This window comes from Spea bombifrons, chromosome 11, assembly GCF_027358695.1.
Source record: "Spea bombifrons isolate aSpeBom1 chromosome 11, aSpeBom1.2.pri, whole genome shotgun sequence".
NCBI lineage: Eukaryota > Metazoa > Chordata > Amphibia > Anura > Pelobatidae > Spea > Spea bombifrons.
The window spans coordinates 33269806-33401117 of NC_071097.1; the positions used below are offsets into that span (position 1 = coordinate 33269806).

Consider the following 131312-nt stretch of genomic DNA (forward strand, 5'->3'; position numbering starts at 1 on the left):
TGGGGGAGGGGATGGTGAACATTGTGTTCTTTTCAGTGTAGGGGAGGGGGTGCCAGACAGTTTTTTGTGTGGGTTTAGGGAGTGTTTGGTGGATAGTGTTGTGGAGTAGAGTGCGGCTACATAGTGTTTGTGTAGGAGGATCTAAAGTAGAGAAGGAAGAAGGGGAGAGAAATGATATAGAAAGGAGGGAGAAGGAAGGAATGAAATGAAAAAGATGAAAGAGAGATAGAGAAGAGGAAGAAAGTTGTGGGGGCGAGAGAAAAGAAGTATAGTATAGAAGCATAGGTTCTAACCTAGGAATGGGAGAAAACCTTCACCCATATCCCACAAATGGTGGACAATGCTAGATTCAAGAAGCTCTTGTGGAGAAATAGCTGTCCCTTCCAGCAACATAATGATGACTCAAAATGCCTCAGTTATTGTAAAGAGTTATATATATATATATATATATATATATATATATATATACTGTATATGTGTGTGTAAAACATTGTGACCCTAATAATAAATGCAACAAATAAACATTAACTCGCCCCTGTTGGATACATCCTTTTTTCTTGTCACAAACCTTGAACCATTCAGATATCTGTGCTTAACAAATATTTATTCTCCCACAATCTATTTAAACCTGAGCTATTCGGTTTCATCCAACACAGAGCGGCCGGAGCTGTACGGAGGGATACATTATGTGGCCCCGAGTTCTGTATGTGGGGTTCCTCGTTCTGCAGATCTCCTGGACAGCGGAGACAAAACTGTGAGTGTCTGTTGTGTAAGTGGCAGTAAATGTTTCACTTAAAGGCGTAATCATTACTTTGAAGGAGATTTCATTAGAAAAACATTATAGCTTGGAAGAATCTAGAAGAAGAGGTGCACTGTAACCATATATATATATACATCTTGATCAGAAGTGTACTGTATATAAGAACTTTCATACCTTATTTAGATCTCCATATATATATATATATATATATATATATATATATATATATAATATCTATCTACGTGTATATATATATATATATATATATATATATACTACCATTTAAACGTTTGTGGTCACTTAGTAATGTCCTTGTTTTGAAACAAAAGCTAATTTTGTCCATTAAAATAACACGAAATGGATCAGAAATCCAGCGCAGACGGGGTTAATGTTGTAAATGAATATTGTAGCTGGAAACGGTTGATTTTTAATGGACTATCTTCATTAGGCTTACAGAGGCCCTTTATCACTCCCATCACTCCTGTGTTCCAATGGCCCTTTATCACTCCCATCACTCCTTTGTTCCAATGGCCCTTTATCACTCCCATCACTCCTGTGTTCCAATGGCCCTTTACCACTCCCATCACTCCTGTGTTCCAATGGCCCTTTATCACTCCCATCACTCCTGTGTTCCAATGGCACGTTGTGTTTGCTGATCCAAGTTTAAGTTTTAAAGGCTAATTCATTGTTTCCATGAAAACAAAGTGATCTAAATTTTTTAACTGCAGTATATATATATGTGTATATATGTGTATATATATATATATATATATATATATATATCGGTATATATTGCCCATAATACATTCCTAATGCTTTTTTTCCTTAGGCATTATGCTGTGATATTCCCTGCAGAATTACGCTGTCTCCGTCCCCAGCTTGCTTGCTTTCACATTGAGGGAGCAGAGAGAGAAGTCGGTATCCAGCTGTCTCTGAGCACAAGAAGTGGGAATACGACCTTGATAGAGAAAAACCTTAATCAGGACTCTCTGTTCTCCTGTGTTCCATTTCAGGTATATCCACCACTGGGGACAACAGGCCATCTGCCCAACTGCCCCTGATATCTATACATATATATATATATATATACCCCGCTTGCTGCAGGAACACAGTGCTTGTTGTTCTGGGATAGGTGGCCCAGCATGGGCAAGCAGGTCCTAAATGTTCATAAATGACCAGTTTGACCTTGGTATCATATCTAGCCAAGAGTAAAAGCTGTTTGGCAGTAGAGAACCTCAGGGCTGGGATGGTGATGACATCACACACGCTACCGCGCTCGGGCGGCTCACCTGGCATTTGTGAACATACATGTTTGGCATGTCACCCTATCCGTGTATTTGCATCTCACATTCATTTTCCATTTAGTGAATGGACGGTCAAACTCTACATGATTCTATGTTCAATGTATGATAAAAATAGTTCATGTGGTTCGTGCTCTCCATGGTTCCAGAGCAGAGTCTTGGCTATTTTTGCGCAAGGTTCCTGTATCAATCATATAATTTGGTGTTTTCCACAGGTTCCCGACCTTTCTCACTCTTCGGAAGAGGTCGCTACAGTCTATGTTTCCATTCAAAGCTTAGATGAGAATATAAATGAAAACACTAAAGTTGTCTTGAAGAAGGAAAGATCTGGTATTCTGATCCAGACTGACAAACCAGTATATAAACCAGGACAAACCGGTATTATTGGGCTAGAGACTGGAAATATTCTACCATATCTCTACTATAATTACATTATAAATCTCTACTATTATATATATATATATATAATACTTACATTCAAAAGTTTGGGGTCTGCATAGGTTGGAGGCTTGGGCTGGGATGTGGCAGATGAGGTTCAACACGGATAAATGTAAGGTTATGCACATGGGGAAGAAAAATCCAGGCTGGGAATATGTATTAAATGGGAAAACACTGGGGACGACTGACATGGAAAAGGACTTAGGAGTCTTGGTTAACAGTAAATTTACCTGTAGCGACCAGTGTCGGGCAGCTGCTGCTAAGGCAAATAAAATCATGGGGTGCATCAAAAGGGGCATGGATGCCCATGACAAGGAAATAATTCTACCATTGTACAAGTCACTAGTCAGACCACACATGGAATACTGTGTACAGTACTGGGCACCTGTGTACAAGAAAGATATAGTGGAGCTGGAGAGGGTTCAAAGACGGGCAACCAGAGTAATAAGGGGAATGGAAGGACTGCAGTACCCAGAAAGATTATCAGAATTAGGGTTATTTAGTTTGGAGAAAAGACGGCTTAGGGGGGACTTAATAACTATGTATAAATATATAAGGGGGCAGTACAGAGATCACTCCCAGGACCTATTTATACCCAGGACTGTATCTATAACAAGGGGACATCCTCTACGGCTGGAGGAAAGAAGGTTTCTACACCAGCACAGACGGGGGTTCTTTACAGTAAGAGCGGTGAGACTATGGAACTCTCTGCCAGAGGAAGTGGTAATGGTAAACTCAATAAAAGAGTTTAAAAGGAGCCTGGACATATTACAAGTTATGGATAGTAGATTAATAGGGACAGAACGTTGATCCAGGGATTTATTCTGATTGCCATATTTGGAGTCGGGAAGGAATTTTTCCCCCTGGTATGGGGCAATTGGCATCTGCTTCATAAGGGTTTTTTGCCTTCCTCTGGATCAACACGGTAGGGACACAATATGTATATAGGTTGAACTTGATGGACTTTGGTCTTTTTTCAACCTTATGAACTATGTTACTATGTTACTTAGAAAAGAAAAACAAGTTTTGTCTATTAAAATAACATTAAATGGATCAGAAATCCAGCGCAGACGGGGTTAATGTTGTAAATGAACACTCCTGTGTTCCAATGGCCCTTTATCACTCCCATCACTCCTGTGTTCCAATGGCCCTTTATCACTCCCATCACTCCTGTGTTCCAATGGCCCTTCATCACTCCCATCACTCCTGTGTTCCAATGGCACGTTGTGTTCGCTGATCCAAGTTTAAGTTTAAAAGACTAATTGATTGTTAGAAAACCCTTTTGCAAATTATGTTACAGACAGAAATTCCTTGTTTGCAAAATGCAACATTTCCTGTATTTCTAGATATCTTATAACTGTGTTTCATTAACATGCTAGCAACAAGTTTTCATTATTTTTATCGTGAAAATATGTTTTTTTAATCTCTCTGTCAGTGAAATTCAGAGTTATCTCCCTGAAAGAAAATCTGCAACCAAACAGACATCAGGTAAGATATTGGCAATGACATGCATATAGAGGGACAAAATGAGAAAAAAATACGTATATATATATATATATTTATATATATATATATATATATATATATATAATAATTAATTTTCAAAACTGTAAAATTAAGTTTATTAAAAAAAAAATCTTACTAAATAGATCTTTATCAGGGCAAAATAATAAAAATAATAATAATAATAATCAATCAATCAATCACGTTAATACCTTGCATTTAATTAATGTTCACTGCCTGGAGAAAACTGGAAATTCACATCAGTCACCATAGTTTTCCTGGGACTCTATTTGTATATATATATATATATATATATATATATATATATATATATATATATATATATAGTGTAATTACAGCAGAATAGCAAATATTTTGCTAAAAACACAAATGTTGTCTATAAATTAAGACAGGATTACAATTACCTGGGCCAATTTATTAAATGATGACTCATACTGATAAATTATTTTCATTGAAAAATATGAGGACCAGTCTTTTCAGCCTCCGTTGTGATGCGGTGGCCACCTCCAGATAAAGAGCTTTACTGTCAGCAAAGCTAACCAAATGTCAGAGGTGGGATACTAAATAAAACAAATTCTGGTTGGAAATGAACCAAAAAATCGAACTTCCTACGCGGAAGAAGCTCCTTAAAGAGATACAGACACTAATGTGGTCATTAAGCAAACATAGTTGGACGATATATGAACACAGGGAACAATTTTATAAATATTTGTTTTTCTCTTTCTTTCCAGATTGCAACTATCGAATTACAGGTAAAAATTATTTAGGACACATAAGAAAAAGACAATACATGAGCATATATCAGGCACCTTCTGGCCTGGGGGGGGGCAGACAAAGCCAAGAGTGGCCCCTTACTCCCCTCCCCCACTAACTAACATACACACACACACACACTTATACAAACTCACAAGCTCAGGCTAACACACACTAACACACATATACATACACATATATACACTTACGCTAACACACACATAAAATATGCGTAAAATAAAATCAGGAAAACACACATCTCAGAAAACTGAAATTGAAGACTTAAGCAAAGCAATTTAGGGCCCTGTCCATAAAGCTTGTTTGTAAAATGGAGAACATTCATAATTTCCCTTAAAAATAATGCTGTGTGTTGTGTTTAGAGCCAATAGAGCAGAAATACATATATACGGATAGGAAAAAAAATTGCAAATTTTTAAAATTGAGTGCTTAATTCTGTCTCTTAGGATCCACAAAAGAATCGGATTGGGCAATGGCAGAACGTAACCCTGATCCGAGGCATCGCAGAGTTCTCTCTTCCTCTCTCTCCAGAGCCCGTTCTGGGGGAATATTCCATCAAATTGAACGATGTTGTCCATACTTTTAGCGTGGAAGAATATGGTGAGGGACATTTGTGAATAATTCCATACTTCCAATGCATTCTTTGTGCCGTCTTTGACCGCTTTCTCACCTCAATCCACAGTGCTCCCAAAATTCGAGGTGATTCTTGAGCTTCCGGAGGTGGTGCTGTTTAACAGAGAACAGTTCCCAATTAAGATATGTGGAAGGTATGTCTAGTTAAAAAAAAAAAAAAAAATATGGCCCCAATGCTATTATACTGTGGCTTTATGTGGCCAATGTTGGTTCGTGGATCCGTTCAATAGAACAGATCAGACCCATTCAGCCCCATCTAGTCAAACTAGACCTTAATCCCATGAATGTTTAAATTCCCTCGCTGTGTTACCTCTACCACATCTGCTGAAAAGCTGTTCCACTACTTCTCAGTAAAGTAACACTCCATCGTGTTATATCGAAGCCTCTGACCCTCTAGTTTTAGATTAGAAACTCGTGTTCTAATATTTTCCTCCTGTACTTAATGCATTTAGAGGTTTGTGAACATAGAAACTAATTCTCTTACAAATATATACAAAAATGAATACAATGTATCAAACATTTATATATATATATATATTGGATATCTTGTCAACTAATATCTCATAATGCAAACGTTGAAACATAGAACCTGGGGTCAAATAAGACTGATTCTGCCCATTTTGTCTGATGTAAAGACTCAGACCTCGATCGGCTCTTGGTCTCATCTTAGAGTCCTTAGATACAAGGCATGGAAATTAGTTACATTTTGCCAGGAACTATTATTTTTCTCTGTCTCATGCCTCTGTCTATCTACGCCTAAACTGACGAGTCTCTTTGTTTTGTTTTGCCGTCAGGTATACATATGGGAAGCCAGTGCAAGGTGTGTATAATTGTACTTTGTGTAGAAAGAGGTTCTACAAATCGAAATATTCCGATAAGTGCATCGCGATCTCTGGTCGGGTAAGGAAATCGGAGTGACGTGAGAATGATATTTGGATCTATATTGCAATTTCTATGAGCCTTTGTCACGTGGCAAGTAAGAATTCCCTGGGGAATCATCAACAAGGAATTGTTTTCCATGAATAAAGAATGTTTTGGGAATGGCTTGGATTTTTACATTTTGGATTTAGTTAAAGCTAATGTACTATTAACTTCTGCACGCTAGGTGGAACAGCACCTTTAAAGAGATATTGTGATATTGTGAGGACTTTTGCGATGTGGAGTCCAAAACGCGAAAAGGCCGGATATTCAGTAACGAAGGAATCGTGGTGGGAAAGGCAATAGGCTGGGGCAAGTAGCAAGGGTCACCAACGATAGACAGTCAGGGTCAAAATCAGAATAAACTCAAGATCACACTCAAAGATCCCTACAACTTAGCATGGAGGCAGGTCAAATTTTATCAGGGGTCGTCTTAATTTGAGCAGGTCACATGATATATGCTCGTGCACCCAGTCCGGGATGCCAACGGCGTGGGACATCATTGGCGGATTGATGGCATGAGCCTTGTTCGCAGGCAGAGAAGGAGAATTTAATGGGTGCTAAGAGTCATGTTTGCTTGTTGATGTTACGCTTATCTAATCTGGGGTTGGTTTCAGCTTTTTTTGGGGTAATTTAGGTAGTTTTTTGGGTAATTTGGACCATAGTCCATGAACCTTGGAGCAGTGACACGCTGTTATCGGACTAATATGTGCACATCTCTTTCTCTCAGCTGGACGCTACTGGATGCTCCATAACAGAAGTGAAAACTGAAAACTTGAAACTTAATAGCGCCGTCTTATCGAGATCCCTGGAAGGAACAGCGTCTGTAACAGAGGACGGGACAGGTGAGGACATTCCTTCTGTCTTTCCAGAACCTCACGATGATGAAGCAATTATCCACTAATTACTTCCAGGAGGAGCTTGGGTATTTAATATTATTTGGAATGACGTTCCTAATATTTTATCCATTTAGCAGAGCGGCCCCTTTTACGCTTGTAAGCTGCAAGTGTGCCCGTCAAGTCAGACCAGCCCTTTTGGAAGTATTTTAGTCTGCCCATCCCTAGAGGCCAGCCGGGCCCTGGCAGGGCCTTTTACTTGTTGTGGATGTGTGATAGTTATGTAAAGCTACGTATATCTTTATGGATCAAGCCCTATGGCGCCATGTCAAGACTTTACTTTGAATTATAGAACGGTACAGAAGATCGAAGGTCCGTTAACAATGATTGACATTTTGTGTAGCTCACACCTTATCACATCACTCTTTTACACCGAATATTTACTTTTTTGAAGTCCCCTGTGGTCCAGAAAGTCTTATTATCTGTCTCGATACAGGGATTCAGTTATTCGCAACCGGGAAAAGCAAAATCTCCGATGTGATGGACAAAATATCGTTTGTGGATCCTGAAGATAGCTACAGGTCTGGAATGCCATACGCTGGGAAGGCAAGTCACCCTGTTCAGCTCTTATAAATCAAACAGGAGCGGGTAGAAGATACATTCTTATAAAATAATCCTTATATTTAATGCCAATGATTCTAACTAAAAAAAACTAGACAGCTAACTCTGGATATAATCCCATTTGTCAGACATTCAGGAGAAATTAACCCTTCAAAGCTTGATACCTTTCATTCTTTGGACTTTGGGTAGAACCATCATCTGTCCCCTCTATGCATTCCTGTTCATGACATTCACCAATATTGGTAACAATGCTTGTGGAACATTAGGCCAAACAAACATCACATAGCTTGTGTTTTCCTAACCCTGGTAATTTATTTGAATGTTAATTTAATCGCAGTCTTGACAAACTTCTTTTCCGCTCTTTCCATGCAGCTGAAAGTTGAAGATGCTTACGGCAACCCATTGCCAGACAGATTGGTCCATCTCACCAGCACAAACGGAGCGCAAGTGGAACATCTAAAATTAGCCACTGATAGGAACGGTCACGCTTCTTTTCAGCTGGATAATACGACAAACTGGCAGGGACCTACCGTCATAAAAGTAAATAATTGTGTGTTTTTCGAATGATACATGTTTTCTACACACAGTCGTTGGTCTCGTCTTAGCCGTATGCCTATCCCATGCATGTTTAATACCCTCACTGTATTACCCTCTACCACTTCTACAATGTTACAAAACCGGAACGCCCAAGTAGAATGTATCCTTATTTCCTTGGATACTTACTGCCTACTTTGTACAGAAGCAATCTATTTCTTTCTCGCAGGTCAATACAGAAGCGGAGAGACTGGAATATAGTCTTAGTATTATTACCCCTCGATATGGCTTTGCCAGTCTGACCCTTTCAGCAGTCTACTCCAAAAGCAGGAGCTTCCTGAAGCTGCACCCGCTGACCGAGGTTCTACCATGCGAAGGGCAGCAGAAAGTCAACGTGGAATATATCATTCGGCACGCAGTGCTGGACGGAGACACCAAGCACTTGGATTTACATTATCTGGTAGGGGATTCCTTAGCCTGCATTAGAATCCTTCTGGTGTAACAAATCTGCCGGGGGTAGCTACAGCCATCTACCTGGGGGTTCTGGCTCTGGTTCTGGTAGCCAGGTACAGTAGCACCTCCGGCAACTTATACCACAATTTGTAACTCTTATGAACCTTTTGCAGAATTATTTTAGCGCTAACAACTGAATTATTATTAATTTGTCTCGAATCTGACGTCATTTCTTCATTTGTTCCGTTTAAACTGTGACCGATTTCACTGTTTGTCCTACTTAAAGACCTAATTTGCATTTTTCCTTTATAAACTCAGTTTTAAGAATTATCTTTTTCGCAAACGCCTTCTAACTGCTCGCCTTTTATTAAAATGTTATCCAGCTGATGTCTAAAGGATCTATATGGAACTCTGGGAGCATAAGAATTTCTGTAGAGAGTCACAATGAAGGTATTTCAAATACATTTTTAATCCTAAAAAAAATATCTGTACTAATCCCAAACTAGTCTTTTATTGAAAACTGTCTTGACCTGCTTGTATACGTATCTGGGAACACCCTGGCTCAGGCTACCCGGAGCCCTCTTACTTTAGGTTGTGGGTGAGTGGACCAATAACGTCAGTGGGAGGACAGCTGACGTCTATGGACACGAATGCTGACGTCATTGGGGGGGATGGTTGATATTAATGGGCAGGACTGCTGACGTCAGTGGGGGGACGGTTGACATCAATGGGCAGGAACGCTGATGTTGAATTAAAAATGGCAGAAGGGAAAGTAGGCGGGGAACAGCGCTTCACCCAGAGTCTCCTAGCGGAACCGTGAGAGTTCCCAAGAGTGCTTATATAGATCTCTGCCGTATACTGTATCCTTCTTTTCTATCCACAACATGCACAAACAAAGATATCATATTTCGCACAAATTTATAAAATGTATAAAATTCTAAGTTTAGCCATAACATAAAACAGCTGCATCCCATCACCAATCACCTGTTTTTTTTTTGTCAGATCTGAATGGTATCACCACGTTTAACCTTTCTCTAAATGCCGATGTCTCTCCAAGTCTCCGTGCGCTCGTGTATATATTTCTCCCGCACCAAAGAGACATTATCGCGGATTCGGCCACATTCAAAGTTCAGAGGTGCTTCAGGAATAAAGTGAGTTGAAAAAACCTGCAGAAAATGCCTGAATGTCAGAACGTAGCACCCTTTCTCCTCTGCCATCTCATCATATAGAAGCTTAGTTATTATGATAACATGAAGTTGAGTAAGAGTTAGGGTTATGATTGTTGAATAAGAGCCATATGTAAGATCCACAGTTCCGAAGGTGTATAACAGATGGGTTAAGTCCGGTAATTATTTTGAAATCTCCTTCCAACTCAGGTATCGGTTGGGTTTTCTCCTAGAGAAGTTCTTCCCGGATCAGATGTATCTCTGAAGGTTCGGGCCGAGGCCGGATCCCTCTGTGGCCTGAGGGTCGTGGATCAGAGTGTCGTGTTACTGAAACCTGAAGCGGAGCTGACAGCCGATAAAGTGAGATAGTTCCGTTTCATACAGATTTCCCTTTTAATACATTTTAGACCAACCTTCTCTTGATAGACATGATGTGGCCACCACATTACCAGCTTTTTGGACTCGCTACCATTAAACGTGCTACATTATACTAAAACTCACATTATCCGAGAATTGCATGACGTATAGAAATACTTGTATTATTAATAAATAAGGCGAATGTTTTTTTTCTCTTGTCAAAGGTCCATTCTCTCTTCCCCTCCAATGGCGAACGGTGGCCCGATTTTCGCATTTGGCCGGCTGAGCTGTATTGTTTCTCTAGCGAAGTCGCTAGACGCAGTTTCTATCCCCGTAACTATGGAAGACGTACTAGGAGACGAACAGCTAGGCGCTTCACACGCAAAGATGTTGACATATACAGCACGTTAAAGGTATTTATCACTTTTAATATCGCCATGAAGATCAAACAACGCCATCGCCATTTTTACCCTATTGTGTCAAACATCATGAAGAAAATCTAGGAATTTCTAGTCATTATTGTTTAATGTTTATACCTCCTTAAGGACTTCTGGTGCCCATAGTCGAGATTGCCGAGTTTAACAATCCAGGTTGCTGCGTAACTTTTCATTTTAACCTCTTGTACTGTAACCTCATGCAACTACGATAGGACGCCAAGTCCCAAGAGGTCCAGCAGCCTTTGTGACCTCTGTCCCCTATAGTTCCTTATGGATTTCTGTGGATCTTCCTATCACAGATCTCTCTTTTTCTGCTCCTCAAAGTTTGGCAAGGGACAAGGGAAGCATTTCATGCTATGATCTCATAAGGACCGCCATTTATGCCAGCAGACGCACAGATTCCCCTGCCCATACTGAGTCAATAGGAATGGAAATGTTGTCATTGGACTCTTTAACCCCTTCTCCGCCTCAATTTTTAAAGATAAGATAGTGGTGAACCAAAAAATTGCCTACAAGCTGATGGACCCAACATTTTTAGGCCATGGACCGTGCTGTTGCCATGAAACACACCTTAACTGTAATCAGCGTTCAGTTTTATTATCCAAAAAAGCCCAAATGGCCATTCGAAAAGCCCCGCATATCCCCACTCGCTAAAATATGCAGGATTTTGAAATAGTATAGAACGTATAAAGCCGCGTACGTGTTCCTATTATGCCTATTCTTCTGTTCTTTGTAATGAAAGGGCATCGGCCTGAAAATTCTCACCAGCGCTGAAACTAAAAAGCCTGCGGATTGTGATTATAGCAGCTCATCCGAGGAAGAGGAATTAGTTACAACTCGCGGGCGTAAATTGAAATTTCAAGTAGTTGCAAAAACTGAGGATTCAAGAACAGAAGAAAACAAGATTCGAACTTTTTTTCCCGAGACGTGGTTATGGGAACTAAGGGACGTAGGGTGAGAAATGCATAATATAGTGGTCTTATTTTCTTACTTCAACAAACTTAGTTCTTCTTTCAAACTAAGGAAAACATGAACTAATTTTGCATGGAGACAACGAATTAGAGTCTATTTCATGTTTTTTTATATATATAGATATGGATCAGTCCTTTAGTATTGTTAATAATGACATTTTTACAACTACATTTTTCTTTTCTTTGGTACCATTAAAAATGATGAATTCTGGTGTTGGTTCATTCTTATTTGTTCATTAACAGATGTAGAACTAAATACTATCTTGTGTCAGACAACCTCAGGCTGCTGGTCCATCTAATTATTCTGGTCTGGTTTCCAGAGACTCTGGGAGTATCGAACTCCATCACACAGCCCCGGACACCATCACAGACTGGAACGCCGGAGCCTTCTGTATGGGACCCAGTGGCTTTGGCCTCTCCTCGCCATCCTCTCTCCGCACTTTCCAGCCATTCTTTGTGGATGTCACTCTGCCGTACTCCGTGGTCCGAGGAGAGTCCTTCACCCTCAAAGCCACCGTATTTAACTACCTGAAACAATGCATAAAGGTGACACCTACCGACATCTCCATGAAGTCCACATGAAGTCGTTTTCCATGTAGAACACATCCGTCTAAGGAAACATATAATGGAAAACAACTTCATGTGGACTTCTGCTTTGGCATTTAACGCCACACGTACTTTTCTTAGAAAATCTTATAAAAAAAAACGATCTGTTTTTTTTAATAGGTTCAAGCCACCTTGAAGCCGTCTGAAGAGTTAGAGGAGGAACCGTGTGCTGACTACCAGTATACCAGCTGTCTGTGTGAAGATGAAAGCAAAACCTTCTACTGGAACCTAAAAGCCTCCAGACTGGGTGCGTTGGGACTCAACCCATACTCACCTTGATTATACCCAGCCTATGCTTGACCTTACCATGATTTAACTAGGGTACAGACATAATGTTTCCATGTATTTTTCATCCATTAGGTGAAGTCAATATTACCGTGATCACAGAAGCTCTGGACACTCTAGAATTGTGTAATAACGAGTATACCATTGTCCCCAAGCAGGGAAGTATTGACACTCTTATTAAAGCGCTTCTTGTACAGGTCAGTATATTGTAGGATGTTATGTAAAGAATCAACTCTTCCATATGAAATCTTTTGGTTGTTTTTATTAATATTTACAATATTATTTTTTTTTTTCTTCTGTATTGGATTTATTAGCCTGGTGGGGTGTTAGAAGAAAAATCTCACAGCTCGCTGTTCTGTATGCAAAAAGGAGATGGTAAGAAATCCGTCCAGTTGCAGCCAAGTACTATAGTGACCCCACTTCTCTTTTTAGATGTTATATAGACCATATAATGGGAAAATAGATCTAGCCTTACCCAAAAAGATTATGGAGTCTTTAGTTGTAGGCGATATTTAAAAAGTGTTTAAAAGGACATAGCTTTTTTCTTCTTCCATCTGAAAACAAGATCTCTGAAGAACCAAAAGCTTACGTGGTTTTACAAATGTAACTATGTTGGCCATAAAAAGGTATCAACTTTTACATAGTAAATTTGAACTTCTTTGACATCCAGTTCCAAATTTGAATTAAATTGTTTTTTTTATTTATTCTAGGCCAATCTGACACAGAAACGATATCCCTGAAGGTCCCTGAGAACATTGTAAAGGATTCCGAGAGAGCTTATATAACCGTGTTGGGTAATAACTCATTATCCTCAGGCTCACAACACATCACGCTTTTAATACATTCGCTCTATTAGTCGAGAAAGAGTAGGCAAACGGTTATTCTCATAGTGACATTTGTAAATGTATAACCTAATTCATATGTATATAATAATAAGCCTTTTGTGTAGCCAAAACTCTTATTTATTGAGGCAGACAAAGAGTGACATTCTAAGCAGCTTTAGAACCTAGTATGGATCATACACAAAAACATCTGCCATCTATCCCCAAATAGTTAGAAATATCAAGCTCAAGGTAACTGGATTATTATTCAAATAGCATACACAATGCCTTAAACTGTTCCATTGGGGATTTATTAAAGCCAAACATAATGGATAACCTTGTTCAGATGCATTGTTGAAGCCAAAACTACCAATGGACCCCTTCTTTAACGCAGATTCTTTTTTTGCTTTTTAATTCTGGACTGGTAATCCTCTTGTTTGCCGTAGGCGATCTGATGGGAACGGCCATGCAGAACCTGGACAGGTTACTGGCCATGCCGTACGGCTGTGGGGAGCAAAACATGGTCCTCTTCTCCCCCAATATCTTCATCCTTCGGTATCTGGAGAAGACTCACCAGCTGAATGACGAGATCCAGACCAAAGCCAAGAAGTTTCTAGAGAGCGGTGAGGAGTTCTCCATCTGATATTTTGTTTCATACCCCTGAATTTACTATTATTATTGTAATAATTTAATTAAGTGATTTAATTTATTAGTAGTAGTTCTTAAGAGCCATACACTCAAACAAACTGAGAGGTGCACTCGTTTTGTGAGAACATATTTAGAAACAAGAGATGAAACGTAGAAGTAAGGATATATTTGAAGCCTAAAAGAAGGATCTTCAGCTCAATTCCTATATGTAGCTATAAGCATTTTGTTGGTGTCCGTTTATTCAGGTTACCAAAGGCAGCTAACATACAAACATGATGATGGCTCATACAGCGCCTTTGGTAAGAATGACCCGGAGGGGAACACATGGTGAGTTATAGTACGAACGAGATGCTTGTGTGATACATTTATATCTCGTTCAAGTGTTACTTTACCATACCCATGTACAAAAATATATTTAATTGTGTTGATTTATTGAATTGTGCTCATCCCCCAATAATTCTTCAATTTCAATGAGTGAAATATTTGCTCCCCACCTGCCTTTGATCTAAGTGATTCAAACCAGTGTTAGTTTTCAATGTTCTAATAGCAAAGTATAAATAGAACATAAATAGCATAAATAGCCATTTGCCTGATCAACCAACTTCATCTCTACAGGTTGACGGCCTTCGTAGTGAGATCCTTCAATAAGGCCCGTCCTTATATCTTTGTTGATGAAAGTCATCTGAACCAGTCCTTCAACTGGCTGAGAAACAATCGGCAAGATAACGGCTGCTTCCGGAGTGTGGGCAAACTCTTCAATAATGCCATGAAGGTAACATCCAGGCTTGTGCTGCCTGCAATGTCTGAATAGACTTGGGTGTATTGGGTGTTGTCTTTTTGATGTTCTTCTATTATGTGATTATTCAAATTAGTATTTAGGGTCAAGAAACATTAATTTTCCAGGACATCTCATGGCTGCCATCCTTCTTGTTATCTATGATTACGTCCTAGTCCAGCACAAATGCCTACAGAAAAAGTGACCCAGGGTAATAGGGTATTATTTTTTTGTATATAATATATATATATATACAATATGTGAAGCTATGTCATGCTTTTGTGTTCCAGGGTGGAGTAGATGATGAATTCTCTCTCTCTGCTTATGTAACCATAGCCCTATTGGAGTCTGATGTATCTACAGAGGTAACTATTTCTGGACTAAATGCATTTAAAATACTGATATTGACAATATTCTAATTAAAATCACAAGTGCTGTCTGTCAGATCCTGGGGGGCAGAATATTGTACAAAGGGAGCGTGTTTAAAGGGGTCTTTTCATGTCGGTGAAATTACTATACAACAGATCTGACTATTTTATTGAGCTACATGTTGTATTAAAGGAATTCTAAGGTGCCTGGTATATTTTTCAGATGACGTGTAACCGAAATTAACATTGTTTTTGAAACATGTTAAAAATGATCCTGCACTCACCATATTTCCCTCTAGGACCCTCTGGTTAGAGACGCTCTATCGTGTCTGAGGAAGGCAGCCACCGACGTGACCAGCGTGTACACGCAGGCTCTGCTGGCCTACACCTTCACCCTGGCCGGAGAAACAGATCTCAGACAAAGTCTGCTGGAAAAATTAGAGGAAAAGGCTGTGAGAAGTGGTGAGAGATGATTTTTGTCATGCAGTGCATATAGTGTTTACTAGACTTGCAGATTCTGTTAAATTTGGTTAAATTTGTCAATTCATAAGATTGTACAAAAACTAAACAAAAGAAATGAATGAGAAGAGAGTTCCGAATTTTTGCTTGCTTTTTGGATTTTTTTACTCTCATTCATTCACTCACTCTCACATGCTTTCCCTCACTCTCATTCACTCATCTTCTATTTTCCAATATCACTGTAAATCACAATTTTTTTGTATGACATATCTGCCCGCAGATGGACAGCTCCACTGGGAAAGGACATCTACCTCACCCCCGCATGATGTTCCTTACTGGTATCGCGCTCCATCTGCAGAAGTGGAGCTGACTTCCTATGTACTCCTCACTCTGCTTTCTGGACCTACCAAGGACTTGGGCAAAGCCTCCGAGATAGTGAACTGGTTAAGCAAACAGCAAAATCCTTACGGGGGATTCTCGTCTACTCAGGTATTAAACTGTTTTATGTGGAATTGCACTGAAAAAAATGTAAATTATTTAGCTAAGCACACCTCTTATGTGTATATGTTCACATTTACACTTTCTTATACTTGTTCCAACCTTTTTAGAACAAATAATCCTTGTTTCGGTTAGAACGTATGTTCTTCTTCGTCCACAGGACACCATTGTGGCTCTTCAGGCCCAGGCCAAGTATGCAGAGGCCACGTTCAGTTATATTGGGGATGTGACTGTGACGGTCAGATCCAAGGCGTCTGTAATGGAATTCCATGTGGATCATACCAACCGGCTCCTGCTGCAGAGGTCGCCGCTGCCAGAGATTCCTGGCGAATACTCAGTGTCTGCCTCAGGGAGCGGCTGTGTGCTTGTACAAGTGAGTAGAACCCTTACCTCCTCGTTCAGCCTTTTTTATAGTTCCACTCTAATGTATTTCTTTTGACGTTGCCCAACAGGCAGTACTGAGATACAATGTCCCCCCACCTAGAAGTGATGCCTCGTTTTCGGTGACGGTGGAGATAAAACCGGATCAGTGTCCAGAAGGGAGAGTAACCCATTTCAATATCCACATTAATGCTAAGTAAGTTAGTTAAGGTATTTTTATTAAAGTGCTATCAATCTTTACATTAATTGATCCGTGGAAGCTATGCTTACATGAACATACCCCAGGTGGACCTCCATGTGATAGGACTCATCAGTTATTATTCCATTCATCAACAAGGAGACCATCTTCTTAGATGAACAGTTCCTGTTGGGGTTTTCATGTTGGCCTTCGGCACGTACTAACAAACAACATTTAAATTATTACTTGGGGACCTTTTAATCCAGATAAATATACCTAATTTGCTACAGGTAGAAATGACTTATTAAGTCAAATATAGTAAAATACCAAATCTTCTCTTTGCTTGAGAACAATGAGTAGGTCTGAATATTAATGTAATTATTATTTGTTAATAAATGCCATAAATATATTTTTACGTATGAACCTGGAGTTGTAAATTGACTTTATTCCATTGCACCCAAATGTCATTGTGGTTATATAGATAATTATATATTGCGGTTATGAGGATAATTATCCACTGCAGCAGAACTTTTATATTTTTATGCCTTTAGATACACAGGACCCAGAGAGAAATCCAACATGGCCCTTATTGAGGTCAAGATGCTGTCTGGATTTATCCTGGTGAAGAGCTCAGTGAGGGAGGTAATACTTTATGGCAATTAAGCTGCTTTATGGAATCATCTGTGGGTTTCATGGGTACCTACATTTAGATGACATCACACTTCATTATTGTTACACCTTATCCTTGTGTTTCTGTTCACAGCTGGAAAAGAGCAAATTAATACAGAGGAGTGACATTCAGACTGACATGGTGACATTGTATCTGGATGAGGTCAGATAAATCAGTGCTTGTTATGCTTTTTTTGGGGGGGGGTATGGGGTTGGGTGAAAATTTTTCATCCTCACTTTTTTTTTTCATTATTTGCTACATTCCATACCACAACTCCAGTGCCGACTGATCTCTGTTGATCCCCATTCAGAAATAAAAAAAAAATACAGTTTTAGTCTAGCTACAATGTATTGTATACTTAAAGTGTTATGCATATTGGGAACATCATAACCAGAATTTAATAAAATGCCAACCTCATGTCTCCAAAAATGTGCAGAATTTAAGAAAAAAGGGAAAAAAAAAACAATAGTAACATGGATTTACTAGGCTGTTATCTTTACCCTTCTTTACCCTTTCGTAGCTGGGACATGACCCCATCCACCTCTCCCTCACGGTGGAGCAGGACATTGAGGTGAAGAACCTCAAGCCGGCAACAGTGAAGGTCTACGATTATTATGAGACGGGTAAGATGGTCTTCTGGGGACAGATATGAGTATTTCTTTTACCTGATGAGTACATATTTTACTCTATATCGTTAACCACTGTTTTATGCACTTAATCCACTGATTCCCTGTGCAATCCGACTTTTTGTGCTTATTGAAATAATTGAATATTGTAATACAAATTTCCTTCAGGAGTAGATCTTGGTCATATAATAACAATCTTATCATATGCTCTTTAGAACCTTAGCATAGAATGTTGTACAGCAGACAGCTTAACAAAGGAATAGTAACGTGTCTTCATAGATGATGATGATACTAACTTCTATTACTAACTTCCTCTCTTAATGATTTCCGGTCTATTCCTTCTGTTAGGTCCTTGTCTATTTTTACAACATCCTTTCAATGACATTACTTTGCCTTGGCCGTCTGGTCCTTTATCTCCTAATAATTACCTTCTCACCAGGGCTATGTCCTGATGGTTCCTTTGAAGCTTCACCAAAGTGGTTATCTGACTCCATTGTCCCCAAACCAGCTATCTGCTATACTTCACATCTAATTAACATACAGCTACACAAACACGTTCATAAATAAATGCATAGAAAGAAATACCCAGCCTTATATTTCTGAGATTGATGGCCCATCCCGTGGCTCGCTTATCAGATAGAGAATGTTCATGTGTTGTGGATACATTACCGGCGATTATCACAAAGAATGATACAGTGTTTGTCCCGTTCTTTTTGTTCCAAGGAGAATCGGCGGTTGCAGAATATAACTCTCCCTGCCGCTCGGGTAAGACATTATCCCATACTTTACCGTACAAAAGATGGCCTCACTCTATTGTCCAATCGTTAAGACAAACCAGGCAATGTTTCACCCCAAATAAGTCTGATTGACTGTAAAATATTGGTATTATGGAGCCCTCGTTTGTATCAGATGGATTCGGAAGATGTTGTTTTTTTTTAAACTATACTCCAGTGGCTTCCTGTCAAGTTCTCGATTTCTCCGGATTCTTTACAAATTATCTCCAATGGCTGACTTTCAAATATTAAATTGGAAACAGAAATGATAATGTCCAGACGCTGTATCATATTTAACTTTTTTCTTTCCGTTATCGTACATCATTCGCTTAGTGTTCCAAGGAAAGACAATTGGCTCCGTAAACACCGTTGTTTTTTTTTACTTACTGACCGGGTGGTAGATAAGTAGAAGAGCCTCTCAGCGGAAGTGGTAGAGTATAATAGATTGAGGGAATTTTAAAACACATGGGGTAGGCATACGGCTCCTGAATCTAAGACGAGAACAACGACCGGTTAAGGTTTGAGTCTTTACAGCAGGAGAAACGGGCGACTAGACGGGGTCCGGATGGGGCCGATCTGCCGTCAAACTGTATGTTTCTATTACAAATACTCTATTAGCTTAATATGTAGGGTGATTGGTAGGTTTTATTTGTATAGTAGGTAGGTAGCTACCTCCATCTGGTATCAGAGTCTTGGTAAAAGGCTTAACAAATTGGAAGTAAATCCAAAAGTTCAAATTAATATTTGATCTCCTATGTAAGCCAAAATTGCCTCTTATTACACCAAATTCCCTCTCTTTAGTTTCGTATAGAAGAGAGCTTCTCAAATACAGTCTGTTTTGCAAACGTTTTCTTACATATTCTTTTACAATCTTTTTTTTTTTCCTAGATGACGAGACAAAGAACTGAAGATAAGACTCACAGTAACTTTACTCCGTTACACGAGAACCAATGCTGTGTCGCATAAATAAATCTAATGTCTTCAAATAAAATGTGTTTATATCGTCTCTCGTCGTGTATTTCTATAATAATAATTTTGTTTTTTTCACTACGGTAAATGCATTATTTTTTAGAATACACTTAAATGACATGATGTCAGACAATGGAGGTCATTATTAGCTAAATTATCTGGAGTTTCTAGAAGAGACCCCTGAGATCTAGAAAGATTAGGTCACTTGACATTTTTTTTTACCAAATAATACCTTAAACAGTTATTTCTCTAAAGAGTTTGGGCATTTAGTAGGAACAATGCTTGCAATGGTGCATTCAGGCCTGGACTTGCCATCTGGAAAAAGTCCGGTTGTCTGCTGGTCAACGTCGCTCCAGATCGGGTGGCCACTGGCGGGAGACACCTGGCCTTACGCTATATGAGCATAATAACTATAGCATGAGGCCTGTCATATCCAGCCGTCGTCTCTACTTTCCTCACTGGTGGCCACCATCATAAGTGTGATTGGTCCCATGGGTTATCAAGATGTCAGGAACTGGGCATTTAAAAAAAAATATGTATACCTACTGTTTTTCTTTGTGGGGTGACGCCGCAAAGTAAGTTAAACTATTTAAATCAATGAAAGAGTAACAGAACCAGGGAATTCATTCGCAATAAATGTATTTAAACAACATAACATAATAACCGCTCTACACCTGAATTGTATCCATCAGGAACCCTGGAATTACCCTCGGTACAGTAGGAACAGAGCATCATGACTATAAATTTCACTTTGTAGACTCTGTATTTGCGTCTTACGTTCTTGGGTCAAATGCATGCACGGTCAGGGGCCGGCTGGCATCATCTGGCCCAAGGGAAAACGCAGCCAGGTGGCCTATTAACAGAGACGACATGGAGAGATGGAATATATTTCAGATATAAAACCATCAAAAGGGAGCTCCCAAATAGGTATGCCCCCTAATAGAATCATGAAAGGATCCAGAATTGGTGTGTAAGGTTGTCCAAAGTTTCTGTTAATATAGTTTGTGATGAACTACACAAAGTTCACAAAAAAGCCGAAATTTCCTGATCGCTCCTGCCCACAGTGTCCTCCTTCACTCACGTGTTTTGTAGGAATCCTGTTGACTCTAACAAATAAAAAGCAAACACACAGTTGTCAACTTTTGAGCCTCCAACTCTCTCCCTTCCTCGCTGACAACCTTTGAGCTGACCATTTAGGACTGAACAAATATTTGCCGTGCCGTGGTCCAATCATACACAACGGGTGTGCAGTTCTAAGTAAGTGGCTTTGTTGACCCATCAGGAGCTGACGATACGCCGGCAGAAGCTACCCCGAGCTCCAGCAAAATGCTACCCCGTGTTTTGTGTGTTGGGCTAATCCTACTGCAGCTTATCTGGACACCGACGGCAAAGCTGTGAGTCTTTATATAACAACATTTATGTTTTTATAACCTTCTATAGAAAGACAACATCTGATAATAGTCATTTTCTATACAGGCATTATGCTGTGCTCATCCCTTCGGAGATGAAAAGTCTCCGTCCTCAGCTCGCTTGTCTGCACGTTGAAGGAGTGGAAGGAGAAAGTCGTATCCAGCTCTCCCTTAACTTGGCCGATGGAAACACAACCCTGATAGAGAAAAAATTCAATCAGGAATCTCTGTTCTCCTGCGTTTCATTTAAGGTACTTCCAAAAGAAGCATAAGACGTTTATAGAAACTGTTTTTTTAGTTACATGAAAAAAAATTAGCTACAAAAATCTTCCACATTCTGGACACAATATAGAGAGCGATTCTGCCAAGCCAGAAACATTGTGTTTGTTCTTTCCAGGTTCCCGGTCCCACTGAAGGACACGATGAGGCTGCTACAGTGAATCTTATAATTGAGACTTTATCAGAGACCATATCCAAAGACACCAAAGTTCTTTTGAAGAAAGAAAGATCCAATATTCTGGTCCAAACCGACAAAGCTGTGTATAAACCGGGACAAACTGGTAAAAAAAAAAAAAATCATAAATGATAGATTCTGATTGTTAATATTTTCTGGGCTTTTCTGCAGTGAAACATCACCATTTCCTACATTTAAACAGTACAAAAAAAAAGTACCTGCTCTGTGGGGCAGGTAGAAAAGTTTGATGGACTGGGAAGGAGCCTGGTATTTAGTATACTGTCTTTTGGTGTTTTATATGAGGAACCTGAGCAATCTGAGACATGAGCTCTGATGGCCCCAATGGTTCTAGGTGGCTTTGCTGAACCATGTCTCTAGCACCACCTACGACGTAATGTAGAATGGTGGTCTACCTACCTCGTTGGACGCTGCCTATATGGCACAAATGGTAGGACCAGCCCTGGATATGAAGATCCAGACACTAGGCGTTCTTCAACAAACAGTAACAGCAATGTTTAGATTCTTTGAGTTGTGGGAGTTCTTACGTGAGCTGAACCTTTATTCTTCCTGATATTACTAAACATTATGAGGGTCCAACCAAGGTGAGCTTTTCCTGCAAAAAATTACTAAGATGGCCAGCATTATATACTGTGAGTGCTACAATAAAGCAACTCCCAGGAACTCTGCCCGTATTAACTAAGAAGGTATCTGTGTTTGGCCCTTCATAATACATAATTAAGAGTTGGAAGGACAATTTAGTAAAAACACCCCTTTCTGGACAATATTCCAAGTCAGGCTCCCAGCTGTTATACTTGGAGACTAAAGTTTAAGTATCCATGCCCTTATCCTACTTCCTATATAGAAAACCTATTAGTTACAATGTTGGTCATTAATGCTCCGTCATTCCGGTCCGAAGAAACATTGTTATTATATTATTTTATAACCAGAACCTAACCTTTTTAATTATTACTTTTTTTTCCTCAACAGTGAAATTTCGAGTTGTGTCCCTAAAAGAAGATCTTCGGCCAGAGCCACTTCAGGTTGGTATTGATCGCTCCAACTTTCCCATGAAATCGACCTTTATTGGCTTGCAGTCAAATGTTCAAAACACTATGTTCGATCTTACAAGGACATCATTAGTATTACTATCTTTTATTTGGCCAAAAGGGACATGTTGTTAGCACTGCCAAATGGGAAGACGGGATGATTCATTCTAAATGGGATAGACCGGGGAGAAGATGTGATTGTATGCAGACTGGCGAAAGATCTTATGATCAGGGGAAAAAAGGGTTAAGAAGGGTGCTATGTAACATGACATAAAAATATGTTGGGATATGACAAAACTACCAAAAAAATAGAATGCTTTTCTATTACAAAGATATAGAAAGGCACTCAAAGCAGATCAGCAGATACACGTCAATGGTGGGTGGTGGGTGGGCAACCATTCATTTGTATGCAGTAATTGGAATGAAAAATATTATTTTGTCTTATTTGTTGTTTTTTGGGTTTTTTTCAGATACCAGTCATAGAGTTAAAGGTATGGTTAACACTATAGCCATTAAGAAGCGAATGAGAATGTTTGCTGTGTGTGGCAATGAACAATGTCGGTAAAGAATGAGTCTAGATATATAAACTTGGTGTCATAAAAGCTTCTTGTGAACCCCATCATTTTAAATAAATAAGGCATATTTATAAGAAAAAAGCGGATATTGTTGTATTAGCCAAAGGGGAAAGCAGTCTTTAGTCGACGTTCATCGCTTTTATTGGGACAACATAGAAGAAGATAGAAGAGGGACCTTGGAGGTCTCTTAATGTGAAATCGACCTTTGAAAGTATTTGGGTAGAGTGTTAGCATTCATTTTCACTATAATTATCGATAGATATGGGCGTAATTATTTTAAGTTATCTCATTGTTAGGACCCTGGCCAGAATCGGATTGGCCAATGGCTGAACGTGAGCCCAAATCAGGGAATCGCAGAGTTCTCTCTCCCTCTGTCACCAGAGCCCACTCTGGGAGAATACTCCATCAAGGTGAAAGAGACCGTCCATACCTTCAATGTGGAGGAATACGGTGAGGAACATTCTTAAACCTCTCCTTTACTTAAAGTTGTTTTTTCCGGGTGTCATCTTTGATTTTTTTTTTTTATTTATATCCACAGTACTCCCAAAATTCGAGGTCACTCTTGAGTTCCCCAAAGTGGTCATGCTTAACAGTGAAAATTTCACAGTTACCGTATGCGGCAGGTGAGTCAAAATAACATACAAAGAAAGAAGACATAAAAAAAACACAAGTTGATACAATAGCGACCCAAAATAGTGATTTATAGTTTTGATATACGTACCAGAATGCACAAAGCCTCTTTATCTTGTTGATATGTATCTGTTTAAGTCTTCGTAGAATATTGTCTAATGAGTGCAACAAAACAGGACTTATTAGCAGAGTCGGTCGCGGGATCATGGCAGGATTAGCGGATTTGTATGTTCACGCACCATGCGGCAAGGCATCTCGAGCCAGCGGGGGCAAACTTTAGCACCTGATTTGCTGCTGGAAAGCCGAACAAATATTTAAAAACAATCATTTTTATTGTTTTTTAATGGGGGTTTTTTTCCATGTCTTGTTTAAAGTCTGTGTCTTTTTTAAAGTCTGATTTGTTGTAGGTATAAAATATATTAGATATTCTTTATACGTTTACAGCCGATGGAGTGGAGGGCAGATTTACTAAATAATAAAAAGGAAAAATCTGAAATTGCCAATGCTATTGATTGTTGACATTTTTTTACCGAACTCACGATAAGTTCTAGCTCCATAGACAAACTATGCCTGACTCCCCCATGTTAACATAGAGGAGAACCTGTTAGTGGTCAGAATCCTGATATCCTCCGTAGGCTTTAATGTAGGGCTGGTCCCAACTGGATGAGTTGACTTCATGAAATTTCAATGGAGTGTCTACTTGGTTTTACTTTTCTGTACTTATGACCTCTGACGGTTCTGTGGATAGATCTAAATTATTAAATTTGTGTTTCCAATATAATATACATGGTGTTACGTGACATGTCCGTTCCATCAGCAGCACCACAGTTGAAGATGCAGGATCAACGAGCTGCGGCTATTTGGGAATCACGGTTCCAAAGTCCTTATTGTTACTCATATAGATTATATGCTTTATGTATTTTTACATGATTTGCATTGTTCATATCTGCTAACCATCAGGTATACGTATGGGAAACCCGTACAAGGAACTTATCAGGGTTCGGTGTGTCGGAAAAGCTTCAAGTATTTCTGGAGATATTCTTTCCAGATGCCAGCGGATCTTTGCCTCGACATCGCTGGACAGGTAAACCGAGGAGATGAATGGTAGAATGATTCTGGAAATTGTAAATGAGACAAGGAGGTGAAAATACATTTCAAGGCACAATTTTACTCCTGGGATCTCCCACCAAAATGCTTTATTGCTGGTATCAGATTAAAACGAGTTCTGGAAAATATTCTGTTTAAAAGTTGTGACTGTTGTAGCTTCGATTCTCCGGGCTAGGCTTAACTCCCCATTAAAAACCCCCCAATAATGACACCACACCATAAATATGGATGAGAAAAGGCCACAGCCAATTTTATTTATTAGAGTCATTGTCACGCCAAAACCTGAAACAATAAACATCGGTGCGTTAACAAGGACAACGACTCAAACACCAACATGTAAATATTTACAATAAACACCCAAGCTTGCCAAGCAATCCAGGTACCAGAACCAAATGCCACTTAAGGAAGGGACATACCGAGATGCCCCCACCCTGACCTGAGGTTCCCAGCACTGACAGCCAAGAACCTCCCACCAGATGTTACCAACCTTTCACTTACCACCACATTAACCCCCTGGATACCTGGAAAGCTGCCGCCCCACAGACTGTGACAAACAACACAAACCCAAAACCAGAATACAAATACAAAGGCAGGGAGGGAGGGAGGGTGGGACACGCAACCAGGTAAGCTAACCACAAAAAATGGTTCCTGAGCCCGGGAAAGCAGCCACTTATATAATCTTCCCCCAACTCCACCCCCAAAATTCCTGCCAAAAAGCCTACCCCTCCTCCGCACAACAGTCAAGGCCCACTATAGCCCATGCTGGCCCCCCTGTGGGCATCATTCTAGTTATTTAGAGATTACTATATTTTCAGTTGCGCTTAGTGTTTTATATGTTCTAGCTCTGATATCTTAGCTCCATTTACTAGACAGCACTCTGACTCCTTATCATACTGCCTGTGGGAAACAATAGAATGGCTCAGTCTTAATCGCCCAGCTGGACTCTCTGACTAATGGAAGTCTGCAGAGGAAGGGACTTCATTAGCATCGCCATAAAGCATCAGCTCAGTGTGGTGTTTGAGCCGGGAAAGTCACCCATGACTGACAACGTTTGTTTGTTGGTAAAAGACTAAAACGACATGAAGTTTTCTTCAATGAAAACCTACATTACTGAAACGCAGCATTGCATTTTATTCTCAAAAAAATATATTTGTTCCCGTTTAATTATTGATATTATTTTATCTTTCACTTAGTTGGACAGATCGGGCTGCTCCACCGTTGAACTTGAATCGGATAAGTTTGAACTGACTAAAATTGGCTTTCAAATGAGTTTGGAAGGAGAAGCTTCAATCACTGAAAGTGGAACAGGTGAGGATATTCCGAGAATTCTACACACATGAAAATACATTTTTTTCCATTTATGTTGCATGTCATGTATCTGCAGAATCTGTTTTTCTGTTTACCATTAAAATTTATATATTCATAATTATTAAGATTACTTTCCCCGTGCTATGCAAATTGTAATGGTTTTGACACAACGTCAAATAATGGAGAGGAAAAAAAATAATCTTTCCACTAAAAAATAAGGGGGTAGTAGAAGTATTATTAAACCCTCATCTACAGACACCAGACAAGCCAGAAGGCTTGTTTTTCCCTCAGAAATCTCATGGTGCTGCCACAACCACAAGGGATTCTGGGTAGGCACATGCAAATAAGGTCAATAATTATCACCTTTGCCTCTATATCCACTTTATACATGGATCCCTTGAAAGTAATTGCCCGCTGTACAGGACAGCCTTTAGACAAAACTCAGGAAGAGATGCAATACCCAGATCACCGCTCATGGACGGCTGTTTCGTCCTTAATGGATATAGAGGCAAAAGGTGATTATTGTTGATCTTATTTGCATGCGCTTACCAAGAATCCCTTGTGGTTGTGGCAGCACCATGAGATTTCTGAGGGAAAAACAAGCCTTCTGGTTTGTCTGGTGTCTGTAGATGAGTGTTTAATAATACTTCTACTACCCTCTTAATTTTAGTGGAAGGGTTCTCCATCACCTTTACCCTCCATAACTTATGTAATGGTATTTCTTGGCTACCCCAAGCCCCAATTATTACGCCAAAATCAAAACCTAACACTGATGGGACCCAGTGGTTCAAGGGGGACCACTGGGCCCTGCCCTTTTGGCAGTATCTGGTTGGTCCCCCACAAACGTTCAAGGGGGACTGCTGGGTTCCGGTGGGATCCGGACTGTCCCCCACAGATGTTCAAGGGGGACTGCTGGGCCCTGGCCTTTTGGCAGGATCCGGACTGTCCCCCATAGATGTTCAAGGGGGACTGCTGGGCCTTGGCCTTTTGGCAGGATCCGGACTGTCCCCCATAGATGTTCAAGGGGGACTGCTGGGCCTTGGCCTTTTGGCAGAATCCAGGTGGTCCCCCACAGAAGTTTAAGGGGGACCGCTGGGCTCTGGCCTTCTGGCAGGATCCAGGTGGTCCCCCACAGATGTTCAAGGGGGACCGCTGGGCCCTGGCCTTCTGGCAGGATCCAGGTGGTCCCCCACAGATGTTCAAGGGGGACCGCTGGGCCCTGGCCTTCTGGCAGGATCCAGGTGGTCCCCCACAGAAGTTTAAGGGGGACCGCTGGGCTCTGGCCTTCTGGCAGGATCCAGGTGATCCCCCACAGATGTTCAAGGGGGACTGCTGGGCCCTGGCCTTTTGGCAGGATCTGGACGGTCCCCCACAGAAGTTCAAGGGGACCACTGGGCCCTGGCAAAAATAAAAAGCTGTTCATGGTGGTCTGGCTATTGTATCTCTCACCAGAGTTTTGTGGTAAGCTGTCCTGTACAGCGAGCAATTACTTTCAAGGGATTCATGTATAAAGTGGATGTAGAGGCAAGAGGTGATAATTGTTAACCTTATTTGCATGCGCCTACCCAGAATCCCTTGTGGTTGTGGCAGCACCATGAGATTTCTGCTGTAAAAACAAGCCTTCTGGTGTCTGTAGATGAGTGTTTGATAATGCTTCTACTACGCCCTTAATTTTAGTGGAAAGGTTTTCCCTCGCCTACCCACCATAACTTATGTAACACTAAAAAAATAAAAATCTGAAAGAAGTAACAAGCATAAAAAAGAAGAAACAAGGCTTCAGTTTAATCTTCAACGGGTGAAGGATAAGGAGAGTGGTAGGGGTTAATACAATAAGGAAATCTAAGCAAGAGAAGATAATGAATGCCAAAGGGCCAATGTGAGCTCAATCAATCTTATTAACATCAAACACTCAAATTTAGCCAGGCTCCCAAAACGAGCCCCAATCCATTGATATCATCTATTTACAAATTAGATCACTTGCTGTTTTTTGCTCCCCCCCTGTAGGGATTGAATTATCGACGTTCGGTAAGACTTCCATATCGACTGTGTTGTCCAAACTGTCTTTCGTTGATGCTGATGCGAGCTACAAATCTGGGATTCCATACAGTGGTTTGGTAAGAGAGGCTTCTTTTGATCGTCATACAGTAAAATTTCCTGCTATTGCTCCTTAACACGGTCCTTCCTTCCCTAACCCACGTCATGGTCCTCGTGTAGCTGATGTATTGGCCTTTCTCCCTTCGTGTAGCTGAAACTGGAAGATGCCATTGGAACCCCAATTGCTGACAAGGAGGTCCATCTCACCTACAGAAATCACAATAATGTACACAAGATAACTTTACTTACGGATAAAAACGGGCAAGCAGTCTTCAAGCTGGAGGAAACAAACAAATGGGAAGGACGTGTTTCCATGACGGTATAATACATTCACATTTACGCGACATACAGTAACTATTAAAAATAACTGTTTTTTGTAATTTACTGTGGCGTTAACAGCTTAAATGTTTACCCTAGATGCTGATATTGTTATCAATGTTTTGATAAAGTAGAGCTCCCTTTTCTTTTTCAACAGGCCAAGACAAACGACGAGACTCCACCATACGTTTTAGGCATAGCTCGGCCACAATATGGCGAGGCGCACCTGTCACTTTCGCCGTTTTACTCCAAGAGTAAGAGTTTCCTGAAGCTGCACTCCCCGCAGAATGTTCTACCATGTGAGGGGCAACAAGAGGTCCAGGTGGAATATATCATTCAACACACAGAGCTGGAGAAAGAGGCCGGGCACTTGGATTTACACTATCTGGTAAGAACTTTATTATGCCATTTAGTCAAGAAAGGAAAATATTGATTGAAAACAAAAAACAGAAACATAGAACTTGGTGGCAGATCAGACCCATTTGGCTACTCTTGTCTGCTTATTTTTCCTGCTGTAAAGGCTCAGACCTTGGTCTTACCCAGTGGTGTGACAACCACGGTTGCAGGGTCTCAACTCTAGGGGGCCCAGGAGTCCCCTTCAACAAATTACCCCTTTAAAGCTGCTCTGCCGGCCCGCTAAGGGCCCACAGCTTACCACTCTTACAACTCTCCAAACTGTTCCTGGGGATGCAGGAAAGCAGCTGGGTCAAGTTATATGACCCCTTAGTGTGCGAGCAGTAGAGACAAATCTCTGGGTGAGATAAGAGGGTGCGAGAGGGAGTGAGTATGAATGTATGTTACATGTGTGTGTTAACATGAATATATACTGTATATGTAAATGTATATGAGCATGAATGTGTGTGTATACTTGTGTAGGCGTTTGTGTTTGTGAACATGAATGTGTGTTTGTGTGTTAGGGGAGGCCGAGATGACACATGTAGGCTTTTGGGGGGGCATTGTCAGGTTGTTGGGTGTCAGAGATGGAACAAGCAGGCTTTTTGGAGGTACTGACAAGTTGTTGATGACAAACATAGCACAGACAGGCTGTTTGGGGACAAAGATGGCACAGGGGAGCACACAAAATATTTGGGGGTTAAGATGGTCCATGCTATTTGTGGGAAAATATAGCAGAGACATGCTGTTCGGGGGCATATACATGCTGTTTCGGGCAAAGATGGCACAGATATACTATTCGGGGGCTAAGATAGCACTGATAAACTGTTTGCTGGTAAAAGGTGGCACTCACAACAGGTTGGGTGCAAAGGTAGCACTGTGGGACATATTGCTTATAAAATAGAAGAGGCTTCAGGGCAATTCTCACACCAGGGTCCAGTAACTTCTATTTATGCCCCTGGTCTCATCTTAGATTCAGGAGATGTATTCAGATAATGTAAACCATGCATAGAATGTTTCTGTTTTCTGCTTCGTGAAATTAACCCTTTATGCTTTCTTCTTCCCATATTAGTTGGCATCTAAAGGATCTTTATGGGACTCTGGCAGTATAGAAATCCCAATAACTGCGAATGAAGGTGAGAGTAATGTGGTTGGAGTCATCTTCCTGCAATATATTAAATTCAAGCAGTGACAGTTAAGCATTCCATGAAAAACAATGCATTTATTTGGTATCATTTGGTATATTTTTGGTATGATGTTTTTTTTCATATTTTTCATATTCAAAAAAGACAATATTGGTATTTAATTCAAAAAAAGGTACATTTCAGAGACTTTTTTTTTCTTACAGACTTGACCGGAACTGCACATTTTAAGATCCCGCTGAGTGCCAATTTGTCTCCAAATCTCCAAGTCCTTGCATATATCTTATTACCGGACGGGGAGATGGTTGCAGACACAGCCAAATTCACCATTCAGAGATGCTTCCAGAACAAAGTAAGTTTGGAAAGGCGAGATATACAGTTATCCTTCAAACCTATTCACCCCCTACGTTACCCTTTTATTTGATTCCTACAAACCTTGGGGCAAATGCAGCGACCTTGTATAGAGAAGAAAACCTGTATTCATTAGACCTAAATTTACTGCATATTATGAGCTTCTCCTTCAACAAGAGCTTGACTGGCCCTGTGTAATGTATAGTAAAATTATTACATTTCCTAAAAGTCAACATATAGGTTAAACTTTACATTATATAGGGACTACACCCCTTCTTCCTGGACATTTTGCCTGGGGTGACCCTTCTTAATGCACAATAAATTCATTATATGGACAGACTCTTCTGTTTAATGGCATTATACCTGCAGTATGAATTAGAAAGAAATCGATAGGAGATAGATCTGTCGCAATGTACATGCATTTGGTGTTGTGATCGCTCTTTCTCTGTTCAGGTATCGCTTGGGTTCTCTCCCAATGAAGTTCTTCCCGGATCAGATGTATCTCTGAAGGTTCGGGCAGAGGCCGGATCCCTCTGTGGCCTGAGGGTCGTGGATCAGAGTGTCGTGTTACTGAAACCTGAAGCAGAGCTGACAGCCGATAAAGTGAGACTTATTGTCACATAATAAAAATCTGGAACAAAAGGAGATAACACCAGGTTTTGGCCAAAGCCATCTAACATATACAGCGCTGGGGGTTATATTACTGTATACAGCGCTGGGGGTTATATTACTGTATACAGTGCTGGGGGTTATATTACTGTATACAGCGCTGGGGGTTATATTACTGTATACAGCGCTGGGGGGTTATTACTGTATACAGCGCTGGGGGTTATATTACTGTATACAGCGCTGGGGGTTATATTACTGTATACAGTGCTGGGGGGTTATATTACTGTATACAGCGCTGGGGGTTATATTACTGTATACAGCGCTGGGGGTTATATTACTGTATACAGCGCTGGGGTTATATTACTGTTTACAGCACTGGGGGTTATATTACTGTATACAGCGCTGGGGGTTATATTACTGTATACAGCGCTGGAGGGTTATATTACTGTATACAGCACTGGGGGTTATATTACTGTATACAGCGCTGGGGTTATATTACTGTATACAGCGCTGGGGGTTATATTAGTGTATACAGCGCTGGGGGATATATTACTGTATACAGCGCTGGGGGTTATATTACTGTATACAGCGCTGGGGGTTATATTACTGTGTACAGCGCTGGGGGTTATATTACTGTATACAGCGCTGGGGGTTATATTACTGTATACAGTGCTGGGGGGTTATATTACTGTATACAGCACTGGGGGTTATATTACTGTATACAGCGCTGGGGGTTATATTACTGTATACAGTGCTGGGGGGTTATATTACTGTATACAGCGCTGGGGGGTTATATTACTGTATACAGCGCTGGGGGGTTATATTACTGTGTACAGCGCTGGGGGGTTATATTACTGTATACAGCGCTGGGGGTTATTACTGTATACAGTGCTGGGGGTTATATTACTTTATACAGCGCTGGGGGTTATATTACTGTATACAGCGCGGGGGGTTATATTACTGTATACAGTGCTGGGGGTTATATTACTGTATACAGCACTGGGGGTTATATTACTGTATACAGTGCTGGGGGTTATATTACTGTATACAGCACTGGGGGTTATATTACTGTATACAGCGCTGGGGGCTTATATTACTGTATACAGCGCTGGGGGTTATATTACTGTATACAGCACTGGGGGTTATATTACTGTATACAGCGCTGGGGGTTATATTACTGTATACAGTGCTGGGGGGTTATATTACTGTATACAGCGCTGGGGGGTTATATTACTGTATACAGCGCTGGGGGGTTATATTACTGTGTACAGCGCTGGGGGGTTATATTACTGTATACAGCGCTGGGGGTTATGCTGAAGGGGAAACGTTCACTTTAAAGTTTTTTATTTAAGACCGGCTTTTTTTCTCTATCCCCAGGTTCACGCTCTGTTTCCCTTTGGAGATTTCGGAGGGTATGAAGAGGAACCATATGCCTGTTATATGAGCCAAGGGTTTTATCCTTTCAAGCCTCAAAGATTTCCAAATCGATCAAAAAAGAGGCACGCATTTTCCCCAGATATAAACATTGATGTTTACAGCTTGTTAAAGGTAATTATGTTACCAATTTTATCATCGTTTTTTTTTAAAAAAAAATGACTTCCACTGGTTATACAACCCGAATACCCCATATAATGCAAAATGTTTTTATGAAATCCTTACAGCAAACAATATTTGTAATTGAGTAAGGAAGATGACATTCAACTTGTGTATATGACGTCTGTTTGTAGTTGACTTAACCTGTTTTGATGGTTAGTTCAATTGATACTTTTTACTTTTTCCGGCTGATATCCCTAAAAATCGTATTTAAAAAAAAAATAAAAAAAAATAAAAAAAAAGAAAGAAAAATTCATTTTAACCCTTCCATTCCACAAATTATTTAAATTATTATTTAACATTTTTACAATTGTTTTCTTTTTTTTTGTGGAAGTCATTGGGGCGAAACGCATCAGTTCAACCACAAACAGAAGTTATAGTCATACGTTGAAGAAATTCTGTATTGAAAATAAATTTTATTACATCTGGAGTATAGGTATTGCGTAATGTATGTTTTTTTTTTATTATTAAATTGTTATTTTTATCCAAATACTATCCACCAGTAACATCTTCTACATTGTAAATTCTTTAACACACCTAAAAAGTCTTCGCATATTTGTTTTGTCTCAAACCTCACGTTCTATACTTGGGGAATGTTGATAAACTGTTCATGGAACACAAGAAAATAGCAATTTGTACATTTTTCACCCATTTTTTATGCTCATAACTCTTAAGCAATATGTACAAAAACCCTACTCGCCCTTAAGAAACAACATCTCACGTGTGTGGATGAACTAAGCCGTGTTAGCAGCCCAATGAAGGCATTAACAATTCTGTAGAGCTACAATGTATGCATTAATGTACGGCATAGTGAATTGCATTTTTAACCTTCTAATGACCAAATCCTTTTTTGTAATTAAAGGACATGGGTTTGAAGATTATAACAAGCGCTGATGTTAAGAAGCCTTCGTACTGCGATCAATGGGCAACCGTAACGTTGAGAAGAAAAGTGTTCATTAAACCATTCCTTTTTGGTAAGAGAAGCTTTTGCCCATAAAAGAACGCAAAATAAAAGTTTTTGACACAGAAAAAAACTGCACTTTTGGCCATTGTGTATGTGCAAAACCCACTTCACGTCACATAAATAAGGCTTATGTCACAACTCTCGCCACCGCAAATGAAGATCTGTTCTTGTGCTATGATGTCATCATGCAACGTTTGCATACTGGTCTCCAGTGGATTGTTTTGTAAAAAGTGCACAAACTGTACTTTTTGTGTTCCCCCCCCCCCAAATGTTCTGTGTGTGGTTAAGACGAGGTTATGTGAAATATGTAAATAGCATTCTAAACCCCAATTCGCACCGTTTAGACATAGATGAAATATCCCCACCCATGAAGGAAAGCGCCATGGATTTTTCAGGAGCATTGAATTGGATTCCAGACGGGCAAGAAAAGGTTGAAATTATTCGTAAACATTTCCCTGAGACCTGGATATGGGAGCTGACCCCGGTAGGGTAAGTAACACGACCTTTCTGAGAGGGCAGAGGGGCAGATGGGAGCCGTACGTCTTCAAAAGGTTTTCTCTAGGCGGCAAGGAAGAAGCTATGCAGCAAAAGGGGAGGCATGGGTTAATATAAAATGTTCCATATTCATTCCCAAAACCTTGTCGTTAATACGCTGAATTTTTGTGGTCTTTCTACCAGGGATTTGGGGAGCGCTGAACTCCACAGCAAAGCCCCAGACACCATCACAGACTGGAGCGCCGGGGCCTTCTGTATGGGACCCGGTGGCTTTGGCCTCTCCTCCCCGGCCTCCCTCCGAGCCTTCCAGCCGTTCTTCGTGGAGCTCACTATGCCGTACTCCGTGGTCCGAGGAGAGTCCTTCAGACTGAAAGCCACCGTATTCAACTACTTGAAACAATGCATAAAGGTGACAATGCCCGGTGCTAGACATCTGTATAAAGACTGAAATCATGCACTCCATCGCAACCCATGACTCCATATTACATACGTCACAAGCCACACGGATTCTTTATAAATCATCCAATGTAGACTACTTCCTTCTCAACAGGTTCAAACAACATTAAGGCCGTCTGAAGAGTTGGACGAGGAGCCGTGTCCCGACTGCCAGTATTCCAGCTGTTTATGTGAAGATGAAAGTAAAACCTTCTACTGGAACCTGAAAGCCTCCAAACTGGGTCAGTTACAATGCTAAATCTCACATTTAACCAAAAGCTACTCGTATCTATGAAATGAACGTTGGGTGTTGGTTTTATGTATCGCGTTTTGTCTCACTAGGTGAAGTGAATATAACTGTGAGCACAGAAGCTCTGGATACCCAAGATCTGTGTAATAACGAGCATCCTATCGTCCCCAAACATGGACAGATTGACACCGTGATTAAACCGCTTCTTGTGCAGGTCAGCAGTGGAGAAACCTGCCATTACCTATATTCTAAATGATGTTTTAGTAATCCAAATACAATTATGTTGCATAGGTATTCAGTCAGCTCTCATTGTCCTTAACACATTTTCTGTATGTACGTTGTAGCCAGGTGGTGTTCTGGAAGAGAAATCACACAGTACACTGCTCTGCGTCCAAAACGATGAAGGTAGGAAACTAGCGAGACTAAACATGGTTGACTCCAACCAATTTATAATAATAATTAATGATAATAATGATAATAATATATACTACTACTAATAATAATAATAATAATAATAATAATACAATATTAATAATATTTTTTCTTACTTAATATTAATTTTTATATTAACTCCATTCAACCCTGCTATGGCAGGTCAAAGAGTCAAGAGTTGGGTCTGGATCTTGAAGCTCTCTGTAGAGATATATATATATATATATATATATATATATATATACATATATATATATATATATATATATGTATATATTGTATTATTATTTTTTTTACTACTTTCTGCCTAAACTTTTGTACATTCCTTTGGTATAGAAACCGCATCTACGAAAAAATTAAATATAGTTTAAGTTCTGAAATATTAACCGCATGTTACTGATGTCCTAGAGCATTCTAAGAATGAGGAGATATCCTTGAAGGTGCCAGAGAACATTTTGAAGGATTCGGAGAGAGCGCATGTGACAGTGTTGGGTAAGAGTCATGGTCTTTTGGTTTGATTTCATCTATTTAGTATTATATAAGTTATGGTGGGTAAAGGTGATGGAAAACCCTTCCACTAAAATTTAAGGGAGTAGTAGAAGTATTATTAAACACTCATCTACAGACACCAGGCAAGCGTTGTTTTTCCCTCAGAAAGCTCATGGTGCTGCCACAACCACAAGGGATTCTGGGTAGGCACCTTCAGGCTTGTAGATGAGTGTTTAATAATGCTTCTACTATTACCTTGGACGATATTTCCAAGAAGTATATCACATTGCTCTTTCAGGAACATTTCCTATTACTAAACCATTCAAAGACAAATGTGTGCCCTAAAAATCATTCATAATTATAACAAATTAAATGGCAGACATACAGCTGCCTCACTGCTTGTGTCCTTTAAAGTTTATATTTGCTATCAGGAGATGCTTAAGGGCATTGCTAATCCTAGAAGAGAATATATGAATAATATGAAACCATTTTTTTTAAGACAATTGCTACATTCTTCTACTCTCATGTCCATCCTTCTCCGTTCTCACAATAGTTGTCTTAGGCCAATTGACTTAATGCTCATGGTTTTTCATTTGGGGAGTATGTTTGAAGATACAATTTACATACAGCAACTTAGCTTAGTGATTGCTCTTGAGCCAGAGTACCCAAATGCCATGTCTTTCTCGAAGACAACTTTTACAATGAATTAAAGTTGATAAAGAATAACGGATAATGGGTTATCCGTAGGTGATCTGATGGGAACGGCCATGCAGAACCTGGACAGGTTACTGGCCATGCCGTACGGATGTGGGGAGCAAAACATGGTCCTCTTCTCCCCCAATATCTTCATCCTTCAGTATCTGGAGAAGACTCACCAGCTGAATGATGAAATCCAGAGGAGAGCCAGGACATTCCTTGAAAGCGGTAAGAGGTTCTACATCTGATTTCTGGCCTCTGTCCTTATTCTTATCAATGTGTTTTTGTTTTGTTTATACTTTTTCTTTTCTACTCTTATTGTTATACCAGAAATGTAAAAAAAGCAAAGATAGTTTTTATTTTATATTATTTTTTTTAGGGTACCAAAGGCAGCTGACATACAAACGTGAGGACGGGTCATACAGTGCTTTTGGAAATCGAGACAAAGAGGGTAACACTTGGTAAGTTATTTAGGATACAGAGTATCTAACTAGAAAATGGTCCAAATGTCATAACATAACTTCTGTTCACATTTGGGGTTAAACTCTCCAGTTTAGATAATACTCTATGTAGTATTTATCTTTTATTGACTGACTGCCTTTCCCATCCTCTTCATTCCTACAGGTTGACAGCCTTTGTAGTGAAATCTTTTAGTAAGGCTCGTCCCTACATCTTCATTGACGAAAATCATCTGAACCACTCGTTCACTTGGTTGACGAACAGCCGCCAAAGCAACGGCTGCTTCCAGAGCATTGGCAAACTCTTCAATAATGCCATGAAGGTACTTAATGACTATAAACCACCCACTCTGGCTCTTGTCATTTGGGGTGACCGTGGATGAAGATGATAAAACATTATTTTCACTCGAACTGCCCCAGTAGCAACTTTCAATATTTCACACAGTTCTAATTATATACAATATCATGGAGGGGGGGGCATCATAAAGAAGAACAAGATGAGGATTATTAAGGATTTCTCCAAATGTTAAACAATCCCGAAACTCTCTCAATGGGATTTCAAAACAATGTGCCAAAGTTTGAAATGGCGAAGGGATGCTGGTTACGCTTTCTCCATTAGATGGCCCTTTTGATGATATCTTAAGTCTCTCCAATAAGGAACATTTCCCCAAAATATAAAATGCATCAGAAAGGTCTAGGTTTGATGTTTTTGTTTGTTTTTTGCGTCTTTTTTTTTTAGGGAGGAGTAGATGATGAAATATCACTTTCCGCGTACGTAACAATAGCTTTGTTGGAGTCCGGTGTTCCACCAAAGGTAAGTAAACCGGTTCATATGTGATATTTGTGTGAACTTGTCGTTTGTTACATCGCTGACCAATATCTTGCTTGGCTGCCAGCAAAATGTTCTTAAGAATTTACTTAAAATCAAAAAGTTATACTCTAGACCACGCTACTTAAAGTAGACATTTGTTACTTGAGGATGTTTTGAAAAATAGTATTACCCGTTGAGCTTTCTTCATATATATAATTAGGAAACAATCAATTTGACATTACCAAACTCACTAAACATTGGGTTGTGGGTAAGTAGGAGGCAAGTACTGTCAAGTTGTTGCTTTTATTGGCTAATTGAGTGGATTTAAGGTACAAGCTTCTAAGACAACTCATGTCTCTTCTCCAGCATGTTTTCCAATGGTTAACATGTTTTTTTTCCCATTAATGAGTGACACTATAAATATAATCCCACTTTAACCACTTAATGATAAAGCCCGTACCTGTACGGGTTCAAAATGCATTTTTCAATGGGTTCGGGGACCGCCCATTGTCCTTAAGGGGTTAATAATTATGTATTGTGAGTTGGTCCAAAGTAGTGCATATTTCGTCAACAAGACAAAGCATTTCAATTTACCATAACTCACCACAACTCACTGTTTAGTGAACAAGCTGAATATTTTGCTCCTTGTAAAAAATGGTTAAATAAATACTTAACAACCCGAAAACTGGCCAAATTATTATTATTTTTTTTGTGAACTACATGTGCAGTACAAGAAAGGCCAGCCATCCAATTGGTTTTGGGCAAGCGGCAGTATAGTGTGAGCACAGATACAATCAGCACTGTGATTTTTATTTAGTTTGTACATTAAATTACCCAGTTTAGGGGTATGATTGTCCGTTGGAAGCTCTTCACACAAAAGTAGGCTAAACCGGGCGCTATTCTTTTCCAGAACGCTCTGGTTAGAGACGCTCTATCGTGTCTGAGGAAGGCAGCCACCGATGTGACCAGCGTGTACACACAGGCTCTGCTGGCCTACACCTTCACCCTGGCCGGAGAAACAGATCTCAGACAAAGTCTGCTGGAAAAATTAGAGGAAAAGGCTGTGAGAAGCGGTGAGAGATGTTCATATTTGTTCAGCGTCTGTAGTGTATGAGTACATGTCTCTTCTGAGTAGAGAGGAACTGAAGACGAGTATACAAACCCAATCTACACGTGAAACAGGGTTCAGTAGTTTCCTTCATGAATACCTCAGTGGCATGACTATGATTAGGGGAGATTTATGTCCAAAACATTCAGCCCTGACTCCCACCTTCGCTGTCTGTCTTCCTGGAGATTATCACACGGATCACGGGTTAAACAGACGGTCAGGTAGGGAAGCGAAGAGATCTTTCTGCCCCTAATTGCCTGTTCCTGTTGAACCCCTGGCCACATCTTTAGATTACTTTGGGTGCCCTTGGGTACTCCACATGTTGGGCCTGTTGGAAGAAAGGAAAAGGGATATTTGTATTTTGATGGCAGAAATCTGCATATTTCCCTGCCAAACTTATTAACAGACCCCTTTTTGCCTTTTATCCCCCCAATTCAATGTGCACACTTCTGCCAGGCTAATATTCGTAGCTCATCACTCTTCACCTGCTGCCCCATTGTGCCAATCCAACGCTTTGTGCGGGGCAGCTGCAGAATTGTGCGCATGCACAGTAGCGCTGCCACCGGCATCCCGATGCGCCAGAAGCAGAAGTTGCGAGGTTTGAAATCCCTCTTCTGGCTCCACATACCTTCCAGAATATAATACCCTTTACTTATTGTATCTTATATAAGACACTTCACATGAAAAGGTCACTAAAATCAGAGGTACTGGCAAATTAGCAAACCTTCTGTTATTTAGTACACTAAATATTTGTTGAGACGACCCCAAATTTAACTTTTATTTAATCATATTTCATTCTGAAACACAATACAAAATGTTTTATATTAATAGAACCAGGTAAGGGTACAGAATTTTTTTAATTACTTTTTTTCCCCTCTAAAAAAAACAAACTATTTACCAACTAATTTGCCCGTCTTCAGAAGTGAAAGTTTAGTCTTATATATAAATCTTATATATCATTCCTGAGCGTATTTTCCTATTGTATCTCTTCTGCTTCTATCCATGTAGCATGATACATAATATTCCCACCGCTTCTTTTTAAATACGTCATGTCGCTTTCCGCAGACGGGCAGCTACACTGGGAACGGACTCTTACCAAACCTCCGTCTGATGTTCCATACTGGCACCGGGCTCCATCGGCAGAGGTGGAGATGACCTCCTATGTGCTTTTGACCCTCCTGTCCGGACCTACAAAGGACTTGGGCAAAGCATCTGAGATCGTGAACTGGCTGAGCAAACAGCAAAATCCTTACGGGGGATTTTCCTCCACGCAGGTAACGATGGGTTTCTTATTGAACCTGTCCTGCTATTATACCGCAACAATTCCCTTTTTTTTTTAAATCTACTTTTGTTTCCTCCATTTCCAGGATACCATTGTTGCTCTTCAAGCGGTGGCTAAATACGCAGAGGCGACGTTTAGTAATATTGGGGACGTGACTGTGACGGTCAGGTCCAGTGCGGGGGTAATGGAATTCCATGTGGATCATACCAACCGGCTCCTTCTGCAGAGATCGCCGCTGCCAGAGATCCCCGGGGAGTACTCACTGTCCGCCTCAGGGAAGGGGTGCGTGTATGTGCAGGTGCGTTAAAGCCCACCTTTAAAACGAATCCTCTTTACGTCCCCGCATCATCCCTCAAATGTATTTATTTGTCTTCGTCCCGCAGACCGTTCTAAGATACAATGTCCCACCGCCAAGAAGTGACGCCACATTTTCAATTGCGGTAGAAAGAACACCAGATCAATGTCCCGAAGGATCACTAAAAAAGTTTCAAATCCGCATAACTGTTGAGTAAGAAAATCTTATAAACTATTGAAAAAAAATGTTTTGTTGGTGCTGAAGATGTGAAAACCAATAGTTGATGACTGTCTTGTACAATAACACATTTCCCATTTGGTTAAGAGACACAGTCTATGTATTCTCTAATGCCTTATGCTCACTCTTAGACCCCATAGTAGTTGACATAGAATTCTTTAAGGTCACTCCTTTACTCTGGCAGATATACAGGATCCCGGGAGAAATCCAACATGGCCCTTGTTGAGGTTAAGATGCTGTCCGGTTTCATTCCAGTGAAGAGCTCGGTGAGGGAGGTAAGCCATTTGCTCTTGGCATTTAGATGTAATATATTAGTGGGTAATTGCATCAAACTTATGAAAGGCTTAGTAACAACGGCACCGATAATCCATCGGTTTTAATCGGCAGGTGTCATAAAATCAAATATAAGAAACTCCGAATCAGGACTCCGTTCCGGACAAACTGGTAACCTACAGCTTGAGAGCAGAAAAAAGATTATTGTAATAGCTTCTCGCTATGTACGGACCAAGAGAGCGCCTCTAAACCAACCTAATGAGTGGTAGTTCTGTTAGTATTCAAGCTAGAAAGTACACAAAGTCTACTGAAAATCCATTTTTGTTGGTTTCTATACAAAGGCAAGCGGTATTTAAGCTTTAAAAATCCTAAAACTACGAGTAGAGCAAGCGACTTGGTCTTCTACATACGGTTCCATTAGCGGATGCCAGTTTTGAGGAGCCCAGTGATGTGTATTGATGACAACGTTCTGTATCTGTCTTCACAGCTGGAGAAGAACAAACTGATACAGAGAAGCGAGATACAGACGGAAATGGTGACACTCTATCTGGACGAGGTCGGGGAATATCAGCTCTTGCATTCGTTCTAAAACATTTCTATATTTTTTTTCCCCCAAAACAATGTCTACAGCAACATGTAGACATGTTAATGTTTTTTGTGATGCCGGCTCTGGTTCTTTTTTTGTGGCGTTTCTCATATGAAGAATAGTTGCCCAAAGAAGGTCCGTATTAAGATGCAACTTGGCATCTCTGTAGTCAAAGATTATAGTTTTTATAGGGCCAATATATAAAAATATGTAAAGTTACCTCTGTGATCTTATCTGAAAAAATATATTTCTCCTTCCCCAAATGCTTGTGTATCTTTATATATTTTTCTCTGTTGGCCCAATAAAAGGCATCAACTTTGACATCTTCAAGCAATCAATGATGATATTATTTCCAATCCAAGGGGCCAGCACAAAAGTAGAGGTTACCAAGCGAATGATCCTCAGTAGATTTCAAGGACTAGGAGTGTATAAGTAGATGAATGTTGAGTATTTTATCTCACTTTTCTTTTTACATTTTCTCCCCACCTGTAGCTGGGACACCGTCCTGTAAATCTCTCCTTCATGGTGGAGCAGGACATTGAGGTGAAGAACCTAAAGCCGGCCACAGTGAAGGTCTACGATTATTATGAGACGGGTAAGATGTCTCCCTCAGAATCTGATTAAAAAAACCCTCTAAAATTCAAAAACTAAATGCATGAAATCTCAAAATGTCTTTTGTATTTGTAGTCAAATACTGCCTTTACACACATCCTAAAACCAATATACGAGTAAAAACGCAAATCAATATGGAAAAGAAATGTAATATTTTCTTAAAGAGGTTACTAATTATAACAATTTTGGTTTTTTTGAAGGTGAATTTGCAATTGCAGAATACAACTCTCCCTGCAGCTCGGGTAGGAACTTTGAAATCTCATCTCGTCACTATACCAAACCATTTCATCCCACCATTTTGTTTATGATGTACCAACCACATCAGGTTTCTCCTACACAAAAGCCTAAGGTGACCCCGTATAATGCATAGTCAAATCACCCAGTCTTCGAGGAAACTTTTGGCACCTTAACTATATATATATATAGTATTTCGGAGGGCCAGTTTGGCACTTCTTGTAGCCCCGCACTTAATAGTTTTTAATTATTTGCCGTGTGTTTCTCCACTGACTGTATTACACCTTTTTATTCTAGATGAAAAGCTGGAAAATTCAAAATGAGGCCCGGAAAAGAACGTTGCATTAATGTGAAAGCCTATTTGTTGGACTCCAGTGATATTATGAAATAAAGATATACTTTCTTTTATGTCTTATTATTTCCAAGTTAACATCAGTAGCCATTACAGAAATACCTTGCGGTTCCCCATAATTCTAGCCGGTCTAGGTGGACCCATACAGTCATCGAAGTGTGTGTGGATGACAGATTCCATTCAACTGGCACTATTTATACTTCACCCTTAAAAAAACAAATAAATCTTACTTATATTAAGAGCAGGGGCGTCATCAGAAATCTTGGGGCCCAATACATGCTTATTGCTTAGGTCCCCATGGTCCCCCCAATCGTCCCATGTACATCCCATTGTCCTATCCATTGCTCAATCCATAACTCAACTTGAAGATTCACCCAGAAACACATCTTATGAGAACAGGGAAAGCCTAGGTTTAGCATCTAGGTGCATATAGACCCCCTATAACTAACAAGCATACATACCAACACACAAATTCACTCAAACACTGTACATTTACATACATACACATTCTTTCTGCTGCTCCTCTTCTTCCTCTACCAGGCTCTACTAACCCTAGGTTCCCCCTCAACTCCTGTTGGCCCCATATACCAATGCACACACACTACATGTGTATACACACACACTCATGCTAATGCCAAGTAACACACACAGCTCTATATGACTCTAACACTACATATACTGTATAGTATTAGTGTGTGTGTGTGTATTAAGTATGTATAGTGTAATAGTCAGTGTGTATATTATTGTGACCCGTTGGAAAGTGTGAAAGGGAGTCCCTCCCTCTTGAGTCACGCCTCTTCTCCATCTCCAAACTCTTATTGGTTATTTGATCTGTTCTGCTATTGATTATATTGTTCTCCCTTCCCTTTACACTGGTTGGTCAGTTTATTTCCCTCCCTGTTTACTGGATTGGTTTTTTATTTCTAACCCTTATTTGAAAACTGGTCAAGATGTCATCGTTCTAAACTGTGCATTTTGGTCAATAAAGGGTGTTCCTGGGTTTAATCCCCTTGGGTAAGTCTTGGCTATCTTTGTGTGGATTACACTGCCTGCAACAGAGCTTTACTACTAGGTTCAACCGCTCCAGAAAACGAAGAGCCCGCAAGTTTTCGCCAGCTCAGAAGAGGTTAAAGGAACCCCAAAAAAGGGCCTGGCAAAACCTCAAAAGTAATCAGGGAAGCAATCTCCACCAGCCTCCAAGAGCTTTTCAATAAGGTAGTGGTGAGCTACAACCAGCATGCATCACACCATATGTAAAACAATATGCAGATCATATTCAAATTAGTTACCGCTTTACTCATTCGGTCTGACCTAGGGTTGCCCCATAAAACATTGGTGTCCACAGGATTTCTTTGGGGGCCCCCACCTTTTCCAGTCTCTGACTACAATTCCCATGAAGTTCAGCAGGCAATTTGGCTGCTGAATAGGATTGTAGACACAGTCAACAAAAAGTAGGTGTTTGTACTGTAGACAAAGTGTAATGCCCCCAAAGCCCAATCTACAGTTACAGCTACGATTAATGATCAACTTGCAATGCTGCTGCTCAACATCATGGGAGCTGCAGTCAAGAAACGTTAATGTTGTGTAGTGTTGTGTAGCTCTGTGATGCCCAACAAACACCTGAAGTACCAATCCATAATGATATAAAAGCTAACCTTTGACACTCAAGTTGTTGAGTACTCGCTTTCCCATGATGCCCTTTGCTTAACATAACATGCTGGGCAGTAATAGGTTTTAAACGGTCGTCGTGGCAACTACCCCTCTCTACTATAGTCCCGTTTATCCTGCCTGGGCAGATCTTTGCATTTACCCTTTTCTACCACCAGGGGTGCTCACACTGGAACCGGGAAGCCTAAAAACTCCCCCCATTCAGAAATAATTTGTAAAGGGTTAATGAGATTGCCAAATCAGTACGTGGTAAAGGGCAATAAGGGAATATGATGAGTTTACCATGAATCTCCACGCTCACGCTAACCCAAAAACGCCCCCATTCCCTAAGTCCTATATTATGCTACCTAAGCCCACCCCAGAAACCACTTGCCTTTTGCTCATGCCACCAACCTGGCATGTCTAGCATAGATGAGACACGGTTGAGTATAATTCATGCTGCAAGGGAAAGTAAGCATTTAAAGTAAGCAATTTACAAACAATTACACAACCCCAGACCCACAAACACGGCATAACGCTGCCAGGCGATGTTCTAAAAAAACAGATTGAGAAATATATATCTGGTGCAATAAAGAAAATATATTGAAATAAAATATTGTGGGATAACTCCGACAACTACAAAGCACCAGGCCATTCAATATCTATGGTGCCCAGAGTGGGGCATCTTCATTGGGGAGCGAGAGATAGGCCTGGAGGCAGGACCACCCGCTTACTTGAAGAAGAATTTTGTTAGAATGAGAGGTCATAATTTGAAATCTAGAGGCTCAGAGGCTTCCGATGTAATGTAAGGACGTTTTACTTTACTAAGAGGGTGGTAGGTAAATAGAACAGCCTCCCAGCTGAAGTAGTAAAGGCTGATACTGCAAGATAATTTAAACATTAAACATTAAGCTGTTGATGACATCAGATCTTTTTCAATATCCCAACTTGGAATTCTGGAAAGTAGCTAAGTATACATCATGAAACACACAATGTAAGTTTCTAAGACCACCCAAAAGCTCTAAGAAGTCCAGGCATCACAATTAAGAAACTCGATACTTGTACACGTAACTTTTTTTTTCTCAAGTGTGAGTGTTGTCTTACAACAAACAAGATTGAAATGCAAAACAGGAAAGATGACATCATACTGACTGACACGCTCTTCAGATTGCCAAGAGACAACCGTGGGTTACAAAACCTGTTGCAACATTTAAATAAGTTGTTCTTCATAGCGACCTATGGAACGTTCTTACCTGTTGGCCAATTCCATTGGTTGCTCGGCTGATGAGACCACTTTCCAAACTAGAATCAGTTTTTATATATAGCCACCATAGAAAAGGATGCAGTCACATATGCCTCTCGAGACCTCAGATGTCTCTTTCAGATGTCCCATCTCATCTATTTCTATGTTGGACCAATTAAAGGTGATCATTGCTGACCTTATTTGCATGCGCCTACCCAGAATCCCTTGTGGTTGTGGCAGCACCATGAGATTTCTGAGGGAAAAACAAGCCTTCTGCTGTCTGTAGATGAGTGATTAATAATACTTCTACTACCCCTTAAATTTAAGTGGAAGGGGTTTCCATCACCTTTACCCACCGTAACTTTTGTTGTTGGACCAGTGGAATCGACTTGGAAGCAAGACTCCAGCGTTTCTTGGACCATTCCAGCTATATTTATTTTTCTTATTCTAGACACAGATCATGTGATTTAAAGGGGGCTGTCACAGCTTTTACGTAAAAAACATTGAATCTGATGGCAGGGACCTAGCCTGCCCATTAATGCTCGTGTAAGGACTCAGACCTTGATAGTACCTTATATTTATGGTGGCCATGTGTCTCATGCTTCACTGTAGTAACACCTACCAACTCTGCTGGGAAGCTGTTCCACTTATCTAGGACCATCCAGTAATGTAACACTTCCTTGCATGAGTAACTCTCCTCTACTCAAAGCTCTTCTTGAGACAAGGCGTCCGGAACTGCACACAATACTCTATTTGGGGTCTAATAAGAGATTTGTATTATTTTTTTTTTTTTTTTTTTTTTGATTTCCTGCCCCATAATGGCCATCGGGGGACCTCGGCCAACAGCATCTCATACTCAGGCCTGTAGTGTGTGGCCCTTGGGCTGGATATCATCATCATCATCACCAGTCCAGATCTGAATCAATGTAACTGGAGGAATTTCGAAATTGGCACCATGGAAGGTGAGGTCTGTGGCCCCAATGGCACAGACATAATCTGCATTTCTAATCGATACATTGATCATTTTAATAGTTAAATACAAGTGTATTTGCTAATAAATTATAATTGAATAAACTAATTTCGTCTAATATCTCGTCCTCGTGCATCTCTTTTTCATTTTGCAATAGATGTTCTTGTTACAGTTTGTTCTATACCTGCCAATAGCTCTTTCCTAATATTTGACTCTCTTGTCCCCCAGATGATCTTAAGGATAAAACAAACACAAACTATTTACTTTTGTCTAAAAAGCTCTTGTTTCTGAAAAACCTTGAACTGTCCATTCAGAGCTAAACCAATATTTGCATTGTTGTAGTTAGCCCCCAGACTGTATGTGAGTAACCGCGAGTGGGAGTGTATGTGGCAATGTGTGTGTGTGAGTGGGCTTATGTGGGTGTGTGAGTGTGCGTGTAATTTAAGGCTGACTCGCATTCGGGCAGAGGACACACCAGAGGCAGTTGTCCAGCCCTGACACACGATGCTGCCCCGGGTTTTGTACGCGGGGTTAATCCTAATGCAGGTCTCCTGGACCCTGGAGACCAAATTGTGAGTAACCCTTTAAATGTTACATGAACTCTGCATGTTTTATGCGTGTCTGAAAGGCACAGATGCACCCGTTAAATGAATATAACTTGTGGTTTTTACCCCAATCTCAGGGTTAGGGTGAATAGATGCATTCTTATGGTCTGGCGCTGACTCCTTCGTATTCTTCTCTGATTTAATGATATCTAAACATACTTTTTATCACTACTGTATCTTAGCTTTATTCCCTGCTTGAATACAGGTGACTTGGTTCAGTATATCTTTACCTCCTAACATGTTATGGGCCGTTATTTGAGCCATTAGAGGCTAAGGTTTAATGTAAGGAATTTTAATTTACTGCATTTTCCAATTTCTACAGATTTTCTTTTTTGTATTGCCCTGCCTGCACCTAGATCAATTTACAAGCACTATATATATATATATATATACTTTTGCAAGAGTTAGTATGCTAGCCCTTAACTCAACCACATGCCCAAAGTATTAACCCCTTAAGGACAATGGGCGGTCCCTAAACCCATTGAAAATGCATTTTGAGCCCCTACATGTCATTAAGGGGTTAATGTTGGATTTACTGTAGCGTTCTGTATCTTTATGTCAATAGCGCGCCAACATCTAATGCTATGGCATTTCTCTCCAGGCATTATGCTGTGGTTGTCCCTTCCGAGATCATAGCTCTCCGTCCCCAGCTCGCGTGTTTTGACATTGAGGGAGCAAAGGGAGAAAGCAGCATCCAGCTCTCCCTGAGCACGGTCAACGGAAACTCCACCTTGGTAGAGAAGACCTTCAACAAGGACTCTCTGTTCTCCTGCGTTTCATTTCAGGTATTCCCACAAAGGCATTGGCCTTACAGAAGAAGACAATTGATACGATTTGAAATTAATCAGAATGACATCTCATATGACTTTGGATTGTGAACCTTACTATTACTTACACTTCCAATAATGATTTGCATCCCGTACAGGTCCCCAACCCCACCGAGGAGAATGAAGAAGTTGCCACATTGGACGTTTCTATTCATTCTTCATCTGAATCTGTCTCCAAAAAAACAAAAGTTCTCCTGAAGAAGGAAAGAAACGGGATTCTGGTCCAAACAGACAAACCCATATACAAGCCTGGACAAACCGGTAATGGGATGGAGGGAGTCAAAAAGTTTTTAACCCCTTAAGGACAATGGGCGGTCCCTAAACCCATTGAAAACAATGCATTTTCAGCCTGTACATGTACGGGCTTTGTCATTAAGGGGTTAACGACCCACATCATATTAAACGTACTCATTATTTTTTGTTTCTGAAATGAACACGACACATATACAGTTTGTTGGAGAATCCCTAAACTTTGAACTTTATTGGGAGTTTTGTTTCTAAAATGTATTAGAATGTAGTTTAACGCTGGATTTTAGAAGGAATACAGAAAAAATGCATTGGGAGGGATTATAACAATGAGAATTATATTTTTTTGTACATAAAAAGCTGGCAAAATTCCAAAGTACCATCAATGTATGTATCATTTCGGAGCGGTGATGCGTGATTTCTTTCTGTAATGTTTTCTTTCTTTAATAGTGAAATTCCGAGTCCTTTCCATCAAGGAAAATCTCCAGCCAAGGACACATCAGGTAATTGCATTTTTTAAAGAAATATTTGGGGCAAAAGTAATGGAAAAGGGATTTGGGAACCTGGCTTTAAAGTAGAAGTGCAAGTTTTTTGTGTAATGCTTGGAAACCCCCAGTTCAGTTGACAAATACCAATTCATATCGAATGTGCGTCTCTCAGCATGCGCAACCGAACAGAGACATGAAAATAATTCAGATACTGCAGACCACAGGGTTGTGTTACTGTTTTTTTTTTATTATTTGAATTGTTCATTATGTTGTTTTTTTTTTTATTTCTTTTAGATTCCTGTCATCGAATTACAGGTTGGTAAATATGATGAATGAGATAAATGTGTGTACGGCTCTATGGGTCAATGGAGTGAATGAGTGGATTGCTAGGTGGCAGAGCCGTAACGAGGGTTCTTGGTGGCTGGTGCCACTGGGTCGCTCAAGTGCATCCCTCACCTTGCAGTGCCAGGGGACAGTTGCCCATCTTGCTCCAAGCAAGTTCTGCCCCTACTTATTCGGGAATGAAATAACACGTTTTGGGTTTGGGTTTTTTTTTAGGATCCAGGCAAGAATCGGATCGGCCAATGGCTGAATGTAAATTTAAATCAGGGGATTGCTGAGTTCTCCTTCCCACTCTCAGATGAGCCCGTGATGGGGGAATATTCCATCAAGGTGAAAGATCATGTCCATCCCTTCTCGGTGGAGGAATATGGTGAGGAACACTCGTATCTTCCTTTCCAATTTAAAGTTTTTTATATCCCTATGGCAACAACCTATAAGTGCTTGTACTGATGTAACATGGCAACTCGCGGTTCCAGATTAAAACTGTCTGGGGCCCCTAGGCATACGCAAACATACATCTACACATACATACACACACACTCGTCCTTACCTCTTCAGTGCTTGGGTCATCTTCTGTGACCACATTGAACACCCACCTGCTACAGTAGGCTACACGACTATTAGGCTGCTGGCACCACATCGGCAGATCATCCATGAAAGCACCAGGAGTCCGGGTTCCTAGGCACAACATGCCTAATGGAATGGTTGGTATATCAGGGAAGGGTTTGGGCATTCAAACTCACCCGGTATGATGTAACCAATGCTGTGTTTAGTTATTAAAGTGTTTCACCATCTTTTTAAACACCTGATTATCTACTTCCACAGTGCTGCCGAAATTCGAGGTCAGTCTGGAGTTCCCTAAAGTTGTGATGTTTAACAGTGACCATTTCCCGGTTAAAGTATGTAGCAGGTGAGTCCGTTAAAGAGACCAGAAATTGAAGCGTAGACTGCAATGTGCACAAAGCTATTAGACCACTAGTTAGAGTGCAAACTCAAAATGTTTTCCATGAGTGAGTAGGGTCCCTCGGTCTCGCATAGTCTTTGAGTTACTGCTCATTTGCCCCTTTGCCTGACCCCCAGAAATTTGCACATAATATTCTTACCGCCATTCAGCTCAGACCTCCATGCACATACCTTGAATGTAATTTCCTGCCGCTGATTGGCTGCTTCAAGCAGCCAATCAGTGGCAAGAATCATAGGACTACAGAGAAAGCAGTTGCAGAGCTGCAGCTTCTACTTTAGGTACGTGCTTTATTTTTTTTTTGTATGTATCTCTTAAAAATGCCTATCTACGTGCTCACAGATGAGGGTTACTCAATGAGTGCTTTAATATGCATTCTTTTTGGTGGGGATGCCAGGGACAGTCAAATGTCTCTTAAGCCCCGTCTAAGGTGCAATTAATTCAATTAGCAGTGTGACTAATGTGAAGTTACCAGCTCCACATATGATAGTCGTATTGTTTGTCCGTGTCTCTCAGGTATACGTACGGGAAGCCAGTCCAAGGTGTATATAGTGGCAGTGTCTGCCGAAAACGTTATACTTACTCCTGGAGACAGGACCATGGTTTGCCTTTAGAGCTGTGCAAGAACATCACTGGAAGGGTAAGCGAAAGATAATGATGGCCAAGTGATTCAGGAAATTACAAAACTGAATGTCTATTCCTAGCAAGGGTTAAATATATTTATTTAAATATCACAATGAATGATTTTTCTTAAAATGTTTCACCCTCCAGGTCTGCATTTAGTGATAAACAGAGGCAACATATAACTATTTCCAGGGTTATATACAGTCGTTAGAACACCCTTGCTGGTCATTTCTGCCAAAATTAATAACATAAATTGGATTGGCCAAAATTAGCCCTCGCGTTCCTCTAGTTTTTTGACATGTGCATGGTTTCCTGTGCGTTTAACCTAACGTTCCATATTTCCTAGAAGTACTGTTAAAATTAACAATGAATCAGTGTATGTGTATTCTTTTCTCAGTTGGACAAATCTGGATGTTCCACAACCGAATTGAAATCCGATAACTTTAACTTAACCAGCAATGAATTCCAACTGAATTTAGAAGGAACAGCTTCGGTCACTGAGGATGGGACAGGTGAGGTCATCATGGTTTATGAAATGTCCCTTAATATGGATTTTTTGGAGTAGGAAAGAAGAATGTACCAAGACTGACAAAAAATGGCGGTCTCCAGGTCATTTGGACAAAATGAGAGAAAACCAGGCTTTTTTTTAATGCCCACCTACATTACTGTATACAGCACTGAGTTTAATGCTCCAAGGGGTTATGTTATGGGACACATGCTACAAAAAAGCAGCTTATCTTTATATATGACACATGTTCTAGCTGAGTTTTATTATCATCTCTCAAACTCTCAATCCTATTTTGAATGCTCCATGCAGGAGTTGAGCTATCAACATCCAGTGGAACCTCTATATCAAATACCTTTGACAAAGTATCTTTCATTGATGCTGACAACAGCTACAAGGCAGGGATCCCATACAGTGGTAAGGTAAGAGGACCTATCTTATGAGATATCCTACCACCTGCTGCACACAGCTTCTCAATCAGTACCCGTCATCCCAAGTTCCCAACCTCATCTGATACATTTCTCCCTTTCTTCCATCTAGCTGAAAGTTGAAGATGCCATTGGAAACCCAATTGCAGACAAGGAAGTCTACCTCTCCTGCTCTAACCACGGCCATACTGAAGAGCTGACTTTAATAACCGATAAGAATGGACAAGCGGTCTTCAAGCTGGAGAACACCAACAACTGGCAAGCCCAGACTACCATAACGGTAACCATTAACCAATGCCTTGTGTGTGGGATTGTAATTCATACGAATCTCATTGCCAATCTTGGGCAACATCATTAGTGTGCACACGTTTATACAATATCACTTTCAAGTCCAACTACATGCATGGGATAGGCATAGACAAGACCAAGGACTGGTTAAGGTTTGAGTCTCAACAGCAAGAAAAATTGGCTGAATGGTTCCTATCTGCCATTAAATCCTATGTTTCTATGTTTACCTATATAATATATAAGAGGTCAACGTGCCATATAAGAGAATGAGTTTCTTCATAGTAAGGGCAGTGATATTTAACAAAATGCTTAGGGTGCAAGACATATGGTATAGGTGACTTCAGAGTTCAGATGGGTGTCCAACACCTTACCCTAGACCAGTAAACCCGATGATCAAAGAAACTTTTGTGTTTTTTTCTTTCATCTATACAAATGATGTAAACTGATTTAAAGTGTTTGAGCTGAGCTTCCATTTGAACTTCCATTGGTACAAATGGGGACTCAGCCGCCATTGACTACGATGGAAGTGCTACAGAGTATATACTTAAGTAGGCCTCCTAGATTTAGTAGAACCATCGAATCTGTTTTCTTTTCGCAGGCCAAGACAAACAAGGAGAACGTTCCATACAAACCTGGCATTATTCAGCCACTATACGGTTACGCGCACCTGTCACTTTCTCCGTTTTACTCCAAGAGTAAGAGTTTCCTGAAGCTGCACTCCCTGCAGAATGTTCTACCATGTGAGGGGCAACAAGAAGTCCAGGTGGAATATATCATTCAACACACGGAGCTGGAGAAAGAGGCCAAGCACTTGGATTTACACTATCTGGTAAGAACTGCGTCCTGATGCCAGCTCCAACAGCTTGTGCGTTATCTATAAAATATAAAAAATCCGGGATGCCCTCTGAGAATCGGCCAGAACAGCATTTTTTTATATATATGTTTGTTCTGTTAACATTATTACTCGTTTTTAATGCAATTAAATAGTTGTTATTTTCACATTTTTTTCTCTCCAGATGACTTCTAGAGGATCTATATTGGATTCTGGATCTATAGAAATTCCGATAAATAATCCTGATCAAGGTGGGAGAAATATAAATATCTGTCTGTTTATATGCATTTGTTTAATCATCCCACGTTCAAAATTAAATAGGTTTAATAGTAATTCTTCCAAATCAGTTTTCATCCAATTTGTCCATTAAATTTTGTAGATCAGGGATTTGTGGACACCAAGGAATTCTGTAATCTGCCGCTCAGTGTTTGATAGATAAAGCCTTAGAGTATTTAGCCACATTCTGAAAACAATGTGATGACCCTAATAAAGTAAAATATAACCATTCATTAATGAACCAATAATGTTGTGAACTGGAATAAAAAGAAAAGGAGCAAAGGGAAGGAAGGAGAGAAGGAAGGAAAGAAGGGAAGGAAGGAAGGAAGGAAGGAAAGGAAAGAAAGGAAGGAAGGAAAGAGAGGAAGGAAGGAAGGGAGGAAGGAAGGAAGGAAGGGAAAGGAAAGGAAGGAAGGAAAGAGAGGAGAGGAAGGAAGGGAGGGAGGAAGGAAGGGAGGAAGGGAGGGAGGGAGGGAGGGAGGGAGGGAGGGAGGGAGGGAAGAAGGGAGGAAGGAAGGAAAGAAAGAAGGATATTCACACAGGATAAATCACTTCAAAATATGAGTTCATATACAAAGGTTTAAGGGTCCCTAACTCAAAATAAACGTAGTTTCCAAATATCGTAATATCATGTTTTTGTTACCTCTTCAAACATGTAACGGCAAGGAAGGGGAAAGAGCGGTACTGGCCCAAGACAAAATGTTTTTTAGTTGAAGCTGATAACTTTTATTGGGCCATCATAGAAAAACCAATAGAGTCTCATACATTTTTTAGGACCTCAGAGGTCTCTTCTATCTGAAGAAGTGACGTCTGAGTAAATTTACATATTTTCCTACGTTGGCCCAATAACAACAATAACCAAAGACTCCTTTCCTGCATACGTGCCTTTAGAAGGCGTGATGTCTTAAATAAATACTGCTTCATGCCGTTCTGACGGATACGTAAATAAACCACATAGGTCATGTGACATTGTTAATGCATCGCGTGATCTTATAAGTCATGTTTCCGTGAATGTAACCCGGTGTCGTTCTCCCCTTAGATCTAAGCGGTAGCTCCAACTTCAAGCTCCCTCTGAGTGTGGAAGCCTCTCCAAACCTGCAAGTGATTGTGTTCACTCTACTGCCAGGCGGGGAGATCATCGCGGATTCCGCCAAATATACTGTTACTAGATGCTTCCAGAATAAAGTGAGTTTTGAGAGAGAGAACGAGGGTAATCGCCCCGCTTAATATCATTTTACAGACAAACTCAAATGAGGTTTTATGGGATTTCTACATACATCACTGACCTCAGTCGGAGATCAGCACTCAGATCCGAGTTTGAGTATCTTCTTAATTGTTTTAGAATCCAGAAGAGACGGATAGTAGTATACTCAGCAGAATAAAGTGCTGTCTGGTCCACGGGGCCTTTGCTACTTTTAGATGAGGATATTATTATTATTATTATTAATTTTTTTATTTATTTAGAAAGTGCAATCATCATAGTCTTTGCATTCAAACACCCACTCCAAATGGGTTACGTTCCTATAACGCATATGGTGGCATTAATGTCATGAGTAATCCCAAGTAGATCCTCCTAGTTACATACAGCTGCCCTGTAATCTGTAAATTGCAATGGGCAATAAGAAAATAAAGATCACTTGCACCATATTAGCTTGAAAATAAAATGTTTTTACTGACTTATTCATAACAATTCTATACATTTAAAGCGATCTGTATCTCCCTACTCAGGTATCCGTTGGGTTCACTCCTGATGAAGTTCTTCCCGGATCAGATGTTTCTCTGCAGGTTCGGGCAGATGCTGGATCCCTCTGTGGCCTGAGGGTTGTGGATAAAAGCGTGGTGCTAATGAAACCCGAAAAGGAGCTGACGGCAGACAAAGTGAGATATTCTAGCATACGCTATGTTACGCTATGTTCCTGAGGGCACATTATTTCGGGTACTCACTAGACCATACCAACATTAGCCCATTGTACCAGTAGTATGACTCGTATCATGGCACCATGAATGGTACCAGTTAGTAGTAACTGGCTCAGTTGGGTTCCCAAGTCCAAAAACTTGATGTTTTACCATCCAGGTTCGGTTTGCTACAGAAATTCATTAATTCCTGACATGTCGAAGTTATACGGCTTCATCGCACATCTAAAACACGATGTCATCTCTAATCTAATAATCAAATAGTGAATATATCAGAGAAGTAAAGATATCCAAAAGGATCTTTATTTGAACCTAACCATTATCCTTTTCATTTCTTTTCCAAAAGGTTCACTCTCTGTTTCATTTTTACGATTATGGAGGGTACGATTATCGGATCCAAGAGGATGAACCTCACTGTTTCCCTGGCCGTTGGCCTACATTCCCTCGAGTTCCACTCACTCCACGATTAACCAGGAGCATCATCCGCCCGTGGTTTAGAGATGAACATGTGGATGTCTACAGCTTATTTAAGGTACTTATTGTGTCCATCCCCTTGGTGTATAGCTTATACAGAGGTTGGAGCACATGGTTTCACGTTCTTTAACAATCTCAATGGGAACTCTCAGAACTAAAAAGAAACAATAGCTGAATCAAGCACCGAATGCCACTTACGGTCAGTTGTATTTCATACGTATGTCGTTCGTAAGGTCTCTGGAGTTCAGCCTTTGCAAGATTTCCTTAACTGCATTGATCCAAATAAAGTGTAAAATAATAATTAAAAAAAATAGTTTAAACACGTAAATTTTCCCAGAATAATCAACACATTTTAAATTATTATTATACGTACCCCTGAACATCCTTTCTTCTCTAAAATCAATCCAGTTTATTCTTAAAAGCCTCAGGTGAGAGGCTTAGATGGGATGTCAGAAAGTTTTACTTTACAGAGAGGGTGGTAGATAAGTGGAACAGCCTCCCAGGAGAGGTGGTAGAGGTTAATACAGTGAGGGTATTAAACATGCATGGGATAGACATACGGCTCCTGAATCTAAGACGAGACCAACGACTGATTAAGGTTTGAGTCTTTACAGCAGGAAAAGCTAACGCTGCACACTAAATCATGACCACAACATAACATATGTTAAATATATTTGTTTTAACCCAAAGATTATTATTTATTTTTTATTTTTTATTTTTTTTAACTACAGAACTTAAAATTAAAAATAATGACCGATGCTGATATTATGAAGCCCCTGAAATGTGACAGATATTTTACTTTGGGAATTCCATTTGCATCACCTGGGCTTCCTGGTTCTCCTGAGATACAAGCAAGAATACCTACGAGAGGTTAGAGTCATTTCCAAATGTTACTGATTGTTCTACAAGAGGAACATTTTCTTTTTCTTCTCCTTGATGCCGTCTTCTCGTCCCTGTTAAAGTCCTAATGATGCATTTATCTGTAGGGAATGTCCTGCTAGACAGCGGGCCAGCCAACGCGATTCCTGATGCTCCACAAAAAGTTGAGACAGTCCGAAAAGACTTCCCTGAGACCTGGATCTTTGAGCTGGCTGCTGTGGGGTAAATGGGGTGGATGAATGTGGCATGTGGGGTGGATGAATGTGGGATGTTGGTTGGATGAATGTGGCATGTGGGGTGGATGAATGTGGGATGTGGGGTGGATGAATGTGGGATGTGGGGTGGATGAATGTTTAAAGGGTCAGTAGTGTTTTCAGGGATAGATAAAACTATGTTTGTTTCGTACATTTGTTTCTTAGCGTTAAGCTAGATTCTTTCGGAAACATTGCTTGCTTAGTTTCCCTGCGGCCACTGCCGATGCATGGGACCTCTCCAGCAGCGCTGAAATTGTTACTTTCCTTTGAGAAGATTCTGTTCTTCGCCATCATTTGCAGAACAAAAAATGGTTCTTGACAAAGACGACCTATGGCAGCTTGTAGCTGCTCCATCTAATTATTGTGGTCTTTTCCCCAGACAATCAGGTAGCACAGAACTCCATCACAAAGCCCCGGACACCATCACGGACTGGAACGCAGGAGCCTTCTGTATGGGACCCAGTGGCTTTGGCCTCTCCTCCCCGGCCTCCCTCCGAACTTTCCAGCCATTCTTTGTGGATGTCACTCTGCCGTACTCCGTGGTCCGGGGAGAGACCTTTATCCTCAAAGCCACCGTATTCAACTACCTTAAAGAGTGTATAAAGGTAATTAGCTCATGAAGGTTTCCAAATATACAATACATGCCACCAATATATGCCATTGATACTAACATCGACCTTTAAAACTTTATACCACAATTTCTCTTTTTCTGGAATAGATGCCATAAGAGCTCATCTATGTAATACTCAAAGGGTCTTTATGATATATGTTATTCTGTAGGTTAAAACCACCTTAAAGCTGTCTGAGCAGCTGGAAGAGGAACCGTGTGCCGACTGCCAGTATACCAGCTGCGTGTGCTCAGACGAGAGCAAAACCTTCTACTGGAACCTGAAAGCCTCCAAACTGGGTCAGTTAACCTACATCTGAACTGAAGGTTCTAAAGCTACACTTATTACACTTATTACGTACTCTACGCATGTAACTTGCCTTTTTTCCGATGGTTTCCATATGTCGCGTTTTGCCTCACTAGGTGAAGTGAATATAACTGTGAGCACAGAAGCTCTGGAGACCCAAGATCTGTGTAATAACGAACATCCTATCGTCCCCAAACATGGACAGATTGACACCGTGATTAAACCGCTTCTTGTGCAGGTCAGTTTTTGCCCATATTTTGATCACATTTTTGACACAAAGCATTGGAGAGGCTTATATTCAGAACTGAGTTGTAGTAATTCATCTAATACAACGGATTTAGACCTTTTTCTTGATACCTATCCTCTTTCATTTGTATCCTCAGCCCGGGGGTGTGTTAGAGGAAAAAACATACAATCATCTTATCTGCCCTCAAAAAGGTGAAGGTAAGAAATTAAGTAAGAAACACCTAGAAAAAAAAAGCAACATGAAATGTTTTTATCAAATGACAACTCCATTCATTCTTCTTCTTCATTCAACTACAAAACTGGTTCGACACTTTTGAACAACAGAGAGTTAATCGTAGACCTAGAACAAAGTCTACTAGACTAGACAAAGTCTAGTTATTTGTATGTGAATTCAATCATTTTTGATGTTCTAGTCCCATATTTAATCCTATTCTTATATTCTAGGGGAGTCTAAGCCAGTGAAGATATCCCTGAAGGTGCCGGAGAACATTTTGAAGGATTCCGAAAGGGCTTACATGTCAGTGTTGGGTAAGAGCGCCATTGTGAAAGTCTCAATCAATGTAATTCGGTGACGGAAAACGTATCTTACATACATAGAAGATTCAAAATATAAATCTAGCCAACATTATTCTTCCTGTCACTATCAAGTGTTACAAAAGCAATCTGACTTTTTTGAGTCAGACTATGTGGTGACCTTCATTTCTGCACCGTTTGTCTATAGGAGATCTGATGGGAACGGCCATGCAGAACCTGGACAGGTTACTGGCCATGCCGTACGGCTGTGGGGAGCAAAACATGGTCCTCTTCTCCCCCAATATCTTCATCCTTCAGTATCTGGAAAAGACTCACCAGCTGAATGACGAGATCCAGACCAAAGCCAAGAAGTTCTTAGAGAGCGGTGAGGAGTCCTAAATCTAATATTAATTTTATGTTGTATCTCCACCCATACGTTTGCTCTTTATGGACGTTAGGACTTTCTAATGTACCTTTCTGGAATTCTGGTTTCCCAAACCTTTATATCATTTGTGCTCACCTTGGCCCTAACACTTCCAGGCTTAGACATTTATGGTACCCATTTAATTTACTTAATACCATTCAGGATACCAAAGACAGTTGACGTACAAACACGATGATGGATCATACAGCGCCTTTGGAAAGAATGACAAAGAGGGTAACACATGGTAAGTTTCTTAAGATACATAAGATGGTCTAGAGTATGACTTCATGAAGGTATCTTTTTTCACTAAGAATACATGTCCCTGTGTTTTTTTTATTGCTGGGAAAGTATTTTATCTCCATTAATTGCCTTTCCAACCAACTTCCTACAGGTTGACCGCCTTCGTAGTGAAGTCCTTCAATAACGCCCGCCCTTACATCTTCATTGACGAAAGTCATCTAAACCATTCATTCACTTGGTTAAAAAACAACCGCCAAGATAATGGCTGCTTCAGGAGCGTGGGCAAACTCTTCAATAATGCCATGAAGGTACCGTGACCAATCTTAAGACTTTACGTAGTTTACCAATGATACAACTTTTAAGGAACGGAAGAGGAAGATCACGAAAGATGGGAAAGGGACAGCCAAGAATGATAAAAGGCAAAGTTAAATTAGGGATGGTTCAGCAGTATCTGGAATTAATGTCTTCTCTTATGACCATTGTCCTACAGGGCGGAGTGGACGATGAAATCTCCCTGTCAGCCTATGTAACAGTTGCCCTGTTGGAGTCAGGTATACCCCCAGAGGTGAGTAATTCGGGTTTGGGTGCCTTTTAATCAAAAGTTTCACTCCAGAGATTGAGAAACAAAAGGAACTCCTGCCCCAGTATTCTTAGGTGCATATTTAACACACAATGGAAGAAATATGATTTCACAGAAATAAAAATGGCCGAAACAATACAAATTTTATGTTTTCACAAATTCAAAGTACTTCCACTACAAAAGAAGACCAATTGCCAAAAACAAGATAAAAGAAATCAGACTTAACTCATATATGTTATCAAAAAAGCTATGCTACAGGTTGATATCATAATGTATTTGTGACATTTATTTGTTTATTATTCACAATACTCTTGATCACTGGTTGTGTAAGAAATTGAGAACGTTCTTCTCTGAGATTGTTAGCAGCGTTACATTTACCCCAATTCCTTGTAGGACCCTCTGGTTAGAGACGCTCTGTTGTGCCTGAGGAAGGCAGCCACCGATGTGACCAGCGTGTACACGCAGGCTCTGCTGGCCTACACCTTCACCCTGGCCGGAGAAACGGATCTCAGGCAAAGTCTGCTGGAAAAACTATATGAAAAGGCTGTGAGAGGCGGTAAGAGATACGATAATGTCTTACGAGCACCTACTTCTGTTCTTTTGTGGAGCAGAGGTTTCCGAATTCTATTGCCTTTGACCTCTAGACTTTAAAGGTCTCTTAAGGTAGAACAAAATCGATGCTGGACCCAGACAGAGATCGGGCGATTAAACCTTTCTCTGGTTCACGACCTGAAATATTTTGTTGTCAGTAGAAAAGTTCTTTCTAAAACGACGGAAGCCACAATGGAATGTGGTTTCTTTGATCTTTCTTTTTAGTTCAGGTAGATAACCACATCACAAATGAAGAACCCAATTCCTTTTTAGTCTTACAGTATAGCATTTTTGCATGAATTGAAATTACAAATTATATAAATATTCAGTGATAGAAGTATGCGTTTCACTTTTGTTCCTCTCGCTGATATCCCTGTCTGTTTTTTTTCTTGCGTTCTCAGTAGACATAAGTCTTCAGCACATGTCTAACTATCATTGTAAGCTTTACCATCTACTCTGTTGTACACGATACATCTCTTTGTTGTACGTTATACATCTCTTTGTTCTACGTTATACATCTCTTTGTTGTACATGATACATCTCTTTGTTGTACATGATACATCTCTTTGTTGTACGTTATACTTCTCTTTGTTGTACATTATACATCTTTGTTGTACGTTATACATCTCTTTGTTGTACGTTATACATCTCTTTGTTGTACGTTATACATCTCTTTGTTGTACGTTATACATCTCTTTGTTTGCAGATGGGCAGCTGCATTGGGAGAGGAAACCACCTGCTCCCTCCTCTGAGGTTCCATCCTGGTACCAGGCTCCATCGGCAGAGGTGGAGATGACCTCTTATGTACTCTTGGCTCTGCTCTCCGGACCTACAAAGGACGTGGGCAAAGCCTCTGAGATAGTGAACTGGTTGAGCAAACAGCAGAATCCTTACGGGGGATATATCTCTACACAGGTAACAGAAGCGGGGGCAACAAAACTGCAGCATTGTCTGCTGGTAGAATGCAGAAAAAGGCCAGCAGATTTGATGTTCCTCTAGCTAGGACTTCACAGTCTAGGGATATCAGGTTTACATGTTTTTATCTAATACATAATATATGAATAACAATAGGAAACTTTCACCTGCTACCTGCTTTACAGCCAAACCCGTCTCTTATTATTTTCCCAATAGGGCCAATTGTTTGACTTTATTACAACCCCAAAAAATGCTCTCGCCATCTTCCCGATATTTAACTCGTCAAATCGTCAACATTTTTTTTTTGACATTTGACTGAAGCATCCCCTATTCCATGCTGAAAGTGTATATTTACCACATTTCTCATTTCTGTACCCTTACGAAAAAAATTACTGCAGTTTTTTTGAAGTAATACTGGCGTTTTTTGGACATGAAAAAAATGCAATACTGCACTTTTACTGCAGTATTACTGCACATTTACTGCAGTTTTACTGCATTTGTACTTCACTGTACTGCAGTTTTACTGCAGTTATTTTTGTACGGAAGTACAAATGCAATAAAGCTACAGCACATTGAAGTACAACTGTAGGTTTACAATATAAAAAAAAAAGTGCGGTAAATGTGCAGTAAAACTGCAGTACAGTGAAGTCCAAATGCAGTAAAACTGCAGTAAATGTGCAGTAATACTGCAGTAAAAGTGCAGTATTGCAGTTTTTTCATGTCCAAAAACTGCAGTATTACTTCAGAAAAACTGCAGTAATTTTTCGTAAGGGTATGTAATTACATATTATATGTTCTTAATATTCTTTAAAATGCTTTTTTTTTGCAATTTTTTTCCTTATCTAGTTAGAATGCACACATTTTTAGAAGGTAGAACTCGCCGTCATTTCTTCTTCTATCCACAGGACACCATTGTAGCCCTTCAGGCTATGGCTAAGTACTCAGAGGTCACGTTCAGTGATAAAGGCGATGTGTCTGTGATCATCCGATCGCATGTTGGCGTAAGGCAAATCCACGTGGATCATGACCACCGGCTCCTCCTGCTGAAATTCCCGCTGTCAGAGATCCCCGGGGATTACTTCGTGTCCACGTCAGGTAGTGGCTGTGTGTTTGTGCAGGTGAGTAGATAGTTACCCCAACGTCACCTCCTCGTGGACACTATTTCATGTTCGCTGTCTGATTTCATTTTTGTCTTCATTCCCCCAGGCTGTTCTTAGATACAATGTTCCCCCAAGTAGAAGTGATGAAACCTTTGAAATCAAAGTAGAAATAAAACCAGATCAGTGTCCCGAAGAACCATTGAAAAAGTTCAATATGCAGATAAGCGCTAAGTAAGTTGTCTATTTTATTCCATCGTTGTTCTATACAGAACAGACCAATATCTGCTCCTGGTCCTTATTGTGTATCACTTTAGAGCCATTACTCTATAATGTATGCAGATCCCGCGTTGACGTATTCTGCCCTATGCCAGGGCCTAGGGCAGCAAATCCATCATACCCCGGCACTCCATATCTTAATGGTGGACTCAGAGGGGGCAGTTGGGTAAGACCGGGCTAAGGCAATGCTTAAGCTTAATAAATAGCTGAGAGCCCAATACCCTTTCTTGTGTTCTCCCAACCTGGTTTATACTTAGACGTCAAACGTAACCATTGCTGTCACCGACTAACGTGTCTGTCTGCTCTTCAGTGGTGAATGGGGCTCACAGCAGAAAAAATGTGTTTTATGCCTTTAGGTATACAGGATCTCGGGAGAAATCCAACATGGCCCTTATTGAGGTTAAAATGTTGTCTGGCTTTATCCCGGTGAAGAGCTCAGTAAGGGAGGTAAGACATTGAATCTCAACCCTTTAGTGGAGTATGGTGGGGGATACATGCGTTTGGGTGGAGGTGAAGGATCCAGGAGTCCTACTCATACTTTGCAGTGTTATAGACTCTGGGATTTTAGATCATCTCGAGATCCGTGGATGTAGAGACATGCGCTTTAGTGGCTTTCAGGCTTTGACTGAGAACCTAGCGATGTTTCCTGATGGCAACACCATGCGTTTGTCTTCACAGCTGGAGAAGAGCAAACTGGTACAGAGGAGCGACATTCAGACCGACATGGTGACCCTGTATTTGGATGAGGTCAGGGGAATCTGTACTTTTCTTTCTGTTTTTATAATATACACAGTTTGCTATTATGTCATTTTGTGTCATTTTGTTTGAAACATTACACCCTAAAACAGAATTCAGGGGGGGGTTTATCTTCTTGGTCACACTGCACCAAGTATTGCACATTCATTGTAGCCATGCCTCCATGAAAATATAAGTTCATCTTTAAAAAGAAAAATCAGTTTATCTTTAATTTTTCCTCCCTTGTAGCTGGGACATGATCCCATCCATCTCTCCTTCATGGTGGAGCAAGATATTGAGGTGAAGAACTTGAAACCAGCCACAGTAAAGGTCTACGATTATTATGAGACAGGTAAGAAGCTCCGGAGAACGATGGTGAATTCTGGGTAATTATGCCTAGGGCAGTAGGCCCAGGGAGGCAGCAGCCCCTGAGCAGCTTTCCCAGGGGCAGATACCCTATTGGGCAATTGGCCTTCCTAGTGCACCGCCATGTACAGTGGGCTGGTTGGGAAGATCAAATCTCTCCTTTAAAACCATGAAGGTAGAATGTCTGGATATGATGTCATAGCCAGGCACTCTGCACAAAGAAGAGTGGTGGAAGAACACCCCATTGGCATGATAATTCTTGGGGTTGGCTGGGGTGCCGACGAATTTCTCATCAGCTATAACATTGAAGACTTAATAATTGGTCAATGGAATTGACTGGAAAACCTTGATGATTTATGAAATGGGCGCTCCACCGGTCAACAGGTAGTTGACATGCTAACAGTGCTAATGGCCACCAATTAAATGTGTTACCATATCAAGTGTCACCTTGGTCATTGAGGAAATATAAAAAAAATGCCATTCTTTGTCTTTTTTTTTCCCTCCAAGGGGAATTTGCAATCGCAGAATACAACTCTCCCTGCAGCTCGGGTAAGGCTTCCACATTTCTGCATGTCTTCTATTATCTTACTACAAATAATAATGCTCCTTACATCCAAAGACTAGAAATGCACCAGAGCCTTGCGGAAGGTTTAGTCTATAAAGTTATATGGAGTTGGGGGCATACAGAACATGGGGGGTTAATGTATTAGATGAAACTGATTTAATTAGTACTTTAACGTTTATCTTTTGCCACAAGTTTGTGAAATTTAAGCATTACATTTTGAGGGTTAATTTTTAGTATTCTAACATTCTGAAAATTCTACCGGAATTCTAATTTACATTTTTGTCTCTTTTTTTAAGATGCAAAATTGAATGCAAGATAAGGACTGGAAGGAACGCTGTTGTCTTTCATGTAATGAGCTGACTTGAGCTGCTATATAAATGGCAGTAATATTTTGAAATAAACATCTCTTCATCGATAATCATGCGTATTCCAGTCATTAAGAATCGGTTCTTTATCTTTATCCATTTACATTTTAGGCTATTGGTAGCATCAGGGGAGGGCTGGCAGCCTAAGGCCTGGGGGGGCAAGTCACGTGAAGTGGCTCCGCCCCCTCGCACTCACCTTTCACCCCTCACCTTTCAGACTGCTGGAAAACTTACCTAAACGGCCGCTGGGTGCTGATGCCACCGGCCGGAGCTACTTTAATCCTTTTTTTTATTTATTTAATATGCCGGATCGGCTTGCCATATTAAAAATAAATAAATAAAGTATTAAAGTAGCGCCGGCCGGCAGCATCAGCACCCAGCGGCCGCATAGTGATGGGAGCAGCGTGAGGGGTGAGAGGTGAGTGCGAGGGGCGGAGCTTTCACCCCTCAGGCTCACGCTGCTCCCATCACTTGGCGGCCATCGTATACGGCCGCTGGGTGCTGATGCCGCCGGCCGGCGCTGCTTTAATACTATTTTTTTTTTTCATTTAATAGCCGATCCGGCATGCCATATTACATTAAAAAAAAAAGTATTAAAGTAGCGCCGGCCGGCGGCATCAGCACCCAGCAGCCGTTTAGATTAGATTTCGGGCGGCCTGGGGGGCAATTGCCCCCCTGCCCAGCCCGCCCCTGGGTAGCATCAACAAAACTTTGGACTCTTTTTTCAACCTTATTAATATTCAAGTTAAAATTCCTTGTTGGAAAGGGACTTAGAAAATATTCCTTCTATTTTAATTACTGGAGTATACTAAAGTTCTTTGGTCAGAATAGTTTGAGGCCTCATCACCAGCCGGCTACCTCTCTTCCGTAATAGGGGGCTCGGTGGTCCAGAACAAAGGTGTTAGATATCTTCCCACACATGGCATCAAGCTTGTTAAAGCAGTGAAGCTGAAAAAGAGTACTTGGTTGGTTAGTTTTTAAGTTAGTTAGAGTTAGTTGTGTTCTCCTGTGCTTAAAAATGTATACTTGGTGGGCTGCACAAACTCATCGTCCTCTAGGGCAAGCGAGGGGCCTTTAAAAAAAAATCACCAAAAGCTGGGACTTTGTTTGAATGTCCCTGAGCTTACTGTATATAGAACATAATAATATCTTGCCATCCAAGAATGCACAAAATGCCACTGCTTGCCCCCACCGAGCACACCGGCATACGAGCACAACCCGGGAAAGCCAGCAATCCATCCTGGTTGGCATCAAACATTTAGTGATACAGCCTTGGCACGTAGTTTGAATTCATGTACCATGTAGAACAGTAAAATGAATTCCATCTCCACTCCCTCGTCCACTCGTACTGAATGTAAGCAACGGCCTGTGGCGGGTATACTGCATATCCAGTTGGAGTTGGAGTGCAGGGCCACAGAGATTCCGATGATTCCCTCCATTAAAGTGCACATAATGGCTGGAGTATCCCCTGTAAGGTGGGACGCGGCATGGTTCCTCGCTCACCAATGTCCCAGGAGCAAGAAGGTCTAATCCATGTTGAGCTGGGTCAATGACCAAATGGTCAAAAATACTCTAACCACTTCCCCCAGCCAACTTTTATTCATTTTATAAAGCACTAATATTTAAAAAAATATATTAAAAATATTGTATGTCTACACAAAGCATTTGGATTTCTTGAAACGAGAGATCTACCCGTAGTAAAATGGCCCAGAAGTGGTCATCACCACCATCCTGACCGAGGGCAGCAAGTCCAGGGCGGCTCACTGCAGCATAACAAGGAGTCAACCTAGACAAATCATTTTGGGCTATCAGGCTCCCTGTGGTGTCTCTATTCAACAGGCCAGTTAAAAGGGACCATGGCCAGGAGGGGGGGCAGTGCTGTTTTGCCCCGGGTTAGATTTAGGGCAGAGCTGAAGATAAATACAGCACTGCCCAGGAAGGTATCCCTGAAGCTACCGGATGTCCTTCAAAACTCTCCCTGCTTAACATAAATATGAGCGAATATATACCGGTATATATATAATATTTCCTTCATTTTTCAAGTATTTCTTGACATTGTTATCAAAGTTTTCTGAGATGGTTTTATTTTCGTTGCCGTGTTTCCTAATTAATATAATTTGGTTGTTATTGACTTGCACAAATTCTAAGGAGAATTTAGGATTGTGGAGTTGCTTTGGGCTTATGGGCATTGATTCCTCCATGTATTAACTGCCCCCTGGATTTATGATACCTTTAAATGTCGATTATTAACGAGTGCATCTCGGAACAGCCGGCACCGACTCAAGGTAAATAGGAACGTTTCTTTTTGCTTCTACCAGAAGGGATATTTATATATGTAATCATACGTAAGACTTCTTGGTAAATCGAATAAGCATATTGCAACGTCTTTAAAATGTAAGTAACAAATCTAACAACAGACCAACGACTGATTAAGATATGTAGAGAGGGGGAGCGAGAGAGAGAGAGGGGGAGAGCGACATCTCTTTCACTGTTGATACATTGTATCCTGTTGTATTAATGCTTTGTCTTTGTATCTTTTTATATTAATCATAGCATGGAACCTCATGAAACCTTTTAAAGAAAATATCGTGCATTGAGATAATATTTTGCATTTATTATACCATTAATTACGACTCCATATACGTGAAATGATCAAGTGATGGTGAATGCAACAGTAAGAGAATTCATTCTGCTTGGATTCTACGAGATTCCGGAAGCACAGCTGGTTTTATTCGTGACGTTTATGATAATCTACGCAGCGACTATCGTTTCAAACCTTCTCACTCTAGCCGTGATCTACCTGGACCCACATTTGCACAGCCCCATGTATATCCTTCTATGTAACATGTCCGTCATAGATCTTTCCTTCAGCACAATGGTCCTGCCCAAGTTCTTGGACATCTGTCTCACTGGACACAATGTAATCACTTACACGGGTTGTATCGTTCAGGTCTTTTTCTTTGTTGTACTTATGGTAGCTGAATACTTCATTTTGGCAGCTATGGCATATGACCGTTACGTGGCTATATGCGTTCCTTTACGTTACGCGAATCTAATGAGCATCAGAGTGTGTGTGGCGATGGCATCTACGTCTTGGAGTATAGGAGCAATGGAAGGTGTTCTATTTGTTGTCTTGATATCATTCTGTACGTTCTGTAAATCCAATGAAATCAATCACTTGTTTTGTGATCTCAAACCTTTGATCAAGCTCTCTTGCAGCGACACTAAAACCATAGAGACCACCATTCTTGGTATTGGTTCATTCATCGGCTTTCTTCCCTCAATGTTTACCCTGGTATCTTACACCTGTATCATCTTAACAATCTTGAATATTCCGTCTCGGAAGGGCAGGACCAAGACATTCTCTACGTGCTCCTCACATCTTACGGTCATCGTTATTTTCTACGGAACGGTCCTTGGCATGTACATGAGGCCGAAATCGAAATATTCCATGGATCAGGACAAAGTTCTGGCCGTTCTCTATGCAGCGGTGATTCCCATGGTTAATCCCCTTATCTACAGCCTGAGAAACACAGAGGTCAAGAGTGCCGTGCGTAAAATAGGAGACAGATACATTCGCAATATGTAGCTGTAATTGTAGTAATTTACCAAACTGTTATCTATACTAGCAGCAATTTCATATATCAAATTCTTGACCTGTGGGTCTCTGGATGGAACATTTGAGGAGCGAGGTGGGATCCTGTTTTTGTAAGAAGCCTGCGTCAGGAACAGGTGGTGGACATTTAAACTCCGAAGCCACATATGGTGGTCATGCAATATAGTCAGTCAGTTTTGGGACGCGATTTTTGATCTACTTACAAAACTAACTAGTTGCAGAATAATGAAATCCCCTGAATATACACTTCTTCATATGTTTCCAACAACTTTAACTATGGAAACAAACATTTTGTTAACTCACTCTATGGCAGCAGCCAAAAGAGAAAATTTTTCTATGATACAATTTAAAAATCAATTACTATTCCAACTTCAAATGGAAAAAGGATTAGGTTGGCTTGGCCTGTCTCACTATAGAAGAAAACCAATATATGAGGACTGGATCACAAAAATTAACCATATCTATAATGTATCATAAATAGTACACCCTTGGCCCTTTTTTTATTCTTTTTTTTTTTTGTTCTTTTTTTTTATTGGACGATATAATAGAACTTTGGAAATGTTGATTGAATACATCATGTGTCTGTGCAATACCCTCTTCCCTTTTTCCTTTCTGTATCCCATTCATCTTTGAAAAAACAAAATAAATAAATATTTGAATAAAAAAATAATAAAAACTCCGAAGCCTCACAATCAGGACATTGACCCGGAGACCCAGGGAAGCAGCACTTCACCCGGAGACCCCCAGTGAAACCCAGAGTATAGAGGAGTTTCTATATGCTATATAATTAGAGCTATGATATTTTTTGATGACATATTAAGCCCCAAATAAATAGTTTTAACAACACTAAATGCTTGTGACCTCCTGTTAAAGTAAATTGTTTATCCAGATGATTATCAGCGTGTGTGTGCGTGATTGTGCAAATACTACACTTACGAATTGGCTAGTTCCAGGAGTACTAAGCGTTTGCAACCTTAAAAACATCATCCACATGACTATTAACCTGTGTGGGTGATTAAACAAATACTACAATCTCTGCACGGTGGATATAATAAAAGACTTTTGACATACAAACTGTGTGCCACGAAAGGGCAAGCACCAAGGAGATATCACTGAAGCATATTCAACGTATTCGGCCCATTCACCTATTGTTTTATATCAATAACACACTACGGAGGGCTGATTCAAAGAAATTGGTGGCCACCGTCACAAGCAGCGTTTTGATTTATTCTACTTGCAATTCCGCATGTAGCCACAAGGGTGTGTACTGTAACAATGGCTTTAGGCAGTGTTTACACAATGGCTGGATCCTTTCGGTGCTCCCTTTCTCTAAAAGCGTTTTGGAAGGGAATGGATAATGCACGCTGAGCGTGTTGTCCGCTAAAGATGTTATAAGATGTTTTATTTTTTGGGCCACGTCGTGGGACCTGCCCCTCCTGGGCTGAACGGTCTCTTCCGCTGATTACCGTATTTGCTCGATTATAAGACGACCCCCCCAAAATCTGAATATTAACTTAGGAAAAAAAGAAAAAGCCTGAATATAAGACGACCCCAAAGGAAAAAAGTTTTACCAGTAAATGTTAATTCATGTAAACTATTTTTTTTTAATAAAAGCTATGATTGAGAAAAATATTTTTTTTGTTTTTATTTCTTGTATTTTCCAACCTGTCCCCCAGTTACGCACATCTGCCCCCAGGCTTGCCACTCCAATATGGCACTGTGGCCCATGATATGCCTTTTAACCCTCTATATGCCACTGTGCCCCATGGTATGCCTTTTGACCCCCTATGTGCCACTCTGCCTCCAGAAATGCCTTATACCCCTATATCCCATTCTGGCATTTAGGGGGTTAAAATGCATATTATGGGGCAGAGTGGCATATAGGGAGGTATAAGGCATTTCAGGAGGCAGAGTGGCATTAAGGGAGTTAAAAGGCATTGTATAGAGCACTCTGCCTCCAGAAATGCCTTATACCCCTATATGCCACTCTGGCATTTAGGGGGTTAAAAGGCATATTATGGGGCAGAGTGGCATATAGGGAGGTATAAGGCATTTCAGGAGGCAGAGTGCTCTATTAAATGCCCCCTTAACGCCACTCCAGAAATGCCCTATACCCCCATTTAACTAACACACACACACACACTCTCTCTCCCCCCCCTCTCTCACCCCCTTCCCCCTCTCTCACCCCTCTCTCCCCTCTCAGCCCTCTCTTACCGGTGCTTCCAGCCGGGGCAGCGGGTTGACGTCGCCTTCCGCTGCAGCCGCAAGGAGGTGGAGTTGGCAGCGGGGGTTTGTATGCGTCCGTCGCGTATACTTTCCCCGGCTGTCAGAGATCAGAGTTCCCCGCACCGGTGCGGGGAACTCTAATCTCTGACAGTCGGGGAAGGTCTACGCGACGGACGCAGACAACCCCCGCTGCTAGCCACACCTCCTTCCGGCTGCAGCGGACGTTGTTTACGCGGATCGCGTAGACGTCAACCCGCTGCCCTGGCAACACAGCAGGAAGCACCGGTAAGTGGGTGTATGATGGGGGGGCAGGAGGATCCAGGTCCCCTGCAGCGGTGCGGGGGATCTGGATCTTAGTCTCCTAATCAGACCTCTATTTGAGGTCTGATTAGAAGACGACCCCGATTAGAAGACGAGGGGTATTTTTCAGAGCATTTGCTCTGAAAAAAACCTTGTCTTATAATCGAGCAAATACGGTAGATAGGACACAAATTATGACAAATATAACACAGCCGTCAGTCACATCTACGTCATCAGGGCCACCTCGGCATCGCCAGTCCGGCCCTGGTTGGTTATGGGTCAACTTGCGTTACCAAGCTGAACTTCAGAACCACGCTCTTGCATGCTGTCACTTCCAAATGCTTTTATTCACTAATAAACTAGCTTCTTTTAGGTGCATGAACACCTTTGATCCCAACTTGGAAAAGGGCACTTTAAATTGGAACTACAGATTAACCTCGGTTGACTTTTGGGAGATTTCTACATACTAAATTAAGATAACCCTAAAGAACGGTAGTCTTGCTACAGTACGTTGTTCTCTATGCTCCCGACCTTTACTGTTGATGTATCCTGCTTCACTTGGATCCAACCCAAGATTCAAGTTCCATTTCCATCAATAAATGCTGACGTTTGCTCTACTAGAGTAGTAATAGCGGGGGACATACTTCTATGCGACACTGCGAGGCAAACTCTAACTCACTTTCTAACTCCAGTAACTAATGTATGAATAATGTATGAAACAAATAAAACACCTCTTCATTTAGACTGCTTAGCCAATCAAACTCCTCCAGACGAGCCGGTGGTATCCTCAGACGGGATACTGACCTAAAGACACCCAAAAGCAGTATCGGCGCCACATATAACCCCTCCTGAGTGGTGGTTTAGTGGTGACCTGTGGTCTTCTTCTAACACACCTCTGGTATATTGGATGACTCTACATCTACTCTACATCTCCAACATTTGATTCTTGTGCTGGTCTTCCCAATGCGGAGCGCCAGCGTTCGATGTCATTTCATGGAAATCAGTGCCGAAGGAAACGGGTCTCTTGTTCCTATTGCCCCTAAGAACCTTCACTGCCCCCCGTATACTGAGTCATGCCCTCCAACCTCACCCTGCTCTCCCCTACTCTTTACAACCACGATAAGGACTATATTTATTAACATTAAACCACATCCCGTGAATATATAATAATTGTATCTACGCTCTGTTCCACGAAAATGCAACATTCCGTTTGCGATACTCTTCAGAGCCTCTTTGCTCCACACCTTTAGCACTGGAAGCCTCAACCCAATGCGCATGCGCGGTAGACCCAGCAGTCAACAAAACAGCAATTGTATTAATAAAGGAAGGGGACAACTGAGAATTAAAAAACAAGTATTGCTGTCCATGTAGTTTGCCAACAAATGATAACAGAATATTACTAAATTCTGCTTGCTGATTTACCAATCAAAGATATGGGCTGTATAAAGAGTTATTCAAATAATAACAACTTGGGGAACTTGGCAGAAAAAGAGTACACGTGGGCAGATGTTTAAAAAGGCGGTCAGAAGTCTTTGCTAAAATTCCATTTTTTGGCCAATAATCCTTGGCCGGGTCAATATAAAAAAAAAAAAAAACATAGGGCAAACTCCACTGTCTGTTATGTTATAAAAGGGAAGGTAGTTGTTAAATTCCGTCTACAGGCAGAGGGTGTCTGCGGGAGGCAAAATGCAGCTTCTTCTTGCGTTTAGCTGCCTGGCGGTCCTGGGATCGGCTGTCGCGGAATCATCAGAACCGTAAGATGATTTGAGTTATTAATCTATTTAAGAAAGGAAATAATAGGTTAAAAAATACCATAATAATATATAACTATAATAAAGCCCATCCCAATCTCTAAAGATACTTAATACATTCTAAAGTCCCCAAAAATGTTGGCTTGAGTGAGGTCACCTGTGAGGGTAACTTTAACCCCTTAATGACAAAGCCCGTACATGTACGGGCTCAAAATGCATTGTTTTCAATGGGTTTAGGGACCGCCCATGGTCCTTAAGGGGTTAAAATCATCTGTCACGATATAGACCTATGGATAAATATGCAATGTATAGCATGGGTACTCGAACCCCAACTTCTGTCCACTCCATGGGGGCTGCCAACCAGACTACCGTTTTCTCAGGATCTGCATGGTTATTCATAAATAATTAAAATTCATTTTATGTTAAATATTTCTGGAGAATTTAGCCTTTTAAGGATAAAATCTTGCTAGAATGCTCAAGGTTATTAAAGAGCCAGTGGTCAAGGTCAGTAATGATTTAGAGCAAACGGGACAGAAGCGACAGCGTAGAATAACACAAAACGGTAGTCATGGCTACCGTTGGATCATCTTCGTTGGGAAACATGTTGGATCAGTACACAAGATATTCTGTCGATGAGATATATTCCAATGGGAAAAACATATTTTTAGCAAAAACTGGACACTAAAACTGATGGAAATTATGGAATTCATGTGCCTGAACTCAATGGAATCATCGAGAATTCCACCGGAGAATATATTCTCGTATAATTTATCTATACTCTCCGCCGTCACATTGTTGTTTACATTGGGCTCACTTTATATTATTTATTCTCCTCATGTCTCTATAGTCACTATCTAGTCACGGTTCCGGAAACCATATCGTTTCCATCCAAGCACAAAGCATGTTTGACCATCCAACACCTTAAAGGTTCGGCAAACCTTAAGCTGCAACTGGAAAATCCAGAGACTCGGGAGATTAAAGCGGACGTTGAAGCCAAAATTGACGGCCCCGACTATGCCCACTGTTATGAACTACAGGCGAGTAGAACATTTAAGCTATAGATTGGAATTATAGTCAAATAGTCAAGATTATTGTGTACGTTATTCAGTATAATTAAAATGAGCGTCTCGACATCATTTTTCATTCCTATTTTTTAGGAAATGCATCTTCACTATTTTATATGATATTTATAAATGTGGTCAGTGATACAAAATGGTAATCCTTTCATTCAATGCTTAAGAAATCCACAAATTTTGTCTTTTTAGGCTCTTCTGCGTGGTAATTATTTTTTTTATTTTTTTTTGCAATATCATTGCTATTTTTTCTGGGTTACATACCACACAGAAGGTTAAAAGCAGCAGCATTGCTAGGTTCCAAAAACCTATAGGGCTAAAGCCCAATAGTAACTCTGATATAGTTTTCCTTTGTGCGAGGCATGAACATTTTTAAATTCCTGTTCTTGCGTGAGGTCTCCTTCCTCATGAAATATGACCCCCCTATTAGTCAGTGTCCTAAATTCTCCTCTGTCCTGGGATTAGTCTACTCTCTGCAATAGAACTGCAAGACAACTCTAACACCATACACTGACACACACTCAGTCTCCCTCCCCATCTATCTTCTTCTCTCCTCGGCATCAATACACCCCTGCCCCTCACCCCTAGCACACAAAAACACATTGACACACTAATATCATACAGCATGCACACACGCTAATAACACACCCACATACACAAGCTAATACCACACCCACATACACACGCTAATACTACTCCCACATACACATGCTAATACCACACTCACATACACACGCTAATACCACACCCACATATACATGTTAATACCACACCCACATAGACACGCTAATACCACACCCACATACACATGCTAATACCACACCTACACACACATGCTAATACCACATACACACACGCTAATACCATACCCACATACACATGCTAATACCAAACCCACATACACACGCTAATACCACTCCCACATACACACGCTAATACCACACCCACATACACATGCTAATACCACATACACACGCTAATACCACACCCACATACACACGCTAATACCACAACCACATACACATGCTAATACCACACCCACATACACACGCTAGTACCACACCCACATACACATGCTAATACCACACCCACATACACACGCTAATACCACACCCACATACACACGCTAATACCATACCCACATACACACACTAATACCACACCCACATACACACATAACTCCTCATCCACACATACTAACTCCATACAAAAATACACACACTGTACACATACACACTCACTTACTTACTCCTCCTCTCTTTCTCCCTCTCACTTTGCACGGAGCCCTGTCTTCAGCAGAGTTTGCCGTTTCTGTGCGAGCTGCCATGCTACTACTGCAGGGCCATGTATTATATGTTACGTGACCTTGCAGTCACCTTGGTCACTGTGACACAAGAGTTCCATTCTCCCACCGTCCCTGCTTTAGCATGCCCCAGGGAAGCTGGAAGAAGGACAGATTGGCTGTGTGGCCTGGAAGGGGGCTGAAGGAGTAAGCAGGAGACTTGAGATTGGAGTATCCTACAGCCTCACCATCCCCAGACAGGGCTCCAACGCTAGCGATGCCCCTGCCTAAAAAATGTGTGTTTTTTCCATATGTCTGTATCTCTGCCCAGAATATGTTTAATGTTAGGATTGTAATTGCACAATGTTTTTCAAAAAGCGTTAGAAATGGCCTTTCATTTCCAGGTTCCTGACTTGCACAGCGAGAGAAGTCAGTGGAATTTCAATGTTTTATTAGACGGAGAAAACTTTCACATTAATAATACCGAAAAGGTTGTGGTACACAAACATCATTACGGAAGCTTCATTCATCTGGATAAACCAATGTACAAACCAGGACAGACAGGTGAGACCCACACTAGATTTATAATAGGGCTTATACAATGAGTGGGGTTACATTAGGGCAGTTAGTATATGAAATGCAGTGTGGGGGGAAATATCAGATAAGGAGTTCCTAATTTTCTTGTGTCGGTTCACTTTAGTGAGTTTTCGGGTGGTGTCCCTGGATAATAATTTCCGTGCCGTCAATGATCAGGTGAGATACATTTAACTCGGTTTTGGGTTATCACACCCATTCGCTCTTCACGCTCTTTAGGGGTTATGTACAAAAGAATCTGACCCAGGAGAACATCAACCAGATTAACAGACTAGAGTCCCACTCACTGGGGAACCCTACAATACGGAAGGTTCACAACCAAACATTCCTTCACTTACTTGGGCATCTCATTCCTTTCACTTAAACATCAGTCCCCACCTCTATCTTCTTCTACCAACACCACCCCGATGGCCTTTCGCAATTATATCGCTAGCTACAACTCCCTAACAACTCCCCATATGTTCCAATTTGTTGGTGAAACTTTCGTGTGTCTTTAGAATATGCTCCTCAGGATTTCTCATGATGTTTTAGGTATGATATCGGGATTATTAAGGATGACAGATAACATATTGTGTTTTCTTTCTAGATTCCATTGGTGGAGGTTCTGGTAAGGACAAAAAAAAACATCTCAAAAGCTTTGTTGAGTCTTTCATAACTGTGATTAAAATTCCTGCTTATTCATACAAGAGTAGGAGAACTCTTCTTCTGTCTTTGGATTCCTTTTCATATCTCAGAATATCATACTTTTACATTTATTACATACATTCAAGTAACACAACTAAATTTCAGACCATAACCCAGAGACTGCAAATATCAAATTATAAGATTTTGTTTTTTTTACAAAGAAATATAGAATTTGCCAGAAGATCAGACCCATTTGGCCCCTTCTAGTCTGCCCGTTGTTTTTCCTGCCTTAAATACTCAAACCTTAATCAGTCCTTGGTCACGTTTTTTATTTGAGAACCATCCCATGCATATTTAAGTTACTTACCCTACTGCACTGGTTTTTACTCCATAGTTAATATTTTGGGCTTTACCTTAGCCTTATCAAGCTTTATCTCATAATATAATATGGTTATCACATTTAGGAACAATAATAATATGGTAATTGTATTGTATGTTGAACATAATATGGTAATAATATTATAAATGCAATACTTTATTTCTCATAATCAATAAGTTTTGCTGGTATGCTCAAATTTAGATATGAACTTAGAATAATTGTAACATTTTATGAAAAACTCTTCCGCAGGATCCAAATGAGAACCGTATTGCCCAGTGGAAAGATGTTTCCCCCATTCAAGGAATTGCCGACTTTAGTTTTCCGTTGGGAGACGAGATACCATTGGGGCATTATAAGATTCTTGCCAATAAAGGACACGCTAAATCATTTTCTGTCTCTGAATATGGTGAGTAACAAAACAAAGACCTCAATGACTCTCGAGAAGGATCATTAAAGGGAGACTAAAAAGACTGTCCTACTAATGTACTGATCATGATATGGGACACATTGGATCTAGCAGTAGGGTTATCACCAAGTTTTCTAAGAAGCCTTTTTATATGCAATGTAGATAGTAGAGAAGAAAAAGACTAATTGACCCAATGTCCTTCGGCTAATAGATAAATGGTCTTCAGTAGAGCCACCATGCAAAGGACTTCATGGTAACTGGTAACCACTGTACTAATCTTGTGGAGAAGGTGGTGTCTAGAATCTTCAGAGCATAACTCATACATTTCTTTCCTTAGTCCTGAAAAAGTTTGACCTCAAATTTAATATGCCGAAGAAAGTGACTCCAAATGATGAATCCTTTGTCTTGGAAGTTTGTGGCAGGTAAGCAGGATCAGTAGCATCATTGTCTTCCCCCCAAATGTAAACTATGGTTCTATCACAACTTCTGTCAACTCCGCCATTTACACTTTTTTACACTGGTGTAACATACTAGAGGTATTACTTCGTGGGAAGACAATGGATCATCACGAAGATGAAAAGAGTAGGATTTCAAGGCAAAAGAGCAAAAGGGTAGAATTAAGGAGAATATTAAGACTGAGAGGTTAATAAAATAAATGAAGAGATCTCTTGAATAATTGATTATAGAATAAATATAAAGAATATACATATGTCACAGGTAGTTTAGATTTCCTTTTTTTGTATTTTTTTCATTTTTATTGTCAACACCATTGCTTGTCAGGCCCTGCTTACACTGATCCTTTTTTTTTACTGAAAATCACCAGCAATTATGCTTATATAAAAGGAATGTTTCAGTAGCAGCATTTGCTACTCTTACAGTCAGAGTGGATATCCAACCATTTATGCACAAAAATCAAAACATGAAAACAAGCCTAACCTGTGGGTCCATTAGTGAGATGTAACTATCCTTTCCAGTTATACCTTTGCGAAGCCAGTTCATGGATCTCTTGATATTTATGTCTGCGAGTTTCCAACTAACCCACTGGAACAAGATGGAGCGGACACTTCAGTCTGCCAGCATATCCATGGAGCACAGGTAAGAGGTGTTGCACCCATCAGAATTTATGAGGCAGAAGGTTATAATGTGATAAGTATCAGTTGTGTGAAGCCTCATGTATACCTATAAACCTTTTTATCTTTATCAGAGGTGTTACTTCTCCTAATAAATGATAAAGTCTTACCAAGCAGGAGCTCCTAGGCTGATCATACATACATACCTGAGAACCTTGTAGGATAAGCTACCCGAAGCGCTCCCTTTTCTGGTGGTGGGGCTAGCTGCATGTATGGGCGGGGTTAGCCCCAGACAACCTTTAGAGGCAGGGAAGTGGGTGTGGCCAAATACCACTCCTCTCGCATGGAGAATAAGGAAACTGATCCTAAGCTGCCAGGTAGCAACTCATCACCCGAAGATTCTGTGTCAAACCTGGAGAGTTCCCAGATAAACATATATAGTACTAACCGCATAAAAATGTAACTAAATCACAGAGATAATAACTAATAATGTTGTATGTCTTCTATCAGATCCGGGCCTCGGAAAGATTTTTTATTCTTTACCTGAGGATTTATACATTTAAAGACGTTGGTTAGTTTAATCCATAGGCTGGTTGACCAACATATGAAAGGGTCTGTTTAAAGATTCATGTCTAAGATGTGTAAAGGTAACCTGATAGGTCAGTAATCGAGTACTAAGGCCAGCGCTTTCATCTTTGCCAAAGACTCTATTCATGAAATTCCGCTCTCCGTTAACAGACTGACAACAAAGGATGTTTCACCACGAAGGCTGACCTTGGCTTCTTCAATTTAACAGTCGCCACATATATCAGACGGTTAACGGTTGCAGCCGCACTAAAAGAGCAGATCACAGGTAAGGCTGACTACAATAAGCTCGATTATGTGAAGGTAGAGTATTTTCTATGTTTACTGCAGTATCGTTTACCTGCAGTAAATATGAAAGTTGAACATTTTGTCCAACCTGTTAGTGGCACCTGTGTCCATTATTTCTTCAGCAACCCCATAACTAAAGCACAGGCACATACTAACACAGAAACTCGCTCTAACACTGCCTCACTCTAATACCTAATGCTTACACATATATACACAGACTATCTCCCTCTAAGCTCATACCTGATACTGTAACACAATCACACTTGTGCTAAAACCATACACTAACATGCAAGTACATTTAAACATCATACAGTAATACATACATACACTCACACACTCACTCTACCACCATACACTTACACAAACACACCTACTTGCACACCATACACTTACACGTGCATGCATACACACTTACACATAAATACATATATAAATACTAGATACATCCATACATACATACATACGCACTCTCTCTCTCTTACCCTGGCCCCTACTTACCTTGCATAAGGCCCTGTTTTCACAGCAATGCACCCTCTCTATCTCCTTCCTTCTACCACAGATCCACTTCACATGCTGACCATCAGGGGCAACAGAAAGTTAGGAGAGGTCCCACTTTCTAAAGAGCGAATCTTTAGCTGTTGGCAGTTAATTGTCTTGTTGGCAAAACTTTTTTTTAATTAAGTTCCATTATATGTAAATACATGAACTAAAAAGTGTATATGTCACCATATGTATGTTTACCTTACTAAATAAAAAACAAATCCTCAAAACTCTGTATGCTTTTTTTCCACAGGTCTGGTGGAAAAAGGAGAAGCACAGCTGGACATTGGAACCTTTGAGCTAGTATCGTTTGTTGACTTTGAGACTTTTTATTTTAGAGGACTTCCTTTCACTGGCATGGTAAGCAGACAGAAATATGCCGAGTTGGCAACACTGGTGCAAGACCAGCAAGTGATAAGATACAAGGGAGACATGGCGGTGATGATCAACATAGGCTCAACAAAGAGTACTATAATATGCTTAATTGATAGGGACATTAGCTTTCCCCTTTATCGCTAACGTCCAAAGAAAGCAATAACGTTCCTGGTTACATCAGTGTAAGTGGTGTGTATTTTGATTGACAATGTTCATCTTTTTCAGGTGAAAGTTATAAATGAACTCCTGGAGCCGAGCCCGAAGAAAACTGTATATGTCATTGTGACTAATGATCATGTAAAAACTAACATATCTTTGGTGACCGATGAGAAGGGAATTGCTTCTTTTACACTTGATACATCTGAATGGAAAGACATGGTGGCTATTTCGGTAAGCCTTCCAAATAATGTTTAATTTCTAGCATGTGATCAAATGTGACTTCAGTGGGTCCTCTCTTTGGGAGGCCTTTGGTTATCGAACCCTCCCTTGGTTTCGGCCAAGAGGGAAGGAATAGGCCGCGCATCCCACTGTGAGGAGTGCAGCCCCAGAAGAAGAAGAAGATTGGGGACCTGGCTTCCACTGTGGCCCTACCACATGGAGCTCCTGTCTACTTTGTTAATCAACGTTGAGGAGCAACCCATTTTTTTCACCAGAAATTATAAACGTGTGTATACATATATCTTTACTATTTGTTCCACTATCATTCATTTCAGGGAGCCTTTTCATTAGAGGAGACAAGTGAATCTGGGTATGATTTATTGGGAGTCCATGCATTTTCATACAGATGGCTCAAGCCTTTCTATTCAGACAGCAACAGCTATTTGAAGGTGGAAACCCTCGGAGAGAAGTGGCCATGTGACAAGGAGCAGCCAGTAAAAGTTGAATATCACATCAATAAGAACGAGCTGGATCCCGACTCAAACCACCTTTCCTTCTTCTACATTGTAAGTAATTAACTGTCAGGTTTTTAATAATATTATTAAATGCTGTTTTCTTTATAAGTTCATAAAGAAATTGAATATGGTGTTTATAAAGGTTCATTCATAGGATAAACGCACGGTGGAATAACATGAATGGTTGGAAGGAAATATTTATAGCCTTAATTCATTCACATTAGACTCCATTGCTGTAAATAACAACCAAATATCTCTTCGATGAGACATAGAAGTTGACATCAATTAAGACCCATTCAGCCCATTTAGTCTGACGTAAAGACTACGACTACGACACTCTTAGTAAAGTAGAGCCTTTCCATCTAAATGTCTATTTTGAGATTATGGCATCTTGTTCTAATATTTCTCCTCCTTTGAAATAAACTTCCCTCCACTACTTTGTTAAGTCCCTTTATGTATTTGAATGTTTCTCTGGTACACACTGTGGGTTCTACACAAAGAATGTTGTTCTAGTGCAAAGTGCTGTTATCACCATAGCAATGGAATGGTCCGGTCATTAGAAACATGTCCTTGGACAGTAGGGTTACTGGAATATATTTAGAAAAAACTGAATTCCATTTTTTTTATCTTAGAAAATGCTGATATGGGTTTCATATATATGGTACTTTTATTTTTTCTGCAGCTTCGTGGCAGAGAAGGAATATATTCTTTTGGAGAGCACAAGGAGGAGATTAAAAGCCAAGAGAGTGGTCCTAGTGAGTAATATTACATGTGCTTCTCTTTTGTTTCATTTTTCTCTGATTTAGCTTTTCTCGGCCTCAATTATATGACCAGCATACTGTAAATCCCAATTGTGTAAAGGTTAAGAAACTTTGGGTATGACAGGAGACTTTCATACTTTTCGTTGGCTTGCACAATGTACAAAGTCGCAGAACCCATGGAAATAGGACCCAGTGCTAAAGAGAAACAACTCCATAGGTCCCTAGGTCTCTGTTTGTATTGTGGACAAAAAAGGACATATGGCTAAAACATGTCCCAAGAAGCCAGAAAACACTCAAGCTTAGTGAAATTAGGAAGTAACTATGACCACGCTTCCTACCTGTCAAAGACTATTCGTCCCACTCACACTGCAATGAACTGGGCACCAACTGGCCACCAAGGCTTCATTAACTCTGAGGCCATGGGGAATTTCATTGGCGAACTATAGGCCAAGGCTCAAGGGATTCCAATAGAAAAAAAATATAAAAAATTCTATTGCAGCACTTGATGGAACTCATTTGGGAACTGGGAATATCCCATTACAGAGTAAAACTATGAGAGCTCTCCTAATAGTCAGGGCTCTCCACACAGAAGAACTACAGTTTGACCTCCTGTCCAGCCCACACCTTACAATTATTCTTGGCTACTACAACATAATCCTGCATTGTACATACTCAGGCCAAGATACGCTCTTTCCATCTATGATTTCCTCAGAAACCAGTACTAGCTCGGCAGGATGGCTCTAGTCAAGGGGAGGGTAGTGTTACCTGCAATTTGTCTCCACGAGATTTGTCTCCACGAGCAGGAGGTCTAGTCTAGACAACTGGTATGGCTATAAGGAGGACCTCTCTGTGTCTCTCTCTCTCCTTCTATCTCTTCATCAAACTACATTTTCGTGCTGCATTATTATTTTTGCAGTAATTTATGTACAATAAACATTCAACTTTTGTTTCAGCTCTACACGGTTCCTTCTCTCTAAAATTTGCTGCGAGCAATGATCTGTACCCCACGGCCCAGGTTTTGGTTTTCACTGTATTACGGAGCGGGGGTATGGCTGGAGATAAATCATCGTACACTATCCCACCGTGCTTCAAAAGTAAGGTAAGGAAAAGTTAGAAGGAAGCGACACGGATGAGAGAAAGTTACAAGTGGGTAGAGACAGGCAAAAGAGCTAAACTTCTGCCGAATAGATCCATCAAGATGCAGTTGTTTTAGTTTCTATAAAACTGGAGTGTTTTGTGTCCGTGTATTTCTTTTTGATGATTTATATTTTTGTGCGCAGGTTCAACTTGAATTCTCTGAAAAAGTGGTAGAGCCAAGAGGGAAGGTGAACCTGGAAATAAAGGGAGAACCCGGCTCGTTTTGTTCTGTCCGTTCTGTGGATAAAGGGCTTTTGATTCACAGGGCTCATGACCCCAACGTACATGTTGATGAAAGGGTGAGATAACACTATACAACCGACTTTACCTAATGCAGCTCATAGGCAGACATATAGAGCTATATTTCCCCATAGTCCCAGTTTTCAAAGGAATGACCAAGAGCATGGGGACGCCGCTCCTAATTTTTGAGTTCAGGTGTTTTAGCCACACCCATCGCTAAGAGGTTTATACAATCAAGCGAATAGGCAGCCATCTCCATAGACAATCACTACCAATAGAATAAGTCATAATGAAGAGCTCAAAGGCTTTAAATGTGGCTCTGTCATAGGTCAGTTCATAAAATGTTTGCCCTGCTAGATCTGCCCCGGTCCACTGTAAGTTTTATTATTATAAGTGTAAATCCCTGAGAGTAAGAACAGCTCTGTTCTGTAGACCACGCACACTCACAGAGTGGGGCCATTGATCGCTGAAGCGAGTAGTGAGTAAAATTTACCTGTCCTCTATAGTAATAATCACTACAGAGTTACAAAGTGCTTCAGCACAAGCACTGTGCGTCGGGCGCTTCGTGAAATGGGTTTCCATGGCCAACTAACTGCACACAAGCTGAAGATCACTGTGCACAATGCCAAATGTCGGCTGGAGTGGTGTAAAGCACATCACCATTGGATTCTGGGGCATTGGAAATGTGTTTTCTCGAGTGATGAATGAGGCTTTACTATCTGTTGAACAAATGTGGGTTCGGCAGATGCCCAGCAAAAGCTAAATAATGAGTGCATAGTGCCACCTGTAAAGTTTGGTGGAGGACGGATAATGGTCTGAGGCTGGCGGGTAATGATAAAGCTACAGCATACAAAGACAATTTAGACATCCAGCTTCCAAGTGTGTAGCACCAGTTAGGGGAAGATTCTTTCCTGTTCCGCCAAGTTAAGGGTTAACTCATCTCACCAGACCCTGGCATGCTAACAACCCACAGATTCACTAACATGGGTTGTCTGCGAGTGCCAACGAATATCTATAACTTTAACGTTTCAGGTGAAGGCATGCAAGAGCAAGCAAGTTCTTGCTCGAAACTGGCAAAATTTAAAAAGAGAAGCTTTGTCCTCCCAACAATATCATTAAATAATAAAAAATGTATTATTATTTAGTTTAGAAAAATACATTGACAAAAGGACCGCAGGGTCACTGTTAACCATTGTCTATAGTGTGTTATTACCTTATTATAACCTCTAAGCAAAGGGGGTTAACACAAAAAATAGCCCGTGGGAGGCCTGATACCTAATCTCATGGTTAAAACTGGTCATTTGGACCGTCAATTTTATTTTTTTAACTTATGGAGTCAAGCATGCAAAATAATTTACATTTAATGAACATTCCCCATAGAGGACATAGCCTTGCCCTCTGTGACCTCAATCAGGATGCTCATGTCATCTGTTATTATTATTATTACATGAACCAATCATATGTCACATTTCTTATGGACTCTTCTCTTTTCAAAGGATGATTTTTTTAAGTATTTCATTTCTCAAGTATTCTCCGACGTACATTTTCAAGAAACTCCAGATTGCCCGGAAGCAACCGATAATCCTCATCTAAGCTCACGTTTAACATTTATACCAGAAGCCGATGTCTACAGCTTGTTTAAGGTAAAATCAAGCATCTATGGACAAATAAGATATTAGCTGAATGTAGCAGCTAACTGGGGGCCGCTATTCACCATAATGTGTACGAGCTCTAGGTTTTGTCAGGCATTCATCATAAATATTGAACCAATGTCATAAATATTGAACTAAATGTCACATTTTGGCAGGTAACCACCAGGATGTAAAAAAGATACTCGTTACTCACAGTTAAATATATAGGATATAAAAAAAATGTGGCATGAAACAGTTGGCAATTATTGAAACTGTGCTATCAAATGTGGAAATCTCTTAACCCCTTAATGACAAAGCCCGTACATGTACAGGCTCAAAATGCGTTTTCAATGGGTTTAGGGACCGCCCATTGTCCTTAAGGGGTTAAATCACCGACGTGCCATGATATGCCTAGTCTGAAAAATCCAAAGAATTTCTACCAACCTATTCTTTAACTCCTAATCAGTTCCTGTCTTGTCTTAAACCTACCCCATGCATGTCATGTTTAAATTCATTCACTGTATTAAACAATAAGTAGAGAGATATTCAAGTTCCTTTTTTTTTTTTGACAGACAACCGAATTGAAGGTTTTTAGCAATGCCAAGATCAGGAAGCCACTGATATGCAGCACTCCTGCATTCACCGCACGGTCTTCCGCTGGAGGACTTCCAGTGATAAAGGGTAAGGACTTCAATACTAAGAGTAAGTTCATGGTGATCAGGGATAGACAGGATTTAATTCTTCCGCCAAGAAGCTTTCATCTGGTTATTATGATCCAGTAGAGGTTATTTTCTGGTATAAAGCCCAGAAATTTGTGAAATGAATAAAAGTGGACCATTTCAATGACCAAAACATGACTTAAACCCAGTAAAATATGTTGACCTGTTCACTCATCAGCCCCTCTTCTACTGTCCCCATTTCTCGGTGGGAACCGAGAGCATAGAGATGGTCTCTGTAGGCCAGCGTCTAGAGGGTGAAAAGAAAATGGTCCTTGAGGTTCTGTGACCTATCTAGGCCATCAGAGCTACTATCACACTAAACTACTCTTTACACCCAATTAAACGGGTAAAAGTGGGCTAAACTGCAAAACATGGACAAGGAGAATATGTGGGTCTGTTTGCAACATTTAGTCACCACTCTTTGCTCACTGCCATCATTTTCGTTAATCTGGTTCTCCATACCTCATGTCTACGACAGCTTCTTATTTTCACGCTTTGCTCTTTTCTCCATTCATTTTATTCCTTCTCAGTTCATTCATTTTCCTTATTCCTTCAATCTCTTTTCATTTATTAGCGTTTCTCCCTTATTTTTTTTTTTTTAGCTTTTCTACCTTTTAAATGTGTTTAATCCATTTTGTAGATTCCGCAAAGAAACAAGAAGCAAAGAAGCCTGCAGTGCGATCGTGGTTCCCTGAAACGTGGCTTTATGACCTCGTTTCTATAGGGTAATTTTCTCATGCTTTGGTTTACTTATTCCTGTGTCTGCTTCCCATGGTGTGAGGTTCAAACTATGTTATAAAAAGACATAGCAATGAAATTAGTCTTCAAGCAGCAACATTTGGATGGCTATATGGACTATCTAAGCCATGGACTCTCCATTAATATGTATATTGGGAATTGTAATGATATTTGGTTTAGATAGCAGTATATATTCAGCAAACACACTCTAACAAACGTGAAAAAGACACAAACACAGATCGGGTATTAGAATAAAATATATATAAAAAAAAGTGATTTCGGTACTCATTATGATAAGTCCATATCCCCTGCTTTTTATCTGGATCACTTTTTATACCAAAACCCCAATGTTTATTGTTAATTCTATGGACTGTATGGAACACTTAATATGCTACTCATAGATATTTACCAGATTTTGGTGTTATAGAACGTTGGAATATATTAGTAGTTTAGGAATAGATAATATGATAATATCCCTGTATGATGATCCTTATATCTTTTTCTTTGAATTGTAGACCAGACAGTAAGGCCACGCTTAAACTGACCACACCGGACAGTATTACTAATTGGGCTACCGACGCATTCTGCTTCGGCGAGTCGGGATACGGCGAGGCCGAGGAGGTTGACCTTACCGTTTTGAAATCCTACTTCATTGACCTGACCCTACCCCACTCTGCGGTGCAGGGAGAAACATTCCCAGTGACCGCTGTCGCCCATAACTATCTGGACAGCTGCATTGTGGTAGGTAATATATTCAGCCTGTCAAATTCTATTATATTACATGTGTAATATTTCTGAGAGATATCCTTTGTTACTGGCCCATTGAGAAGAGGCACACGGGGTATCTGATCGCCCCAGAGGGGGGTATATCCCAAGGTTTTGACATCAGAAAGCAATGAAAATTTGAGTTTATTATTTATCATTAGTTTTGTATAAAAGTGATTCTGGTGTAAAGTTTGAAAGTTGTCCTATAACTATAGGTTAAATATTCATGTGTAGTACCTAACACAGGTCTCAAATGACTCAAACTCAATAATAATAAGCTTTTTTGTCTCATCCCACAGGTGGCGGCGTCACTGTCTGAATCATCTGATTTCAAAGCTAAAGAGGTATCTAAGGATCACTCCAGGTGTATCTGTGCCGACCAGTCTGCCGCCTTTACCTGGAACATCACTGCTTCGAAAATCGGTACTGCCTGTGACTGCCTAAATCTCCTATATATCCTAAAACAAGGTTCATAATATCAGGGAGATTCACAGAAGCTTAATATATATTTCCCAAAAGAGCCTCACATACACCATATTGTATAGGCTGCACCCTTATGGTTCGGTGCCATTTTAAAAAAGGATTTTAAAAAGGAACCTGTATTTTTAACATTTTTGGTACGCCGCATGTGTTATCTGCTCAAAGAAATATGGAAAACCATTGTGTGGTTATAAATAAAGAAGGGGAAAGGTATGGACAGGTAGAAAGCAGAGATGAGGCGAAGACTACGAGCTGTGTTGATGTGGCAGACGCGAGCAGGAAGTAGAATTGCGTTTGCCGCGCTACCAGAGAATGAGTAGAAAATGGCGGAACTTAATTTACCAGCTCGCTTTGCCGGGGAAGCGCATTACTGACGGACTGCACTACCGGAAGACCCATCACATGTCTACTTTCCTTGTTTAAAGAATCCCTTTTGTTCTTTGTCTATAAGGTGATCTCAAACTCAAGATAATCAGTGGAGCCGTGAAGCAGGATGGTGATTGCACAGGTCATCACGAGCAACTGGGACATAAGAATTTACAAGATTACCTAGAAAAAACCATCAAAATAAAAGTGAGCATTAAATTCTAAATTCAAGAACCTTTCTCTTATTCTTCAATGGAAGTAAATTACATGAGAACATTACACCTCCAGTGAAGACTTGATATATATATTTGGGATGGGTGCCCTGGGGGTGTCTGCCTTTTATTTAATTTAATATTTTTCTTCTGTTATTTTAGTCAAGTGGAGTCGAGGAGGATCACACAGAGACTTATCGCATGTGCCCAAAAGGTACTCTATGGCATGTTGTGGGGAACAAATGAATCTACTAATAATCTAGTGGTACCAAAGCAGCCGACGTTTGGGATGGGGGTGATGGATACACCATTCATTGTAAAAGGTCCAGAGTTACCTCGAGGAATGATATTATGAGCGCATGAATAAACGTATCTCTTTGAGTAACTGTTAACCACCTTTTTTCACGCAGGTGAAAGCGTACGACAAGAGGTGTCCCTTAAGATTCCAGAAAATATGGTGAAGGGTTCTGAACGCGCGTATATCACCGTCATCGGTAAGGAAACTTCTTACGCTGTAACTGGAATATGATCAACAGAATACATCGCTATATAAATAAAAGATAATAATAATAATAATGTTGGTGTTACCTTAAATTTTTATAACGGCACACCAGTATAACTGGTTCCTCTGGTTATCAGTTGATTTGGGTTAATCATGTGCAGTCCCATTATTTCAAATACTAATACAGAATAAAATGGTTAATATCCGTAATCCGGTCCAATACATCTATACTGGAAAGAATTACTTTATAATTATGTCGATCGGTTGTTTATCACATCCGAGTTTGTTAAAGGAATATTCCAGTGTCCGAGCCCCCTGACCAATTAAAAATGCCGTAAAAAATGAAAGGGACATCTGTCATGTACAATATAGCGGATATGATGGCTGGAATATCCCTAACAGTTTAGAATAAAATGTTGGACTCCATGTTCCCTTCTATACTTTTTAACCATGAACTTTTAACAGGTGACTTAATAAATATCGAAGATATTGACTTTGAAAGCATTATACGCTTACCAACTGGATGCGGAGAGCAGAATGTGGCCATTTTTGCATCAAATCTTTTTGCCATGGAGCTGATAAAAAACACGAGGCACCAAACACCCGAGGATGAAAAAACATTACTGCACAGTCTGACCACAGGTGAGCGACGGGAAACGCTCCAGGTGTTTTCATGATATCATGAAGAGACCGTGAAGAAAAATGTGCAGCTTGCTGTCCGGTGCATGCCGAGGACAATACCACCCAAACATACAGCGCAGGCAAGCAGAACAACGATACGGACTACACGTCCGCCACCCGATGAGTGCACACTCACAGTCCTCTGTCACAGATGGTCTGCGCAACAAAGTGGGCTCAGTCCCAGTACACCCAGTGACTCACCTGCTAACACAGTGTATATACAAAGTGTCCCGCTTACATACGCATGATGGGTTCACGTTAAACTGGTTTTAAGACTAGCCCTCTCTGAAATAGCTTCCTCTTGATACAGAATTTCCTAAAACAGAATTTTAACCCTTTAGTTAAATTTATTAAAGGTCTGTAGAAGCATCTAATGTATCCTATGAAGCTTGCGCCAGCTCTGCACATGGTAAAAATAGTCCCAATCAGAGGTCTCCCCTGTAACCAGCGGGACCTGCTCCCCAAGGCTTATAGAAACAGCCAGGAGAAAGGTGGACATTAGTCTTCTTTTCTAAGTCCATTTAAAAAATGCACTGGACTTAAAAATGTTATTAATAGAGGACCTTAAATGGTTCTATGTCACATTTTATGTTCCGTTCCCCTTATCTGCTTTAGTAAGGAACAGATTTGTGGAATAAACTAGTTGGGTGTTGAGTGATTTGTAGAAGAGACCATCGACTCAATGATTTTCTCTCTCTGCAGGTTACCAAAACATTCTGAATTTCAAAAACGAAAACGGTTCTTACGGCATATTCAAGTATCAAGATGGAGACGTTTGGTATGTTTCAAATTATAATCTATATTTAGAAAAGTGAAGGTGCGTTTATGAAGATAATAAAATAGAAGCCATTTTTAATGTATCCTAATTTTTATAATTTTTTTCATTGTACTTAAGGGGAGATTTTTGGGGATTCATAGTGTCTTTTTTTCCATAGTGACCTACAATGGCAGAAATTGACTAATACCTGATTTTGGGGGCTCCTCTTGCAGGCTCACGGCCTTTGTAATAAGATGCTTTGGCAACGCAAAAAAGTACATGTTCATAGACGACAACAACGTTCAAGACTCTTTGAAATGGCTGAGCAGCCTCCAGAAGCCCGATGGCTGCTTTAAGACATCTACAAATAACTTTAACAACCGATTAGAGGTATTTGGATCTCTAAAAAACATACTTATATAGTAAGGGTGAAGAAAAGACCTCCACAAGACTAGGCAACTTTAAGGGCATCAAGGTAGCCATTTTTAGAAAAGGTTTTGATGTTTTGGTGTGATAATCACGATATTAGTACAACTAGAAGTATGCTTCATTAGTTTCTGTATATTGATACAAGGCGTTTAAACATGTCTATGTGTTACTATCTTGTCTCCTGATGTTTTGGTGTCTTATTTCAGGATGAGGAAAACCGCGAATTAGCAATCACCGCCTATGTTGCAATCTCTCTTCTGGAATACGGTGTGGAGCACAACGTGAGTTATTCTGTTCTTACATACGATGAATGTGATGAACTACTGATGTTAAGTTATTTTCCCCCATTATACAGGACTGTAGATTATGATGGTGCTCTTAAATTTCTTCTTCTGTGAGGCAAATCGTGTTTGTCGTGTTGTTTGTTGTTTAGTTTACCGAGCATAGGCTTTGACAGCATGCGGTCAAAAAGGTTTTCTCTTAAATAAATTTTCGTTTTCTTTTTCGAAGACCATGTTGGATAACGCCTTGAGCTGTTTGAGGAATCACGCAGATAAAACAAATCACACTTACACTGAAGCTCTCCTTGCCTATGCTGTTTCCCTGTCGGGAGACAACAATTTAAAACAACATATACTAGAGGAACTGGAAACAAAGGCTATAAAGGAAGGTAAGGAACCAGAACGCCTCCGCCAACATATGACAAATGTATGGATATTCTGTAGATATTCAGCTTAATTTCATTCAGTCCTCATTGTACATATACTGTATAGATAGATAGAATTTTTGTCCTCTGAAATAACTACAAGTTCACGAGGCCGTTTTATCTCTGGATGAATAAAAATTAAATTGTTTATATTTATTTCTACAGTAAGTAAAGTAACAGGATGACCAAACACACATACACCAGGACAGGCTTTGCCACACCGACACCCAAACACACACACCAGGACAGGCTCTGCCACACCGACACCCAAACAACACACCAGGACAGGCTTTGCCACACCGACACCCAAACAGGGCTATGCTATAACAATTAAAAAACAGTATTTTCCACACTGTTTTGTTGATGTTGTCACCCTAATGCCCCCACATCCTTGCGTATTATCCCGACTGGCCCCATATTGTATATTTATCCCACCACCCAGCCTTCCCTTTAGGATTTATGTGATGCCCCCAGCCAGCACCCTCTTGTGAATTAACCCCCCCCCCTCAGTATCATGTAAGCCCTGGCAGCCTGATTGCATCCACAGGATATGCCCAAGACCCAGATTGGAAGCACAAGACTCGCAAACATTAATTCACTCATTCATATATTAATTCACTCATTCACATTCATTCACAAGCATTCATTCACTCATTCATATATTCATATACTCATTCACAGATACTCATTCATTCAGAGATACCCATTCATTCCCTCAATCACGTAAACTCGTTCATGTACCCTCTCCCGCCTCCTTACCTGAACTGCAGCGCTCGGTGCTGCTCGCAGACTTCCCCAGGGGCCACTGCTTCCCTCTGCGGTGCTCGCACTCTGTGTGATATCAAGTGATATAACGTAAAGTCACATGACTCCGCTGGGTTCCTGCTTCCCCTGTGCGGATTCAAGAGACGTTGTTCACACAGTGTAAGCAATACACAGGTAAGCAGCAGGGCCTCTGTGGAAGTGACCGCAGGGGAGACCCCTATTTAGATTTAGGGCGGCCCCTGTCAGATAGATGTCCTTATGTGCTCAGTTGTTGGTTTTTTGGGGGTTTTTTTAAGTTTAAAAATCTAACCCTTGTAGTCTTTAATAAAATATTTGTCTGTGCTTGGCCAATTCTAATCCGAACTTAGGTGTATCAAAGCATTGGGAACTGCCACACACATTTAGTGGAAATATAGAGATGTCCTCATATATACTCCTCGCTATACTCACTGGTCAACCAAATGTTAAAGACCTCGATGAAGCTTCCAAAATCGCAAACTGGATAATAAAACAACAAAACGCACGCGGATCTTTCTATTCCACTCAGGTATGCTCAAATATAGACGCTAACAATTTTATTTTAAGCAAAAGGAATTATCACATTTTGTGTGAAATATTGGGTAAACCGGAAAATTCAAAATTATGAAATGGGTCAATTGTAATATACAATAAGAATATAATATAAACAGCCAGCATTAAATTAGCACCCAATAGAATCTTCCTCCTTATTACACTAAATAACTCTCTCTGCCTTCTGGTCTACATATAAGAGAGACCCGGCATCTGCTCTCTGCACACATATGATTATGTTAACGAGCCGAGCATTTCATCACAAGTGCACTTTTTTCTTTCACAGGACACAGTTACAGCTTTCCACGCTCTGTCTAAATTTACAGCGGGAGTGCACGTCGAGATAGACAAGGTGTCCGTGACGGTCCGCTCACTCTCAGGGTTTCAAAAACAATTTGACGTGGACAAAAGTCGCAGAGATCTCCAGCAGAAAGTATCGCTACCAGATATCCCAGGGGAGTACACGGTGACAGCCGTGGGAACCGGATGTGTCTATGTCCAGGTTGGTCAGCATCTTCCCCCAGCATTTTACTTTATTTGTCCTTCACAAATGTTCTTTTTTCATTGAACTTGCTTAAATACATAGATTTCGTTGTTCATAAGCAGAGTATATGAGGTCATGGAGTTATGGTTTGTAACGTGCACGTTCTACAAATAAGATGCGTTGTCTCTTCTCTTTCCAGTCTCATCTGACATATCACGCTCCACCTGCCAAGGATCAGAAGTTTTTTGTCCTGAGTGTTAAAACACGGCCCTCGGTCTGCACTTATCAGGAACATGAAAGCTTTGATGTTCAAGTGGAAGTCAGGTAAATTATCGTGGTCAAGTAGGGTTCCAAAAGCCGTGCAATGGACCCAGTCAATAAAAAAGAAGTGGTAGAGCTTGACTTAAAGAACTGCTGGATGTCTCTGGCTTTTGAGGTTGGATGTTGTGACAGTTGATGTTATATCGGGTATGTCTGGTTTTCTGACAGCTGGTGTAGATTGAGTGTTGGGCATACAATAGAATATGTTGATGCTTTAACTCGCTGCAAAACACATTTGCCATAACGTTAGGTTCAATCATAGATATCGTTCTTTCTCTCTTCTTTAGTTACAACGGGAACCGAGTCTCCTCCAACATGGTGATTGTTGAGGTTGAACTTCTAACAGGATTTGTCCCCGATAAAAAGAGCGTTGCTTTGGTGAGAACTATGAACCGGCAAAACTGTACTTCTGAGCAGGTCATGAAAAATAAATATATAAAGAATTAAAATGTCACAGGTTGTGGAAGAAAAAAATATTTTAAATACCTAGTAAGTAGGTACCACTGTTATATCACTTTTCCAAGGACAATGTAGTAATGATGGAGCAATCAACAAGAACGTTCCATTGGTTTCCATGACGACTGCTTCTCAGTTGGAAATTTGTTACAGATTTGTATTTATAAATCTCTAAAATTTACTTGAAAAGCCTCAATTCCTTTGTCAGATAGTATCTCTAATTCTTACGTACACGCTCATTGTCTTTGGCCAGCTAATCCAACATCAACACGTGAAAAAAACAGAAATCACAGAAGAGAAGGTCATCATTTATTTGGACGAGGTAAGAAACTGTTTCTCACATAGGCACACACCGTTCCCCAATCCTTTTGTAATTGATACAATATTCTTTTCGCCGTCCATTAATAACTTCAAAATTATGAGTTTTCAACCAATTTATACTGTTTTGCTCATTAATTGTTACTGTTTTTACTATTTTATAGAAGAATAGATTAAAATTCTATAATGCTCCTGGTCATTTATCAGTGCACAATCACAGATTTATTTATATATATATATGTAGAAGCATTGTTAAACGCTCATCTACAGACACCAGACAGGGGCTTGTTGTTCCCTCAGAAATCTCATGGTGCTGCCACAACCACAAGGGATTCTGGGTAGGCGCATGCAAATAAGGTAAATAATTATCACCTTTTGCCTCTATATGCACTTTATACATGGATCCCTTGAAAGACCCCTTTAACTTCAGGTCACAACCCAAAGGCTAATACCCCTTTATGGCCAAATCCTTAATCCATAAAAACATGTGGTTGCTTTGCTGTGTTCAGTAACATGATTCCAAAACAGCGATTAATAGGCACACGTTCAAAACGTGGAAATAAATACAGTGTTCAGTTATTTATGGCCAAAATCAAAAAAAATTCTGCTAATTTCACAAGCCCATAAGGATCAGGTAAAATGAAGCTTGCATTGTAGCAAGGACTGCAGTGCATATCACGCTCACACCTTTCACAGTGGGTGTTCAGACAGTGAAAAAGCAACTCCAGCATTACAGCAGGATAAATGAGCCCCTCAGGTTCCTTCAAATCTCAGCCCCAAGCCCAGAGCACCAAATGTTTCCCCCTCCTCCCTAAAGAGCCTTAATAACCCTCATCAGCATGATATTATGATACTGGCTTAATATTTGAGGCTTGGGGTAACCAAGAAATACCCTTATATAAGTTATGGTGGGTAAAGGTGATGGAAACCCTTTCACTAAAATGTAGGGGTATCTAGAAGTATTATTATTACACACTCATCTACAGACACCAGACAAGCCAGAAGGCTTGTTTTTCCCTCAGAAATCTCATGGTGCTGCCACAACCACAAGGGATTCTGGGTAGGCACATGCAAATAAGGTCAATAATTATTACCTTTTGCCTCTATATCCACTTTATACATGGATCCCTTGAAAGTAATTGCCCGCTGTACATTGCAGTGGTAATAGTATTGAAGGAGTAAGGAAGAGTTTAGCAACCATAAATTAGGAGAGTATATTTATTATTATATTATATTTATCATTTTATTATTTTGGAACTGAATCTTGACCATGTGGTGGTGCTGTGTTTGAATTACATTACATTTAGGCATCTGGCCCTCTAGTGTTAGATTCTGGCCTAAGATTTCTCCTCTTTATGTATTTAAATGTTTGTATCACATCCCTTCTCTTCCCCGGGCTCGAAATATTGTTTTTATTAACCTTTACATTCAACCCTTATTCTTCCATGAAGTTCTATATTTTCTCTACTTATCCTCTACTATACAAGTTCTTCCAAAGGTTCTAAAACCACAACTAATTTCTAACGCGTTAGCTTATGTTCTAATACTAGTAACGTGTTGTTATAGCCACTGATCTCCGAGTTCTCTCCACCTGTCCCTATTGTCTTCTACGACGCGCCCTGATGAGCTCCTGCTATAAACGATGCTGTCCCATCTATTTGCTTCGCATGTACAGACCCCTCGATATTTGTCTAGGACCTACGGCTTCTGACCATAACTTTAATAAGAGGGACATATGAATGATTTTAAGGACTACTGCGAAAATTGAAATTTACATATATGTGCTAATAAATGCAAATCAAATTAAATAAATGCATAAACCACCACCCTTTGAACATGAAGGGCTACTTGGTTAATGAGCTACCACCTGGAGAAATGGGATAACATCACTGATATCGCCTACAGATCCATGTTACGATCATCACAGTTTAATTTTTACCTCCAGCTCCCACTGTAGGCATGATCTCTTGAAGACTCTTATTATTATGAAGTCAAGCATGTTATATTGTTGCTTTGATTGACACAATTCCATTTCTTTTTTGGCAGCTTACACACGAAACACAAAGTTTAGCTTTTAGGATCAAAGAAGAAACACACGTGGATAACCTGCATCCCGCCGCAGTTCTAGTGTATGACTATTATGAGCCAGGTATGTGAATTTATCTTCAGTTTATAACAAAACACTGTGACTCCAGTTAGACACTCAAATAAACGTACTGAGGATCCTGAAGACCCATCGCTGGGACCTGACACGACTGGGTGATTTTAGTGGACCTCATGCTTTTTTACAAGGAGAACATTCAGGTGAAAAAATATATCCTGGAGATGATGAAACTTGTGAAGGATAACACTGATACATACAATGGGGCTTCTCCGTTTCCTGGGAACTCCTAAAATTCGCCAAACATCAACTCGTCACATCTTCAAAAGCAAATCTTAAAGAACGCCTCTTCTGGGGCCATCTTGTAAATTGCACTCACCTCCTCCCCCTGTATGTCTGCCCTTACCATACTACTCCTTAGTCTGTATGCTATACAGAGGAGGGATCTGTTTTTTTTTATGAATTCATACTTATTCTACCCTGTTCCTAAAGTCGGTATGACTTCTGCACTTATTATATGATTGCACTTATTGTCCCTTCCCTTTATTATAATGCAATTCCCACCAGCATTTCAGCGCTAAGAACATCTGTTAGTTTAAAATAGAAAATATACTTCAACAAGCATAAGCCTCAAGTAATGTTTAAAGGGGGTCTGGATACTTTTTTAATGAAGCAGAACATAGAGGGCTAAGTATGATAGCATAAGAAATAATATTTATTCACTGCATTAAAAATAAAAACACGAGGTCCCCTAAAGGGCAATTAATCTGCCAGCCAATCCCAAGGGGGCTGCTGTAGATCAAAACACATTTTTACTTGGAGTAATTACTTGGAGTATAACAGACACACGGGGGGCTCTCCGTCCCACCGGTGCTGCTTTCTCATGTCCATCTATTTCTTGTCTCTGCAGAAGAGAGCACGGCGGCCGAATACAACTCTCCCTGCAGTTCAGGTAATCATTCTGACCTCCGATGGATTTCTCTGTCATTCATTTCTGAACAGTTCTAGATGAATATTAAAACGGAACAGTATGCTAAAGGCTTTGAAGATGACATTAACCCATTTTACATATCAGAAAGAGATGTAAATTCCTGATTAGATTTTGAGGTACGGGGAGATCTACGTCTTATACCCTGTAAGTAAATTTGGTAAATATGATACCTTTATTGGCTAACTGATGTATAATGAATTGCAAGCTTTCAAGACAATCTAGGTCTCTTCTTCAGGCACGTTATGATATTATATTCTGTAATTCTTTCTCCCTCGCCCAGATCCGGGTCACTGTAATGCAGAGGTGTCGGCAAGGAAGGATTGTGGACATCCGGGGATCACCCGTGAAGAATGTCTTCAAAAGAATTGCTGCTACGATACGAGCCATCCCGACGCTAAGTGGTGCTTCTACCGGACGGGTCACGCAGGTCTGTTGACTGCTCTTTACCAAGCTTTCCCTCATCCCGTCTGTCAATCTAACACTTTCTTTAATTTAATTTAAAATCATGATAAACAGTTAAAATAAAGAACTGCTCACATTAAGTTTTAGTCATATCCAAATGCTTAGTGGCCAGGGCCAGACTGGCAATGACAGGGCGGCCCTGGCACCTGATGATGATGATGTGCAGCTGATGGCTACAGACTACAATTTTTATGCCGTATCCAGCCGCTGGCCACTACCTCCATAATGTGCCTCTGTCAGCTAGCGGCCCAGATGGCCAGTCCATGCATGTTAGTGGGCACAGATTCTACACCTTCTATTTTTCATACAGTTTCGTATTTTTTTATAAAAGAAAGAAAAAAAATCCACAGATTTTTCTAAAAAGACATCTATCTCTGCAGGAACAAGATAAACCATTGAAGATCGCACCAGGGATGGATTATAAGTGAAGCTGCCGTCGGTGCTAAACGTAAAACTCACAAGCCGCAGAAGAAGTGATAACCTTTTGGACAGATACAAACATTTACTACATAACATATTGTAGCTGTTCAATGGAGAACCCCAACAAAACCAACAAAACCAATAAAACATGAAATACCATTGTGGGTGACCTTCTTCCACGTGTGTTGAAAATGACATTTGTTCATATATTAGGGTCAAAAAAGTCGAGTGGTTGGTTGAGTTAAGGGTTATCTAGATTTGTCTGAGGTCTACTTGAAAAGCTATTTATAAGTCCAGCACACGAGTGAAAAAAAAAACTAAAAGCAAAAAAAAAAAAACGAACATTAAATAATTTTGTGAAAATTGCACTTGTAGTGAGACTCGCACGTCACTCGTATAGTGCCAAGGAAGCAAAGTAAAGTTAATTTGCAATTCACAAGCAGCTTTTGGGGTTTTTATGAATAATTAAGTTTTTTTTAACTCAAACTGAACTCAACCCTACTACAGTCAACTGGATACGGGGGTCTCTTGATTTCTGCTGCTGTGTTGTGTCCCCCGGTAGTAGACTCGTGCATTTGGATTCCTAGTGCCAGATGGACTTGGGCTGAGGGCTGATTTGGGCTTTCTAATCACCCAAGAACTGGGAACTGGAAAATTCATATAGAAAACTGTTAGACCTCGTTGAATAGTATGGCCCGGAGACTATAACTCCAGCTGAAGCGCTGGAAGAAGGGCAGAGTGCTGCTGGTATTGGGTAGGTAGTGTAGGTTAGGGAATTATTTTTTTTATAAAAATTAGGCTGATTGACGACAGCCAATATCTGATGTATGAGATGATGATGATGATGAAGCCCATGTCCCACCTGCTGAAATGAGGTGTACAGAACATGCGCCTGAGCAATGTTGGCAAACAAATGTCCCCAAACATGGCAGACCCTTCCTTTATTGCGACTTGTGGCATCTAGGGCTGCAACAACTAATCGATAAAATCGATAATAATCGATAATGAAATTCGTTGGCAACGAATTTCATTATCGATTAGTTGAATCGATTATTATCGATTATAAAATGAGGGTTTTTTCAGAGCAAACGCTCTGAAAAATCCCCCTCATTATATAATCCGTTTAGTCTGACTCGCCGTCTCACAGCAGCAGCTCCTACTTACTCCCCCTCCCTGTAATCACTGTGACAACTGGCCCCGCCCCTTCCTTCTCCAGGCCAGAACCACATGGCTGTGACACTCATCTAACTGTAAGTATATGTGTGTATATATATATATATATATATATATATATATATATATATATAATGTGTATGTGTGTATATATATATATATATATATATAATGTGTATTTATGTATGTAATATATATATATATTTGGGCTACTGAAAGTTAGGGGAGGTGGGGGTTAATTTAGGGGCAGTTATGGTTAGTGGGGTGTTTAGGGTTAATTTAGGGGCAGTTATGGTTAATTGGGTGTTTAGGGTTAATTTAGGGGCAGTTATGTTAATAGGGTGTTTAGGGTTAATTTAGGAGCAGCTGTGGTTAATGGGGTGTTTGGGGTTAATTTGAGGCAGTTGTGGTTAATGGTGTGTTTAGGGTTAATTTAGGGGATGCTGTGGTTGATGGGGTCTTTAGGGTTAATTTAGGGGATGCTGTGGTTAAGGGGGTGTTAAGGGTTAATTTAGGGGCAGTTATGGTTAATGGGGAGTTTAGGGTTAATTTAGGGGAATCTAAATCCTGGGGGCAGTGAAGTGACATATCTGGGGGTATAAGGCATATACAGTATATAAGGCATATGTGGGGAGGGCAGTGTGGCATGTCTGGGGAGGACGGAGTGGTGTATCAGGGTGTATAAGGCATATCTGGGGGTAGAGAAGTGGCATGTCTGGGAGGCAGGGTGGCATGTCTGGGGAGGATGGAGTGGGGTATCAGGGGATATAAGGCGTATCAGGCACAGTGGCAGATGTGGGAGGCAGCGTGGAGTGGCAGATGTGGAAGGTAGCGTGGAGTGGCAGATGTGGGAGGCAGCGTGGCATATGTGGGAGGCATTGTGGAGTGGCAGATGTGGGGAGGGCAGGGTGGCATGTCTGGGGAGGATGGAGTGGTGTTTCAGGGGGGTATAAGGCGTATCAGGCACAGTGGCAGATGTGGGGGGGGTAGAGTGGAGTGGCATATGTGGGAGGCAGCGTGGAGTGGCAGGTGTGGGAGGCAGCGTGGTGTGGTATATGTGGGAGGCAGCGTGGAGTGCTGTGGTAGGCAGCGTGGCATATGTGGGGGGGCAGCATGGCATGTCTGGGAGGCAGCGTGGCAAGCCTGGGCTCAAATGTGCATATATTGGGGGGCTGGTTGGGAAATAAAGACAAGAAATGTATTATCAAAGTTTTTTATTCTGCTGTTTGTCTTTAACATCATTTGTTTAGTAAATCATTTTAAATAAATGAAACATTTACATTCATTTTTTTATCCGATTAATCGATTAATCGAAAAAATAATCGGCCAACTAATCGATTATTAAAATAATCGTTAGTTGCAGCCCTAGTGGCATCAAATGTGACATGAATGCCAGTGTGCCAATAATTTAATTTTTTTAGTTGTTTTATACCATTTATCTTTTTGGAGCTCCTAGCAACTCAAACAAACATTTATACTGCCAAGTGTCAAGATATTTTGATATTTTAAAATTATAAAATTTGATAGATGATATAATTCCCTTTATTATTATTTTTGTACTAAATTCCCTTAAGATTTACATCCCTGGGCAAAATCTTGCCATTGATAACCATGCAATGGAGCCCAACTTTTAAATCACAATGTGATTAGTAAAATAAATTAAAAAAGAAAAAACATTGTAAAAATAATTCCCCATTTCCAGTTCCAGCAGAAGTTGTCCTAAAATTAGCGCTACATCTTCACAATATTTTTTCATGGGAAGAGTTAAAATACTGGCAGGATAAATGCCCATGGGGTGTATAGTTTTAAAAAATTTGATTTGATGGGGTAAATTACATTGACCGGCTTCAAAGATGCCCAAAATAGCACAAGGGGCAAAATTACCAGATTTGGAAAAAATTGACAGCAAAACGCTACTTGAATTTATTGCCCCATAACGTGCCGATAAAGGAAAAAAACATAAAAACATTGGGTATTTCTAAACTCAGGACAAATAGTAGAATCTATTTAGCAAGTATTTTTCCATTAGCTTTTATAGATGAGTAAAAGATTTTTCAAGTTAAAGTCAGAGAAAGTCCTTTTTTCTATATTTTCACCATATTTTATATTTTTTATCTGATACAATCAAAATAATAGCATCTAAAGAAAGCCCTTCTTGTCCTGAAAAAAGCAATATATACACAATATATATACACATGAGTCACGAAGGAATTCATAAATGATTGTTGAGTTGGTTTATTGGTTACTTTTGGTACTTTTATACAACTATACACTTGTGTCTGTTTTTTGTTTGTCACTTAATTTCCCTAAATAACAAACCTTGAAAGAGGGTCATAATTCTTTACATGAAAATCAGATTTCTCCTTTGATCAATAAGTTCTAAAATATAAATGTTTATTTTGCCATTTATAGCCCTGTATATATAAAAATATATCCCTATGGACCCTTAATAGACCCTTTTTGTTAAAGTTTCCACTGTATTTAATAGTGCCACCTAATTTCGTGTCATCAGCAAACACTGAGACATGTCTCTGAATGCAACATGGGAGATCACAATGAACAAATTAGAAAGAAGAGGACACGGGACAGACCCTTGGGGTACTCCACTTGATACCTTGGTTCAATTTTAGTAATTTTCCATTTACAACCACTCTTTGCATTGTATCTTTTAGCCAATTTTCAATCCATTCAAGAGATCCATGTACAAAGTGGCAAAAGAGACAAAAGGTGATTATTATTGATCTTATTTGCATGCGCCTACCCAGAATCCCTTGTGGTTGTGGCAGCACCATGAGATTTCTGAGGGAAGTCGAAGCCTTCTGGCTTGTCTGGTGTCTGTAGATGAGTGTATAATAATACTTCTACTACCTCCTTAATTTTAAGTGGAAGAGTTTTGCATCACCTTTACTCACCATAACTTATGTAATGGTATTTCTCGTACTACTCCAAGCCTCAAGTATCAAGCTGCATTCGCGGTCTTGTGCTCACAAGCTCCCTAAAAGCAGGCTTGACAGGAAAAAAAAAAAAAAAAAAAACCCACAGAGTTTTTGCGTCTGAAATCTGCACAGATCAAGGGGGAGCTGTGGGGCCCTGGCTTTCTGGTAGGATCTGGATGGTCCCCCACAGAAGAAGAAAAAAACAGTTATCAGTGAGTGGTGATCTGGCTACTGCACCTCTTATCTGGGTTTTGTCAAAGGCTGTCTTGTACAGTTAATTACTTTCAAGGGATCCATGTATAAAGTGGATATAAAGGTGATTATTGTTGATCTTATTTGCATGTGCCTACCCAGAATCCCTTGTGGTTGTGGCAGCACCATGAGATTTCTGAGGGAAATCAAAGTCTTCTAGCTTTTCTGGTGTCTGTAGATGAGTGTTTAATAATGCTTGTACTACCCGCTTAATTTTAAGTGGAAGGGTTGCCATCACCTTTACCCACCACAACTTATGTAATGGTATTTCTCATACTATCTCAAGCCTCAAGTATAAATACAGTATCACAACCTTATGCTGATGAGTCTCATTAAGGATGAAGTCTAGTGAGGCTGTGCTGTATGTGTGTGGCTGCTTCTTGGTTCTGGAACTTGGAATGACCTGATTGCTACCAGCATGGCTCTCTAAGGGATTGATGTGTTCAGTTGTTCAACCATGCTTTCTAGCTGGGCACCTGTGGTAAAGCTGGACCAAGTAAGTCTTCAGCCAGGCTGCATTTTCCTGGCTGAGATGATGGAAGGCTAGCAGTGTAAAAAGAGATAGTTAAAAAAATAAAAATATTTTCAAGGGATTCATGTGAAGGTCCAAAAAGCAGTTTGATTCGATGTCAGGAGCCTGAGTGACAGCGTCAGAGCTTACTCTGGGTTAGTCCGCGCAGTAACTGGGCCAGAGTTCCATGGCCGCTGCTGGGTAAAGATTGGTAATAAAACCAGGCTTCCCAAAGGATGTCTGTAGCGACACAGTTTCAATTGTTGGTGGGCACTGACGCAGTTCCTATCCGCTGTACAGTTCCCTTAATCTGCAGCTAGCTCCCAGTCAGGCACCAAGCAGGGGAAAGGTGGAAACTGACCATCATTAGGGGTATACAGGGTCTGCGAGCCCTTAATCATCGGGGAAAACACAGGGATGGGGTGTAGCACAAGAAAACAAGTATGGGGCCAAAACGACATAGGGAATAAAGAGATGCTCTGTCACATTCCCCTTCTGCAAAACATGAAAAAACACAATTTTAGTAACAAATCCCTTAAACCCATCTGAACCAAGATGGAGCCAACAACCACACCCTTCCATATGTTCAGTAGGGTAGGGGGTACATAATTAACAACTCTAAAAATATAATTATACGTTGGAATTACAAATTCATTATTCACCTTGGTTGACTTTTGGGAGATTTCTACATACTAAATAAATATAACCCTTAAAAACTGTAGTCTTGCTACAGTACAGTGTTCTCTATGCCCATGACCTTTACTGTTGATGTATCCTGCTTAACTGGGATCCAACCCAAGATTCAAGTTCCATTTTGATGTGATTCTGAATAAATGCTGATGTTTGCTCTACTAGAGTAGTTTTCCATGTTGATTGAGCTAAAAGCTCATGTGGAAGCCAGTTAGAATGACAAGGATGAATGTAGGGCTCTTACTATGTAGACATTTAAGCTTGTCTTGTTCCATTTGTTTTAGATAATCAGCTTTGCCCACCACTCCAATAAACAGATAGATGCATTTTAGGTATGGAGAAGAGAATGGCTTTATGTATTTTAGCTAATGTAATTAATCATCTAAAAGAAATACAATTTGTTACCAGTAACGTGCAGGGGACAACCTTCTCCCATATCTTAAAAATGGAGGAAAATGCCGTTTTCTGTCCTGCAGAAAGAATAGTTTCTCCGCTAAGTTTCTGCAGCCAGATATGTCGCATATATGTCGATATATCCAGCAAAGTACATATTAACATAAAACAAGATACTGAGATACAAACCGCCCCCCTTAATCTGCCTCCCAGAGACAACAGGGGCAGTAAAGGGATTAACAATAGGGTCCCAAACTCCATTATCTATTACTGGCCAAAATCAGTTCCAGGGATGGCCGGGGTAAATGTCTATAGTGGTGGAACTGGGGTTGGGGGGGGTCTGATATTAAACTGAAACAATGGCGGTCTCTACATGGTTGTATATCCTGGCTGTGTGCCAGAGATAATCCCCTCAGCAAGTGATGAGATGATATACTGCTGGGGGTAGACAGAGAAGTCTATACAAAGCCCATAGTCAATAGGGAGGAGGCCGGCTCTCAGGCCTCGCCAGTGGCCCCAGTGATGGAGGGTTCAATCACACCCTAGGCATCAGCTACAGGGACAGGACTGACAACAGGCTGGGGAACTGAAAGAAGGCAGCAGGCGGACTAGGGACATGGCGGACGATAGCAGACGGACTGGGGAAATAGCAGATGGCAGGAGACAGACTGGGGAACTGAAAGAGCAGGTGAAGCAAAACAAAGTCATACATAGAAAGGTCATAAATGGCGGTACACTGGGATAAGATAGAGGTATTAGGTGAGATCATTCCAAGGTCAATAATCAGATAATCATCAAGCCATACAGGGTGCCAAATCAAGAGACGAGACCGAAAACAGAGTCCAGAGCCAGGGATTAAGAAACAGAATACACAGATCAAGCAACAGTCACAATACTGCGGGGGCCGGGAAATATAATGCTCCAGCAAGGGAGCCTAGGGGCACCCCTGGTTATAAAAGAGCCAGCTGAATGAATGTAAATCTGTGGCAATAAAGTCTGTATCATATAAAGCAGACAGAATTAATCCTGAATCCTGTGACTAGGGAATAATGCACAAGAAGCCTAAACCCAACGCGCATGCGCAGTAAACCCAGCAGTCAGTGAAATAGCGATAGTATTAATGAGGCAAGGGAACACAGTTTGCCAATAAATGATAACAGAATATTACTAAATTCTGCTTGCAGATTTACCAATAAAAGATATGGGCTGTGTAAAGAGTTATTCAAATAATAACAATTTGGAGAACTTGGCAGAAAAGGGCACACGTGGGCAGATATGTATAAACAGATAAGAGGTCAGAAACCTGTGCTGAAATTCAATTTTTTGGCCAATAATTCTTGGCCGGGTCGATATAGAAAACATAGGGCAAACTCCTCTGTCTGTTATGTTATAAAAGGGAAGGTAGTTTTTAAATTCCGACTACAGGCAGAGGGTGTCTGTGGGAGCCGAAATGCAGCTTCTTCTTGCGTTTACCTGCCTGGCGGTCCTGGGATCGGCTGTCGCGGAATCATCAGAACCGTAAGATGATTTGAGTTATTAATTTATTTAAAAAAAGAAATAATAGTAAGATTCTGAAATGCCATAATGATAATATATAACTATAATAAATAATGTCCATCCGCATTCTCCAAGGACACTTAATACATTCTTAAGTTGAAAAGCTCTTCTTGAGCAGAGGTGAGCTGTTGGCCCGCCTGTGATCAGATGTAGGTACCCCTAAAACGATCTGTAAAAAATAAGCCATGTATAAATTGCATAGCATGTCTATTAGAACCCAACATAATGTGCATTCCATGGGAGCTGCCAAACATAAAGCTGTTTTCTCTGTGATGTTACTATTATTATTATTATATTTTATTTATATAGCGCCAGCAATTTACGCAGCGCTTAATACATTACATATATTCAAGGGGTCTGACAAGACGAGAATTGACGGAATAAGACAAACCGATACATTCGGTGGAGAGAGCCCGGCTCGCAAGCTTACAATCTTGAGGGAATGGGGTGACAGACATAAGGCATAGAGAAAGGGTGAGAGGTAGTGTGGTGGTTGTATCAGTGATAAGGAAGTTCTAGCAGCTAAGATGGTTCGGCTTCTCTTAGGAAGTGGGTTTTTAGATGTTTCTTGAATGTCGGGAGGGAGGGTGAAGCTGAACGTTTGGTGGAAGTAGATTCCAGAGATATGGGGCAGCTTGAGTGAAATCTTGTAGACAGGAAAAGGAAGAGGTGATGAGTGAGGAGGAGAGCCTTGGCCCATGGGAAGAACGTAAGGGTCGAGTAGGACAGTATTTGTTTATGAGGGCAGGGATGTATGGAGGAGCAGTGTTATGGATGGCCTTATATGTTAGTACCCAATGATGGTTAGTATATGTTAGGTAATAGGGAGCCAGTTATTCTTCCTTATTAAGTTATCTCTCTCCTATTAGTAAGTTGCTGATTGTTGTTGATTGGCTCTGGCAGACTATGTAAGGATGGGAATAGGGAAGGATCGCCTCTTCCCTTGGGTTCAATTAAACATTTAAAATAAATATCTCCAAATCAAGGAAATTTATTAAACAATTATATTTTATCGATATTTACAGATTGAGTGAAAGGTACATTTGATACAAACCCCGTACACAGTGTCATCGCAGGAATCCCACAAAGAGGGGGCAACCCCGTACAGAGCAAGATCATTTTAAACTGAACAACACCTCTTAATACGTCTCCCAAACATAAAAATGTACAAAGGAGCCACCATACAGAGTGTTGATACATGAGTAGGTAGATGCAGGCATGCACATTGAAACAGGAACACATCAAACTGCAAGAAAATTTCCATACAAACATGAAAAATTAAAAAAAACATCATACAGACTGCATTACAACCTAGTGGAAGTAATATAAGGCGTGTAAACTGTGTTGATTGGCAGTTTGGAGGGTTGTAGAATCCTGATCGATGACGACGGAGCTCTAGCGGAAAAGAGGAGTTGAGATCTTTTTCCCATTTAAACATATGGGGAAGTTAATCAAGGAAATTTATTGATAAAGTACAAGCTATAAGTAATTTCGGTAAATTAGTGTAATTATGGTTGAAAATCCAACAATTCCCCTGGAAGTAAAAAGGCCAATCATTCCACAGGAGAACATATTATCGCATAGTTTATCTATACTCTCTGCAGTCACATTGTTGCTTACATTGGGCTCGTGTTATATTATTTATTCTCCTTATGTCCATCTAGTCACTATCTTGTCACGATTCCGGATAGTCTTCACTTTGGATCCACACAAAAAGCATGTTTGGCCATCCAACATCTGAAGGGTCCGGCAAACCTTAAACTGCAACTGGAAGATCCAGAGACTCAGGAAATTAAACTGGAAGTTAAAGACAAAATTGACGGCCACGACTATTCCCACTGTTACGAACTACAGGTGAGTACAGAAATAAACGTATTGGAATGTAAGCAATCCTTTTTTCCGAAAGCATTAGCACGACCTTTCATTTTTCATTAGGTTCCTAAAATTGACGGCTGGCGGCATCAATGGAATTTCAATGTTTTAATAGACGGGGAAAACTTTCATGTTAATGATTCCAAAAAGGTTAGAGTATATCCCCAAAATCATGGAACCTTCATTCATCTGGATAAACCAATGTACAAACCAGGACAGACAGGTGAGGCTCAAACTGGTTTTTTTTAATGGGGCTTATACATGGAGCATTGTGTTAGTAGATGGTGTTCTGGAGACATGACGTGCAGCCATTTATTCTAAGTATAATGCTTAAAAAAGTTAAAAGTATGAGGGTTATTTGGGGCAGTCAGTATATAGAATGCAGCGTGCAGGGTTATATCAGGGTAGTCAGTATATAGAATGCAGTGGGTGGAGTTATATCAGGGCAGTCGGTATATATAATGCAGTGGGTGGAGTTATATTAGGGCTGTCCATATATATAATGCAGCGGGTGGAGTTATATCAGGGCTGTCAGAATATATAATGCAGAGGGTGGGGTTATATCAGGGCAGTCAGTATATAGAATGCAGTGTGTGGGGTTATATCAGGGCAGTCAGTATATAGAATGCAGCGTGTGGGGTTATATCAGGGCAGTCAGTATATAGAATGCAGTGTGTGGGGTTATATCAGGGCAGTCAGTATATAGAATGCAGTGTGTGGGATTATATCACGGCTGTCTGTATATAGAATGCAGCGTGCAGGGTTATATCAGGGCAGTCAGTATATAGAATGCAGCGTGTTGGGTTATATCAGGGCAGTCAGTATATAGAATGCAGCGTGTGGGGTTATATCAGGGCAGTCGGTATATAGAATGCAGCGTTTGGGGTTATATCAGGGCAGTCACTATATAGAATGCAGTGTGTGGGGTTATATTAGCGCAGTCAGTATATAGAATGCAGTGTGTGGGGTTATATCAGGGCAGTCAGTATATAGAATGCAGCGTGTGAGGTTATATCAGGGCAGTCAGTATATAGAATGCAGATTGTGGGGTTATATTAGGGGCAGTCAGTATATAGAATGCAGCGTGCAGGGTTATATCAGGGCAGTCAGTATACAGAGTGCAGTGTGTGCAGTTATATCAATCAGAGGCAGCCGTATATAAAGTTCCTAACTTTTTCTTCTCTATGTGTTCACTTTAGTGAGTTTTCGACTGGTGTCACTGGATCTCAAGTTACGTGCAGTCAATGAAAAGGTGAGATACATTTATCTGGGTTTTGGGTTATCACACTGAGACATGCACACTCTTTAGGGGTTAAGTACGAAAGTATCCAACGAAGGAATACATAAATCAGATTAGCAGACTAGAGTCCACTCACTGCTGCAATTCCCTGTTTGTCCCGATTTCAGTCATCGGAACAATGTTAGAATATATTTTAGGTATGATATCGGGATTATTAAAGATGAGAGATAACATATTGTGTTTTCTTTCTAGATTCCATTGGTGGAGATTCTGGTAAGAACAAGAAAAAACATCACATTCTCCAAAGCTTCATTGATTCGTAAATGGGATGATAATCCAGTCTTCAGGCTTCTTCATATAGTAGTATTTTTCTGTCACTGGATTCTTTTTTCATTTCTCAGAATATCATACCTTTACATTTAATACATACGTTCAAAAATGACAATTACATTTTAGGACATAATACAGAGATTGACTGTTTTGTACACAGAAATAGAGGATATGCCACCAGATCAGACCCATTTGGCCCTGGTCTGATGATATAAAGACTCAGACCTGATATAAAGTCCTTGGTCTCCTCTTGGTCTCTTGGTCATATCTTTTACTGTACCGCTTATTACCCCTATATTAATGTGTTGGATTTTACCTTAACCTTGTCAAGCAGCGGCTTAGGTTGAGAATGCATTTCTCTGCTTAATGTAATATGGTTTTCGCATACAGTATAGTAACATTAATAATATGGTAATAAAGATGATAAACATCATATAGTAATGTCATATAAATATATTTTACTTCCCATTATTCACAATTTTTTTGCAGGATCCAAAGGAAAACCGCATTGCCCAGTGGAAAGACGTTTCCCCCATTCAAGGATTTGTTGACTTAAGCTTCCCTTTGGCAGACGAGATACCACTGGGAGATTATCAGATTCGTGTGAATAAACATGAGTCGAAATCATTTTCTGTCTCTGAATATGGTGCGTAACAAAACAAAGACCTCAATGACTCTCGAGAAGGATCATTAAAGAGAGACTAACAGGCTGTTCTTATTACAGTAAAAATGTAATGATTATGATATGGGACACGTTTCACCTAGTGGTCGTTAGTTGTTTTCTCAGAAAGCTTTTTAAATGCAGTGTAGATAGTAGAGAAGAAATTGACGCAATAGATGTTATACAAAAAGATCAATGAGTGGCCTTCAGTAGAGCCACCATGCAAGGACTTGATAGCTGGTAACCACTGTACTAATCTTGTGGAGAAGGTGGTTTCTTGAATCTTCTGAGCGTAACTCATACATTTCTTTCCTTAGTCCTGAAAAAGTTTGACCTCAAAGTTAATTTGCCGAAGAAAGTGACTCCAAAAGATGAATCCTTTGTCTTGGAAGTTTGTGGCAGGTAAGCAGGATCAGTAGCATCATTGTCTTCCTCCCAAATGTAAACTATGGTTCTACCACAACTTCTGTCAACTCCGCCATATACACTTTTAACATAAACCTAGAGCCGGTTGCCGTTGGGTTGTAGGTTTTTACATACTAGAGGTCTTCATGGTAAGACAATGGATCATCACGTAGAGAAATAGAGTAGAATATCTAGGAGTGCCAAAGGAGAGACCTCTTGAATAATTGATTATAGAAAAAAATTAAAGAAAGTGCGTATTTTACGGCTGTTGGAGATTGTATTTTTTTGTAACTGTATTTACTTATTTACTGAAAATCACTAACAATTCAAGTATTGTGTTGAGTAGATCTGAGCTGAGTTGTGGAGTGCAGTAGAGATGGCAGTAGTTATTATCCAAGTTGGGAGACTCAACTGCACCTTTACCGAATTAAGGCAAATGTTTGGGGCTGAGCAAGCACTTCCTAAAGGAGAATCTTACTGGGAATCTCATAGTGGCCGGTTTCTTCCCCTTGCTTGCAACATAAAAGGACAACCTGTAGCAGAGAGAAATTGTTTCATTGTCTTACTTTCTAACTACTCTTACGAATCTCAGCAGTCTCATAGTAACAATAATACTTTCCAAGCACTGTTCGGCAGTAGAAGTCACAGTGGATATCCACTCATTTATGTAAAGCGTGAGATGTAACTATCCTTTCCAGTTATACCTTTGGGAAGCCAGTTCATGGATCTCTTGATATTTATGTCTGCGAGTATCCAACTAACCCACTGGAACAACATGAAGAGGACACCTCGGCCTGCCAGCATATCCATGGAGCACAGGTAAGAGTTGTTGCACCCATCTGAATTTATGAGGCCTAGGGCTATAATGCCAAAGTATCAGTGGTGTGAAGCGTGATGTATACCATTAAACCTTTTTATATTTATCAGTGGTAGTCCTTCCCCTAAAATGATAAAGGTTCACCTAACAGGAGCTCCTAGGCTGATCATACATAGATACCTGAGAACTTTGTAGGGTAAGTTACCCGAAGCTCTCCCTTCTCTGAGGGAGTGGTTTCTTCAAGTGGTGGGGCTAGTGGCATGTAGGGGTGGGGCTAGCCACAGACAGCCTTTAGTGGCTGGGAAGTGGGTGTGGCCAAATACCAACCCCCCCCCCCTGCACTGCGAATAAAGAAATTGATCCTGAGCCGTCAGGAAGCATCGCTAAGATTATGCATGACAATATTTTATGTCTTCTATCAGAGTGCAATAATGGTGGCCGGTCCCCTGGCAAACCCCTAAGCAATCTTCAATCAGACCTTTTTTTTTATTTTTTTACCTGAAGATTTATAGATTTATTGGCCGTTGGGTAGAAAAATCCAAAGGCTGAAAAGGTCTGTTTAAAGATTCACACCTAAGATGTGTAAAAGTAAAATATGATAAGTAGTACGTCCAGCGCTTTCATCTACACTTTGCCACGAAAAACTATTCAGCTCATGAAATTTCCCTCTCCGTTAACAGACTGATAACAAAGGATGCTTCACCACGAAGGTTGACCTTGGCTTCTTCAATTTAACAGTCACCACATATATCAGACGGTTAACGGTTGCAGCCGCGCTAAAAGAGCACATCACAGGTAAGGCTGACTACAATATGTAGGTGGAGTAGTTTCTATATGTTTACTGCAGTATAGTCACCTAAACTAAAACAAATCCTCGAAAACCTCTATCTGTTTTTCCAAAGGTCTGGTGGAAAAAGGAGAAGCAGAGCTGGAAATTGGAACCTTGGAGCTAATATCATTTGTTGACTTTGAGACTTTTTATTTTAGAGGACTTCCTTTCACTGGCATGGTAAGCAGACAGCAGACAAACCAACTGCCCTACAGAAATATGCCGAGTTGGCAACACTGGTGCAAGGGATAAGATACAAGGGAGACATGGCGGTGATGACCATCAAACATAGAGATGCAGTAGCAGGCAAACGATGAGGTTATCATAGAGAGAGACGATTAAACCAGGCAAAAGCCTTCCAGTCCAGGCTGAAAATAAAGTCAAGTGGCGCCCAGACCCATCCCCCCACAACCATGACTAACACACACTTATACACAGACATGGACACATTACACATACACTAAACTGCACACTCACACGCAGACTAATTCTAAGATACAGTCACACATTTACCCTGTGTGGAACCTGTCATTTTACTACCCCCGGGTCACGGAACATTCGGTAACATGACCACATTAAGCCCCACAAGCAAAATGGCCAAATTCTCCTGCCTGTGCCCAATACGTCTACTACTTTCACTGCCGGCCACAGCCAGTCCTTTATTATTATTTGATATGGCCTGTATGGGACATTAGTCTGTCCAAAGAAAGCAATAATCTTGCTGGTTATACTGAGTGGCCGACAAACCGATGGTCTATTAAATTCAACAATTTCCATCTTCTTCTTCAGATGAAAGTCACCGATACATCCAACCAACCCAGCAAGAAGCAAACCGTATACTTGATTGTGAACAATGATGATGTAAAAACTAACATATCTTTGGTGACTGATGAGAAGGGAATTGCTCATTTTACACTTGATACATCTGAATGGAAAGACATGGTGGTTATTTCGGTAAGTCTTCCAGATAAATAGATAATATCCATTTGGCCCATATAGTTGTCTGTTTTTCCATAGGGAAAAGACTCAAATCTTAATCAGTCCTTCTTTTTGCCTGAATGTTTAAATTTCCTTACTGGTTTAACCTCTACCGCTGCTGGAAGGGTATTCCAAATGTCCACCACCCCTCTCAGTAAAGTAAAACGTTCCATTTAATCCTCTGACCCTCTAGTTTTAGATTATGGTCTCTTGTTATAACATTTCTTCTCCTTTCAAATAAATTTCCCTCCTCTACTTTGTTAAATTCCTTTAAGTATTTAAATGTTTGTATCCCATCCCTTATCTCTTCTCTCCTCTAAGCCGTACATATCGAGATCCGTTGTTTCTTTTCTTATTGTTGGATAAATACCTCTTTAATTAGTATTTTAGTTGAATGAATTCCTCTCAGCTTGTCTCCAAAGAATTATGTGGAGACTGAGGTCCGACGTGTTGACGATTTGAGACAGTTGAAGAGTACAGTTCAGAGATATTACACATCATGAAGGTTTCATGTATCTGATGTCTGACTATTTTGATTTTTGGGTACCGAGTGATTTAATCCCAACGTACCTTTGATCTCTAAAGCAGGGGTCCCCAACCACCGGGCCGCAGACCGGTACAGCGGCCCGGTGGTTGGGGACCCCTGCTTTAGAGCCTTAGAATGAGTGAGAGAATGAAAGTGGAGTATTATAAATAATAATAAATATATTAATAATAGATAATAATTAATAATAATAATAAATAGATAATAATAAATATATTAATAATAATAGTAATAATAGAAGTAAAATGCACAATAAATGTATTGCACATGAGTCAAACCAAAAACACCTTGCCCCCGGTCCGTGGAAAAACTGTCTTCCACAAAACCGGTCCCTGGTGCCAAGAAGGTTGGGGTCCGCTGCTCTAAAGCATTGTCTCTGAGACTCGGAATATTCTTGATTAGGGGTTTCAATGCAGGCATAATGGTCACAAAGACTTGGGGCTCTCCTTGTTGTCTTCAAGTTTCACAATCCAACATTTTTGGTGCTTGATGTGGCACTCTCACAAGTTGGGCAGCTGTACTTTTTCTTGAAGACTTCAGTGGGTCCTTGGGAGGCCAAGAGTGAAAGGGTTGCGGATCCCGCTTTGAGGAGTTAAGCCCCAGAAGAAGAGGATTGGGGACCTGGCTTCCACTGTGGCCCTACCACATGGAGCTCCAGTCTACTGTCAACCCATTTTTTTTAGAAATGATAAACATTTATATACAGTTTCTATAGACACACCACCTTGTATTTGCTCAGATGTTTGTATCTTTACTATTTGTTCCCCTATCATTCATTTCAGGGAGCCTTTTCATTGGAGGACACGGACAATGAGCATGAAGAATTTTTTGATTCACATGCATTTTCATACAGATGGCTCAAGCCTTTCTATTCAGACAGCAACAGCTATTTGAAGGTGGAAACCCTCGCTGAGAAGTGGCCATGTGACAAGGAGCAGCCAATAAAAGTTGAATATCACATCAATAAGAACGAGCTGGATCCCGACTCAAACCACCTTTCCTTCTTCTACATTGTAAGTAATTAACTGTCAGGTTTTTAATAATATAACTAAATGTTGTTTTCCTCCTCGGATGGGTGTTGAAATCGTCTCGTTGTATCACCTCTTCCATTTCTGCTGGGAGGCTCTTCCACTTATCTACCACCTTACCAATAAAGTAAAACACCATTACATTCCTCTAAGCCATAGCAACCAATGGAACGGTCCAGTCATTAGCAACATGTCCCCATGGACAGTAGGGTTATCAGACTATATTTTAAGGGTTTCATTAGAATCCTATTTTATAGAAAACCCTAATTGCATATGCAAGATCTCTCTAGACTGCATAACATCTGTCCATAAGCTCTACATCAGCAAAGCCATAAAATGAGGACTGATTTCTAGCTTTTAGCACATTTATCTATACGGTACTTTTATTTTTTGCAGGTTCGTGGCAGAGAAGGAATAAATTATTTTGGAGAACACAAGGAGGAGATCAAAGTCCAAGACAATGACCATAGTAAGTGATATTACATGTGCTTCTCTGTCCCATTTGTTCATTATTCTGAATAATGAGTCCCTTTCACGCTCCACTAATCTGCTTTTAAGACCCAAGAGGTCTCATTCTTCAAATGTACATCTGAAGAAGGGACCTACGGTCCAAAAGGATATGTGACACCTTAGCGTGCTAACATCAGTCCACCAAGAGGTATCACAAATATATTTGGACCAATGTGTCGATATCAATTGTATGCTGAAGGTGGTTTATCAACGCAGGACATTTTCAAACCTTTTTCTGGATCCTGTGGCTTGTGTTTCATTAGTTGAGTAAAATGAGGACATTTGAATAAGTAAGTGGAAAAAAAACAGTAGTAGGCACTTTATGTTCAATTGAAGCCTTAAAGATATAGATACCAATATGATACAGAACCCACAGAGATTTCATAATAAGACTTTTCTCCGTCATTGGCATAACCCTTTTGTATAAAGAAAAGAACAGATATATTTAGAAAATCCATAAAAGTTGGAGCTTAAAATATGCAATTAAAACACCATTTTTTTAAAGCAAAGCAACCCAGTTAAGGTCCGTCGGAGTTGGTCCCATGAGGTCAGACGTAATTCCTACACTGAAGTCAGTTGATTGATGAAGGTGTAGGGGGCATCGTTATCTAGTGGCCCGAACACACTCGTCAACTTGCCTCTCCTGTCTGAAGTGTATGGTGCATTTAGTCAAAGCTCTGTCCTGGACCATACTGTTCCCACAGTCTTCCTTCCCAATTCCTTCCGCTCACCAGTACAGAAGAACAAGTAAGAGTCTGAAAAACTGGTTGTAAAGTCCTTAGAGCTCTATAGAGAGATGCAACATCTGTTTGCTCCACTACCATTGATCCAAACCATGGACAACTGGTATGGCTATAAGGAGGACCTCTCTATGTCTCTCTCTCTTTCTATCTCTTCGTCAACTTGTTTCTTAGCAAACTACCTTTTTGTGCTTCATAACTATTATTCATTTTGTACAATCAACGTTTAACTTTTGTTTCAGCTCTACACGGTTCATTCTCGCTAAAATTTGCTGTGAACAATGATCTGTACCCCACGGCCCAGGTTTTGGTTTTCACTGTATTACGGAGCGGGGGTATGGCTGGAGATAAATCATTGTACAGAATCCCGGCGTGCTTCAAAAGTAAGGTAAGGAAAAGTTAGAAGAAATGACCTTGATGAGCGAAAGTGGGTAGAGACAGGCAAAAGAGCTAAACTTCTGCCGAATAGATCCATCAAGATGCCGTTGTCTTAGTTTCTATGAAACTGGAGTGTTTTGTGTCCATGTATTTCTTTTTGATGATTTATATTTTTGTGCGCAGGTTCAACTTGAATTCTCTGAAAAAGTGGTAGAGCCAAGAGGGAAGGTGAACCTGGAAATCAGGGGAGAACCCGGCTCGTTTTGTTCTGTGCGTTCTGTGGATAAAGGACTTTTGCATCACAGGGCTCATGAGCCCACCCTACCTATTCTGGATGAGGTGAGATACCACTATACAATCAACTATAGGTAATGCTACTTTATATGCACTCATATAGCACCATACTTCCCAATAGTCTTCGTCTTTAAAGGGACACTCATGGTTTTCAGGGACTGTTTCCGGTACACTAGATGACCAGCAGCACCCATTGCCAACAGGTTTATAAAATCAAGCACATAGGCAGCACCCACCATAGACAACCACTGGGAATAGAACGGGTCGTACTGAAGACCTCAGTGACTTTAAACATGGCGCTGTCATAGGATGCCACCATCGATACAAGTTTGTGAAACTTCTGACCTGCTAGATCTGCCCCGGTCCGCTATAAGTGCTATTCTTGTGAAGTGGAAATGCCTAGGAGTAACATTAATGCCTGAGGAAGGGACCTAACAACTTGGTCTCGAAAGCTGGCAATCAAACTCTCAGTTAGCCAATAAATGGTATCATTTTAACTATACTTTTCTCCTGTTTTCTCAACGGCTAACACGGTACAAAACCTTTTTAGGAGTAACAACAGCATAGCAACGAAGCAGTAGGCCACTCACACTCACAGAGCGGGGCCACTGAGTGCTGAAGTGAGTAGTACAAAACTCCAGCAGGCCACTCACTCCAGAGCTCCAAAGTGCTTCACCGCAAGCAATGTGGATAATAGAATTTTGCAAGTTTACTTTTTAATCCAAAACAATGGAGTCAAACATGAAAAATAAATTCAATTTAGTTAATATTCCCCATAAAGGACACAACACAGCCTTGTCCTCTGTGACCTCTCTTGTAGTCTGCTATTTTTTTTTTTTTATTCTGGTCTGTCTTTTTAAATACTGTCTCCATCCATGAACCTAGCATTTCTTATGGATTCTTCTCTCTTCTAAAGGATCTTTTTCAGAATAATTTCATTTACGTAGCGCTCTACAGCGGCTATATAGAAGACGACACGTGCCCAGGAAGCCATTCAGATGATTCAGTTTCTTATCAACAAGAAGCAGATGTCTACCAATTATTCATGGTAAAAGAAGACCTTAGATGAATATAGCAGTTAACCGGAGGTCAACATTAACCATAATGCATAGGAGTGCAAGATTTGACCATATCTATTGCATCACATTCTAACTATATGTCACAAATAGTTAAATACCGATATATACGACATAAAAAATGAAACAGTTGTAAGTGAAACTGTGACATCAGATTAAATCAGTTACATCATTAAATACGTCAGGCAGTGTCGCAATTTGCCCGTAAAGCGACAAGCGACATCACAATTCGAGCCGGGTCCTTCCCACCAACCTATGCTTCTAAAGTGCATGCGGCCCACCGCCTCAACCCAGAAACTGTCCTTTAGGCCACATTTGCAATAAAAACAATATGCGATGCCATACATTTTGGTAGTGCCATCTTATAATGTAATATAACAATTATAATCTGTGCCTTTACATGTCTGAATTGATAGGTAGATGGGTAGATACATAGAAAATGATGGTAGATATGGACCATTCGGCTCATCTCGCCTGCCCGTTATTCCTGTGGGAAATACTCAACCTTAGTTCATTGTCCTCTATTACACGTCCCATGCGTGTTTAAATTAATCCATTGTATTAAATGATAGATCGATAGACAGAGAGACAAACTGATAGATATTCCAAGTTCCTTCTCTTTGACAGACAAGCGGATTGATGGTTTTTAGCAATGCCAAGATCAAAAAGCCAGTGGTATGCAACACTACTGAGTTCACCGCCCGTTCTTCCGCCGGGGGGCTTCCAGCCATAAAGGGTAAGTTTTACATCATATACCACTTTCTGTCCCTCTTGAGGAGCAAAAGTCCCTCAAATTAGAGTGTTTGCCTGACACGAAGGGTCCTAATTTACAATAATAGGCATAGAAACCATTGAAAACCTTTGTTTTATGTGCATTTAAATACAATATACTGTATTAAAATGCAATGTTTTTGATACAATGACCCGTATAAAATCCAGATTTATTCAGAAAAGGAAGCTTTTACTCACCAATAAGTGATTCAATCATTGGGAGCTTCTCATGCAGAAAGGGCTTAACTAGCCCTAGTTTTATACCAAAACTCCAATGTGTATTTTTATTTTTAAAACGCTACATGATACTCATTGCTATTTAGCAGATTTAGACGTTATTGGAACATTGAATAATAAATAGTTTAATATGGGGATGCTTACATTCACTTATACATACGCATTCATGCTCATCTAAACTCATACATACACACTCTTGCTCACATACACTCATACATACACACACTTGCTTACATACACTCATACATACACACTCTTGCTTATATACACTCATACATACACACTCTTGCTCACACACACTCATACATACACACTCTTGCTCACATACACTCATACATACACACACTTGCTTACATACACTTACAAATATACATTCATGCTCACATAATGTACACTTACACATTTACATTTGTGATCACACACACAGATATAAAAGGCATTCACGCGCACACACATAAATATACATTCATACACTACCCCCGCGCAATCCCCTTGCAGCTTTCTAACGTTACATGACCCTGCTGCATTTCTAAAACCCTGAGTTGCTTCAAAATAGTTCAGAAAGATCACTTTCAACCTGGGAGAAAGGCAGGCACTGTTAGTGAGTATATAACACAGCAACAGGATGGTCTCATCTCTTTGTTTATTGCCATCGCGAGATCATTTTCTTCAATCTTTGCATTCTATTTTGTAGATTCCGCGAAGAAACAAGAAGCAAAGAAGCCTGTAGTGCGATCGTGGTTCCCTGAAACATGGCTTTATGACCTTGTTTCCATAGGGTACATTTTCCAATGCTTTGGTTTACTTATCCCTGTGTCTGCTTCCCATGGCGTAAGGTCGAGCCATGAAAAAAAAAACATGAGATCAAAAGCATTGCCATGATAGAGCCATTAATATGTCTATGGGTGATTGCAGGGTAGGCCAGAGGATTTAGGTCATGCTGGCATCAATAACACTTTTAAAAGAGTATATAGTCAACAAACACACTTAAACTGAACATATAGTTTTGTGAAAAAGAATAAAATGTGTAAACAAAAAGGATTATGAGGCATGATTATGAGGATTTAAAAATTGGTCTCATTCATTAGCATTGAATAGTCATTGCTATTTACCAGATTAAGACGTTATTGGAACATTGGAATATATTAGTAGTTTAGGAATAGATAATATGATAATATCCCTGTATGATGATCCTTATAGCTTTTTCTTTGAATTTGCAGACCAGACAGTAAGGCCACGCTTAAACTGACCACACCGGACAGTATCACTAATTGGGCTACCGACGCATTCTGCTTCGGCGAGTCTGGATACGGCGAGGCCAAGGAGGTTGACCTCACCGTTTTGAAATCCTACTTCATTGACCTGACGCTACCCCACTCTGCGGTGCAGGGAGAAACATTCCCAGTGACCGCTGTCGCCCATAACTATCTGGACAGCTGCATTGTGGTAGGTAATATATTCAGCCTGTCAAATTCTATTATATTACATGTGTAATATATGTATATCCAACATCATGTGTAGTACCTAACACAGGTCTGAAATGACTCAAACTCAATAATAATAAACTTTTTATGTCTCATCCCACAGGTGGCGGCGTCACTGTCTGAATCATCTGATTTCAAAGCTGAAGCGGTAACTAAGGAGGACTTCAGATGTATCTGTGCCGACCAGTCTGCCGGCTTTACCTGGAACATCACTGCTTCGAAAATCGGTACTGCCTGTGACTGCCTAAATCTCCTATATCTCCTAAAACAAGGTTCAAAATATCAGGGAGATTCACAAAACCTTAATATATTCCCCCAAACTATCACAGTCACAATAAATGTATGTGTATTATTTATGTATATCGGGAAAGTCAACTGGTGCTCTTTTGTGATTGGCAGTAACGGCAGCCAATAACATGTTCCCTAGCAAAATAAACAGTGTTCTGCACACTTCATATATATTGAAACGAGGAATAGTTATTTGGGGTTATACATCTGTATGAAACTATTTCAAGCCAAGAAACACCTGATTAAAGATAAGAACCCCTGTCACCTTTATCTCCTATTATTATAATATGAAAAGGTATTGGAAGGCACTTAAAATCCTCTATATTCCTATTTCACTCGATGTATTAATGGCTACTACCGGCCAATGTATCCACCTCTTTCTCAATTAATCCCTTCTTACATTTCGCCAAAGCCACTGCCATCGTAGATTAAAACTTAGACCCCTTGTGCTAGCATGTCCTCCGTGATTTCTTTTTATTTACGCGAACTTTCGTATTACTTCCTATCTCTCTGTACATTTCTCCACACCACGCGTCCTTCGTAGCGCTCGTCACACATTTACTTCCCTTGTTTAAAGAAAAATAACTTTTGCTCTTATCCATAAGGTTATCTGAAACTCAAGGTTAACAGTGGAGCCCTGAAGGTGGACGGTGATTGCGCAGGTCACCACGAGCGACTGGAAAATGAGCATTTACAAGATTTCTTAGAAAAAACCATCAGGATAAAAGTGAGCATTAAATTCTAAATTCAGGAACCTTTCTCCTATTCTTCAATGGAAGTAAATTACACGAGAACAATACTCCTCCAGTGAAGACTTGATATATATTTGGGATGGGTGTCCTGGGGGTGTTCTGGGGTTTTATTTAATTTAATATTTTTCTTCTGTTATTTTAGCCAAGTGGAGTCGAGGAGGATCACACGGAGACTTATCGCATGTGCCCAAAAGGTACTCTATTTGGGATGGGAGCGATGGATACGCTGTTAATTGTAAGGGGGCTGTTAAGACAGAAGATACGTAGAAAAGAATAATTTTAAATACTAGTTACACCGAGCTGATGCATTTTGTACACAATCCAGTAATTGAGAGAAGTATTATGGTTACATTAGTATAAATAATTACAGTAGAATATTGGGGAGTGAAATCCTGACCATTAGTGTTGTTGGAGATCATTCTAATAGAGAAAGTTGGGGGAATGGGTATAGAGAGGACTTTCCATTAGCCTTCATGTAAAGAAAAGTAAAAGAAGAAGATGTTAGTCTGAAATACTGCATCCTCCATACATGTTTGGGCTTTTTCATGAGATAATAACCTGTGAAACATTGAAGGGCTCAGAAAGATGGTAGGACAATAAGGGTTGACAATGTGAAAGGACCCAGATGGTTGGTGGAGTTGCTCGTCTGGGGTCAGAAGACAAAAGGGAAATGCAAGCTCTCAATTCATTCAAAGGTTTTTGGCACACTCTTCGGGTTATTGGGCGAATTCAGTGGGGACTATGGACAAGGTCCTGAGTTACCTCAATTAGTGTTATTATGAGCACTTGAATAATCGTATCTCTTTGAGTAATAGCGTTAATCATCTTTTCACGCAGGTGAAAGCGTACGACAAGAGGTGTCCCTTAAGATTCCAGAAAATGCGGTGAAGGGTTCTGAACACGCATATATCACCGTCTTCGGTAAGGAATCAACAGAATACACGTTGCCGTTATCTTACATTTTAATCAAGGCACACCAGTATAACTGCTTCCTCTGGTCAACTTTGCCAGCATGGCGTAATACACGTCCAAATACAGAATAAAATGGGTAATATCCATCTCCTTAATCAGGTCTGGAAAGAAAGAGTTTATAATCCCCTGACCGATGGAAGCTTACAAATACACCTTTTTTATTAATTTAAAGGGGGACACCAGGGAAATATAACGGGACATCTTCGCTTTCGGGATATGATGGCTGGAATGTCCCTTTAACAGTTTAGTAGCTGGAATGATGGACTCCATGTTCACTTCAATGCATTTTAACCATGAACCTTTGACAGGTGACTTGATAAATATCGAAGATTTTGACCTTGAAAGGCTGGTGAATTTACCAACTGGATGTGGGGAGCAGAATATGGCAACTTTTGCAGCAAATCTTTATGCCATGGAGCTGATAAACAACACGAGGCATCTAACACCTAAGGAAGAAAAAACATTCCTGCACAGTCTGACCACAGGTGAGCGACGGGAAACGCTCCAGGTGTTTTCATGATATCATGAAGAGACCGTGAAGAAAAATGTGAAGCTTACTGTCCGGTGCATGCCGAGGACAATACCGCCCAAACATACAGCCCAGGCAAGCAGCACAACGATACGGACTCCACGTCCGCCACCCGATGAGTGCGCAACAAAGTGGGCTCAGTCCCAGTACATCCAGTGACTTGCCTGCTAACACAGTGTATATACAAAGTGTCACCCAAGAGGGCAATCTGCCCCCCCCCCAAGTTTTGCCTCTCCAACTGGAACTGCTGCCAAAGTTTATAGAAGCAGCCAGTTCTATGTCACATTTTATGTTCCGTTCCCCTTATCTGCACCGGTAGGGAACGGATTTGTGGAATAAAGTAGTTGGGTGTTGAGTGAGTTGTAGAAGAGACCACCCGGGGCACCGCAAGTCAGCTGAACGATTTTCTCTCTGCAGGTTACCAAAAACAGCTACATTTCAAAAACGAAATTGGTTCTTACAGCATATTTGCATCTGACCCTGGAGACGTTTGGTATGTTTCAAACTATAAATCTGTATTTAGAAAAGTGAATGTGTGTTTCTGAAGATAATAATATACAGAGAGCCATTTTTTAATGTTTCCTGTCCATTTTTACCCCTCTTTTTTATTGTACTTAAGGGGATTTTTGGGGGGATTCATAGTGGGGGTTTCTTTCCGCAGTGACCTACAATGGTGGAAATTGACTAACCCCTGATTTTTGGGCTCCTCTTGCAGGCTCACGGCCTTTGTAATAAGAGGCTTTGGCAACGCAAGGAAGTACATCTACATAGATGAAAACAACGTTCAAGACTCTTTGAAATGGCTGAGCAGCCTCCAGAAGCCCGATGGCTGCTTTGAAGCATCTACAGGTTACTTTAACAACCGATTAGAGGTATTTGTATCTCTAAAACATACTTATATAGTAAAGGAAGAGAAAAGATCTAAGCGGTAGTGCATTTACTGCCTCCAGCTGCCCCCCTCTAAGGCCACCGTCCTTACCTCATGTGATGTCATATGCTGACGCTCCATGTTTTAAAGGCACACAGAGGCTTTTTTTCATCATTTTCAGCAGTGGCCCCTTGACTTTGTGGCAGGTCTAGGCTCTTACTCCATCAAGTTCATTCTTCATCCTAATTTCACTCCCCTGCCAGCCTCTATGCTAAAAGAACATTATGGGAGAGTTAGCCCTGCAACAGATGGAAGGACATAGTTTGGCGAAATAATAATACCTGTATCCGCATCTTTTAAATTAATATAATTTCTTCCCAAGGGGAAGTCTTGTTAATTCACCATGGTATTGGTAATGTCTCCATAGGCAGAGCATTCTAGAGCTTTACTGCCCTCACTTCTCTATTTAAGATTGAGTTACAGCTCCTATAATTGTAAAGAGTTTGGATGTAATAAAAATCAGGTATAATAAGCCAGGCACAATGATATTAGACACTTCTTAAGTTTATTTCTGCATTATAGTCCACTTCTAAACATTCAGACCTTTTGCCACATTTCTCCGCACCCAGCTTCAACTTTTAACATAGTTTGAGCTGCTTGCGTATATATATATATATATATATATATATATATATATATGTATATATTTATCCACAAGACTAAGTAACTTGAAGGGCATCAATGTCGCCATTTTAGAACAAGGCTTTTATGTTGTTTGGATGATCACGATATTAGTACAACTAGGAATATGCTTCACGCGTTTCATTCATAACCATTCATGGGTTTCTGTATATTCATACAAGGCATTGAAAGATGTCATTGTGTTACTATGTTGTCTTCCAATGTTTTTGTGTCTTATTTCAGGATGAAGAAAACCACGAATTAGCAATCACCGCCTACATTGCAATCTCTCTTATGGAATACGGTCTGGCGCACAATGTGAGTTCTCTGAAGTTGGCAGAGAAATATAGACGGAGAGTTGGATCTTGCGGCATACTGGGAACAGGCTTAGCCTCCTTTAGTCATAACTTGACCCTTCAGGGTCTACTTTGGTACCACCACAGGTGACAATTCCGTGTCAACCTTCTGATTTAGGTTATTCACAAAATTCCATATATGAAATGCAAACATTCCACTTTAAACATACAAATGTGTACAATTTCCGAACCTGATGCTTTTGATCCTGTTAGTCTAAATTGTAAAGTGATGTAATGTTCTTTTTTTACCCATTATACAGGGCTGTAGATTATGATGGTGCCCTTGAAGGGCGGTATATGTAGAAAAAAAAATTTCTCTTAAATACATTTTTGTTTTCTTTTCCGAAGACCATGTTGGATAACGCCTTGAGCTATTTGAGGAATCACGCAGATAAAACAAATCACACTTACACTGAAGCTCTCCTCGCCTATGCCTTTTCCCTGTCGGGAGACAACAATTTAAAACAACATATACTAGAGGACCTGGAAACAAAGGCTATAAAGGAAGGTAAGGAACCAGAACGCCTCCGCCAACATATGACAAATGTATGGATATTCTGTAGACTCCAGTACAAGTTAGTAATACTATATATATAATGAAGATCTCATTATACATCATTATACATACAGTATATATCATATAGTGTGTTACATTGTGTTAAATTTATAGACTAAAACAAAATCAATGCTGCCTTCTCCATTTCAAAATGTGTTTATGTGCCCAGCTGATTTTGTTTTCTCTTTAAAAAGTTTAACGCTCATGTGTTTTCCAACTATAACCCGTCTTAGGTGTCTTAAAGCATTGGGATTTGCCGTATGCCTATAGCGGAGTTGTGGAGACCAGCGCATGCGTACTCCTCTCTTTACTCACCGGTCACCCAAACGAAAAAGACCTCAATGAAGCTTCTAAAATTGCAAACTGGATAGCCAGACAACAAAAAGCACAGGGATCTTACTACTCCACTCAGGTACGACTTCTTAAATATAAACGCTAACAAAAAAAACCCAAAAGGAATTCTCACATTTCATGAAAATCCTGTAAATTATTAAATGGGTCAATTAGAATATACATAAAGAATATAATAATGTGTAAATATAATTATATATATATATATATACTTTACACACTCTGTTTTTGTTATACTGTATGAACATTTGATTCTTTTAATGCACATTATATCATCGTTGGATCATTTAGGTAGAACATTTATATTTATACACACAAAAGAATTTAGGGACAATTTAAAAGAAAATGTAACTTTTATAATAAACAGTCTCCTAGCTAGTAGATTTTTAGAACTAAATTCAGCATTAGAAACAGAATTTTTAGGAGTGCCGAATGCCCAAACCTTTCCCAGAAATAATAATTTAATGTTACTGGATTTCCATTTTTGACGGGAACACTCAATAGTCATGTGACACCAGTTTAATGGTTTATGTTGCTTTTATGAGAGTAAACTTTCAGAGGAAAAAATAAATTGAAAAAACTTGCTTGGCATTTTCTATTAAGTGGGAAAAGTAACTTTTCTCTTTATTAACTTCTTCGTTGGGTCCTAAACAATAGTTTTATTTTATTTTTTATTTATTTTATTTTTATTTTAAATTCTACCATTCTAGTCTACATTACTTTTGCATTTAAGAGGTGCTCGATACCTGACACAGGTATTAACGAGCTGAGCATTTCATCACAAGTGCACTTTTTTCTTTCACAGGACACAGTTGCAGCTTTCCACGCTCTGTCTAAATTTACAGCGGGAGTGCACGTCGAGATAGACAAGGTGTCCGTGACGGTCCGATCACTCTCAGGGTTTCAAACACAATTGGACGTGGACAAAAGCCGCACGGACCTCCAGCAGAAAGTATCGCTACCAGATATCCCAGGGGAGTACACGGTGACAGCCGTGGGAAGCGGATGTGTCTATGTCCAGGTTGGTCAGCATCTTCCCCCAGAATTTTACTTTACAAAGTCATCCCGTTGTATTATTTACATGGAACTTGCTAAAACAAATAGATTTCCCCTATTTATTAGCAGAGGATACGGAGCTGTGGTTTTTGACACGCTCATTCTGCATACTAGTTGTGTTGTCCCTTCTTTCTCCAGACTCATCTGACATATCACGCTCCACCTGCAAAGGATCAGAAGTTTTTTGTCCTGAGTGTTAAAACACGTCCCGCAGTCTGCACTTATCAGGAACATGAAAGCTTTGACATCATGGTGGAAGTCAGGTAAAGTGCACCAAATTATTGTGGAAATGTAAGGTTCCAAAAAGGGGTGTTTGTCTGAAACATTAGCCTGAAAGCTGCAGGTTATCTGTGGCACTTGCAACTTTTCCTTTACTGCCAGGGGGAAGAAAGAACACAGGAGGGTCACAGGCAGGCTATTTGGGGGCACAAATGGCACAGACAGATTGTTTGGGGAATATATGGCACAGGCAGGCTGTTTGGGGGCACTGACAAGCTGTTTGGGGGCAAGATGGCACAGGTATGCTGTTTGGGGGCACTGACAAGCTGTTTGGGGGCAAAGGTGGCACAGGTAAGCTGTTTGGGGGAAAAGGTGGCACATGATTCTTGTGAAGTTACATCCTTGCAATGGGTTATGAGCCTTTTCACAAAAAAGGGGGTACTGGTTATCGAACTGAAGACCTGATTAGTCTTTCTGGCTTTTGATACCGGTTGTTGTGACAGGTAATATTATATCGGATGTGTCTGTGTTTTTGGCAGCTGGTATTTAGTGAGTGTTGGGCATACAATATAATATGTTGGTACATTACTTCACTACAGAACACATTTCACATGATAACATTAAGTGTAATAATAGACTATTATCCTTTCTGTCTTCTTTAGTTACTCCGGGAACCGAGTCTCCTCCAACATGGTGATTGTTGAGGTTGAACTTCTAACAGGATTTGTCCCCGATAAAAGGAGCGTTGCTTTGGTGAGGACTATAAACAGGCAATTGGCAACTACACTTAAAAGCATGAAAAGTCATACAAAAATAAATATATTAAGAATATTATAATATTATAATTCAATCAAAAGGCTTATTATGTAACCACCTATTATACATGCATGCGCAATAAGCTTCTACCCCCGGCAAGTTGACGAGGGCAGAGCTTGGTAAGCGCACGGTAGCGTTTACTTCTGAAACTCCGTCCCACAGCCTCCCAATTCATCGGAGGAGAAAGTTGGGAGGTATATTTCACATTAGGGCACATTTGGCACAGAATCATATTTTGAAAACATGAAAGCACGCCTTGTGTGTTCAGTATTCAGTAATATGTTAATGGATAGTTGTCAGATAGTATCTGTGCGTCTGACATATACATTTATTTGTCTTTGTCCAGCTAATCCAAAATCAACACGTGAAAAAAACAGAAATCACAGAGGAGAAGGTCATCATTTACTTGGGCGAGGTAAGAAACATAGAATTAACCAGCAGATCGGCCCCCGTCTAGTCTGCCCGTTTCTCCCGCTGTAAAGACTCAAACCTTAATCAGTCGTTGCTCTCGTCTTAGATTCAGGAGCCGTATGTCTATCCCATGCATGTTTAAATTCCCTCTACCCCTGTATTAACCTCTACCACGTCAGATGGGAGGCTGTTCCACTTATCTGCTACCCATCATATTATATTGTTGTTCTGATTTGACACAATTCCATTTCTTTTTTGGCAGCTTACACACGAAACACAAAGTTTATCTTTTAAGATCAAAGAAGAAACACACGTGGATAACCTGCATCCCGCCGCAGTTCTAGTGTATGATTATTATGAACCAGGTGCGTGAATTTATCTGTGACTCCGGTTAGACTCTCACATAAATGTGCTGAGGATCCTGAAGACCCATCGCTAGGTCGTGACACAACTGGGTGATTTTAGTGGACCTCATGCTTTTTGATTCCTACTGCCTACAAAAGCACTATGCCTAGTACCTTAAAGACACTTTAAAGATCTAAGAACATCGGTGAGTTATAAATAGAAAAAATACGTACAAGCTTGCTATAAAAGCAATATAACCCACACCAGACAAGTAATCTCCTATTTCTTAAGGAACAAATTCATAATTAATACATTAATAAAAACATGATGTCACCTAAAGGGCAATTAATCCGCCAGCGGATCCCAAGGGGGCTGCTGTAGATCAAAACACAAAGTCTCCTAATTACTTGGAGTATAACAGACACACAGGGGGCTCTCCGTCCCACCGGTGCTGCTTTCTCATGTCCATCTATTTCTTGTCTCTGCAGAAGAGAGCGCCGCGGTCGAATACAACTCTCCCTGCAGTTCAGGTAATAATTCTGACCTCCAATGGATTTCTCTGTCATTCATTTCTGAACTGTTCTAGATGAATATTAAAAATGGGTCTGCCACTTTCCCAAATCCTACATTTTACAGGATTTTTTGTATACTAAATCATCCAATATAATGGTGTTTAATAGACAGGTGCACGATGAGCAAAATCGCCTCTTTTGTTTTGTTTCTGCCGCATTGGTTTTTGGTAAAGAATTTTCCGGGCCATACGTTTCGGAGGTCTTTTTTTGGATTCGGAACGACATTCCCTGACACCTTCTGCACTCATCTTTCATTATAGAAATTTAAAAAAAGATTCCCCCAGTGTTAGGAAGGTCAAAGAGGTGGAGCAGCAGCAGTAGTAGTAGTAGAGCACTAGACCTGGGCCGGCAAACACTGGCACATCATAGGTACATACAGCCTTGTGGAACAGGACTGAATTTCCCAAATATTATGGATTTTTTATTAAAAAAAAAAACAGGTTCCCCCAGAGTAAGGACGGTCAAAGGGGTACAGCAGCAGCAGCAGTAGTAGAGTGCTCGGCCTGGGCACTCTACTACTATTACTACTACTACTAACCCCAATATTATGTATTATAATGCCTGGTTTAGTCACCAATATTTATTTTTTTAATAAAGAAAAATAATTGATATGATAAAAGGATAATAAAAAAAATAATAACTTGTCCACAAATTACAGTTTTGGCTCGTAGCATAAATGGCCATCTGTATTAATCAACTAAACTCTCCTCAGGAACAGGGAAAATGTCTGCCGCAGTCCCTGTAATCACTACAGCGGTCACTACAGCTTCTCCAATCCACCTCACAACAGCACATTTTCTGCACTAAAATATACTATTAATTAACTCGCAGTATTGTATATGAGTAATGAGCATCAATGTCAGCCTCTGCTAAGCTGTCACTGTCTCACACTCCATCTCCCATCAGTCTGTAACTGCTGCTACTGACAAGTCAAAATGGCCTCCTCACACTTCCATATCTAATGCTTGTTCCTCCCCTTGTAAATGCTGATGGGCCAGAGTGACAAAAGTAAGAGAAAACTCCCACAGGTTGTTGGACACATCAATCACAGCCATAACAATCAAAGAGACCACCCCATTTTTTCTGTAATTGTTTCTTATTCCAGATCCTGGTCACTGTAATGCAGAGGTGTCGGCAAGGAAGGATTGTGGACATCCGGGGATCACCCAGGAAGAATGTCTTCAGAAACATTGCTGCTACGATACGAGCGTCCCCGACGCTAAGTGGTGCTTCTACCGGACGGGTCACGCAGGTCTGTGGACTGCTCTTTACCAAGCTTTCCCTCACCTTGTTCTTCAATCTAACGCTTTCTTTAGGGTTCTTATTGAATTTGCATTAAACAAAATATTCAGAGCTCAAGGAAAAGCCAATGAAAGCTCTGTAAATATAAATCTGTGCCGAACGGTTTAGAAACCCTTTTATACGAATATATCCACGAGGCAGGTGTACCTAGCGATGTATTTATGTGCGGAATTGTCCTAGGCGGAACATATGCATAGATCTATCTGCCCCTGTTATATCGAAACAGGACTGGCCCCCATCGGGTCTTCCCTACTAACCCAGACCACGCCACAGGAAAATATGCGACCCACTTTTCCATATTCCTCTCACATTTTCCCCTCGGCTCTCCGGTGAGGCTTCTGCTATATTTTTGATAAAAATCATTTTGAGCATTAGACCCCAAACGTGATTGTGGCTGCACAAGCGGGAACCCGCAGCAAAACCCAGTAGTTGTTGGAGAACTTTAAGGCCAGAGGCTGCCCAATGATGTTTTGTGGCCGACGACTCATAATTATATATATATATATATAATATTTTAAAAAATTCCAAATTTTTTAAAAAGACATCTATCTCTGCAGGAACAAGATAAACCATCGAAGATCGCACCAGTGACGGATTATAAGTGAAGCTGCTGTCGGTGCTAAACTTAAAAACTCGCAACCAAAAGCAGAAGACAATGATAACTTTTTGGACCAATACAAACATTATCTTACGATATCGTGTTTGTTAAAAGCATAACACCAATAAAAACAAGAAATAATTATTTTTTTGTTGTGGGTGACCTTCTTACATGTGTGTTTGAAAAGACATTTGTACATATTTTGGGATTTAAAAAGTCGAGTAATTCACACTTCCACTACCACTGCCACTTACAATTTTGTATGTGTTTGGGGCTAGCCCCACACACAACATAAGCAGGGGGCCACTGTCCCAGGTAGCTGGAGCCTGGATGTTCCCAGGTATGGAGTCCCGCAAATTCCGGGCTTCCCATGTACATGGAAGTCCTTCCTCAATATTTCTCGCTGCGACCACATCCTGCCACCAAAAACCTGCGGCCCCTGGTTGGCGCAGCAGCAGGAGGTGATGGGAGGAACAGCTCCTCAATTGGAAGTCCTGGTGATTGTTTTACAATCCAGCTGCAGAAGAACACGCCCAACATGTCACCCAGCTCCTGGAATATCTCACATGAGCTGGAGTTGGCTGGCAATGAGTAGAAAGTGAATGCAGACTGGTAAGCACGGCAAACATATATCCTGCAGGCAAACGCATTGAGGGATTCATATTAATCCCTCCATGTATGGGATGTATAACCAGGGCCGCCATCAGAAATCTTGGGCCCAATACAGAGCAAATGACAGGGTCCTCATGACCCCCCTGGTGTGTGTGTTTGGGTGTTGGTGTGGCAGAGCCTGTCCTGGTGTGTGTGTTTGGGTGTCGGTGTGGCAGAGCCTGTCCTGGTGTGTGTGTTTGGGTGTCGGTGTGGCAGAGCCTGTCCTGGTGTGTGCGTTTGATCATCTGTTTCCTGGCACTTTTATTTCATTTTACTTATCTAGAGATAAAATGCCCTCCTGAATTTGTAATCACTTCAGAGGACAAAACTTTCTAGGCCCAGAAATCAGTGAGAGGAAAAGTAAAGGTTCTATTTTATTTATTTCCATAAAAAGGCCCAAAATCTTCAGCACCAGGCCCATGATGCTCTTAATCCGACCCTGCCCAAAAGATTCTAGGAATAATTTTTTTTTTATCTCATGGACAAAATGTGAGAAATAACATATATGTAATCATACAATCGCTTCACAAACACATCCCAAATAGTCTAAAGAAAATATGCTTTTTACCATTTGCCAATTTAAAAAAAAATCCCTGGATTTTATTTTAGAAATCAGGTCACCTTATAATAAACAGATTCCCTTCTGTGATTTTATACATCCCATATATGACTAAAGCAACTGGATGACTGGACCTTTTCTTTGTAATAAAGCAATATAAATAAAGCAGACATTTCACAATTAATGTAATTCCATTGTATGTTAATTAAAGACAAGTAAATATGGCATCATTTACAAAATAGCCCTATTATTTACACCGCAT

At 40.4% G+C, this 131312-nt stretch overlaps 6 protein-coding genes and 1 long non-coding RNA gene across 7 annotated transcripts; all 7 read left to right on the top strand.

The window, feature by feature from the left end:
* The first annotated feature begins 659 nt into the window (after positions 1-659).
* LOC128468706 (alpha-2-macroglobulin-like) lies at positions 660-19814 on the top strand. Its single transcript, XM_053450467.1, has 35 exons — positions 660-754; positions 1590-1773; positions 2277-2439; positions 3935-3987; positions 4755-4775; positions 5241-5394; positions 5477-5561; positions 6222-6327; positions 7076-7190; positions 7678-7787; positions 8175-8342; positions 8566-8796; positions 9173-9239; positions 9792-9940; positions 10166-10315; positions 10537-10725; positions 11492-11703; positions 12041-12266; positions 12447-12573; positions 12687-12808; positions 12926-12986; positions 13322-13405; positions 13879-14055; positions 14326-14407; positions 14696-14852; positions 15146-15220; positions 15523-15685; positions 15963-16171; positions 16341-16553; positions 16633-16757; positions 17291-17381; positions 17503-17571; positions 17930-18032; positions 18759-18800; positions 19697-19814. The coding sequence occupies exons 1-35, from the start codon at positions 687-689 to the stop codon at positions 19714-19716; spliced, it is 4371 nt and encodes a 1456-aa protein (XP_053306442.1). The 5' UTR covers positions 660-686; the 3' UTR covers positions 19717-19814.
* Positions 19815-21037: 1223 nt separating this feature from the next.
* On the top strand, positions 21038-42876 carry LOC128468703 (alpha-2-macroglobulin-like). Its single transcript, XM_053450465.1, has 36 exons — positions 21038-21171; positions 21254-21437; positions 21584-21746; positions 22628-22680; positions 23157-23177; positions 23558-23711; positions 23800-23884; positions 24852-24975; positions 26192-26306; positions 28311-28420; positions 28552-28719; positions 28876-29106; positions 30184-30247; positions 30460-30605; positions 31058-31207; positions 32591-32761; positions 33669-33780; positions 34115-34259; positions 34449-34674; positions 34816-34942; positions 35043-35164; positions 35295-35355; positions 35791-35874; positions 36619-36795; positions 36947-37028; positions 37192-37348; positions 37765-37839; positions 38747-38909; positions 40010-40218; positions 40312-40524; positions 40610-40734; positions 40943-41033; positions 41519-41587; positions 42110-42212; positions 42430-42471; positions 42761-42876. The coding sequence occupies exons 1-36, from the start codon at positions 21104-21106 to the stop codon at positions 42784-42786; spliced, it is 4416 nt and encodes a 1471-aa protein (XP_053306440.1). The 5' UTR covers positions 21038-21103; the 3' UTR covers positions 42787-42876.
* A 4226-nt stretch (positions 42877-47102) lies between these two features.
* LOC128468702 (alpha-2-macroglobulin-like) lies at positions 47103-64501 on the top strand. The gene is made up of 36 exons (XM_053450464.1): positions 47103-47247; positions 47882-48065; positions 48206-48368; positions 48804-48856; positions 49136-49156; positions 49400-49553; positions 50009-50093; positions 50661-50784; positions 51166-51280; positions 51586-51695; positions 51814-51981; positions 52588-52818; positions 53006-53072; positions 54137-54282; positions 54826-54975; positions 55358-55543; positions 56217-56355; positions 56472-56586; positions 56998-57223; positions 57399-57525; positions 57649-57770; positions 57916-57976; positions 58223-58306; positions 58500-58676; positions 58878-58959; positions 59107-59263; positions 59446-59520; positions 59929-60091; positions 60833-61041; positions 61947-62159; positions 62248-62372; positions 62774-62864; positions 63096-63164; positions 63402-63504; positions 64026-64067; positions 64380-64501. Exons 1-36 carry the CDS (start codon positions 47180-47182, stop codon positions 64400-64402), a joined length of 4428 nt encoding a protein of 1475 aa, XP_053306439.1. The 5' UTR covers positions 47103-47179; the 3' UTR covers positions 64403-64501.
* Positions 64502-67107: 2606 nt separating this feature from the next.
* Positions 67108-68037, top strand: LOC128468307 (olfactory receptor 1020-like). Its single transcript, XM_053449996.1, has one exon. The coding sequence runs from the start codon at positions 67108-67110 to the stop codon at positions 68035-68037; it is 930 nt and encodes a 309-aa protein (XP_053305971.1).
* A 4193-nt stretch (positions 68038-72230) lies between these two features.
* On the top strand, positions 72231-73303 carry LOC128468707 (uncharacterized). The gene is made up of 2 exons (XR_008345890.1): positions 72231-72344; positions 73189-73303. It is a non-coding gene; the product is annotated as an uncharacterized LOC128468707 (long non-coding RNA).
* Positions 73304-75082: 1779 nt separating this feature from the next.
* Positions 75083-97621, top strand: LOC128468308 (alpha-2-macroglobulin-like protein 1). Its single transcript, XM_053449998.1, has 35 exons — positions 75083-75260; positions 75397-75449; positions 75877-75897; positions 76543-76699; positions 77037-77121; positions 77674-77794; positions 78508-78622; positions 79436-79542; positions 79783-79947; positions 80271-80501; positions 81133-81205; positions 82165-82310; positions 82492-82647; positions 84085-84231; positions 84792-84900; positions 85579-85663; positions 86192-86417; positions 86741-86864; positions 87373-87494; positions 87662-87713; positions 87910-87993; positions 88467-88643; positions 89385-89460; positions 89673-89829; positions 90075-90149; positions 90379-90538; positions 91708-91886; positions 92196-92411; positions 92593-92717; positions 93002-93092; positions 93424-93492; positions 95535-95637; positions 96500-96541; positions 96861-97007; positions 97423-97621. The coding sequence occupies exons 1-35, from the start codon at positions 75083-75085 to the stop codon at positions 97431-97433; spliced, it is 4185 nt and encodes a 1394-aa protein (XP_053305973.1). The 3' UTR covers positions 97434-97621.
* Positions 97622-104843: 7222 nt separating this feature from the next.
* Positions 104844-129984, top strand: LOC128468705 (alpha-2-macroglobulin-like protein 1). The gene is made up of 37 exons (XM_053450466.1): positions 104844-104935; positions 106639-106828; positions 106910-107069; positions 108046-108098; positions 108339-108359; positions 108906-109062; positions 109395-109479; positions 110181-110301; positions 110980-111094; positions 111202-111308; positions 111918-112082; positions 113433-113663; positions 114075-114147; positions 115171-115316; positions 115490-115645; positions 116517-116648; positions 117304-117412; positions 118379-118463; positions 118905-119130; positions 119272-119395; positions 120062-120183; positions 120351-120402; positions 121046-121129; positions 121489-121665; positions 122127-122202; positions 122425-122581; positions 123502-123576; positions 123963-124122; positions 124404-124582; positions 125327-125542; positions 125716-125840; positions 126459-126549; positions 126959-127027; positions 127286-127388; positions 127857-127898; positions 129046-129192; positions 129800-129984. Exons 1-37 carry the CDS (start codon positions 104868-104870, stop codon positions 129808-129810), a joined length of 4410 nt encoding a protein of 1469 aa, XP_053306441.1. The 5' UTR covers positions 104844-104867; the 3' UTR covers positions 129811-129984.
* The last annotated feature ends 1328 nt before the right edge of the window (positions 129985-131312 follow it).

Excerpts from the sequence above, each read along its gene's own strand:
- LOC128468703 (XM_053450465.1), top strand. The coding sequence starts at position 21,104 with ATGCTACCCCGTGTTTTGTGTGTTGGGCTAATCCTACTGCAGCTTATC. Across the intron at positions 35,356-35,790 it reads CTGCGTCCAAAACGATGAAG|AGCATTCTAAGAATGAGGAG; the intron begins GTAGGAAACTAG and ends CTGATGTCCTAG. Across the intron at positions 37,029-37,191 it reads GACAAAGAGGGTAACACTTG|GTTGACAGCCTTTGTAGTGA; the intron begins GTAAGTTATTTA and ends TCATTCCTACAG.
- LOC128468307 (XM_053449996.1), top strand. The coding sequence starts at position 67,108 with ATGGTGAATGCAACAGTAAGAGAATTCATTCTGCTTGGATTCTACGAG.
- LOC128468702 (XM_053450464.1), top strand. The coding sequence starts at position 47,180 with ATGCTGCCCCGGGTTTTGTACGCGGGGTTAATCCTAATGCAGGTCTCC. Across the intron at positions 55,544-56,216 it reads ATGTCTACAGCTTATTTAAG|AACTTAAAATTAAAAATAAT; the intron begins GTACTTATTGTG and ends TTTTAACTACAG. Across the intron at positions 56,356-56,471 it reads AGCAAGAATACCTACGAGAG|GGAATGTCCTGCTAGACAGC; the intron begins GTTAGAGTCATT and ends ATTTATCTGTAG.
- LOC128468705 (XM_053450466.1), top strand. The coding sequence starts at position 104,868 with ATGCAGCTTCTTCTTGCGTTTACCTGCCTGGCGGTCCTGGGATCGGCT. Across the intron at positions 107,070-108,045 it reads GTACAAACCAGGACAGACAG|TGAGTTTTCGACTGGTGTCA; the intron begins GTGAGGCTCAAA and ends TGTTCACTTTAG. Across the intron at positions 115,317-115,489 it reads CGGCGTGCTTCAAAAGTAAG|GTTCAACTTGAATTCTCTGA; the intron begins GTAAGGAAAAGT and ends TTTTGTGCGCAG.
- LOC128468308 (XM_053449998.1), top strand. The coding sequence starts at position 75,083 with ATGGCCTTTCATTTCCAGGTTCCTGACTTGCACAGCGAGAGAAGTCAG. Across the intron at positions 86,865-87,372 it reads CATCACTGCTTCGAAAATCG|GTGATCTCAAACTCAAGATA; the intron begins GTACTGCCTGTG and ends TTTGTCTATAAG. Across the intron at positions 87,714-87,909 it reads TTATCGCATGTGCCCAAAAG|GTGAAAGCGTACGACAAGAG; the intron begins GTACTCTATGGC and ends TTTTTCACGCAG.
- LOC128468706 (XM_053450467.1), top strand. The coding sequence starts at position 687 with ATGTGGCCCCGAGTTCTGTATGTGGGGTTCCTCGTTCTGCAGATCTCC. Across the intron at positions 9,240-9,791 it reads TGTAGAGAGTCACAATGAAG|ATCTGAATGGTATCACCACG; the intron begins GTATTTCAAATA and ends TTTTTTTGTCAG. Across the intron at positions 17,382-17,502 it reads TGAAGAGCTCAGTGAGGGAG|CTGGAAAAGAGCAAATTAAT; the intron begins GTAATACTTTAT and ends TTCTGTTCACAG.